This window comes from Nyctibius grandis, chromosome 1 (genome assembly GCF_013368605.1).
Source record: "Nyctibius grandis isolate bNycGra1 chromosome 1, bNycGra1.pri, whole genome shotgun sequence".
In the NCBI taxonomy this organism is placed as follows: Eukaryota; Metazoa; Chordata; class Aves; order Nyctibiiformes; family Nyctibiidae; genus Nyctibius; species Nyctibius grandis.
Window position 1 is genome coordinate 1851770 of NC_090658.1, and position 144179 is coordinate 1995948.

The 144179-nt window shown below is 39.0% G+C and overlaps 4 protein-coding genes across 5 annotated transcripts in view; 1 reads left to right on the top strand and 3 right to left on the bottom strand.

Annotated features, from left to right (window-relative positions):
• Positions 1 to 1209: 1209 nt before the first annotated feature.
• On the bottom strand, positions 1210 to 71340 carry CCDC88A (coiled-coil domain containing 88A). The gene is made up of 32 exons (XM_068397874.1): positions 71061 to 71340; positions 70842 to 70942; positions 53225 to 53333; positions 50045 to 50114; positions 45455 to 45513; positions 44604 to 44687; positions 43918 to 44058; positions 42664 to 42833; positions 38768 to 38849; positions 37904 to 38062; positions 34925 to 35071; positions 34391 to 34535; positions 33491 to 33675; positions 31285 to 31422; positions 27895 to 28965; positions 27231 to 27358; positions 23623 to 23764; positions 22795 to 22971; positions 22114 to 22275; positions 19180 to 19457; positions 18827 to 18970; positions 18125 to 18311; positions 17615 to 17760; positions 16914 to 17006; positions 16502 to 16716; positions 11772 to 11855; positions 10540 to 10743; positions 10161 to 10232; positions 9094 to 9174; positions 7401 to 7663; positions 5255 to 5744; positions 1210 to 1286 (listed from the first exon to the last, which is right to left on the bottom strand). The coding sequence occupies exons 1-32, from the start codon at positions 71121 to 71123 to the stop codon at positions 1222 to 1224; spliced, it is 5655 nt and encodes a 1884-aa protein (XP_068253975.1). The 5' UTR covers positions 71124 to 71340; the 3' UTR covers positions 1210 to 1221.
• A 24788-nt stretch (positions 71341 to 96128) lies between these two features.
• CFAP36 (cilia and flagella associated protein 36) lies at positions 96129 to 112417 on the top strand. The gene is made up of 10 exons (XM_068395155.1): positions 96129 to 96287; positions 100309 to 100373; positions 101273 to 101374; positions 102268 to 102382; positions 102648 to 102735; positions 103660 to 103711; positions 105521 to 105647; positions 109874 to 110043; positions 110458 to 110613; positions 111419 to 112417. Exons 1-10 carry the CDS (start codon positions 96179 to 96181, stop codon positions 111503 to 111505), a joined length of 1071 nt encoding a protein of 356 aa, XP_068251256.1. The 5' UTR covers positions 96129 to 96178; the 3' UTR covers positions 111506 to 112417.
• A 681-nt stretch (positions 112418 to 113098) lies between these two features.
• On the bottom strand, positions 113099 to 133929 carry PPP4R3B (protein phosphatase 4 regulatory subunit 3B). 2 transcript variants are annotated; one of them, XM_068425589.1, is made up of 16 exons: positions 133500 to 133929; positions 132186 to 132241; positions 127200 to 127298; positions 124998 to 125618; positions 121954 to 122031; positions 121455 to 121571; positions 120421 to 120537; positions 120011 to 120142; positions 119500 to 119602; positions 118756 to 118797; positions 118120 to 118278; positions 117294 to 117463; positions 116612 to 116751; positions 116235 to 116419; positions 115572 to 115696; positions 113099 to 114780 (listed from the first exon to the last, which is right to left on the bottom strand). In XM_068425589.1, exons 1-16 carry the CDS (start codon positions 133639 to 133641, stop codon positions 114685 to 114687), a joined length of 2382 nt encoding a protein of 793 aa, XP_068281690.1. In that variant the 5' UTR covers positions 133642 to 133929; the 3' UTR covers positions 113099 to 114684. The 2 variants fall into 2 exon arrangements, with proteins under 2 accessions (XP_068281690.1, XP_068281683.1); XM_068425582.1 differs by having other exon boundaries at positions 115572 to 115774.
• Positions 133930 to 137861: 3932 nt separating this feature from the next.
• PNPT1 (polyribonucleotide nucleotidyltransferase 1) overlaps positions 137862 to 144179 on the bottom strand; it is a 19097-nt gene continuing 12779 nt past the window's right edge. Inside the window, exons 22-29 of the mRNA XM_068413328.1 lie at positions 143809 to 143892; positions 143240 to 143323; positions 141455 to 141561; positions 141316 to 141371; positions 140680 to 140758; positions 140220 to 140267; positions 139711 to 139869; positions 137862 to 138908 (exon numbers count right to left, since the gene is read on the bottom strand). Of these exons, the coding sequence (XP_068269429.1) occupies positions 139714 to 139869; positions 140220 to 140267; positions 140680 to 140758; positions 141316 to 141371; positions 141455 to 141561; positions 143240 to 143323; positions 143809 to 143892 (614 nt within the window). The 3' untranslated portion in view covers positions 137862 to 138908; positions 139711 to 139713. The remainder of the gene's footprint in view (positions 138909 to 139710; positions 139870 to 140219; positions 140268 to 140679; positions 140759 to 141315; positions 141372 to 141454; positions 141562 to 143239; positions 143324 to 143808; positions 143893 to 144179) is intronic.

Consider the following 144179-nt stretch of genomic DNA (forward strand, 5'->3'; position numbering starts at 1 on the left):
CCCATGACTCCCACTGTCGTTAGTTACCCAACTTTTTCATGTATGTAAACAACTTTTTCTCTTGCAGTATGCAACAAAAATCAGCATCAACTTTTGTAAGAGCAATTCCATGCAGATTACGCTAACCAAGTAAGGCAGTGAAGTGCCAGGAAGCTGTGAGGTGTTTGTATCTGTATGTACAGTCAATTCCAACAAAATACTACAGCATTTATTTTAGATTTACACAAGTAAATATAAACTGCTAGTTATGGGGTTTTTTGGCTAATTATTAGCAGAAGCTGAAGCAAATCAGTGGCTAATTTCATAAACAGAAGATGAAAGAAGTTTGTTTTATTTTTTCCTGGAGTAATTCTTGAGACCTTAAAATTCTTGGTCCTTAGGGAGATGAGAACTGTCCTTTATTCAGTAGATCTTAACAGTGCAATGTGCAATAATTCCTAAGACCATCTACAAATTTTCGGCAGTAGACTCCAGTAGAGCTCCTTGATTCAAGGAAGGAAGGAAGGTAGGTAGGTTTTTATTTCTTGCCTGAATGTAAAAAATTCCCTTAATTTTTATTAATGATTCCTACAGTCGCTGTAATCTTGTTACTTCAGATATAAAGGCTTCACACTGAGATACTGAAGGACACTTTTCTCTCTGTGGTCAGTTGAAAGGCAGAAAGAGAAAAGAACATAAGAAAAGCTTAAAGTGTGGAAGTATAAAATACAGAGTTAAGTCACTAACAGAACTAACAGCACTAATAGCATGCATCAAAGGTGGTGTAATGAAGTCGAGAGGAGGACAGATGCCAAAGGCAGCTTTATAAAAAGGCAGTTCCCTTGTAGTATAGAATACTTTTGTTAAACTATTCTTTTAGATTTATCTGTCCCTTTCCAAGAACTGACTTCAATATTCCTTCTTAATGTGATTTCTTTGAACTTTCTCCTTCAAGAGGTTTGAAAAGTAGAAATAAATGTAATTTTTGCAGGCAAAAGGCTAAATGGGATGAAGTTCCCTGCCTACACAGGCAAAATAACTGCTGTAAAACAACCTGGTCTGGCTTAACTACGAAGCAGGACAGAAGCCAGTTAAGCAAGCAGTATTTACATCTGGTTAATGCGATGTGCACTTGTTCTGGGATGTAATGCTGTTAGTTTGTTGTAAATGAAATTAATCTCATTTACATTTTGGGCAGGAAACTCACCACTTGGCCCACATCTCATGTAGTGGGTAATAGAATTAGGAGCTTTGTTGCTCCCTAGACCTGCTTTTTGAATTTCTGCTTTCTGGGATAGCTTCCACATCTGCAGAGAAAAGCATTTCACGTTATTCATTGTGTTTATCAGGACATGAAAAAAAAAAACCCTCATGCATTAAAATACATTCTACTTATTAGTAGAGCAAAAGGATATATAAACACTTTTTTTTTTCTTTTTTAGAGGAAAGGACAGAGGAGAGGGATAGAAGAAACTCACTGGAAAAGCCTACTCAACTGCACTCACCAAAATTCATCTCAGCATTTAGAATAACCAGGTATTATTTTCAAAGCCACAACTTAACTTTTAGATACACTAACCCTAAATGTCTGCCTGTATGAAAAGGAAATAAAATCAGATGTAATCAAGGCGAACTAACCTAGCAGAGAACATAACTCATCTTTGCACTTTTACCCGCTCTACATTGACAGAAAGGGTCACATCCAGTTTTGCAAAACAGAAAATTATCTTCGCATGCAACAGCCTGAACGTGCAAAATGCAGCATCTTTATTTACTACTCACTTAAAGCAAAGCATCAAGCAAACCTTTAACTGCAAGCAAATTACTGAGCCTGAACAACAATACCTTTTTTGGTGTTTATAATTACCATGCAAAGTCCTAACTTATCATTTTTAAAGGCAGCAGGGACCAAGGAACGAGCAAGTGCACCGTGTGTTTTACAGCGAGCCATGTGAATGGCCGAGGAGCAGCCGTGACTGGGCCTGAAAGGAAACTCATGGATCCTTCCACCAGTTGAGCACAGACCAGAAGAGACACCCATGATGTTATTGTTAAAGCATAAAGACCAAAAAGTGGAGTAAAACCAAATGTTGACAATTTATTTTTCAGAGACATTAAAAGGTCTCTAGCAGCACGCTTTCGCTGCTGCAGCTGAACTCGATGGGGCAAAAATAGGAGCACAAAAAGTTGTCGTCCTCAGAACTGAAATGCAATTCATTACGGATTTATAAACCAATGCAAAATAGTAGCTTAGGCTGGACAAGGTTAGGCTAGAACTCCTGCAGAGGATTAGAGACACTACTGTTTGAAGACACTAACACTCACTCACTCTGAAGCCCTTTGTTCTTAAGAGAGAAGCTATTTTAATGCTGCCCCCCCCAATGGAGTAAGGTAAAGCACAGGCTAAAAAGGCATTAAATACCAGGCATAAATATTCACCATCACATTTGTTTTGTATGAGAAAGCTTAGTGCTGTGAAATGAAATAAAACAATGCAAACTGAAGTGCCCCACGGCCAGTGGCTGGAAAAAACGTGTTTTGGGGCCACGATAGCAAGCTTGCCCTTCACTCTACAGGGGAAACCTTTACAATTTCTCTTTAGATCCTGGCCCTGCTCACGACTGCAATTGGGCTTCAGTGGCCATGCTGGAGAGTTCGTAATAAACGTATCTGGAGACAATGCTGGTATTTTGTGTGGCTGTGACAGTCTGAGGATGTAAGCAAGACAAGGCTGGCAAAGGAGATAACAGCATGCCTGAAAGCTTATCCGGTTTTGCGAACAACAGCAGTTGATCTAAATAGAAGATACTACTACCTCTAGCTACAAACCTTGTTCTGCTCCTAACAAGCCATCAGAGCTAATTCAAACACATCTGCAGAGTAATGGAAATGAAGTCAAATGCCACAACCCAAGATCTCGCTGTGTAAGTGTGTCCAGAACGTCTCTGAAACATCCAGCCTTCTCCCCTCGCTCCTCTTCCCCACCGTGAAATGCAGCTGGAGCTCTGGGAAGGGCTGTCTCCACCTTCTGTTAACAATGCTCCCATATGAAACTGAGACCTTACAGGCTAACGTCTGGGAAGTCTGCTGCTTTGCCTTGAGGAACTGTGTGTTTGCAGCACTTCTACCCCTCCCTCGTTAAACACTAGGGAATTAAAAGTTCAACCCCCACAGCAATACCGTGACTGCCACAAAACTGCTGGCAAAATAAATCCAATTGCAAAAATCAGAATATGACATTCGTTATCTTCAATATTTATTTTCAGTTTTAAATATTTTTCCTCTAGATATATTTTCGTTCAGGTTTTTTATGGCACGTGTAATTTTGGCCTCCAATAACTGTCAGTAACTACTTCCTTTTGCAAAAAAGTGCCAATGTCTAAAGCCTCACGTAATTATAGTTTAAGTATGATATGTTTTTAAACTGTTTATATTTACCATTGAGAAGTTGCAAGCAATTGCACAGACAGTGGTATATTAAGGAATTACTTTTCAACATTTCTCTTTAGCTGGTCATCTGGGATTTAACAAGTTATTCTCTTAAGCACTCCTATACTCCTATAATTTTGCAAACATTTTATTTTTTCTTTTATTTGTGTTAATTTAACAGTTTTTCTGTTATTTTGTTACACAACTTGTTTTCTATTATGTTAGTGTTTCTTCTATTAATAAGAAAAAATGAATTTCCACCATGATCAATGCAGGTTTTTATTCCCAGACAGCACAAGGAGTCTCATATAACTCTGTTACTGGACTCCTAACGAAACCGTACACTTCACCACGTTTGTACACCAGACGTGCAAAGACAAAGCATACAAAAGGGAAAAGGTGGAAAGGGTCATTTTTTCACTGCAAGTGCTGCATATCATGTCACTATTTATTACGTCTTCCTAAGAATTATCATTTATGTTCATGTTTAAGGCCAGGTTGGACGAGGCTTTGAGCAACCTGGTCTAGTGGAAGGTGTCCCCGCCCCTGGCAGGGGGGTTGCAACTAGATGGTCTTCAAGGTCCCTTCCAAGCCAACCCATTCTATGATTCTATGATTATGAATGGTCTTTATATTTACTAATGTTCAAATATTTTAGTAAGTATGAACAGTAATTCATATTCATTGTGCATGCCAGAGGCACTGAATTATTGGGCTGTAACTTGTTCCTTGTGCAAAGCACATTTATGCCAGGACATGGCATGAATGAGAAGGGTAAGACGCTGACATCTCGCTAAATGCTGCTTTTCATTAGTGTCTCATTTTTGAAAGAAGGAGAAAAAAGGTGTTTTCACTCCAAATACACAATCAATGCGTTACTGGTACATCCGAAAGCACAAGCACAACTGAAAAGTCCTGTCTTTGTTCTGGGAAGTCTGTGGTTCACTGTGCCTTTTTGGCAGGGCAGCATGCGATTGGCTTAACATGCATTCGGTAACATACAGGAAAAAAACCAAAATGTGACAAATAAAAATATAGCTTGTATTATAAAAGACTTTTAAAGGCATGCAAAATATATACAGTGCAATTAATGGTTCATGCAAACTTTGGTGAGGTTACAATTGTACATTCAAACATGCTAGAGTACACAGCTGAGCCCTACGCCATCGGGCTTTGAAAACAACCACCCACAGATCTAACGCAAAATTGTTTTTTCAGCGTAGTGAAATTTTCTCTAAATCCAGCAGACACTGAGAAGAACGCCTATATGTTCATATTAGATTATGTATATATTTAATAATACAACCTCCTTATCATACACAACCATACTCATACCACACAGTTGTTGTATCCTCAGAAACCAGTAGCGGGGATTCAGCCTCACTCGTGTTTACGCAGGGGGCAGGAACAACTCCGCTGGTCAGAACTGACCGCAGCTCACTACAGTCAGGTTTCTGACCAGCAGAAGGCTGTTCTGGATTTTTCTGTACAGATCTAAATGCTGACAGATTTGCCTGATCAATTGGTTTTGATGTAGATCTTTGAGGCAATCCACTTATATTACTAACTAATTCAGTGTTAAGGGACACAAATGGCTGAGCCGCAGTAAAGGATCCTGCACTGTCCTTACCAGATACACTGACTCTATCATTAAACACGTTTGTGCTTAGCAAAGTTCTCTCACGAAAATTTGACCTTTCCATCCTCGAAGTCTTAGGCACATCAGAGTGATATCCTAAATTACGTGGTTTAACTGCATCAGCTGCATCGCTCTGTGGAACACAACCTACTCTGTAAGCCACACAGGGAAAACAATTAGAGGGTAACTGGTGTGCTGAGTACTCACTGGAGGTTGATGGAACGCTTCTGTCAGCGGTGGGTGGCGCTGGATCGACTGATACAGGCTGCCTACTGTCCTTAGACAAAAAATCGTGAATGCTTGTCCTTCGAGTAGTTCCTTCTGCCGTAGAAATCACGCTGCTGGCACGAGGTAAGGTGGCGTAAGGGTTGCAATCTCTTGATTGTCGCTGTGATACGGTCGCTTGGATCTTTTCTTTAACTGATCTGGCCTTCCCTTGAGAGCCTGATGTAAATTTTATTGGAGAGCTTGTAAAGAAGGTGTCTTCGGTTTTACGAAGGCTGGGCCTTCCAAATTGTTCTGGTTTAATGGATCGTCCGTCTGAGAAATCAGCTGTATTTTTTACACTTAATGATCTCACAATACCACAGCCGGCAGACGGCTGTTTCCTTAGCTTCTCCCTTCCTGTCAGCTCCACAGACTCAGATAAGCTTTTCATGACTTCATCTAAAAGATTCTCTTCACTTGTAGATTTCATCTGTCAAAAATATGAAACATCTTATAAATTTATAAATTGTAATGTCGACCTTTTCTCAAGCCATCTTTGTGGACAAAAACGAAGAACAATTCTAAAAAGTATTCTTTTTGTTTTAATTTCTCAGATCTAAAAGCAGTATTACAACATCTACGGTACGTACCCCTGAGTTTTCTGTACAGCTCACAAGCAAGTACTTTGAAAACTAGGTGTCAGACAGATCATAACTATCTGGAATTAATTCCTGTAATACTGATTAACTCAACAAATCAGATGATCAAAACTTTGAGTTCATCTTCTCACTCACTTGCCCTCTGCCATCACTCATCAATACTTCCTAAGCAATTTCATATGGACTATTATTTTAACTTATACTGATCATCTGGAGTTAAAAGCTTAAATTCTCTATACAAATAATAAAGACAAAAAAAATCTCAGGAAGTAATACAAAGCACAGGACTTTTAGGCACCCTTGGTGTCTAAATTTGGACCAGACAGCTCCCAAATTTCTCTTTTTGGAGAAAAGACCTCAAGGTTAGAAAAAACCTTTAGGTGAAAACTATTCACAGGCTCAGTGGAGAAAGACTTCAGTCTTTTTCAAAATTGTAAGAGAGACAATTTGCACAGAATTAAGCTAAGAGCATTAAGGAAATGCTCTGGCAGAAGGCTGCAAAGAGACCTCCTGAAGACCCTTCCAGCCCGAATGATTCTGTGATGCTGCGAAAGGGGTTCTGTGATTCATGAACAGCAGTGGACTAGGCTTGATGACTCAGGTGGTTTGTTTTATTTCTGTTGCTAGAAGAGTATTGTCTAAGGCTTAAAAAACAAAAATCCTTATCAGAGAGACCATAGGTGAGGTCATTTTAAGTATCTAACAAAAAATGCAGAAACTTAGTCCAGACTCAGGTCACAGACTACCCCAAATCAGTTCAGCTGGGAATGTGTATTTTTCAACTTCACTTGCGGCGTTACAAATAGATGGAGTCTGATCCTTACTCCTGACAGGCCCTACTCACAGTAACTGTCTTGCTTTACCCTAGAGCACTTCTGGGTGTCAGACAGATGTACTCAAGAACTAGCGATGAAGAAATTAGAGTACTAGCAGAGACAAGGTGGTTTTGGCCTTCTAACAAACTGTCACTGATTTAGAGAAACGTTCTCTTTGTCTTATTCCTCTCGGATTTCAATGAGCTCTAAAGTCAGGGGTTTTTTCCCAGTAGAGTTAAGAAGATGCAACTGAAGGAGACAAGAGTCTCTCCTCAGGGAACAAAGTAAAGCATCTTCCTTCCTGTTGATGTAAGAGAGATCTGACAAGAGCTCTTACTGAAGACAAGTGCTGAACTGGAAGAAAAATAAACCTCCTTTGAGTTTATGGCCTTCCATCTGAGCTCTGATGAGCGTACCATGTGTCAGCACACTGGGATCAACTTTCTTACCTAATTCAGTAACCTGGAAGGGGTCAAACGGCGAGATTCCAACTGATTTTGCGTGTAATACAGCAAGAACAGTTTATCAGGATACAGTCCACACTACTTCTTAATGTGGGTGTAACTGGTATCCTCCACAAAGCTTTAAAGCAATTCTACTCACCGTAAATCTTCTAGTAATTCTGTCCCCATATATGGGATAATATGTAGTTAAAATGTTTTTCCAACTAACCTCGCTTGAGGTACTCTTGTTGCTCTCTTCTAAAAACTGTTGCAGGGTAACAACTTCACTTCCAGGAGAACCAGTTTTGATCTGTTTTCCACGGCTCTCCAGTGCTTCAGGCGTCCTTTGCTGGAGCACAGGACTAGACCTCGTGTGACCTTTCAAATACTGAATAGGGCTGCTGCTGCTGCTGGACCAAGCCTCGTGTTCATGGAGCAGACTGAATTCTCCGCTGCTGTGACTCTGCGGCCTGCTTTGGTTAACTGCACCTGCTTTGGGGGTAAATGGGATTAAGTGCTCCAGAAGAAAAACACACGAAAGCTGTTAAACAGTATAACCTTACTCAAATCTGGAACATTATCCCGTTCAGTTAACAATAATTCTATTTAAAATACTAAAAAATCCAGTTGTCCTTTTTTACTCAAACCAAATATATTACTAATACAATTGCACTCCCCTGACTTACCTCTTACAGCTTTTTAAACATGACACGACAGCTTTGGAATAAAAAACTACCTTTCACTTACAATCTGGGCCTCCATCTACACACTACTATGTTCCAAGAGGCTAAAGATTCGCCTCCACTCTTGTTCAGCATCACTGTGAGGCACACACTCTCATATACTACTAATGAGCTTTACATTAAATGAAATATAAAGGATGGAATGGAAGAAGTATTTTCTTCAACATAGTTCTTCAACAAGAACTCTTTAGGAATGCTGCTCCTCCAACAGTTTCTGTTGTTACTTCTGGTTTATTACAATTGTGACCTGAAGGAAGCGTATGGCATTAAATGCAAAATAAATTCCACCACACCAATTATTATTTTTCAATAATTGTGAATTTCTTAAAAAATACTTATGAATAATCAAGTATTTCCTGCTTTATGTCACTCCTAAGAAATGAACTGAAGTTTGAAGAAAGATAAATTGTTTGCAGCAGAAATTTCTAATGCTGTATTGGAAACCGGGGCAAGGACTACCTCAAAGAATCTTTTACAGAAGGGAGTAGTCCAACAGACAGAAAATAAACTAATAAAAGTCTTAAGCTAGCATTCATCTCAATTTCCAAACAACGAGATACAGTTTAATAAATGCAAGCCATGAATATTAAATCAAGTGTTGAGCTGGCAGCATTCTAGTCTAGTACGTACAATGGTCTCCAGCTAGAATGGCCATTATACACAAAAATATATCAAAGCTTGTAATATATGAAATTTAGAGAATATTGTTGAATCCAGGAATGTTATTGACCTTTTAAAAACAAATATAGAAGTTTACAGGATGGTATCACACATGCCATTTTGCCTGGTTTGCGTTGTACGCTATACAGCTTTACAGCAGCAGCACACCGTAGTAGGATGCTAGGAGAAAAAAATGGAGCAACTTCTTTGCTTAAAAATAAGCAATTTTAAAGTAATTTGGGGGGAATTATTATTTTGTAGCATTGTTACTTGGGTTAGGTTTGGTTTAAAATAGTTTTAAACTTATATACTAGTATCACCCTTTTAATATTTATGGAAAACATAAGTTCTGTTAATACTTGTATCCTCCCCTAATTTGGGGAATGAAGGCTATAAAATGCTTAAAGGAAAACATGCTGCGGTGTGTTGTGGGAATTTTTTTGGTTTTTACCTATCTAGATGATCTTACAGAGCAAATAATGGAAGCAAAGCAGGTATGTAAATTCCCCTACAGCATACCTTTGACTTCATGGAGTGAAGCATTGTTATTGCTATTGCTAGTGGATGTTCTGCCACTATCAAGGCTGGCTGGTCTGGAAGCTAAATGGAAAATCAGGAGACAGCATGATGAACAACCTTTGAGCAGATGAGGCGGCACCTTTCCATTCTGCTCGCAGAATGCTCAGAGGCAGTAAGCATGCACTATCACAGGCTGAGCATGCCCATCGTCAACAAAGAGGTTTCTTACAGATCAGAAAGCGAAGGGATTTCCAGGCAGTCCAAGGGGACACTTTAGAAAAGGGCACTACAGGAATAGTAAGGTACAAGGGAGAGGAAGAGAGAAATAGAGTGTACATTTAGAATTGCAACTGAGCAGTTAGTGGGAAAGCAGGATTTTAGAGCTGAAAGGACGGGCATGCCGAAAGCTGCTCGTGATTAGGTCACTTACAACAGATTTGACAAGGAACCTTGCACATTGTTGAAATGCCACGAGCAGGAGGAGCAAGAGCATCTGCACAGACCATGTCCTGTACTCCTAGCCAATACAAGGGAAATGCACTGTTACTGTCTTCAAAAATGTTTGGTGCTCATGCTAATTTTAACTGTTTACACAAGAGTTAAAACCTCACTTCTAAGTAATCTATTATAGCTTTCACTTCACAGCTTTGCTTGAAGGAACATGTAATGATTTTATAAAATACGGTACATGGCAAATTTAGGTTTCACTGAACAGTAAACATTGAGAATCAGGCCAGATTTGGGTTTTTTTTTTTTTTTTACGATTGAAATTATAACTCCTTTTATTTTACTATTAACTCCAAATAAATTTTTAAAAGGGAAAATGTTTTGATCCTGTTCAGATGCACTTCATAGATACTTTCTACTAGAGATATAGAACATCCATCTGATATAGAAGTTAAGAAAGAAAAGAATAATCTGAAGAACTGATAGCACACATTCAAGAGATACGCGAGTCACAGAAAGCATGCTCACTTGTAACAATGCCGTTCACTTTTTTTTTTGCAAACTTTGTTAACATTCATGTAATATATTCTTAATTCATTTAACTAAAGTTCACATCTTACCATGAACTCTCGATCCTGTACTAGAATCATCACTAATACCTTGGGGACTTATGTCTTCAAAGGATGTCGTATCTACACACAGAGACATAAAAGCAGATGTAAAATAAAATAAAATGAGAATATTATTGAAATACTTATCTCTAAATATATAAAAATACTTTTCAAACCAATCCTTTTTTACTTAGGTAACATTCTGTAGGAAAAATCCTGAAACATTTTATAACTGCAGTTATTACACCTATTCAGTATCTTAGCACTGCAACTCAATTATTAAGGTTGCTTTTTGCTGAACAACTTAGAATACAAATAAAACCAGTATTTATTATCAAATTGCTGTTACACACAGTCACATCACGGTGCAAAGAGCTTCTACCTATACCTTTATTATTTAGCAACTGCTTGGATCTGAAGCCTGTAGAGGAGTTGACAGTTGCAAAGTTGATAGCTGTAGTAGAGAAGGCCATAGCTCCCAATTCCTTCCTCCTTTTACCCGTGGATATATCATCAGGACCCTCCAGATGCTCAGAACTACCTGTCCATTGTCCTCCTGCCAGGACCATGGACTGCACCAGGTCATTCATGGCTGGGATGCAAATGAAAGCAAATGATCAGCATGGTCAATGTCTTTGCTTCTGCTCTTATTTTGTATTGCAAAACGGCTGACAGTTCTCTAAGCGTTAAAGCGCATCGAGTACCGCAAGATACAAGCACAAGATCATCCGTGTTATGACATGCAATCAGCTCAACGAATGAGAAGTGGTGTAAGTCAGAGGCTTCTTTCAGCTCAGTGTGGTTCTTAAACCGGGTTGGATTAGGTCTACTCGCCATGCGTGCGCTGCAGTGACATGGGGCATGGCTGTTAGAAGCTTGGATACACCGTTTGCGATGGAAAAATGGAACGAGTGAAGATAAAACGGGCAAAGGTGCTGAGACAATAACATGTCCACAATGATACGGGATCCTTGTACAGTGCAGGTTACTGCAGGGATACTGTGTTGGACATAACAAGAAATAAAAGGATCTGAAAAAGATGACATCTGATGATATTCACCTTTACTTCACAGAAGTAGAGAAAACTGGCCACCTCTCACTTTAAAATGAAATCAAATCAATCAATACAACATTTTGGCAACAACAACTGATGAGTACTTGAAGAGTGACAGACCACCGTACAGCCTTGCACTATTTTCTACACTTTCTTTAAACAACAAATTACAGTGATTTCTTAACCAAAGGCTTTTGAAACGTGTCATTTTGAACTCTTTAGGTTGACACAGTGCACTGTAAATTTATATACACATAAAGACATGTGTATATAGACAACTATGTATACAAATATATGCAGTCACAATGCACTGAATATATATATGTATGTGCTTGTGCATGTCAACGTGTGGGGGGGTGTGTGCACATATATAAAGCATTCAGTGCCAAGGTTTTAAAAAAGAAAAAGAAAAAAGAAAAAGCTCCAGCTCCTTGTATTGCAGCAGGACTTGCACGTTGCAGAAGAGGAGGAAAAATACAGCGCAGTCCAGGGAGAGGTTAGTGAAAAATTAGTAATGGAAGCCAGTGTAGCCATTTAAAAGAAGCTGAACTGTCATAAAGTCTTACACATGGAGCGACGGTAGAAGGCCTTCATTTTGTCTTTTTCCTTCGGTCTGTTCCTCAAAAAGGGCAGTCTTTTCAGTGCAACCACTTTTATGTCATAGCATGAGGAAAAACGGAAACAGGGAAATGAAAGAAAAAAAGGGAGAAGAACAGATGGAAGTTAAATGTTGAAACTAAGGACAGAAATGAATGTCTGAGTTTCAGCTACGTATGCTACGCTAAAAACTACCATTCTCATGCTTCTGTGGGATCATGAAACATGAAAACTACACTGAAATATGAAAACTACACTATGAAAACTTTAACATACTCAGAAATGCACCAAAAATAATGGGGAAGAGGATAATACACTTTGAAAGTTCTACCTGCCAAGGTCTTCAAAAAATAAATGTAACTTCTTTTCAGATGATTATAGAAATCAATGATTATATAGTTTTTACCATGAAAAATAACATCTCTTGAACATAAAAATGTGAAGCAAAAAAAGCTTAAAATAAAAACAACTCTAATAACAACTTCTACTTTAAAATATGTTCACATCATTATTTTTTGAGATTAATGACTTCCGTAATGTTTTGCCCTGCCTCTCTAGTAGGACACAATCTATTATCAGTCTTTGTTTGTTATATTTTGTGCTTACTAATAACTTTGGTCATCTCCTGTCTTGGAGAAAAATTACATGGACCTTATGTTCAATCTACTGTTTATGTGATTTTAAGATTTTACTGTAATAATCCACTTCAAATATGTAATAAGAAAAATAAAATCAAGATTTATTGGCTGGAATGGTATATACCAAATCTTTTAGCTGAAAAAATACCAAAGATTTAAAAAAAAAAAGCAAAGAAAATCCAAATGTGAGTGTTGCTGTAACATTTTGGGAGGGCTAAGATAAAATTGAGATGCATAATATCAGGAAACAGAGTTAAACTGCCAAGTGTACAGAAGCCACGTGCAAACAACTGGCAGGTAAAGATCCAGAAAGAAATGCACAATGAAATTACCAAAAAGTTCTTATTTGTGCAGGTATGAAGGCAGTGCAGCCAGTCTATCAGCCCAAGATCTGCTTGGCTTATCTCTCTGAAGTCACTTTTGGGACACGTGCCTGTCATTTGCCTTGGTTTTCTGCAAAAACACCCTCCTGTGTCAGTCCTTACAGTGTGGGGTGGGGAAGAACAGGGAGAAAAGAAAGGCACGTGTGCTACCTGTGTGAGGTCGGAGTACACCGAGTACAATTTCACCTTTGAATTATTCACTGCGTAGGTATACAGGTATTTTTTATTATGTACATTATACTTGTAGGTACTTCAAAATAACCAGGTTTTTGGTTTTTTTTTTTTCAAGTATCATTTGAGTCATCTGTGATTCTTGTTCACTAACACAGATCACCTCCAAAAGGACTGATTTATGGCCCTCAGCAACTGTACCACATGGAAGACTCCACTGCAACTACCAATGTCCTGGAAATCGTATCTCAAAACCTGTCCTTTGGTAAAATGCAGCCTCCTTGAGAGACTACGTTAGGTAGTATCTGCATAGAATACGGCTGAAGAAATGTCTTGCAAAAAAATCCTGGAATGGCAGAGCTACAGCAGAAACATACAGGGCACCACAAAGTTCAGCTTAAGCTCTTTACACACCTTTATTCCAACAGACTTTAAAAATGGGATGGCGGGAGGACAATTTTGGTCTTAATAATCACCTACTCAAAGAACTCTAGTTATAATTCATTAACTTTTCTTTCTCTTTTCAGTATTCTAGGGACATGCTCTCGCTTTCCGAGCTGAGAATGAATGATGAGTATTGCAGAACTCCTCCACTCATCAGGAAACCTCCCATTTTGTAATCCTCCTCCTGTTTGCCAGGGGAATTCTGTACGGATAGCATTAAAATCCTCAAATCGTTTTGTTCATGCACACAAGCAAATGCTAGGCAGACATCCTCTAAACGTTTTTGGTAATAGACAATGCAGCCCAATATACTGCTTTTACTTCTGCTACGATACGATGTGTCTGCTACTGGTACTACTATTTAAAGATGATGAGTTTACTAATAGCCTTAATTCCTCGGGACGTTGTTAATAAGCTGAAATGGCTGAAGTGGAAGCGAGCACAAATAACCTGTTTTTCTCCACAAAAAGAAAAATTTCCGCTTGCCTGCCTTGGGTTTTCTATGCAGAATGGATCCCATCCTCCTGAGAAAAAAGGCTCTGCACCGAGCAGATGTGAGACCTACGGTACTCACCTGCCTCAACCCCTGAATACGGACAGGAAAAGCAAAGGTGAAGCTCTGCAGTCAGAGGAGCACACAGCATCCCCACTGCCTGCAGGATTTAACTCGTGCTCAAACGTTAACAGCCGTACAGGCACCCCAGGACCTCTGGAGGCAAACAAGGGCCCCAAGCACCCTGTGAGACCTCAGGTGCTGTCTTCTCTGCAGAACAAGGTAACCTGATTTTTGCACCAAGATCACCTGTCTTTGTAAGGGAATTGGTCTCTTGAAAACACGTGCATGAGAAAAAGTCCTGTATTAGGAAAACAGTGTCCATCACCACCTTCAAAAGAGGAAAATCTACAGATTGTACGTAGCGAATCTGTGTATCAGTAGTGGTAGCAGCAGGATAGTTAATTTTGGAATCAGTATCTCCTCTCGCTTTCTCTGACAGGGGATATGGGGTAGGAAAGTTCTACATCTCCAAGATCCCTTTATGTCAGATACTCTGTCCTCCAGGCTTTTGAGAACTCCACTGATTTGTGCCAGTGAGTGCAATTTGGGGAATGTAAGCTGCCTTCCCTCGCCTACTGAAGGACACGCAGGACGTTTCACCTCAGCAGTTCCCTCTGGAACCACCACCACCACTCCCAGACGCAGGAGATCAGGGTGGCACAGAGCCTGTCTCTTCCCGTACCCAAAACTGCCTTCAACTAGTGTAGGAAGCTACAATACCTGAGCATTTGCACAGACAGGTGGCAACTTACAGGTTTTCTCTTTCTTGTAGCTTCTTTCCAAGCCACTTCTTACAGAAAAGAAAGGAGCCACAGTATCTTGACATTTAGGATTTACAGTCATTCTAAAAGCAGAAGAAATAGACTGCAAAATGTGCACCATTACTGGTACTTCTCACACTGAGATATTCTCTGACCTTTGTGAGACGCAAACTGTCTCAGTAAGATTGTCAGCATTGAACTGGCACGTAATTCACCCAAGTTCTATCAAAACCTGTTGGTGACATGGGTAATGGAGGAAGGCTGGGATCCAGAATTAGATCAGCCCTTCCAGTTTGTGGATAAATACATTGGGATTAAGGGGAACATGAACAAGGTCCATGGAGTAGAAAGTTAATGAGGTCTGAACAACTTCAAACCTCTTTTGAGGATCAGTCGCCGTAAGTTCACCCATGGCTCCCACAGAGGTAACTACACGCTACAAGGTCCCAAGTATCATGCAAAGAAAACCGTCACATAACAGAGCCCTTCCAGAACATGAAACAGGTGACACAGATGCAGATGGGCTGAACCAAAGCATGCACACTCGCGATTCAAACTAAGACACTTGCAAACACATCCACTGTAGCTTCAGTCACTCCTGAATCGCACAAGACTTCGTTTAGATGTAAAAGCAACAGCTGGTTTTTTTTTTAAGTCAAAAGTACCTGTTTTCAACCCTTAGCAGACCCTTACACTGAAAAATGCTAAGCTTCCCAAATTGAGAAGTTAGCCACAAAAGTGATGAAGTGGACCCTTGAACTTACTATTTTCTCCAGTTATTAAAAAAAAATACTCACAAATCTGATGTTGAGTTTCCCTGAAATAGTGTTTTTAGATGTTTTTAACTTTGACTAAGCTTCTGCAATATGCACAGAAGAAAAAATACATCATAATGGCTTCAATCATTCACACAGCAAATTCACAGCTGGCACAAAACCAGAATATTGATCTGCTGTCTTTTGAAACCCAAGACATTGTATTTTAAAAAAGCATTACAAAGATTTTAAGTGAATTTTAATACACATCTATTCTGATGCTTTTACATGCACAGCCAAAATGCTTTTGGTGCATAACTATTAAATAGAACCATTACAGCCTGATAACTTGGGTGTAATATTATCTCTCAAGTTGTGAGAACCCAGGCAGTTTATGAATTAGGATCAGTAACAATTCACATCTTTTTTACAGGTTATGTCTCTGCATTAACTCTTCCTATTGCATATTCAAATATTATCAAAATTCTTCATGGTTGGTTTTGTGAGATGCTGGAGAAACACCTTCAGACAGAAGATGTTTTTAGCGACTAACGGACATGAGCACAACCACAGCTTGGAAAGCACTTCCAAGGCAAGGGGAAGGATTCATGCTGGGACAAGAGGGAGAAACAAAAACAGGTAGTAGTGGTAGCACCTGACATTCTATCCAAAATTCTGCCCGCCTGACCCAGTGGCAGTGCCTGCTGCTTCTTACCCAAGCACTGTGAATGTATTTTAACATTTACATTTAGGGCTACAGAAATGCTAAAACCTAGTTCCTGCCTAAACACTCAAGGAGTCTGCAATAAGTCAGTACAAATCTGTCATTAATAAATGAATTCAGGCTTCGTTCCTAAAGACTTAAAAAATTATCTTTAAAAATCCTGCAAAACACATAGTCTTTTCCAGCACCTTGTAATTTTTAATCACATCAAAAAGACATTTAGCCAAGGGTTATCAAAAGAAAAAAAAAATGTTCTGCAGTACTCACTACTACTCTTTTTGGTCCCCAAGGTCTGGCCATCTTCAAGAGAGTTTGAGCCCACAGAGGAACTATCCTGACTGTCCTGGTGGGGCAGCTGAAGAAATCCTTCACTGGATTCTGACCGGGTAGGTGTAAGGGTCATGGACTTCAAACGTTCTCGATTACCATCCTTCTTAGATTTTATCAGCTTCCTCATTTTCAGAGTAATCCAGTTGCCCCTTCTGTTATCAATAACACAGTACGTTTATTGCATTTACAATACATTACTTATGCCTTCAGACTTTTCCTAATTTGTGTGCAAGAGCACAGACACGATTCTGCTCCCCTGAAGTTTAACGAAATCTTGATTTTCAGCTGGAACAGAATAGGTATGTCATGGTTTAGATTCTGTTTATTTTTATATCATGTTCATCAGTACCTTCTTGGTGGAGATGGTTCATAAAATTTATACTGATCCATTATCTTCTCCTCCAATTTCTCCTTCTGTCGCCTTAATTCATTTAGCTTGTCACTGTAAACAGAAATTAATGACAATGTGCACTTCAAAAATGTACATATATGTGTAAGCAGCATGTTCCTTTGGATATGTTATCTGAAAGTTGTCACTTTTCATGAGGAATTCTTATATAACACTTGTTTCTTACTGAAAAATCAAGACAGACATACAGCAAACAAGCAGTCTTACATTTAGTGTTATGATATAAAATTGAAAAAAATTCCATTTGCCTTTATTACACAACAGAATTTTCCCCCTTTTTTAATAAAGTGCATCTAGGCTCTAACAGAATCATTTAGACAAGCACATTTTCTCTTCTCTCAAATTCGCTAAAAAAAGTTTACAGATTACAAACCTAGGAACCTTGCTTGTAGTAGAATGAGGAGTAACATTTTTATTGCCCATTTGCATCATCAGTAATGAACACAGTTGCACTGATCCTTTAGAACTAAAAATATAATGTTCGTAGTTTACCTGCTTTAATTTAATTTTTATTCTAAAAATACAAACACTTCACAAGTAGCATTAATTTCTCTATAAAACAGAAGCTGTTTTTTTTTTTTAAAGACAGGCATTAGTGTAACTGCTCTAATCACAGTAATTCAAGTGTTTTAAAAACTCACATGTACTGCCTTTGCTCTACATGGAAGAGATCCTTGCTTTCCATATTCTGCTCCAGTAATGTTCTGTTCTGTAGCATTAACGTCTGAATTTGATCTAGTAGATGTCTGTTTTCCTCCTCCAGATTTCCTTTAAGCTGGCTAAGCAGCTGTTAAATATATGAAAAGGCACATGCATATATATGTAAGCGTATTTTACACACAGATAATGAGATTAGCAAGAAAATGTAGGTCTACAAAGGATTCTGATAGTCAAATCAAACAGAAAACTTAACTAAATCATGACTCAGCTGATAAAAGGCTCTTTGATGCTTTCAATAACTTAAAACAGTTTACCTAACACATGAGCCGAATTTTTCTATTGCCTGTACAACAGGCAAATTGTCTTCAGACCCACTTCATTATCTGGAAACTAAATTGGCTAATTCTCAAACACTTCATATGATTTTATGAAGCTACAAATACACTTAAATAAGTATTACAACGATACCAGTCATGAAAATTCTCACATACCTCACACTGATTATTTAGTTTTGTAGATGTAATATCCAGCTGTTGGTACTGTTCTTTGAGTTTAGAAAACTCAGCTTCTAACCGTGTTTGTTCTAGTTTGGAATTGTTCAATAATGTTTTCAAATTCTTATGATCAGTTTGGAGAACTTCATTCTCTCTCAAGAGCTGACTGTACGTATGAGTAAGCCTGGAATTAAAAGACACCACAAAAGAATACATGCAGAGAGAAGGAAACGTATTTGTGACCCACATTACCCCTGAAGCATGAAATTTCCAGGGCTCTATGCTACTCCATAGAATACATATTAAAATTTCGTAGTATCTGAGGGCAAGCTGTCCCTCAGTTGCAGGGGTCAAGCAGGACTTTGTCACCCACTGCATTCCTGCTTCTACTGCCATTAACCTCAGTTATCTCGCCCCTTAAGCAACTCCTGCAGAGTGGCTTGCTCCCTCTACAGCTCACAACCACACTGCACAGTGCTTGGCCTGGCATTCCTCAAGATGTGATGTGGAATTCAGTACCCTCAGGATATAATAATTATTTTTTGTGTTTTTTTTTCCTGTTCAGTTTTTCTACAATGACTGTATCGCAGACCGATGCAGTGGAGTTGCTCTGAAGTATGCACTTGTAAGTGTCCTGAATTGCAGCATCAGCAAAGTGCTCAGAGCTCTACTAATTCACATATCAGACTTTTGCTTTACCTTTCATTTTCATCACGAAGTTTTTTATATTCTGCTGCTACAGTTTCATGCTTTTCATTTTGCTGCAGCATTTTCTCCTGTTCTGTCTTGAGTACTTTCTCCAATTCTTCCAGCTGCACTTTCTGTTTCAGCAACTGATTGTACCTGCAAACAAAAATTGTATTTTTCTTTTTTTTTTTTTTTGGAATGACAAGAAAATATGGAATTCTTTTGAAAAGGTGATCTTTCAAAGTTTTAAGATCTTAATTTTATAATTAAGTAATGCTAATTTTATTCATACTAGTTATACAGTGGTTTTTGATTTTGCTCAGGAATCACAGACTCTCATTTTACCTATGCATATTAGTATTTACCTATCTTCTAAGTCCTTATGCTCCACCTCCAGATTTTTGTGTGCAGATTTAAGACTTCCATGCTTAGCAATCAGAGATTCATACTCAGAAGCTTGGCGCTCATGCAGGTGTTCCAGTTTTTCATGATCTTTGAGGAGTGAATCATACAAGGATTTCAGATCCTCCCGGTCCTTGAGCACACATTCGTTCTCGTTTTCTAAAGCAGATTGCTGGATCACCAGTTGTGCATTCTGATTCATAAGAGATGTGCTCTGAGAATTAAGGGTGGAATTTTCAACCTGCATTCATAAACATGTGACAAGAGTAGCAAATTAATTTCATAGTCTGCATTATCTTATCTCCTCCTATTCACAGATTTCTTGAGCTTAACCCTTACCATCTTAGCAAGCCTTCTAGTTACTCTATTACCTGACAACTGTTAATGGGAATATTTTTTTCTTATATCCCAACAGACAATTCTAATTCAAAATATTCCAAGAATATTTTTATAGCAGTATTGCAAGAAAGCACTTAAGCATATGCTTAAATTTACACAGGGTTGCAAATAAAATTATTATTTACCTTCAAATATCTGTTAAAGTGCTATCTAGATGAGACACATTTTCCTCAGAGCACTGACAGCTCCAGTATCAAAACATCTTAGGGAAATGGATCACCAGTGATCCTCGTATCACAGAAGCCAAATCTGTGACGTGACTAAAATAAAAGGAACTTTCATATTGGCATAGATTTTTTTTTTAAATCTTTATTGTACAGAATCTCTATTGTCACCATAAAATCCTTATTGTACCCACATATCCTGTGAGATCTGGTGGAAAGTGCTCTTCTCGTAGAAGAGTACAATTTCTCCAACAGTTATGTCAGAACAGTATTAATGTCCATTAATACATTAAAGCCTTCAACATTAGACAGATGAAAAAATAAGCCAAACAACTTTACTTTGTGTGCCTCTGGAAGGATTAACCTAATCTAATCCTTGGATATTTTAAAGAATCGACGACACCGAACATGCTTGTCATCTGATCTGTATTAGGCTAGTTTCCTTCTCTTCCTATTCAAGAGAAGAAAAACAAACTACTGAGGCTTCTAATACCCTCAGGGTATCTATTAAGGGGAAAAAAAAAAAAAAAAAATCTATCACTCCAGTGCACTGTTACTAAGGAACAAATCCCTTTCTGTTGGAACTGCAGCATTCTTTGTTACAGAGAAAGCTGAACCTCTCCCTGGAAATGAAGTCATGTCTGATGGCATGGGTATGCTGTGAAACTTCCCAGACTGAATCCCGAGTCTGATTTAGTTCAGTATTCCCCGTTGTCCTTTCAGACATCCTTTCTCTTGTATGTTCCTTATGGGTAGCAGAAGGAATAGTAGAGTTACAGTTGCCTAAGAACAGTTTTGACATAGTCCACGTAGACCAGCTTAGTTTGCACTTCAGATTTAACTAATAGTTAATCACTCTTATTGTCATGAACATATTTCACTTTTCATTTTGATTTAGAGAGTTGTCTTGCAACTTGCCTGAAGCTACGAGCAAAACAGCTGAATTGTCAAGGAAGAAGAACTCCCCTTCCCAGTCTGTTGGGTGTAACACCATTCAGTCAGCCCCAGCAACAAAAATTACTTTGCTTGGTGAGGTTCACCACAAAAAAAAACAAACCAAAACCCCACCCAACCAACCAATTTAAAAGCAGAAAACACTTCCTCCTCCCAACTCACTGCCTCAATACTTTCAAATATCTACAGGTAATTAATTCTACAGGTTTATCAGATAGATAGGAAAGGCCTGGACTGTTGTGCAATTCATGAGGCAAAAAAGGAACTACACAGATATTCCTATTTTTTTTGACAAATGGGATCCCACAGATATATCCTCATCTGGTTTAAAATGGTGGATTTCCATGCCCACGGCCACTAATTTTTAATGATGAGATGAGACACAGTGTGTGCACACATGTTCTGTTCTGTCCCTAGGCTTGCCAGCCACAAAGGGGAGCACTGTGCACTGATGAGATGTCAATGTGGTGGATAGAAAGCGCGTCTGTGGGGCAACTGGGCGCTGCTTTCCAGAGACAGGATGGTAACACTCACAAAAGGCATTATTTGGTTACTTGTTTAAAGACTCCTTCACTCTTTGATTTCCATCCACCCTCCATCAGTTCTGACACTGTTTATTATTTCTGCTGAATTGTAGACTTTGTATTCCCTCTTTTAAGTAATTCTGATTCTTAGAGCTCCAAAAAAGCATTAGATCCATTAACAAGAATAATTCATTTATCAGAGGAAAAAAAAGATGTGTTTTTAATAACCCTGTTGAAGTATGAAGAACAACATCTGAATTTTGGCCAGAAGAGCCGCAAGCCTTTGTGGGCAACCATTTTTCATAATTTCCATGGTCACACATTACCTTTTTTGGCCTCTGAATTATCTGAATTCAATCTTCACATATTTATGTAGTTTTCAAAGGTTTATTTTAAATGTTTTGTACTTACTAATATCCTGATTTTCCTCTTGCGTACGGCATTTACTTTTTAAACTCTCTTTATAAAAATAGACAAAATACTGAATTTATTAGAGTCTCTTTGGACACACCACTTCCCTGACCTAATTTAGAAGTAAAAAAAGAAATTAAAAAAAAAATTCTCTTAGAAGACTGGATAAAAGAATCTACTGTACTCCTAAGTATAAAATCAAGAGTTTAAATTGGACAAACATAAAGGATTAAAAACAACTTGTAGAAATGTTATTATTCATCAGCAAACAAAATATTATTTGACTGCTCTTAGTGCAGATTATTTGCACACTACTTTCTTTTCCACGTCTGTACCAGAAGCGAAATGTGACTTAGAATATATTATTTCATTAGCTTTAAAGCTTTCATTTGAAAAAAAACTTCGAATTAATTTTATTTTTGAAAGCAAAATAGGAAAATATTACCTGCAGCTTGGCATTTTGAGTTTGTAGAGTCGTATTTTGTTCCTGTAGAGAAACAGTCTGTCTCTGAAGTGCAAGAATCTGAGCCTGCAGATTGCTATTCTGTGTCTCAAGTTGCTTTAGTTGTGTCTTCAGTGCTTGCTTCTCTGCCTGCAGTGTAGCGTTCTTTGAACATTAAAAAAAATAAAATTTGAGTCCACAGCTGTTTATTGAACTTCAAGAAAAAAAACCCTGTTTCTCCAAAACAAACAAAGCAGCATGACTGCACAGAGATTTACAGGGTGGGACAAAACTAAATCACCTTATAACCAAGTAACACACTGATATTATCACTAAAGGTTAAGATTGAAGAAATGGGTAACTAATATCGTACCTATGGGGAAACAATAAAGAAATCTCCATGACTCACGTACGTAAGGATTATATAAGAGGGATTTAAGAGATATCTGTGGATTCAAAAGGGCAAATTCAGGTTTCCACATTTCCTTTTAAATGCCAGTCACATGCTTTAAGGCATGCATCAGAGAAGAATCCAGCTGCTTCATAAACTATATTTAATTCCAGTTCTGCTTGGCACATAAACTAGGTGATAAATTGCATACTTTAACAATACTCTCATTCATATTACTGGAACAGCTCACAACAAATAATTAAAATCAGAGTAATATTAAAAACACATCTTACATTCCTTTCTACTTCGATTAATCTATCTTTAACTTTCAATAATTCTCTAGTAGTTTCCTGATTTTCTTTCTCCCACTTATTGACAGATTGATTGTCTTCTCCACTTCTTGGAGGAGAATTCTGAACCATCCGTTCCTCTTCTTGTCTTTGCTTGAGAGCTTCGTAGTTCTTCTTCACCTGAAATTATTTAGGACAACTTACATTATGTTTAGAATTTCCCATTTTCTACATCCTAATTTATTACACAACCACACCACTTTTCAAAGAATAGGAAGTGCTATATGTATGTTACTGTATTTGTAAATTTGCTTTTTGTATATGTTTGGGGAGACAATGTACAAATAACTTATGGATACTGATAGCTTAAACATAATAAACACCTGGGCTTATAGTCATACCTGTCTAACAGAAAGAGACCTCTATTTTCTGTCTTATTTCAGTGCTTTCAACTATCCCCTTATAATAAAGTACAACAACCAAGGAGATTGTATTTCTTTTTTTAACCAGCCCACTGAGGCTGTTCAAAGTAGATCAGAAAATGTAACTTACTAAGAAATTACTATTTTTGGCATCCCAAATCAAATCAACTTCAGATTATTTATCCACCTGACATATTCAATGACCAATAAACTCATCAACAACTTTTCATGTGATTTCAACAATGGGCCTGTATTATTGCAGTCTTAAACTGCAGTTGTGCCTTTGTCCTGCTTTACATTACCCCAACAACGACCACCTTTTGCTGTTGCACACAAAAAGTCAAGTATAGAAATAACAATAGCTGGTAGAGGAGTAGTGTAATCTTATAGAAAAAAAGGTCGTTCTTACTGTTTTAAGTTCCTGACGGAGCTGCTGGTTTAAATTTGTTGATTCTTCTAAACGAGCCTCCAAAGCAGCAATTTTTTCTTCTTTTATTTCGAGAGACTTCTTAAGTGTGGATTCTAATTTTGACTCCAAAAGCTTGTACCTACTGATCAACGACATCACCCACAAAAAAGTCTGTATTTCAAAAAATTATTTGAGATATTTAAATTCTAAACTGTTCTGAAACAGTAGCCTCACTGCTACATTCAAAAATGCTTGAATGCTGACTCTGTTCAAAAGCACGTGGACATCTCAGTACTCATCTCAAGACCTATGTCTAAAACAAACAGAAGATGGTAGTCAAAACCATTTTTGAATCCTTCTTTCTTTTAAAAGATATGAGATATACAAAAAGCCACGTTCAGCCCCACCAGGAGGGTGCTGGCTTTATCTGGATCATTAGTGTGCATGTGATGACAGCGCTCTTCCTTCTGGCTCCACTCCAGTGAATCCAGCAGGGACCTGAACTAAATTAGAACGTGAAGGATTTGGAGAGCAAGATTTTAATCAATTTCCATTTCCTGCCAGCTCCCAAAGAGGAGGCACTGGGGAAGGAGAGAGAATGCAGCACTTTGCAGGTGCATACTCATTTGATGCATGAATGTGCAAATTGCTCACTCAGCCCAGCTGCTGATATTTTAAGACAGTTTCCACTCCTGATGTGTAAAGCTTCTATTTTTTACCACATTTACAACACTGTAGGGCACCTAAAAAACCCAAATCAAATATTTGGGAGAGAAGTGGTCAGATTTAGAATATATCGGTTTAGAACAGGATCTCCTGAGAACTGTCAGTGCAGGATATTCTAATGAATTAGCCTTTTTAGGAAATACTGAAAAACCACACTCATTAATCACTTTTACACAGTTCAGTCACTGTACAGGTACTCTGAATCTGGAAAACATCCCATTTCTCTCCCCAGTGGGATAAAATAAAACCAATCACTAATACCCCCCCTTTTAATCTTGACTGCTGAAGAATCTATCAGTTTAGTGAACAGAATAGATTGCAAGAGACTCCTGAATGGACAACAGCATTAGATCTAGTCAGGAACTGGAGCAGAAGACCAATGGTAAGAGAATTAATAAGTAGAAAGCTGTCCAGTAGCATCATGGAGTAGGATGAGAATCCTAGATGTTAAGGTATGACAAGTAATTCTCAGGGGCTTAAGAAACAGTAGGCAGCCTATGAGTAGCAGAATAGATAGCATCTCACCTTCTTGAGCTGAGGTGTATATTCAGCTACAAATAAGGATTTCTGTTACTGAAAAGTTATACAATTATGTAGAAAACAAAGAAGGAGAAAGACTAATAGCAGAGACCCAATATCCAGTTTCCCTTTGAACACCTAATAGTGAAAGATGGTACAAATTTTCTAGTATCATTGAGATACATTAAGACAACAGCTATTTGAAAGGCAAGAGAAAACTGAGAACAAAGTCAACTCATGAAATGTGGTCAGCTTACGCCCCAACTGAAGGACTCTGAAGTGCTTCCAAGAACATTCAACAACAAACCCCAAGCAGCTCTCTCCAATCAGGGAGAGAAAAATTGTGCATTTTTAATTTCTGTCATCAAAATGAGAGGCAGACAAAAAACAGTGACACTGAGAAGTAATTTTGACCATGAGGAACCTCGCTTTCTACAGGCCTGATGAAACAATTGCTAATGCCTCACCCAGGTAATAAAATAAAGCAAGCAATCCAGGTACATTTTGGATGAATGAAGAAGTTGAGAATAACGGAAAGGCAGGACAGTGGCAGAGCACAATTTCAAACCAACCACTTTGAAAACAAATATTTCCCATTCACAATCATCCAGCTCTACATGAAGTTGTTAAAGACAGGTCTATATTCTGGTTTCAGAAGGAGCTCAAAACCGTAGCATAGCCCAAATTCCTTCACACCTAAAACTATTTGGTCACAAGCCTGAGCTCAGAGGTAGGCTTTAGATAATGGTCTGGGTAAGCTGCTTCTATTACTTGTTTGTGTAATTCCCACATACAGCTAATCTGGAAACAAAGAAATTAAACAGGTCAGGACAGGTGCCAGAAGTGTGTTAGAAGTTCATTTCCAAATTATAATTTAATGAAAGCTGGATAAAACTCCCCATTCCACAGAGCCACGTATCTGCAAATTTTCTTCCAATTTATAATTTACAGATACATTATAACATAATTCTGTAAAATGCAAAGGAAACACTAATATTGTATGGCCCAAAGTCATAATTCATATAATGTCACAAACCAACTAACCTCTGAGAGGTGAACCCACAACATCTGATTTTTAGAAGTATAAGCACTCATAAAGGACAAGTGCCATTGTCTGGAAAGTAGAAGCAGACTCATAAATCTTTTCATGTAGTACAATTTGCAAAAGCACCTTTAGAGAACAATATTCTCTCCCTTTGTGGGAGTGCTCACTCCAACCACTTGGAATCTAGAACGTGATTTAGAAAAACCTTGCTCAATCTGGATACTTCATCTAAGCAGTTTAAGCTTCAACTCAGCTCGAGGATTGGCTCTTCTTTGCGTGGTATATTCACCTAAGGACAAACCAAACGCGTACTGTGCACTGTATGCTACGCAGTAATGCTTAAATGGGAAGAAATCACACTAGTCAAAGTTCTGAGGACTTCTCTTGACAGAAGAACTCCTCATCTGTGAGCTGAGAAAGGCAGCCGAAAGACACCAGCAGAAGACAAGAGGTGGCAACAGATCTTCCCTACAGGATTCTGGCACCACCCCAGTAACAAGAGCACTGGAGCAAGAAAGGGAAGCTGGAGAAAAAAAAATGTTGTTTGCTTTTCTTTTGATATGGACAGCCCAAAATCAATCTACATGTTCATGACAATCAGTTGTAATGTCAGATCATGTCAGCAGCTTTTTTTTTTTCTACAGAGCACAAGTAAATAACATCGTGAAATAAAGACTGGCTAGAAGCCCATACTAGCCTGCTTTTCTCCTGTTGCAAATTTTCCCTAAATCCCTGCAGGATAAGACAGAACACACCATCCAGCAGAGGAAACAGATGTCAGGAGAGCAGCTGCTTTATAATGACAGGTGTGGTAGAGTGATAGGGCCAGTACGAAGTTTTGGGGACGCTCAAGTATTGGATACTGCCCAGCCAGTGTAAGGGGGAATGCAAACAGCTTCCTTGGGGTAGGAAAGAAGGAAATAGTTGTAAGGAAAGAGCCAGTTTAAGGTAACCAACGTGTGACAAAAGTGTAAAAAACATTTCTATCAGTCAAGCAGTCAAAAAGGAAAAAACCCACTTTGGGCCTATTATCTGTTACTGCTACTATTCCTGCTGCTAACTGGGAACTAAACCATTTTAATCATACATTACCTGGATCTACTGACATACTTTCTTGGTAACAAAAAGTGGTAACTCACTTTCACAGACAGCTGAATGTAAAAGCACATCGACTACCTCATTAACTTCAAAGAACAGCAAGTTCCATTTGGGTCTATTAACGTGCCTTAAAATCTAAGAGTACGCACAAGACCAGCGTGTAAAACCATTTTATCTTTATGATTTCTACCCTGTTCCAGCGAGGCCTTGACATTCTCACCTGTCATCACTGCTCTGTTCATCATGCAAGAGACGCTCCTTGTTCAAGCCTATTTTTTCAAGTTCGTGGGCAAGTTTTTCTAGATCATTGTTCATTTGTTGAGTCTTTAATTTTTCATTCACCAAGTCCTTACACAGAAAAAATTACAGTCAGTATTATCATATAAATAAAATAATGCAGTCTTAATCCTAGAAGTGCTGAGGCAAGAGTCACTACATGACTTGAATAAACATTAACTCTCCTTCCAACTGTTACAACTTTCAGCTATATCAGACATTACATTAACAACTATAATATGATTTTCCTGTAGTTGTTTACTCCCTTTCTGTAGAACTTCCCTTTCAAATTTGGTCTTGAACATTACGGTGAAGGGGAAATCTAACACGAAGAATCTGAACAACGTTCATTTAACCAAGGCTCCATGACAGTCTGTAAGAAATCTTACAGAATTAAGTGTAATATGGTTATATTATTCTATTTGGTTATGATAATTATATAAATTTTGATTATCTAACAATTTCCCTACTGTAACCATTAAAGATGCTAACAGTATACAGATTAAAGCATGAAAAAGACAAAACACACACTTTTTTCAAAAATACAGATATAATTTTTCTACGTTACAACCAGATTACGATGGGAATGGTAACTAATTCCTGTTTACCTCTCGTAACGTGACAAGGGTTTTCTTATCAATGGTAGCTCTTTTCACGAGTTCTTTATTTTCTTTTTCTAGTTCTTTCAGGCGTACACATGACTCTTTATACACAACTATTTCTTTAAATAGAGATTTATTTTCCTTTTCCAGATTACTAATTTTTACATTGTTTTCTTCTAAAGTACTATCTTTAATTTCTGCTTGTTGTCGAAGCCGTTTGTTTTCTTTTTCTAGCTGTTTCTTATCTTTTTCCAGTTGAGAAGTCTCTTGTTCTAACAACTTATTCTCCTTTTCCAGTTGCTCTAGGCGCTTACTGGAGATTTTTAACTCTTCTAAGTTCTTTTGCAGAGTCTGATTTTCAGACTCTAAATCTTGTAATTCACTTTCTAATTGCTGAATCTTCTTATTGCTGTTTTCAAGGGCTTTCTGTAGCCTTTGGTTTTCAGTGTCTAGGCCTTGGTAGCTGACTTCCAAGCGTTCAGTTTTCTTAAAAGAGGCTTTCATGAGTTCAAGGCTTTTTTTAAGTTGCTCCTTTTCACTCTCCAGTTCCTTATTTTCTAATTGTAACTGCGCCACTTTAATGCTTGTACACTTCAAGGATTCAATTGTTCGTCTTAATTCCAAATTTTCTTCATCGAGTTGTGAATTCTCCTTTTCTAAGGATTCTAATTGAAAAGTGAGATTTTTCAGGCTATCCAAAGTTTTTTTTAGTTTTCTGTTTTCCATTTCCAGGTCTGAGTTTTCTTGTTCTAAGGCCTCTATCTTCTCACAAGTAATTTTTAAGTTAGTAATTTTTTTCTGTAATAATTCATTTTCCTTCTCCAGATGATGCAGCTCATTCTCGAGTTCTTCTGCTCTCTCCCCTTTCTCTTTATAGTGTTCCAGTTCTTTCCTGACTTGCCTTTTTTCAAATTCAATCTTATTTAACTTACTACTGGTCTCTTTAATAGACTCGTGAAGGATTTTATTTTCTTTTTCAATTTCTTTCATTCTCGCTTCAGCACTGATTTGTGAGCGTTGTCTCAGAGAAGCTACGGTTTGATTCAGATGTTCATTTTCTTGTTCTAATAGCTTAATCTAATTTGGGGGGGAAAATTGTAAACTCTGGTGAGCAACATGTGAACAAGTAATTGCTTGCATATATAAACTGAAAGCTACTAAGATAATAAGATTACATCATATTTCCCTTATAAGATTAAAAAAAAATTCTCTTACTCTACTGGTATTTATTTGCAGCATTACAAACATTGGGTATGGACACAGGTGGAAGTCTGACAACAAAATAAGTCAAAGTGAATCTTTAAATATCTTCCTCTTGGATATTAGTAGACAATATAAAAATAAAACTAATGAAGCACAAACCAAACCAAAGCTGTATTTATTTCTTAACTTCATTTTTTCATTTATGTTTACCCAGACTTAGATTATTTTTCTTAAATGCTGTAATTTCCAGAGATGTGTGTTCACAAAGAACAAAACTGCAGGCGAGTTCTAAACCAAACTTAAGATGGAGGGAGGTGTTGGAGCCACAAAAGTGTCTTTATTTCACTTGGAAAAAACAGAGGTGATCTGTGGGATATGAGGGCATCCTGATCACAGTCAGTAACATCTTGGGACGAAACACAACAAAGTTACATTAACTTTTGTGTTAAACAGAACCCTTGGACAGGCCATTCCAAAAGAGCTTCCAGAGAAAGTAAAAAAAATTAGAACGGAATTATTTTCTTAGATAACATACTCCCAGATCTACTTCAAGGATAAATGCAGCGTTTACATATTAATATTTCGTATTTCTTGATTTTTTCAATTACTCCAAATCGTTTGAAATTACTTGGGCATGTAACAACAGACAGCAAAATCCAGAAAGCTGTTTAGATCAATATTTAAGGATACACTAATAACAGCATAAGGGATGTTTCAACAATCAACTGTTTTGGAGGAAAGCAAAAGTGCTAGTTGCAATGAAAAACAGACTGAGGAAATTACAGACTGTTCGTTCATATTTAAGTCTGAATGTAACTATTAAATACAGGATCTAGGGCTCTCTTCCCAGCAATGACAAACTGTTCTGGAAGAATTAATGAGAAACTAATTAACATGTGTCTAACATCACAGCTTTGTAACACTTCTTCACGTAACCTGGTATGTTACTGAACATGCATAATTACTTCCCATGAGTTCTGTTTCTATAATCCAAACTTAATAAAAAAATCACAATCAATGCCTCCATAATTTTTGACAAAATCAAATCCTTTTTTTCCCCAGAATACACTTCTAATACAATGTATAAATCAATTATTCTAACAATGAATGCTTCTAAACAAGGCGAGCTGGCATATTTTCTTTAGAAGTATCCCCACTGTTCTCTTTAAATGAAAGTAAAGCTTCAATGCTAAGCACAATTTTGTTTTTTGCTTTTTTTTTTTTTAATGTTTTCTTTTCTAAGTCTAGAATTTCATTTTCTGATTGAGTTTTTAAAAATTTTCAGGGTTTTTGAAATATAGTATTCTGTATTCCAAAATAGCGTACTTTTAAATTAAACGAAAAAATGTTCATCAATCTCATCAAGAACTATCAGTGGAATTTATACAAGATAACTACAGGACTAACTCTGAAGGACTCGATTACTAAAGATGGGATTTCCAGAAGTTTCCGTAACTCTTGTTTCCTAGTAGCTGCCTTCCACAGGTCCTCTGAACCGCTCTGCAAAGACCTTAGAAGGTGTCAGCACCCATTAGGCACACACACACCGGTGACATGCAGTACCCTCCCAAACACAGCTCATGTCTTCTACAAAGACCCAGATGCCATTTCTGGCAATCAAAAATAAATTCTGCTATGCACCTACACGTCACTGCGAGACCACGTTCTAGTATAGGGGACTATTATGAAGCTGGATATGATGGTTCCTGCCCCAATGAACGAGACTATGAGGGACACAGGAGGAATATGTAGCCCTGCTACAGTGGCCTCTGTCAGGTCCCTTGGAGGGACAGGCTGCTGTAATTCTCATTACTACTCCGACATTACTTCAAACACTGACCAGCTGTCTGGAACCTGTTCTCCTCCAGTGAGAGGTGTCTGGCTTACTGCCAAAGCTCCCAATTTTCTGTTTTGGCTGAGCTACACCCTCTAAGCAACTACAGCAAATGCACAGCCCGTGAAAGCCACGGAAGCATTACAAAACACTACAAAGTTCTAAAACTAACAGTAAAGACTCAGCTAAAAATGAGTCACGTCTCTCACTGGCTGCAGGTCTTAGACAAGCTGTTTTGCTGCAGATACGTCCTTTTGGCACATCTGCTACATTTACAATTCCTTCATGCCTGTAAAACAGTACAAAAGGAGAACAGTACAGTACAATGCAGCATTAAGCCTTCTGATTCTGCTACTCACTTGTCGCTCTGAGTTTTCTCGAAGTGCTTCGAGTGCCTTTTCAAGCTGTGCTTTTTCTTTCATTAAATCTTTACTCAAATTTTGACTGTTCTGAAGACTTTGTTTCTCTTGGCTAATTTCATTCTCCAGCTCTTCAAGCTAGGGAAAGAAACAAATTTTTTAAAGTGTACTTAAAAATGACAACAGTATTACTCTTAGCTGGGTTGAAGGTACACTTATAAAAGTGAATAAAGCAGGTTAAAGGAAAGAATAAAATGTAATTCTCTTTTCTTTACCTGAAAAAATTAATCTCTTCTAATAATAAATTTACTTCTACCAGAATTTTCTCCCTGGCTAGAAGACTGTATCTATAAAGTACTTTTGCATAAAAAAATTGGTCAGACTTTATTAGGCTCTGGATATTTCCCCAAACATCTTTTTTTCTTTTAAAAATCCATTTTAGGGACATTTATACTGCTCCTCCAAGTCCCTTTTAACTTACAAGGGTTGAACGTTCTCTTATCTTACTTAACTATTTCAAGAGATACTGATGATGATTCCTTTGGAATTAAATATACAGGTTTGTTTTGTCAAATGGTTCCAACTTGTAATGTCAGCAGTCAGCAAAACTGTTTACAAGTGAAAATAACCAAGTGTGATTTTTCTGTCACATTTAAGTTACTATAAGTTACTTAGAAGCAACATACACGTTGTATTTTTAAACAATCAACTCCTGGTAGGTTTATATTCTCTGTCAACTCCATCATCCACATTCCCCAATTCCAGAGGAGTCCAGACATAACTCAGACCTCAGGCAGGGGGATTACTTTTAGAAAAAAATTATCTGAATTACATATTAGATTGCTGCTAAATAATACTGAGAAATAAAATCCCCAAAAAGGCAGTAGAATGGAATTTGTTCCTCCATGGAGCAATTTGTTGATTGGAAATCCGCAAAAAGGATGGCATCAATTAGGTCAGTACCTAAATTAAATCATTCTCTTAGGATGAGAATACTAGTGCTTGACCAGGCTTTGGCTTCCCTCTCCCTCTTCCTCTCAAATTGAGATTTTCCTGGTCCCTTGCTCAGCCGACCAGTGCATGTTTTACAGGGATACTGGCCCTTCCATTGATTTTTGCAAAGGAGAGGTCACCATCTGAATCGCCCCAGGAGGGATGCAGGCAGATTCTCTGGGAACTGAATTTATCCATGGCCTATCTATTCATAGTAGATATTTTGTTTAACTTCACGCTTTTTGCTGGTCACTGTTCACAATATTGTTTTTAGGGGCAAGTGAGAAAAAGGACATGTTGCCCAACGTCTGAAGTGGTAAGAACCCTACCAGACCACCCCGAGGACCTGCTATTGCTTGCTTCCTATACCTAACTCCTTTCTTTTGTACCCTCCTGTGTTTCTGGTGCTGTACAGAAACTCAAAGCAGCACACAGGCTGCTGCAAAAAATACCATATTGTTAAGAATTCAGAAGCAGCAAAGAAGTATGGAATACAGTAGGGAATTCTTTCCATTTTTATTAATTATCTCTTACCCACTCTTCTCTAAGAATAGCCTAACATCTGAAATATCTGCTGAAGTAAAAGCTATTGCAGAAGCTTCAGACATTTCACTCCACTGTAATTAGCCCCTGTTTTTTTTCCAATTTTTATTCTCTATAAATATCACTGACTAAATTACTCTATTTAATACACATAATTTGGAGAGTAAAATATTGTAGATCAGCACAGATAAATCTGACAAGCTCCTCTCATTCACTTGCTCACCAATTCCTTGGCCCATCTTCTTTCTCAGTTATGAATGAGGACACATGACCAAGTTTTCTGCTTAGACTTATCAGTCAGCCTTCACCTATGTGCACATACTTTCCCCTGCTTAATAATTATGAAAATTAAAATAATGTTCTCAAGTATCATAAAACACTTTCATTATGGCCCCAATATGTTAATATTTTTCCCCTCATTGGTATAAGACCTTTCTGAATAAAATGGTCACATTCTTATATCAATAAAAAAAGTGTAACTAAAAAAAGATAAAAACCTCTCTGAGGTTGTTTTGTTTTTTACCATAAACTTACAAACACCATAACACCATTTAGACCCTAGAAATACTTTAACCAAAATAATAACAATTTATAAAATTACCCTTTAGAAAGAAAATGGCAAGCAACATTAGGCAACACATCCACAATTCAAACACACACTGATCATCACCTTTTTGCTAAGTCTTTGGTTTTCTTTTTCCATTTTCAGAATCCTTGAACTACTGCCTTCTACAGAACCCACAGCACTTTGTAGCTCTTCCACTGTCTTCAACAAACTTTGGTTTTCCATTTCCAGCTTCAGTAATCTGCTCGACGTCAGTTCATTTACCTCATGACCAAGTGATTTCTGTGGCACTGTAAGAGAAAAACACCATTAAAAAAAAAGATTACTTATTACCTGGAATCTTTGGACTTTGCATTTTTAGGCTTAGGGGATTTAGAAGCCTTTGACACTCCTCCAGTGCCTTCCTGGTGAATAGAGCTAGTTAGGATCAATGACCCATCCTCCTTACCCAACAGATAACACTGCAGCTCACAAAAGCAAATGTCCTACCCATCCAACAGTTCCTCATCACAGCAGATATTTGTTTCCTGCAACTGAGGATACATCTCTCAGTCTCCAGAAATCCTGTGTACGGGATCCAGTGTATGACAAAGCATGCTATATTGGAAGAATGAAAATTTTTGCCACAGCTATCTCTGCAATTACTCTGAGCAGCCTTAACAAATCTTTCTTCACTTTGAAAACAGAAAAACAAGCAGACTGATGATCTGTGCGACAGAGCATAGAAATGTGAATGGCAACACAATGTAGCTCCAAAGTATTTACACCCCTGTTTAAGTGAACAAGAATCACAAGAACAGACTTTTAATGTAGGATGTATCTCCAAGGATACAAAGGATTGAGTAAAAAAAACAAACACAAAAATAACCCCCAAACTGTCACATGTCTCCAGAGGACAAAAGACCCTGTACTTTAGAAGTCAGGAGCTGTAATTTCGTAATGAAGTCCAGCCTCTGAGCTTTCAATTTTTCTGCTTTATCAGTCTGCAAGTATTACTACGTTTACCTTCAGAAAGTTCAGTAGTTCTGTTTATCTGTTCAAGTTCCCAGCCAAGATGCAATGATTCATCCATACTCTGTTTCTGAGCCATTTCTAGAGTCATATTTTCCTCCATGAGTTCCTCAATCTTCTTTCTGTCCATATCACGCTCCTTAAAAATTATTTCACATGTAACGTTAAAAAAAAAATATGTCTCGACATGCACAAAATATTTTAGTATCTAGTATGCCACAGAGAAATACAAAGTGCATTTTCTGATTTGCTAATACGCAGTGAGACAGGGAGGAACAGACAAAAGTATGGAGAACTTAGAAGTGTAACAACCAGTAAAGAAAAATATGCAGAGAACCTGCCTTTGCAATTTTTCCTCCCTTAGGCAGAAACAAAGCTACTGTAGGAAACTCTATCTCAAAAGCATTAGCAAATCAAGACATACCTTCCTCCTCTCCTCCACTATTTTGACTGAAAGTTCTTTTATTAAAAATGAAAATGAAATTCAATGCATATCAGTTGTCTTTGTCAACTTCCATTTACACTTACCATCTCCATATCATGTAATTTAGCTTTTAATTGTAGATTCTCTTTTTCTAACTCATGTAATTTATCAGAACGGGCTCGGGTCCCCTCTAATTGGTCTTCCAACATTGTCTTTGTTTCTAGCAACACTTGATTGTCTTCCTTTAACTCCTGCAAGAATTAAGCAACAAAAAAAACTCACAACAAAAGTATTTCCTTATTCATAAAAACATTGATGCACATCATAACTAGCTTTAGAAAGGTTGCTCTAATGCTAAAACATTCATTTGGAAGCTGTAAGAGACTTTTTATAACAAACAAATTTAAAGCAATTTCACATAACTGTAACTTAAGATATTTGTATGAAAAGAAAATCTTATATAACTTAAGAGAAATGAAATAGTCTCTAAACTGTTAAGAATAAATGAAGTGTTCATAATTACAATCAAACCATAAATATCTCTGTGATTCGAGATGTGACCTGGAAAGATGCATTGCACATACACGGACTACAGCTAAGCAATAGGCTGACATCCAATAAAAATTACAGGTGTCAGGCTCAAAACAAACAAAAAGTACTTCACACACCATGTAACTGAACTGTGGAGCTTACTGCTGCATGACTGCGTAGATGAAAAGGCTTACATGTGTTGAGAAGTTATCTAATTCATGTAAGAGATGTCCAAAATGCTCAAAAGTATCACCTCTGAGTATGATTTTCCTGAGCAGAGACTGCTGGAGGTTGGGAGAGCACCACAGGAGAGTACCACCAAGTTTCTGCCCTGTTCTTTTACTCTCCTCTAAACATCTACCTTCAGCCACTGTCAAATGGAGATGGATGTAGATGCTCCTTTTCAGTCCACAGTTTATCTTATTATCAGATTGAATTCCCTAACCTTTGGGTTGCAGGAAATGGGGAACAAAACTTAAGAGAATAATTTTCTACAGGCCATAATTAGGTTTACAGGCCATAATTAGGTTTACAGGCCATAATTAGGTTTACAGGCCATTGGGCTAACTTACTTAAGCCCAAAGTCAGGACATGATGCTGGAAATGCAACTGCATTCTTGGAATACAACCAAAAGGTCCCCAACAGCTTTAATTTGTGTACATAGCAGATTTTTTTATGGCATCTGATGAAAATAATAATGTGTAAAAACATACAATTGACAATTTTACTCATCAGTGAATATAACATATTTATTCTTCATACTCCCCCCTACACAAATATTAAGTTAACTTATAATTATTAAGAAGCAAAACCAACTAAACATCTGAAAAGATCCAGAGAAAACATGAGAAAAGATCCAGAGTTGGAAAGTAGTTACCAGCCTTTAAGTGGCATGTGAAGGCAGCTTTGGAGCCTCCTCGAGAATGGATGTTTCAATGACAGCTGTTACGGTCTGTATTTAATGTATCTTGAGAAAGTTTCTTCAAATTTCATCAGACTATTTCACATTACACAGTAAGATGATAAAATTAATTTCCACAAGCAAGGCTAAGAACAAGCAATCTTAAAAAGTCTCGGGAACCATGATTTTTTTTTAAATTTCAGAAGTGTCTAAAGCCCTTTTAACAATGTTTTAATCTGCACCACACACCTTACCTCTCACCACAGTTTTTTGTTCACTTTTTTACACAGTACCCCTCGTGGAAAAACTATCCATCTCATTTCCACTGAAAAGCTAATAACTCCCGTGTCAGTTGATATGCCTTCTTTCTGACTAAAGCTATTATTAGAAGCTTTGGATGAAGGATCTACAATTGAACATTAAAAAGATGTGGGTTGCAGAAAAACTGCCTTGCAGTTTTTCCCCTCTCGTCAACAGCAGCTTATATCAGTAGTAGCTATTTTATGCTGTGACATATGAAGTATAGATTTATTAAAAGGTTTTAACTCTTAAATGTTCAAAAAAAGAAGTCTCTTTCCAGAGGATGCTATATCCTTGATCATTAGTATTATGGTATTCTTCAAATGGGATTACTAGAATATTGGGGATATTATATCATGTCTAGGCAGCAGTTCAGTGGGAAGAAAATCTGAAGGTTATCACAGATCACAATGTTGAGACGTTGCTTAGGAGTTGCTATATTAGAAGGTGTAGAGAAAAGTCATCTTTCCACTGTATTCAGAACTGGTAAAACCATAATTAGAGTATAAGATCCTGTTTTAGGCACTCCATTTTAGGAAAGATTAATTAAGACCTTCCTTAAAGGAGTAAGACTGAAAGGGCTTCATACCAGTATCTCAACAACTACATCTAGGCAACATAATATTTTTTCCAATAAGTATTCATTTCAAGTCCTCCCTGCTTTTCTAGGAGTATTTTTTTTTAATGACCACCTTGAAAATTTCTTGAAACTTTTAGTTTTGACTACCACGAGTAACTGTTTCTTTGACAAATCCTGCTACCTTGTCATTTGTCCAACAAATTTGCCATTTACAGACAGAATGATGGCCTAATAAAGTCCTGGATGTTGATGATTTGTTTCCTGAACTTCTAATTCATGACAGAACTCTAAGTGTCTCTTGCCTGGTGTCAGTGCATCTTTTTGTTAGTATATTTTATCCATGGAATGCCATTGTCCTACACTCATTTTTGTGTATAACCACCGTTTCCTCAACACTTTACTTAGAAAAATGCCTGCTCTTAGGAGACTCACAAGAGGAAAAAGAAATTACTACATTTATAGCATATTTTTAATGAATCCCTCCTTGAGTTTCTCAATACATAATATACATCCTAAACAGAGGCTCCTACTGGTCTTGCTAGCTTAGAGCTATGGTGAGTACTGCTGACTTCAAATGAAGCTGCGTGGCATTAGACACAGGGACTTGTGCCTAAAAACTGTAGTTTATCACAAAAGACTATCATATATCCCAGAGCAAGAAGCTACAACACTGTTTTCATGTCCCAATGTTTAAGTCACCAAAATAACTTTGAAAAAGCCACAGCAAACAAAAAATGATGGCTACTCAGTATTTTTTTTCCTTACTATACCTCCACTCTAGCTTTGTAGAATTCAATATCATGCAGCCTCTCTTTATATCGGCTGACTTCACTTTCAAGCTTGTCGACTCGAATTGCCTTCTCACGAAGAGCATCTAATTCATCTCTATACACTCTGGCAGATCGGGCATCTGACAGTAAATTCATATTCTAGAAAATAAGAACATACAGAAATTAAAGACAAGAATACTGGATAGTGCTTGCTGAAGGATAACACAGCTGCTTTATTATTTATATCATGAGTAACATAGAGGGATATCATAAGTTAATTCTGAGAAAGGTAAAGGAAAAAGAGTATTTTAGAGGCTCAGTCCAGATGATGTATTTCCAGGAAAACTGCACTGGCCTTTTTCAAGGAGAGGTATGCACACATTTGTAAACTTCAGAAGGGCACGTTTCTTTTACAGATAATATTCTCAAATGACCCCCAATAATTTTATACACTCATATCACAATAATAAATGAATCAGATGTTTTCCCTCATTATCAACACATAGACCCAAAGCATAAAGACCACCAGGCAAAATTTGAGTGGATTGTTCTTGAGAAAAATTCAGCACATGTACACTCATAGGATATGTTAGTGGTAAATTGCTTGAATATGGAAATAAAAAAATTAGAGAAGAAATACTAACCTAACTCAAAATATTCTTCCAGTATACTAGACCAAATAAAGGAATAAATTATATAAGATCATGCTCAGAGTGCAAAATTTTTTAAAAAAAAAAAAGCATGAAAGCATACTTCCTAATTAAAAAAAAACCCCAAAACAACAACAAAACCCCCCCACTATCTGGTAGGTGGCAATTTTTCTTGCCCACTTAATTTTAAACAATAGTTTTACAAAACCTGTACCTCTTGCTGAAGTCTCTTTAGTTCAGTTTCCATCTGTTCCAGTTCTTGTTTACAGTCAAGCAACTGCTCAGTCTTTTCCTCACTTAAAAGAGAAAACATAAAACACAGTTAAATATGACTGCAAAACTCAATAATTATCATCTCGCTTGAGAACAAAATACTGAGATTCGTGAGACTTCCCTTATTTAATCCAGAATTTCATAGACATCAGAGTGTAAAACTTCTGTATGCCATTATGCTTTAGATAATCTTTAGGTTTTAGCTTATTAAATTTGGTCAGATTTTTCATTGAACAACAATCCTTCAAATTGTTGTTCACTAATATTTCCTACATATGCAGGGCAGAAAAAAATAGGGCGTATTAAGGGATTTTTTTTGTGATAAGAGGTAAGGGATTATTTTGGTAAAAACCCCCAGACAATACACATGAATGTGATGTGATTCACATGCAAAAGTAAACTTAGAATAATTTACAAATATACATTCAAAAGGTCCAAGTATTTTTCAGGAGAGCAAGACAATGACCACTGATGCATCCTGTCACAGATCAGGTAAAGCTAAATTTAAAAGCACCTTTATACTTTTGGTTTTTTTCTCTTTCTTACAGAGAAGAATCAAGGTTTTCAGGTGTCTTTACTCATTAGAAGAAGATACCATTTAATAATCTTACTAATTCTCTGAAATGCATAATGAATTTTAATTTTTTGGGAACACTACAGTATCTGCTTTAGTCTATTCAGAAATTTGTAATAAAAACAATTTGACATAGAATACTACAATTCTTACAGGACTCATTCTTAACTTCCAGCTAACACTTAGCTCTCAATGCTCAAAAACTGAGTTCGTTAAACAATGAGTAAGGGCAAGGGAAATATTTAATTCTCTCAAAGACACAGAACACCTAATGTTCAAAATACAATTGCACTTCAGAACAAACAGTATTCACAGCTGAAAAAACCTGCCCTATCCAAAACTGTGTATCCTTAAAAGATACATTGCATATTCAAACATGTTACTATATTATTTAATATTCTGGAATAAAAGTATGGAACAAACCAGAAGTAGGAAAGGGGGAAATGACATCATTTAATGGACTGAAATGTATAATATAATCTAAAAGTAGTCATACTAACAGAAAATGTAGCTTTTTTAAACAAAACTAGAACAGTTATTTTTAAAAACTCGCCAGTCTCACAATGAATGATCTTTTTGCAACCACAGTTTCAACAAGGTCGTTGACAGCCTACAAGTACACAAGGGTTCATCCGTGTATGGCTCACTGCAACACCACTGTCCACAGCACACAAAGCTTTCCCTTCACATGGGTGTCCAGAAACCATACAGAGATACAAATGTATTCTGCATTATGTTAGATTACTACAACTTTTCTATTAGCATTCACATTCCTGTATTATTCTTCTATACAGAAACACACAGAATTTGATACAGAAAAATAGGTGTGCAATTTCCAGTTCTGGAGTTTCTATATTATAAGCCTCAAATTGCTGTTTTGCATCCAACTGTTGGTATATGGTGCTGCAAAGAAAAATAATCTTTACAGATCTTTTGTATGAAGTTATATTAGCTGCAGTGCATATTAAACAAGATATGAAGGTTCATTGCCAAAACCAGATTATAAATAAATTTTAAGCTGAATATTTTCAACTCTGGAATGAATCTAATTTTAAATTTATCAAATACATGCAGCATTTAATACCAAAGGCTACAGACAGAAGTTAATTTATCCAAGTCTAGGATTTTAAATGTACTGCTACACATAAAGGAAATTTATTTATGAATTAAATTCAAATAGAGTGCAAAATGTGAAATGTTCCGAGCCATCACTGTTGCCCTAATTGCATGCTTCAGCTACAGACTAGAGAGGATTGTACTAAATTATACAGAACATTCGAGTGTTCACTGTTTAGGCTATCTATTAACTGTCAATCAAACTAATAACAGCAATTTTTTCACTAATTTTCTTGGTGCAGCTGTTTATAGAATATCCTGGGCGGGCTCATTTCAGCAGACACATAATAATACAGACATCAGAAAAAAAGAGTCGTATCTTTTTGTCCTCTATTCTTCACGAAGACCACGATGTAGTGGGGGAAGGGGATCCGCTGAGTAAATCAACCAGATACTTAATCCAGCCAGCTAGAGATGATCTGATCAACACACTCTGATAAGAGCAGACCAGAGAGAAGATAATCGTGACTTATGCTACCTTCAATTTTTAATTTTACCTGTCTCCTCTCTCCATGAGATATGCTGGATTAAAAAAGAAATCTTTTTTCATGCTGTTTCTAAACTATAGGCAAGTTACTATATATATTGAGATTTAACATTTGTATTTTAAGTTCAAACTGCACATACTTCACTCTGCCAAAACAACATTACAGGTTGCTACAGGGAGAAACAGATTCTCCACTGGCCTATTATCGCTTTTCTCTTTAAATAACTCTTCACTGCTGCTCAGATTTGTTCCTAGACTAGGAAGACCAAGTACCTGTTTATTCATTATAAGTGATACTTACTGCATCAGTTTCCTTAATAAAATAGAAGTAATAATAAAAGGTTTTCATTAGAATATGAAAAACAAAGAAACAAAGATCTTTGTTATAATGGGACTGATTTTTCACAGTACTTGGATGAGGTGAAGGAGGGGGATATAGCTCTTAGCTCAGGGGTCTGCCCCAGGGGGAGAGAGCACCCCCTTAACTGGATGAATGTAGCAAGTTGGAAACTGTAAGAAACCATAACTGACCCAAGCTATAAAATTTACTCGTTTTACAAATTACATTATTCCTTAGACATAAATAACCATCCCCTGCCAGTAAACTCAACGCCTGTTTCACTGAATCCAGGTTTGCAGTGGGTCAAGAGATTTAGTGGAGTTCGGTTTGCATAATTTTCTTTCTTACATTTTTCTCTGTAGAGTGGCATGGCAGATAGAAGTGGAACAGCATTGAAGGGCATGAGCAAATAAGTGTTGTGCAGACAAGGATTCTTCTACACAGAAAGAAGCAAAGAGAGTGGGGACAGGAAATTATTGTAATGATAATTTTTTTCCTTTCTGCAACAAACTAAAAAGTTTCATAAACCATGAACGAACCATAGATGACTATTTCTTACTGTATTTCCAACAAGAAACAGGTAACTTAATCATGCTGCCAATAAGGAATCGCTACAGCACTCTCTCCTTTTCAAAAGGACATTTTTGCCACTAACCCCTGAATGGTCAGGCCAAAGCTCTTGCTTCCAGTCCCTACCTGCCTGCCCCATGCAACTGCTGTTGAGTGTGTCACGCCATAACTGCCTCAACTGCAAAGCTATTCTCTTAGAAACGTGTATGAACACACATACATTAAAACTATAGTCAGACGTTCATTGATGAGAACAAACAACATAGAAAGCACAAAGAACTTGCCTCTGAAACAACAATTTGGACATGATTATGTAAAAGAAAAAGGAACACTGCATTAGATTAGCTGTATTTCTAAAAGACAAAATTTACGTAGAGCAAAAAGCCCATGACTGTATTGTAACATGCTCAAGAGATTGCTCAAACATAGTTAGTTTTTCAGAAAGGTCAGAGCACAAAAGACAGAAAACTACCCCAGCACTAGTGTCCTGATTTCAGTATGTTTATGGTTAAAACATCAACAGAATTCATAATACAGGTTAAGACAAACACAGGTGAAAAGTTGTATTTGTCGCACTGGTCCACAAATATGCTTCCTGGGGTGCAATAACTAAAAAAAGCCATTTTAAAATGGAATTTAACATTTGAAAGAATGAAGAATTTGTCTATAGAGTACTACTATTGTGCGAAATCACCAGGATTTTAAAACCCTACAACTCCCAACACACTTCTGCAATCTACGTGTACTCACAGCTCTTGCCTAAGCCTTCTTATCTTTGCTTTGGCATCTGCGAGCTCGACTGACAGGTGCTGTCTGCTCTCAGTGCGCTTCATGCCAGGAGATCCACAAGGTGATTGTGCTGCCGACGCGTGAGGTAGGAAACGGAGACAGTCCCGTTCTTCCGAGAGTTCTATGATAGTCTAAGAAATTTAAACAAAAACATAGAGAGAAATAGTATAGAATTGCATTCAGAGCGCCATTTATATGTTAGAAATCAGTATTATTTTGCCTTAATAAATCAAGACTGAAATGAAGCAAGAATAATGGGAAAGTTTTGCCATATAATAAGTTAGAAGCCCTACACACACCTCTATACCTAAAGCAAATAGTCACAGCTAGTTAACAGTACCGTTTGGCTATTCTTAAACTACTCAAATTTAGACTTTTAAGTCCATAAAATTATCAGTGCTTTGAATGGATTGGGCAATGAAATGGCATGAATTCCTTGAACATGAGGATAAATATAAATCTCTAAAGAAACGGGTGTTCTGCAGTGAGCAGCTGCATCCTTATCAACTGAATAATGCATCAGACCTATAGGAATATTCCTATTTCATCATATAAATAAAGGTGTTATCCCAATATGAACATCTCTTGTATACCAGTTACTTTTCCTTTGCGTTGCAAAAGAGCATTACCACACAACCTCTCCCCTCACAGTTAAGTTTCTGTTTTACTCTTATCAAGGCTGTGAACTGGAAAGACAGTTGCTAACTGTCAAAGGAATATTTGGAATAATTGCAACATTAACATATCCACACTCTACTGAGGGGAAATCTGGGACTGCCAAGATGATTCATAAGTTGCAATTTTTATTAAACACATTTCTGTTTCTTGATTCCCACACAGTACAATGGTTGTGCCTTGCAATAAGCATGTGAAACCTTCTCTCCTAGTATGGATTCTGCTCCAGTTCACTCAAACCAGTACAACAGGATACAGTAATATAACAGGCATCTTTCAGCGACTGGCTTGCAAACTGATGGGTTCCTGATTCCTGGAAACTTCAGCCTGATACAGCTTTGGATTTGCTGTTTTCAGCTACAGATGAATATTGTTTAAAGTGGTTTCAGACTCTAGCTACTGCTTTTGGGCAGTAAGGAGTCCTTCCTTAAATATGCTAACAGAACATACATCAAACTACTAGTTATAAACATGGTAAGCTGTATCATTTTCAAAAAAATATTTCTTATATTTCTCTTAAGCAACAAACCACATCCATACCTCTGAGTGCTCATCTCTTTCATCTATAAGTCTTTTTAAATGTAACGCCATATTTTTCAAGAGAGGTTCAACATATTCTTGTGTCAACACAATTACATCCATCCACTGCAGATCAAACACATTTTCCTGATTATGAGTTACCTACACGGAATGAAATGGGAGAGAAAAAACATCCACTTTAAATTGTAAGAGTAGAAAGGAAGCATAAAAAAATAAAGCTGAAACTCTATGGGTTAAATCCTCTAAACAAAGTATGAAAAAATGTTTAAAATAAGATTCCATAACATACAATTTAATCTATCTACCTGAAAGTAGTACCTTGTACTTCTGGCAAAATAAAAAGCAAAAGGTGACTATGACATAATATGTTATGTATCACATAGATGGGATTTGAATTATTTTATAAATAAATTTGCATACGAAAATTTCACTAAAGTAGGTTTGCTGTAATTCTAAGAAATTCTTGGAGGAACATACTTGCTCCCTTGTACTGTTTTCACAATGTAATCCAGAAGAGCTTGATCATGAAATCTTTTTGTGAATCAAATTAAAAAATAAAGGCATTTTTTGCTTACTAAAAACAATAGATAAACAAATCATGTATTTGATTTACTTGCTTTTGAACAAATGCAATTAATCTTCTTACAATATTCCGTCTCCAAAAAAGCAGAACAGTAACAATATACCTCTTGAATATGGGCTGCAACAGCTGCTCTTGTGTCGAAATCCAGACCTTGGATTCTTTCAATAAATTCTTCCTTTTTCTGACACTAAAAATAAAGTTATCTATTTTATATACATACACATATATAAAGTCACAAGTATTTTCATTCTTCCTTTGTATTTCTAAGAGCTAAAAAGTGATAAATCTGAAATTACAATGATCACATTGGAAAATTATTATCCAATAATTCTGTTGACCAATAAACACTTGGTTTGTGCCATATTACAGTAATTATAACAACTTCTAACACTAATAAAATGATAAAGAAAAAACAGCTATTGAAAAGGGGGAAGGAAGAGGTTTCTTAAAATAGCTACTTATTAAAATTTTATGATAGTGAGTTCCACAGGTACTTTTCCAGTGTCCTCCTCTACTAATCAAGTTGCTTATTTAAGTTAGGAGCATACAACTGATTTATTTTTTCAGTTTAATTAGCTGAAAGGTACAAACTTTCCTAATAAGAACAGCAGTCCATCAAAAAAAGTTTATTAAATACGTGAAACAGTTTCAATAAGATACATTGTAAGATAATTCTTAAGTACTTTACCATTTTCTTCCTTTCTTTACAGTATCAGGTGAATTAACAATATTACAATTAATAAACTACTAGAAATCCTACACACAGTTTGCTATAATCATACGAGGTGTACAGTTGTAGCCACTGTAAGAACATCCAGATTTTCAAGGAATGCAATAAAACCACTAGAGGAAAGAAGATCAAAGCTATATACCGCCTCAGGTATTAAAACAGCAAGAAAAAAGACTGGTAACACTTAACCATTTCATACAGATATAAACTTATATTAAACTTACCTGAACCGCACAACCAAGTAAAAGCAGGAGAAGTTTTTTTATCTCTTCAGTACCTGGCTCTAAGAAGAAAACAAGAACAAAAAAAATGGTAGGTGTAAAATGGTAATTTGAGCTTCTTCCCCTGCCCTTCAGGAAACATCAGGTTTTCTCATTATTTTCACATAATTTATGTTAACTTAGTTTAGAAAACAAAAAGATGAAGAAAATCCCATCTTTCCAGCTTTCAACTTAATCCTTTTAACTGCCAAGTCTCAGCATTATCAAATAGCTTAACATCTGTAATGGTTCGAAATGGCAAAAACATCATTTCAGCCCCTCGTAAAGCAAAACTTAAGAGTGATGTTTTCAAAAGCGCTTTTGAGACCTACAATCAAGTTTTCAAGTGTAATCTCAGGTATCTCAAGATATTTACAAAACCGTTTAAATTTAACTTGCCACCCCCAAGCTGGAAAAGTTAGGTGACAAGGTCATTTAAATTATTTCATAAAGCTGTATTAGATATTCATCTGCACATCTAAAAATCAAAATGTATATCCAATCTGGCCTTAAGCATCTTAATCTCCTAAAGAAGCTTAACTTAAGGAACACTGTTTCCAGATTAGTAAACATGTTTCTTACTTTTTACACTCAAAATGTCCTCACCCTGCTACTAAATATATGCTATATCTAGAATATAATGCTGTAAAGAGGATGCTTTAAGGATGGCAAAATAAGAGGCTATTTGGAATTAAACTTTATATGACCATTTTACTTTACTGAAAGAGAGAACACTACCCATTGGGCTATCTAGGAATAAAAAGGTCCTAATAGCATCCTTTCTACAATATACTCTGGATTTCAGCCAATACTTTATTTCACTGTTAGCTAACCAGACAAAACCTACGCTATCAAACATCCTAACGCTGGGTCTGGCTACAAATCTGACCTTTATTCTGCCATACAGCTGGTATAACACTACCACCACCCCCAGATTCGCTCTCAGTCCAAACAGCAACCACCACAGTGAATGTCTAGCAGGTACGACGGCATGCATAGTCGTTCTTGAACCTGACCTCAGTTACTGAAGTCCCTTTTTTAAAGGGCTCGATCATCACACGTGATCTCCAATGAGATCTTTCTAAAAGAAAATTCAACCAGAACCTCCCTTCCGAAATGGCAGTCTGCAATCTTCTGCTACGCTGAGCAACTAAGCCTATTTTGGATGAGCCCCCACATAAGATGCAACCGTTCACTTAGAAGCACTTGAAAAATTGTCCTTTGATTTGATCCACCATAGTATTTTGTAAGTAAAGCAAATTTAAATCCTTCTCAATAAGACAGATATGAGGTAATCTTGATCAAAAGAGGAAATCAAAAAAATCAGGATACATAATTCTCTATGATTTTGACTAGCTTTCAGTAAAGAGTCAAGCTGGTGCCATAAAGTAGAGATGAAACAGACAGATGCTAAGCTTCTCCACCTTCCTCTTGGTTTCAGGAGTTCTCTCTGCATTACAATATTAAGTAGAGAGCTTTTTTTCAACATTGATTCAACCTGCTTCTTTTAGAGGGAGATACGTAAAATCCCAATGAAAAGGTAACGTTTGAATTTTTCAAAAGAAGTTTGTCAAGCAGATATGTTACAAAGAACACGAACTCAAATGGGAGATCTTTAATCATTTATACAGACTTGTATCCCAGAGACTCAAGCTGTGAAGTCTTTTACATAGAAATAGAAACCATCAATGAATACATTTCATCAGAAGCACACTACTTCATCTAAAGAAGGGGAATTTCCACCTGGCTGCCAGTCTTAATCAATAAAGGTTAACCAGAACATTGTAATAGAAGGAATCCATCCCAGATTGTATATCCTACATTCATTTATCCCAATAAATTCATCATACTTTTTTTTTAAAAAAAAAAGCAATCCCTGAACTCCTCTTTGGATGCTCATTTGCACACTGCTTCAGCATCTCTTGACTGGTTTTTAAAAGCCTGAGTATTGTGTCCATGTCTGTCCCTGACATTCCCTGAAGGAACACAGCAAAATACTGAACCAGCTCAGCTTCTCACTGCTACCAACCCTCTTGTACGTTTTTCTTTCTTTTTCTGCATGACCAATACAGAAACATGTCATCCTCTTCTCCACCCTCCAGCTTGCTGCTTGAACTTTGTCCCTACCCTATCCTATCCTTTGATCTTCCCTGCACTCACTCTCATCCCTGACTTTCATACCCTCTGTAGCCTTCCATCCTCCCCTGGCTTGCTCCCTCAGAAATATGAACTGGTTTTAATCTTTCCTCTTCCCCCATGAAAGAACATTTGCTTCGCCACTATCTCCTTTTTCCCTTTCCTCTGTAATTTAACTTAACATTCACAATCACAGCCTGTAGCTCTTCTGCTCCAGTTTTCTCCTCACACTGGCTTCCTGCCAATTAGCTCAACTGAAATGTTTTTTGATAAAGTCTCTGATGACCTCTTTTTTACCAAAGCTCAAATCCCGCAGTCTATCTGCATTTTCCTTGATTAGCCAACTGCCTCTGATACAGTCAAACATGTTTCTTTTCCCGAAATCTTATCTGCCTTTGCCTTCTGCAATTTGTTGTCTTCTGGTATTTCTCTACTAATCATTCCTTAAGTGCAAAGTAGTGCAAAGGGGAAAAACTGGGAGACATGCCTGTAAAAAAATCACAGCTACAGCCTGCACTTCAGTGGACCAAATCGTAGTTGTTATCAGAGAATCAACTTCTACTACGGGGGCTTGCCTCGATGCAATCAGATTTACGTAGCAAGTCTCTCAAAAGGTCACCAAGGTTTGGTTTTGCTACACTTGCCCACCAAAGAAAAAGAACTTTAAAATCCCTACAGGATGAGGTCCTCTTTAGGTTGACAGAGCAAGAGCAATATCAACTTTCAAAGGGGAAAGGTTCTTGATGGAACCCAAAAGAACAGGTCTATCTCCTGATTCAGATCAAACTCCATGATGAACTCAGGCAGGAATGTGAAACATCTTCAAGAATATTGTCTTGATTTTTAATATGTGGGCTATGCTACAGCCAAATCCATATTTTCTCACAAATCCAACAACGGCCCCACAGGAGAGCAATGCATACACCACCAGAAGTTCCAGCTGCCAAACCACAAAAGCTAAATAGACTTAGCTGAGGTCCCAAAACAGGAAGAAGCTTTCTTATTAATGACAAAAGCATACGTTTTTTATGTATACAATTGAATCCTAAATTATCTTTGTGGGTTTTTGTAGTGCATTTTTAATAAAATCTCATCTTACATTATACAATATTGTTAAGACATATTTTGTCTCAGTATTTTAAACAGAATAAAAAATGTCACTACAAAAACAATACTATGACCTGGATTTTTAAATCTGTTTTTCCACTAAATCTCATCTCTAGGCAAATCCATGGAGTCTTTCGAAAACCTTAAGAAAGTCTGGAATCAAAACATAAAAGCACAATGCATTCTATTCTTTTGGAAAAGAAGAGACCACATTCACACTTCTTGGGGCACATGATAGATTACAGCATCTGCACATATAAAAACTGAAAAGGCTGTGACCTCAGAAGCAAAAGCAGCAATATTCAAAAGCAGAAAGCAAAAATAAATAAATAAAAAAAAAATCAAGATACCTACATAAATGGGATATGTGCAGATGGGATATGGAAAGTATCAACGTTATGAACCCTGGAATTAAAAAGTGAGGTAACACAGATGGTTCTTCTTGCTCATGAGAAAAATCTTGTCTCACATACACGGAAGCATGGCATATAAGACATCTTAAATAAATAAAAAAAAGCCAGGGGAAGCTACACAGCCTGTTAGAGTAGTTCCTAACCTCTCTGCTGAGGTGCTAGAACATCAGAAGTAGAACACCTGGGACACATTAGACCCAAGTAAATAAATTCTGCCCAATCCATAGTGGCTCCATGCAGGCCAGGTGTGTCTGCTCCGTGCTTCTGGAATTGAGAGCATGGTGCAGAGATTCCCAAGAGGCTGTGGATAGTCAGCTGGGTCCATACAGGCTAATTTTCTTGGTCTGAAAATTGCAACTCTCAGAGCTGGAAGCAGAGAAGGTGGGAGCACGGAGAAGACAGTGTCAGTTCAGGGGAGAAAGCAAGAAGGTAATCGCAGTATTTTTCAGGTAACGATGCAAGAGAAGCAGGAGAGTTTTGGGGAAGGAAAAACAAGGATTAGGAGGTTGGATCAAGTGAGGTGCATTGGATCAAGTGAACTGCCACTTTTCTCAGGGTGGCTTAGGTAAAGGAAGTTGAAAGCATAGTAGCTGGGAACACATTCAACTTATACTTTGTCATATCAGTGGCTCACTGGGTGCTGGGAAATGTACTTCATTTCAGTATAAATCCTAATGACAGCCAGTGCTGAGGTTTGGACAGAACACCTTTTTATAAAGTGTGGCCCTTTGGTGTGAACAACGAAAATGTTACTCATCATCATTAAACCACTTATTTGCTAGAAGTATTTACACCATCTTCTGTTGAAAGGCTCAATTCTAAATGAATTATATTCCCAGCAGAACAATACGAATTATTACACGATGTAAATTTTCATCTTAGTTAAAAATAAACTTACCAGAAAAAGGATTTTTGCCAATTATTAATACATTTGGCAAAGACATCATGATCAACTGCTGCAAATTCTCCTACAAAAGTTAATTAAAATATTATTTAAATCATATGTATTGAACGAAAGCAAACATCAAATACTAACCACCACTAAAGAGAAATTAGTATTACATAAGTAGTATAAATTTTTCAGGTGTTAATACATACATGTTCAATACTTAATTATTTGGACTCAAAAAAACTTACAAGTATGAATTACTTCTACAAAAGCCTTGTTTTATTGGTTTGGAAGATCATCTCAACATAGTAAAATCCTCTTGTGGCAATGAGCTGGCTTATGGATCTTAAGCCAACTAGATCCCATGTCTCAGAATGTAGCAAAACTCTTACATTATTAGTGATTGTTTCTCTGACTAGCTTATTGAGAGATGTTTATTTGCTCTAAGTTGTATTTATACTACAAAAGATCAGTTTCCTCTATTTCACGTCCATAGTCTCAGTGGCTTCCCAAAACCATCACAGTGGATGTGAAAATTACAGTTGTTTTTCTATAGTTATGCTGGGACAATCCTGAACACAAAGGTACAAAATCCTATTTGCATGATCAGGCGGAGCTTTAGTTCAGTAAGTCCCACACATTCAAGCAGCAGCTTTGCCTATCTATTCTATAGATTGTATGAATGGATAGTTTCTGTCAGCCAGTAATGGCAGTAATCAGGTCAAATCCTCAGTCTAGACAGAGCCTAATTCTTCTGAAGCAGAATAGTCTTCCTCCTGTTCCCAGATGTTTATTCACAGCAGATGCCATCCTATCGGCAGCTCTGGAATGATGCTTTTTGTTTTTCCACAGTGACGGATTCATTAATACATAAAATGCTCACACTCAAAAGCAACGTATTCCAGAACCATCACCGCTTTACATCCAAAAGGCACGTATTAGGTGTCATCTTGTAAGCTAAAAAGATAAGTCAACTCATTTTAAGTGAGTTTTCAAATTTTCAAATTTGAAAAATGGCAATATTTCTCGAAAAACACCTGTAGAAATTATTAGCTATAGCTAGACTTAAAAGTTCTCACAAGTTAATATAGGACATTAAAAATATATCTGAATTGATTAACAGTAGATTGAAAAAATATGTACTCTCATTACCCATGCCTAAGAAATTATGAGGAGGGAGAAAACAGCTCTGACCTACTCAAATATCATGAATTTCAACCAACCATGACTCTTGTACTTCTGAGATCTTGAAAAAGGCAATTTTCAAATTAAAAAAAAAGATATGAAGTGCACCAGAGGAAGTTTTCAGTCAATAAAGAACAGATAAAATATAAGGAACTCAAAGAGTATTTATAGGTACTACAAAAGAAAATCACATTTTAAGAAGTGGAGGCTTCGTGGCTTTTTTGTTTGGGTTTTTTTTTTTGTAATAGCTCAATTCCATGATGTTATTATAAAGCTTTTCCTACTGTGAAGCAGAATACAAGCAGGGGTAACCAAGAAATGCGTTCTCTATGGACTAATGATATTATCACCTCTTTTATTACAACACCCCTACCTCGCTTCAAAGATGTCTACCACCTTTTCTGTCACACGGTGTTAACTTCCTCAGTAAGCTCAGTGCAACTGCTCTCAATTTGTGTTTACTTTTGAAATGACTGCTTCTATTAAAAACCTGAAATTGGAACCTGCGTGTCCCAAAACTCACGTATTTCTTTTAACCGTTGTTTAACCTGCAAAAATAAATTAAGCCTATTTACAAAACTCTGCCTTGCTTGTACAAACTTTCAGAGTTCATTAGCATTTATTTTATTAAAGACTCACACATCATCTGCCAAATGAGGCTGAGCGAGCACCCACGGGCGTCATGGAAGCTCACTGTATTAAACCTACCAAGCCCACCAAAACTTATAGGGGGATCAGTTCTCCTGGATCAGCTGCTGAGAACAATTCCACACTCGTACGCTGCCAGGAAATGTACAGGCTCAAAAGACTGGTTTGGGACCTAGTAAGAGTTCAGTGATGCTCTAAGGAAGTAAAGCAGCTTCATTGGAAAAAGAAGACGCAATTGTAATTACAGAGAACAAAGATGATGCAGGAACCAAAAAACTTGTACAATCTAACATAACATTTTAATGTTGAATGTTATATTCTATCGGTGCAGGTTTCTTGACAAGTACATATACAACACTGATGCAATTATTTGCTAAATTGAGAGAATATTTTCCATAGATGTTCTAAAAATACATGGAATAAACTGGCACAGACAAGCTGAGAGGGAACAAAGACTACAATCCACTCTTTAACACTTCCCACCATACATTATTATACTTAACTCTTGCACCAGTGGTGAAACACTAATGCCTGGTCAAAAATGACTACCATCAGGAAATGGAAAAGGATATGGGACTCAGCAGCATATACTATGTGTGTACACAGGAGGAAAAGCATACAACAGCACAGGCTCTGTCATGATGCCTTCGCTGTAAGAGGCAGATTGAAGGAGATTTTCTCCAGATCTGAACCCTCCTGGCAGAAAGGTGCAGGGAATTGTGGAAGGGTCCCAAAAGACACACTATAAGGGGCACTGGTGACATCTGCAGTGTCCTACTACAGCATGTCCATGTGTACACCACTCTATCCAGGCTCTGCAGCTAAAGGCACAGCACCAGCTCTGACCTATCGCACAGAACACAAACATTCAATGGCTATTTTACAGCTCTAAGTTAGATAATCGCTGCATTTACTATGCATTCCCATTTGATTGGTATCACCTCACTAAGTTTTTCCTAGTGAAAAATCAAATTAATTCTAAACTCAATAAATCTTATCACATTTCTCTTACAAAGATTCCATTGATAAGACTAAATACACATTTAATAATTTCTGTCATAGGCACAAAACCTGCCTCAATTCAAAAAATACCAACTGATACCGCTTGGTGTACTATACAAGCAAAGATGCAGAGTATCTATCACATAAACATATCATCATTCACATACAAGTGTTTCCAGACTACTACTATATTTGTAAAATAAGTGTGATAAAAAATTTGATCAGATTTATAAACAACTATCCATACAATATCTCAAAATATTAATCTTATTATTGTTACGCTTAAAGGCATAACTGTAAAAGAATACTTAGAAACAATTCTAGGCAAAACATAATACAAGAAACATTACTGACCTGATAGTACGTTTTTATTTGTTTCACCAAAATAGACAAATTTTGAATCCTTAATGATGCATCATTGTTTACTTTTTTGTTTATCCTCTGATTAGCAGACTTTGGATTACTGAGGGAAAAAAAAAGAGAATAAATTAAACACACTGAACATTGATCTTTAAAGCTCTCTATATAACAAATGATATAGTTAATGTACCAGCATAACAACTTCTTGTCTTGGTTACCATGTCTTTTTTTCTCTCCACAAGTTGTGGAAGTGGCTGCCAAAGGCAGAAAGAAGTAACTTGAAACATCTGCCTCTGCTGCAGCTAGTGAGCTTAGCACCCTTTTTGGCTATTAATGCAGCATGTAATTGGGAGCACCCATCACAACTACCGGAGAATGAATGTAAGAAGAAAGTTTTTGTGGCTCTGCACTTCTCCACAAGCAGCCCCATCCCTGACGAACACAGAAAGCAGAGCACAGCTCTAGTGTAAACAGTCCAGCACACACTGCAGATGTCAGGAATCATTCTTGCTGATGCAGACAATTACGAGTAATAGAATTCAGACTGGCTACGTTAACGAACGTCGATACACTGAACAACTATATGGTGCTATTGCACTATCATGAGGCACAAAACCAGAATGTAAATGTTAAGTTTTAGAACAATGAAGACAATGAAATATATCACACTAACGCATTCTGAATTATTTTAAATTTATTTGCAGATGACGGAAAACTGTCAACAAAGGGATTATTAACTGGAGTTTTTGTCATGTACTCTCACATACTACCAGATTTTTTCCCTGGTTTATCTTGGCTCCAGAGAGGAAATCAATGCCTTTTTCCTTCAAAAAGTAGAAAGGATGTGAGGAAATGCACATGAGTCACCCTTTTTCAATACCTCATAACACCCCAAGTTATTACCACATACAAGACAGCATGACATCCATTCACTGTGACTTTTCAAGGAAAACAATGCAGACCCAGTGCAACTCCCCCACGACACCCTGTAAACGGCTTACAGAATTCATGAGATGGCCAATGCAAAGCTTCTTAACTTTTACAAAGATACTTGATACAGTTGCACAACACAACTTTTGATGTTTAATGACATTATTGTATTGTTTAACGACATTATTGTCAGATAACTGTGCAGCTGGCTGGAATACTGCACTGAAACAAGAAACTACCAACTTGTCATTGTCAAACCGGAGGTTCCTGCAGGGGTGTGTGTCTGCTGGGTCTGGCTTTATTCAACGTTGTCATTAATGATTTAGACAATGGAATACAGAATATACTTACCAGAACTGTCATTGGCAAAAATTGGGAAGAATAGGAAAAAACTTCAAAGAACACTATGACAATTGGGAATGATCCTAATAAAGCGCAGAAGTGGTGTGAGAGCGGTATAACGGAATTCAATAACAACAGGTACAGGCAAAGGATTATCCTCGGGAATCGAATGCAGAAAGGAGTAACTTGCTCTGAGACTGAAGTGACCTGAGTATTGTAGTGTACACAACCAAATACTGAGGGAAAAGAAATGTCATTGCTAAAAAAACCCTGATTCTTCAATTTTTTATTACAGGTGTTGTCTGAGAGAGAGGTAGTTATTGCATGCATGGTACAGGTGATGCTTCAGTTCACACAACCAGCTCCCCAAAATGAGGTAGTCCCTCTACACCACTGAACATAGTAGTATCATCACTTATTTTGATGCAATTTACCACTTTGGTAGTTTCACATGCTCTTTGTACGAGTGTCGCTATAGACAAAATTTACATATTTTTCATTTAAGTTACCTAAACAAACTTTTATTTGCCTTTTACAGCTTTCTTTGGTTATAGCATGTTATAATTTTTAAAAGACACATTTATGTCCTTCCTTCAGTTTACTGCTGTCAGAATTTCCTGGCTTGTAAGCATGAATAGAAATAACACAGAAAAAACATTGCTGGGAAAGGAAGTCAGATCATACATAAAATGCACCTCCAACACACAGTCTTTTTTAAAAGAAAAGCGGTAAGCATAGCATTTTTTTTCTCTTATATATGAATATAAATCTAGGAAAATTAGGACATGGAATGTTACGTTGGTAATTGCCTCATTCCTAAATGCTCATGACCATGTCCCTAAAAATACTATAAACAATTAAAGTACATTTTAGAATATATTAGCCAAAACTATGTGACTAAGATGTCACCTTGGATTTATTAACTCAGCCAACCTGTAGCTGCAAAAGGAACTAAATGGGCTAAAAACGATTATGCTTTGCAGATGTGCAGAACCGAACTCCTTTCCAAACTGAATTCAGTCAAATTTGTTACAATCAGAAGAGAAAATCCAGGATAAATCCTGCTGACCTGATGGCACACAGAGATCAGCCGAAGTCTCCTATTTTCTACAGTCATATCTCCAAAAGGCCGATTTGGGCCCTTAATCTTCATCTTTAATCTTAATGACTATCGGATTATCTCCAGGCTTTTTCATCATCTTCAGCAGCATTTCTACAGCCGCACATTTTCGACGACTCTCCCTTTAGAGCACTCATAGACCACTAGAGTTTCCTGGATATTGTAATAGCTCTGATTTTAGTATCAACACTGAAATTAGTGTGCAACCACAAGAATTCAAAACACAAATGTCACAAAAGCTCAGGCGTTACACTTCCTCATTTCAAAAGCTGTACTAGAAAATATAGACGGAACTTGTAAAAACAAAAACTTTAACATTTGCATAGCACTATGTCTTCATAATGGTATGTAAACACAAATCTCTACACGCTTTTAAAGACAAACTGTTACTATCCCAATACTACAAACGGGAAATGAACACAGAAACAAACTCCTGAACAACAGCAGAAACAATCAGTGCCAAGGATATCTGTGTGGAGGAGGAAAAAAGAAAAGGGCAATGAGAGCCCAAGATTTCTTAGGACACAAATTCTTAGTTCCACACCTTTGTCACCACTGCCATCTCCATGTTTTGCAGGACAATATTTCACTACTGGGGCTTGCACACACCAAAGATACAACACATGAGCTTTGTGTTTTATTTGATGATATGAAAACAGATTTTTTAAATCAGAAGTCGTAACATTTGGACAAGAACAAGAACTGTAGGATGTCATTAAGCTTGTACCTGAATACCAGCATTTCTCCTCACAGTACAAAAATAAGGAATTCCCATCTCCCAAGTGATGCACTAACAGATACTAACGGAATCTGAGCACTTTTAGAACACTTTAGCGGACACTTGGAACAGTACTAGAGCAAAGCATCCTTATGTTTCATCTTCTCCATCTTCATCCTTAGAAATCCAACAGCATATGGATCAACTCTACCAAATTACGCATTAATAAAGATAATCAGAAATTCTGTGCTATTAGCCTTGTGTCAAAGTTCATGTTGATACATATCAAAGATTAAAAAAATCTTTCAACTACAGTTGAAAATAAAGTAACATTCCTTTATTTCCACCAATTCACCCCATAGATCCTCCTATATATATATATATATTTTTTTTTTAATGTGGTGCATATCTTCAAGACCAGCTCAACGGCTGACACACATTCCTTACACTTTATGGAAATTCCAGACTTCTTTTTTGATAAAAGCTACACTGTTTAGTGTCAAAATGATTCATTCCTCTATCTTAAAACAGAAAGCATTCAACTTTTTTTTTTTTTTGGCATGAATTGCAGGAAACAGTTTACTGAGATTGTGAATTTTGCTGGGAGAACTTGGGCTACAGATGTGCTCTGGAACCGTATTTTACGACTTGAAAAAACTCAGCCAGTTATATGATCCTCTGCTAGTGCAGACTATCAACAATTAAAATCTGAATGTCAGCTTCAGGACAACCTGGTGCACAGAGTAAATTTATTTTAATAATCTTAAATTTTTCCAAGAGATCACAGCGACAGGTTCAACAGAAACCCAAAACTCAAAGTTGCCTTAATACTTTTCAGCAGAACTTTAAAATAGATTATGGTAACAAGAAGTTGAACCCCTTGCTCTTGAGGATCAATAAAATTAAGTTACTTAAATATCAGTACTAACACTACTAATCTCTATCAATCATTTTTAATGTAATTAACATGTAGCCTCAATAACTCACTATAGCTAGTAGGAAGTTTTATTTCTTTGATTGTAAGGATTTTTTTTGTAAGGATTGTCGTATTGGCTCATTATTCTACAAACAAGGGAGGTAAGTTGTCTTTGACTCTCTTCATCAATACATGTTAGCAATGACTAGGATGACTTTTACTTGGAAAAAAATTGTTTCTAACTCTTCCCAGAGTGAAATCCTGCTCTCAATACCTTCCAGTGCAAACGGGACTTTACCTCTGTCCTACAGTAACTTAAATCTTTCTAACCACATTATGTCATTAAATGATTATACTTTACAAACACAGAATATTAATAAGGTACCTACTAAAATGACCCACATGTTGAAATGTAAACACGTCAAAGAGAGGCCACTTGGTAGAAGAATCCTTCAGTGTTTGTATTTACCAGTGTTCCCTAACCTTCAGTCACCAATTTCCAGCTTTCAGATTATGTTTGAACTGTCAGTTTTGACTTGCAAAGTGCACCCAACAGCCAAGAACAGGCCTGACAGATCACTTCTCCCACCATGCACCGTTAACAAAAGAACTGAGTAGGTCCTTCAGCAGCAGAATCATTAGTTTAAAAAATAAACCCACCTTCATTCCCAATACTGATAACCAGGCCTCATTCTCTCAAAGCCTCCAACTTTAAAGCTCGGTCTCTTTAATCCACAAAACACCATTTTAAATCATCTTCATTTAGTCAATGCAGCCCATCTTCCTAAGTACTGATGTCTTAACTCATTCCTCTCAAAGAGGCAATAACATAGCATGATGTTAGCTACACATTTTCCATTATATCTTGTTTGTATAATTGTATTTTGTCAGATTGGTCCAAGCCAGGAATGGACATACCGATTTTCTTATCAAGCGTTTGAAATAACTAGTGAGAAAAACTAATGAAATATAATGTGCAAGTATTTTTCATGCAGAAATATAAAATGCTAAACATAGATTGCCAAAAGCTGTATTGCTTTCAAGAGCATGTATCTTTAAATTCATTTACATTTTTTGGCAACTGATTTATTACAGATCTTCATAAATTACATGTATCCATATGTTGAATTGTTTAATTTTTATAAGCAAGAAAATTTTTATAATAATTACATTTTTTTATTAACACTAAACAATTCTGCTTATTGGAACACATTTGGTCCAATACCACTGAAATAGACTAGTACCTGCTTCTGGGAATATAACAAGATGCAAATGAAATAGTTTTTGCAAATAAATCTGTTCTAAAACAGACTTTTGTAAAAGATAGCTTTAAAAACCAGTGTTTTACAAACATAAGATTCTAGTGGCTACCGTGCTAGTTACACTATAAACATTTCTCAGGCAATACATGCTCTGAACTCTGAATTGCTCCTTTTATTAGGTGGAGATACTGAGCTGCTTCAGCAGCAAATAGCCTGGCAAAATAGGGCAAATCTGTCCAGAAGTCAATAGGAAGCAGAGCAGTAAAAGACACCCTGAAGCAATTTTACATTTAAGAGCAACCTACTTATGACAAGACACATTAATTTCAATAGCAATAAAACCAGACAAGAGCATCTATCCCAATAATGCATTAGTTTAGAAGTACTGGTTACGGAGAGAACTTCAGTGATTTTGACATACTACCAGTGTCATGAATTAGACTGAGACCTCGTATAATCAGGGATTATGTGTCTTTAATTTTTCATTGGCCAAAATCTATCAGAAATGGGAATGTGATAGCTTAATGGCTTCATGCTTAAATCTATACAGACTGCAAACCAGTTGTGTCCTCTCTTGCCATCTGTTCCTTGATGGTACTTAATGACTAAGTCCAGTATTATAATGCACCCTAATTTTAAATGTATCGTTGTTTGAATGCATTTGTTAAGTACAGTGAAAAGTTGAAACAAGCACTTGGAAAAAAATTCTACACAAGAGTACATCTCAAATGATAATAAATATTGACTCTAACTCTGTGTTTTAGCTTACAGTATTCACTTCTACACATAAATGTTGCTTGCCTAATAGGTATATTTTTTGCAAAGTCCTTTTAATTGAAATACTGAGGCTCACTTGCTCTCTGCCAAGTATTTCAATAACTATTGCTATCAGAATTTTTTGATAGATTTCAAATAATAAAGTAGCATTTCCACTATTAGCCAGAAAATAATATATACATACAAAATGTGTTTTACAAGGAAACTTAATACACCAGTGTCCTTTTACTGTGAAAATTAAAATAAAACCAGTGCCTTCACTAGAGAATAACTGATAATCTCAAATTCAGTTTAAACATTTGAAGCAACACCAGCCAAAGCAGTACATTGAGGCAATGAAGTTATGAGAAGCACCTCTGCACATGGGACAAAAGGAGCACTGGCCTTCACCAGTGTACTGTTTGATCAGTTTTAAAATCATCAATGACAGTCAAAGGGTCAGTCTGCAGCAGTTACAGTGTCAAAGAACGGGGCAGATTCTGAAGTACAACATTGTCAGTATCTGAACCTTGTAAACACGCACGTTCTAGAAAAGTTGGTACAAGATGGCATACTTCAAACTCCTCCTGCATCTATCAGTATGATCTGCTTCTGCTGTCAAAGAATATTTTCATGCTAAACCTATTAAAAAGATATTGAAAAAAATTGTAACCTCTTTTCTATACCTCTGGCACATGTTCATCAGGATATCTGTGTTGATAGAAATGGATTTAAAGGGATGACTTCCCCAAAGAATAGTTCATGGCACAGACTACCCACTGTTGGAGCGTGCAGAGAACTAACTCAGCGCGTTCTTACCTGAAAAATGAATGGCAGTAAAATCCTTCCACCTCTTGAAGAGCATCATGCGAGACCCGCAAGCCCTGAGGCTGCGATGTATTGATGATATTGAATGACGTGATGGCTCAGTGATACTACACAACGCACATGTGACTATTACAACTGGAGAGCCACAGTCTGACTTGCTGAGGACACAAGAGATGCACGTTCTGGAGTCGCTCAGGCGTTCATTCTTGAATCCTGCTCAGCCACTGTATCTTTGTGCGCTTACTCAGGATCCAGTGAAAGGATGCTCTAATCCTAACTTGCAATAAGCAAACGTTGTGATTTATACTAACCACTCTTCTTTGCCTTTTTAGTGGGCATTTATGGCAATCTACCTCTTACTTGTAAAGCACCTGTACTTCTACCCTTGAGACAATACTGTTCGAGCAGCAATCAATGTAGAGCTAATGCAGTTCTGCAGACATCTCCTCAAAACATCGACAGATGTCATTACAAATGCTGAGATATCCTCTACCACAAAATAAGGTGCAGACTAATATCTCAATTTAAGGACACTTTGCTAACTCTGCACTTAGCAAAGAGTGACTATACGTGCCAAAATTTCAACAGTTGTATCAAAGGTTTTTTGCCTCATGCTAACGTGAGTTTTAGAAGGAGGTCTAACATCATAAGCCTTTTGGCCCTTGCACAAAACCCCATTTCCTACGATTATGTCCAACATCATAAACTATTAGGAGGCCGAAGCCCTATGCCTACTTTAAAAAAAAACAACACAACCAAGTGGCCTACAACAAACCGACTGCCTGGTGGGGATCACAAGGAACACTGCCAAGAACATATGAGTAGAAACTGAGCATACACAGACAGCTTTCCTGCTCCCTGCCTTAGCTCTGCAGCATCTGACCAGGCTGAACTACTCACAGGGTAGCTGCACAGTGCCTAAGCTCTCTTGTTGGCACTCACAGCAGAGGAGCTGCCTAATTACTCATGGTTGAAGTGTGCTAGAATAGCTGTATCTGAAGCAGTGCCACAAGCCTTTGTGCCGAGTAACCCTGTCTCTCCCTTCTCCACCAATGTGAACCCGCTGCGCCTCACAACCTCGGGGCTGCGCTGACCAACGACTGCTCTGCTGGGTGGTCCCACTGTTAGTGGTATTATTTGCATGAAGAGACATCCCCTCGTATCTGTACACTCACAGGTTTACACATGAATGTACAAACAGCCAGACAAACCCACAGTATGTTCAAGAGGTCTGGTGGCTGATCTTTAATTTCTCCCTCACAGGATTTCAAAAAAACAGAGACCAGAACAGCCCAGATTTCTTTCTTCTCCTTTCTCTTTTCTTTAATAGTAATAAGGAAGATGCATGCAGGTGAGCAGAATGTAGAAGAAGGTAAGAGAGGAAATAAAACAGTTCACCTGTCATTTACTAAGCACATGCTTGTATCACTGAATTAACACCCCCAAAAATCCATAACTTCCAAGCTTACAAAGCAATAGCTGTCTTCATCATCACATGGTATGAAAAAACTTTACTGCCACTGCTTCAACTTGACTGTCAGATGTACTCTTTTCCTATCACACTAAAAGGTATATGTCAAAAAAAAAAAAGCTTTCTGCCAAAGATTGAAAATTGTGAATCAGTACTCACTGCACCGAGTAACCTGGGTGAGCTCCCCACAACAATCCAAGAGAATGTGGAGCAGCCTCCACTCCACAGCTAGCAAAAGGTAAGCTGGCTTCCACCAAATTAAAAAGCTTCACTGATGGGAAGGAAAATCTATAGGCTTCAGAGCATCACAGAACACTTAACATTGTCACACAAAATAAACATTCCTGGGTATTAAATAATTGAGAATTCCTAGAAGAAACAACGTGACAAACAAAACTTTTTTTGAGCAAACAGATGAGAACCAGAAAGCCTGACAAACATACATTACTATGACAACAAATCTAAATATCTTACAAGGGTTTTTCTGTGTGGGGTTTTTCTGGGTGTTTTCTTTGTTTGGTTTTAGTTGGGTTTTTTTTAATTGCAAAAGGCCTAGTCGCAAATATTGTTTGAAAAGGTAGAATTAGCCTGCTGTAGTACTTCAACTATATTACTTTCCAAATTAAACTAAAATAAAAAGGTAGTACAGGATGCAAGAGCATAGAGTCTACAAAGGCCAAGCAAGAATGAAGATGGACATACCACAGAAACAAATACTGAGGATAATGAATACTGAAGTTTTGCTTTCTACTTCAAGCACTGTGCGTTATTTTTCTTCCCAGGGTCAACATTTTTTTCTTCTCAAATGAGTCCAAATTTTAAGATCTATTCAGTCCAACACTAATTAACAGAGGAACTGAAAACTATTTGACTTTGTGATTAACACCTCAATGTACGTGACCATTAAAACACTGCAAACATTTACACCCACAATAATCCTGTGACAACAGTAAGATCAGCTTCACACGAGTAAGCACTCACAGATCCGGATCACACGGTGCAGCATGACTTGATACCAAGTATCAGAGGGCATTAAAGTGAGAAAATGTTTTCACAGTCTACCTTGTAAAGAACATTCTGCAAACACACAGGTAGTAAGTTCAGAAGAAACATCAGAAACTGTTACAAAAGAAGCAGAATAGGGCCAGAAAGTTGTCAGATAGGAAGCAGCAAGCAGTACAGAAGAGAACCAAATAAACACTTATTGCCCTTAGCAAATGACATTTATGGAGCTAAAATGGTTTCTAATATATTTAAAATAGTAATATAAGGGAAAACATTAATTATTTAATTTCTCCTTTGGAAGACTTGGAAAAATGTCCACTCATTTTATTTTTTTACTTTGAACTTTGCTGAAGCCATAAATTCTCAAAAATAATTAGTTAGTACTTCAGATTCAAAATAGCCTGACCATAGGTAAACACCTCAGCACACTGAGTATTAAAAACCACAAGAAATATTGATGTGAGATCAGCCTAGTGAGATGACACCAAGGTCACCTGAATAATGCCGTTTCAGTGACTAAAAAGATCTTAAGCTCTAAAAGTAGTGCCACACAGATTGCTGTTAAATACTTCTGGTTAGAATAGTATGATTCTAGAATTTCCCTTTCTTATCAAGTACAATAACCCTTCTATAAGTAAATTAATAACAATAATATATGTATATTCATCCTTTTCTGTACCAATTTTTAGACTACCAAGTGCCAGATCAGAGCCCTTCCTACAGATTATTCCAGAGAATGAGACAAATTCCAATGCAAGGCTCCCAGATACAAGGGGAACGACAAAGAAAATAAGTCACATTTCTTGTAAAAATTTTATCCACATGAGCAACTTCATTTCTTCAGCACACCAACTGAAATGTGTTGCAAATTTTGCATGTACATCAATACACATACAATCCCCTACTGATTTAGATATAAACAGAGCAGTACATGAAGGACCTTACCCCTGTTAACTACCCAAAGCTACACGATAAGCACACACACAAGGGCCTGTAAAAGAAGTGCATTCTTTTAATCTTAAAGCATTAATATTAATATTCTTGCTAAGATGCAAACCAGCACTTTGTAAGTATGACATTTGTCTACATTCTATTGTACATCAACTAGTATCTGTATTTTATTTTTGGCCTGCATACACAATAAATACACAGCAAGTGTATTCCCAAGCTACCAGGAAATTACACCAGACATTTTTTTTCTCAAGGGCTTATTTAAGAAAAAAAAAAGATACCACACAAAAAAAACTAGAGCAAATACTTCCCTGCAGCTTAAAATAAGATAAAATTCTGTAATAAACCTAAGTGGACTCTATCTCCTGTCACTACAGGAAAGGAAGCAAGTTTTTGAGTATATCTAAATGTGCAACGCATTCAAGGATTCACTCAACAGCCAGAAATACAACACAAGCCGCTTCCAAGTTCATCCCTTACTATTTCCCAGTCCAAAAATACAAAGTAAGATAATTTTTTGCTTTTTCCTCAGAGTAAACTAATGGGAAAGCACACAAACAGAGCTTGGGTCAAGCAGGAGCCTTGCTTCAATTCAATGCCTTAACATCAATTAGTCCAATTAAACAAAGGGGGGGCATTTTGTAAATACTGCTTAATAATGACTGCCTAAGAGGCCGTGCCTCTTTGGAGCATCTTAAGGCATAACTACAGGACTCTTTAAAACAAAGCAAACAAACAGACTCCCACGCAGTTATTACCAACTAATCTCTGACCACCGAGGTCACGTGCTCTAACAAAGCAGCATTTCAAAAAAAATGTCTTGATCCCTAAATAATTACTATGTAGGGAAAAGTGGTACAGTATGAAAGACAAGGAAGGCAACAAATTGGTATTTAGTTTAGAGAAAAAGGAGGAACCAAAAATAAGAGGAACACATGAAAGAACACAAAGCTAAAAAGCCCCTTCTTAACAGAAAAAACAAATGAGGAAAATCTAGAAGTAAGCTTCTCAAATTCAGCACTGGATTAAGATGTGCTTGACTTAGCAACCAATTTGTCAGTTAACTAGATGAGTTTTTAAAAGAAAGATCAGAGCACAGCAAAATACTTTGCAAAGGCTGGTGGTGTAGAGATCCCCCAACTAGCCATGGAACCTGAAGGAACGCAGCCTTGCCAGTGAAAGGTGCCAGCTGATGAGCTCAGGTAAGGTGTTTGTGGCTAACCCCAAACTCCAGAATTTACTGCTGCTAAACTACCAAGAAATATGGCAACATTGCAGGGCGGCTCAAGGTGTCTCAGCCACCTGGGCAAACCGACCTTTCTAGTACAAAAATTAGAACAAAATAAGTGTTACAACACAGGGAGCCAGGACAGCGGCAGCACCGAAGCAGGGGCAGGTAAAGAGCAAAGTCAGCCCCACAAATAGAAATATTACAGCCAGCCAGAACTGGAAAGCTCACCCAGCCTCAATGTTGGGTGCTGCTAAGGGCAAATGATGCTCAGATGAGCTACACAACCATCACCCCTGAACTGCTAAAGCACACAGCGTAGCTGCTAGTGTGAAACTGGGAGATGCCATAGTGACTGCAACATGGTTTCTTTGCCAGAACACTTCCAACGCTGAAGGGAGTTATTTTGATTTTAGATCTTTCAACTAAGATTGCTATTTATGGAACAGGTAGAGAGACTCAACAGAGCACCTCTGTATGTATTAAAAAAGGTTTTTTAACTAATCTTTTATTCCCTGGCCCCAGCTACTAGCCTAGACTAAGGATAAGTAGTACACTACCAAAAGAATTAAGGAGCCAGAGTCAAAGAAAGATAGTGAAGACAGCACATGAAGAAGAGAGCAAAGTAGATGTATACATGCAGAGGAAGATTAGATTATTATTTACTTCCCAATCTTCAAAATACTGCAGGAAACAGGAGTGAACCACAGCATAGTTTACTGCACAGAAATAAATCAGAGCAGAGAGGATGAAGGAAAGTGGACATCAACTGTGGAAAAGGGTACAAAACCATTAAAAAACCCAAGTAAGACAGAGACATAAGCAAAGATCAAACACTTAAAGCACCACATGTTCAACCCAAAGTTTTCTTCCCTTTACCTATCAAAATCCCAGGCACCTCAGAAGTAGAGGTATCAGCCTATGTCCACCTCATTGGCCCAATTCAGGCAGATGTTCAAGTCTAAAATTAATCACCATTACACGGTAAGAACTATCTTTCCCTTTTTGCAATCAAAAGGTTTGAATTCCAACAATCCTGACCACAGTGCACATTCTGCTGGGCCATTTATTAAAGAATTTGCTTCTTAAAAAAAAACAAACAAAACCTGACTGTTATAAATTCAGCTTTCCTTAAGAAAAACCTAGGCCCCACTGCTGCAGAACCACTCTGAGGCGCAACAACCCTCACAAACTACTAGAGAGACATCTACCTTGCATCTTTGGAAGCCCAACAGAGCACATCTGAAAAGTGTGAATCAAATGCATTCGCTTCAAGAAAGTGAGAAAGGTGCAGACTTAACAGTATTTGACTTTTTTCTAAAATACGTGCTCATGTCTTTACTGCCAAGCTCACCAATTCCATTTTCCCCAAAACTTTTTTCCATTTCCTCGCCCAGACAGAGCCTTGCTGAAGCCGCCTCTTGCTGTTTGGTCTTCTTCACAAGTAAGAGTTAATTGGATGTTCCTGTGCTCTTTCACAGAGCCAGGCAGCTGGCCCAAGCACGAGAGATGGAGTCCAGTTTTCAGGGAAAGATATAGGCAAGCCAGAAGTATGGGCTGGCAAGCTCAACTGTTTGGAAAAAAGCGTACAACGAAAGACTGAGAGCTCAGAAAAGGAGTCAATGAAGCAGTCTACGCATTCTAGGCACACACCACCACAGTGGTGGAAGGAAACAGTCAGCCGGTCCACCTGGAAAATTCTATGGGTGTGAGAAGTCTGCGTGGGGATCCAGTCAGTGAAAAACAGAGAACAGCAAAAGGGAGAAGAATAGGAGAACAATAAAATACTTCATCCTTTGAAGTAGTTTTCAGCACATCTGGAGGCAACAACTGATGTGGATAGTATCGATGAATACATTCAATTAAAACAAAAGTTATGAATGAAACACTGATGAAGTGGACAGGTTCTCCAGACAGTGGATTAAATTAACTCAGTTTCCAAGTTTGGTTCTGTACATTACCAATCCTGCATACAGTATCTGTCCAATAGTTCCTTTAAAACAGATCCCTTTCCACAAATACAAAGCAGAGTAAAATAAAACCATTAAAACTAAAACACAGTTTCAACTCTTTGTTATTTGACCACATATTAATGGTGGTGCTAAATGCAATGAAAGTCCCAATCTCGTAATTACTTGCAGCTGTCTGTTTTTATTCAAAGGAACTAGTAAGACTTGTCAGTTTGGGAACCACAGTTCATACTACAAGACTTGCAGCATTTCTTACACAATCCTATTGGAATTCAATTAACAAATATCAGAGAACAAGACCTATCAGAAACAAAAATAAAAAACACTCTGAAAATGAGTGTTTCTGTAAGAATACCTTGATCTTTTTGGATCAGAAGAGTATACAAACAGTACAATACTAAGACTAAAAAAGCCGAGGTGCTGTTAGTCAGGTTCTGGAAAAATATCTCTAGGACAACTAAGTATTATTTTACTGTAATTGCACCTAGTTGTGCAACAGGTGACTAATCCGTTGAATTATACTATTTCAATTTATTTTAGTAGTATACACAACATATTTTACTCAAGCATATGAGCGCTTCATGATGTTAGAAGTATTACAACATAGAGGTGCAGTGAAGGTATGAAGTATTCTTGGTACGTTCCTCCACCTCCCTGCCATGGCAGCACACCACCGCAGTGATCTCTTGCATTCTGATTTATTTCCAAGAAGCATGAGCCCTTTTTATATCAAAGAACACCAAGATAAAGACTCAGATTTAGAAAGACAGATGGGTTTCTATCCAGAGGTATCAGATACTGACTGATCCCAGCAGAAGGCAGGTAACCAAATACTTTTGAAGAACTGAACCTAAATTTAAACAGGAAATGAGAGACATTCTCTCAAGTTAGGAACTAATATTATAACACTGGAACTTGTTAATTAAAAATAAAATAAAATTTAAAAAAAAAATATAATAAAATTGGCCTGTAGCATCTCCAGCAAAGGAAGAGCTCTTCAGATGCAACTGGACACTGAATGGAATCTGTGTAATTTTCACGTGTACTAAAACATCCAAAAAGTCAAAAGCAAAAGACATAAAAGGAATGTAATGAACTATTCTTTCTCAGGTATGAGGTACTAATAAACTCAACGCTGATAAAACCCAACCATCTCAATACCACTATCCTGCAACTATTCCAATGCAGACATCTATTTCCTCTCTCTGAATCATGACAGTTGTTGAAAATAAATTCGGTCTAGAAAAGCACAAGGAGAAACAAATGGCGTACTAACAAAGTCTCACTTGTAGCTGACGGAGGGCAGGAGTCACTCTTTTTTAACTGAACAAAAAGCCTAAGTAACAAAGCCACTTTGTTGATTGTGTAACTGTTTACAAACTATGCCTAATCCAATATTAACACTTACTTTTTTGGTCACAGAGTTTGTTTTTTTCCAACATTTGGCAAAAATAAATTAAGTATTAAAGTATATATAAAGCAGGACCACAGCACCTCTAACAGCCTCCACTTGTTCATGCTTTTAATGCCCTTTAAAGCACCTAACACTGCAATGGCTTTCCAACCATAGGAACCTACACCACCACCACATCGCAGAGTCCTTAGCTGACAGGGATGCACTAGCTGTATCCTACACCAAAACACTAACAGCATTAAATATCTCAAAAGTACTATAAATAGTAAGCACCATGTAACACAACTCATGTTAAAAAAAAACAAAACAAAACAACTTTAGTGGTGCTTTCCACATATGTCTACAAATGGCACTCCTGGTGACTTCTGCAAGAACAACATTTCTCTATAGCTTCTAAGAGTGCCATAGCTGCTAACCACGGATCTCTAGTTCTCATCTGAAGTAAGTCATTGACAGCTTAAAAAAAACACTCTGAAGAAAAATATTTTGCTTTTGAAGTCACGTGATACAAATTTTTCTGCCACATTTCCTCAACAAATGGTACTTAAGACTGAAAGGAAAAAAAGAGAAATACTAATAAAATGGAAAATACTGAAAACAAGTAATATCGATGATTAGTTGGAGCTGCATCTTCCAAATATTTTTGCAAATGAAGATACATGTTTAATAGGTGGATACTCAAAGTGAACAGGACTAGAAATCAACACAGGTTTCCACATTGACTTCAGCAGAGACGGAATCTGTCTGCAAAACATGAAACATTTTTTCCTCTTTCAATCCTGGCAAAAAACCCAAAACAAATAAAACCCCTCCAAAATGAGAACACAGTTCTGGAAACTTCAATTCTAAGCAGTAATCAATCGTAACACATTTCAGTCCCCCAAAAATGTATTTTAAATAAAATACACCTTCCAGTGTAGTTACATGTTTGTAACATGAATTTTATTTGTACACCAGTCCTTTTACACACACCTCTAGTCTGAGGCAGGTTTTAATTGTTCTGACTACCAAATGATTTTGTTTTAAATTTATATCTCCCACGTGTATTTTTTATACGTACACACACAGTCCTAAGTAAACTACAGTTATCATGGTATGGGGTCAAAGATACACATACAAAGTCAAAGCCAAATTCAACACACAGTGCCTTAAGAGTTAGAATGTTCCCTCTCTGCATTTTCCGTTTCACGTACACGTATCCCACATAATGTATCAGATATCCATTTATGCTGTTAGTATTCCAAAAACTTGCTGAGAAAGTTTAATTTCAAGATTATATTCTTCAAGATCACCTTGTTCCACTTCCAGTACTAAATTTGCCTTCCAGCTGTCAAACATTTTTACCAAAGAGAAGATCTACATGTTAAATGCATGGTCATAACTGACAAGCTACTTAATTTATATGTAGCCCAAGAAAAAAATAAGTAAATTGCAAAATAGAAACAGTATGCTTCAGTGAATGCATCACTTAAAATTCTTATTAAAATATGCCAGAAATACACTCAATATTTTTTTCACAAAGTTCAATTCCCAAGTTTTTCATGTTTCTCAATATTACAGAAGTGAATACTTGGAATTTTAGTTGCACAAAAGTAGGTGACGAAGAAAATATTGGTTTCAAAAGGATGCAAATTCAAACTTAAATGTGATAACATGTAGATCTTTTTACAAAGATTAGTTATACAAGCTGAATACCAGCAGCAAAAACTTCTAAAGAACTAAATATGAGTAAAAACTATAAACAGAGTAAAAGGATGCCCATCACTGAGCAGTGCTCCTGAGGAACAGCTGCCAACACAAGATGCTCATGCACTGATGTATCTATCCAGCCATCCATAAGCCTACATTTTTTCATACCTATGCAAACAAAACATGTATTTCTCTGTAAAGACTTAAAATACCGGGAAAAAAAAGGTATGGAGAAATTTTTTCAGCTACTAACATTTTTATGATTGTATCGCTAGACACTTGACAAAAGTGCTACTCTCCAGCACTACAGTAGTGGGCAACATTCCAGTCAAAACTATGACTAACAAAAAGTCGCTATAAAGGAATTTTTCTAACAATGAAAGTTTTCAATATACAATTTATAAAACCATGTAAAAATGTTTCTTCAGTGGTTCACAGCCAGAACACATTCTATACTCTCAATTAAAATTTCAGCTTTAACCGCAGAACTGTTATCTACTCAAATTTGGAACTGTAAAAAATAAAAGTGAAAGGAGTTAAAGGATGGTCCAGCTGCTTAGTAAACAATATTATGTGACTCACATACAATCCTTAAGCTGTATGTTGCGTGAACTAAGATAGGTATTAGAATTCTATTAGCCAAGCAAATTTATTCAAAACTTTGTTTATGAGCATGACTTGCAGTAGAATGAACCTTTATGCTTCTCACTGGACATCTGGGAAACTATTTACAGTCACCCGATTTTCCAGTAAGTTCTACCTATCATGATTCAGCCTGTATCACACTATACATCCTGCAAACAGATCACTCAGACATTAAACTGTAAAGTGTGTGCTATGCTCTGGTCTCCTCCTAACTGACCACATGACCACTTCAAGTAGAAAAGAAAGAAATTTATCAACATCAATGAGTAGGGGAGGAAAAAAGAGTTTTCCTATGAAAGCAAAACATCCAGAGAAACAAGACAACAGCAAAAAAATAAACCCAAGGCACAACTTGCCCACACTTACATTTGCAGCATGACTTCGTTCAGAAACACGCCATCCACTAGCGCCACATATTCCTCCAGGTTGGTCCCGTTTCCTCCAGCTAACGGTCCAAATGTCTTCACCTAAAACATAATCATCGGCACCGTGACGCTAACCCCACCTCATTCTCTGCCGCGAGGCATTTATCTTCAAACAATGAGCAAATAAATGAATAATGTGTGAGGAAAAATGAATGCTTACCCAGGTGACAAGAGGGCTAGACATGAACTGCTCCAGAAGGGGTGTGAATACTTCGTTCTCCATTTTACACAAAAATGGTTAACATCGATGTAGCTCCTCTGATGCAAAAGATACGAGAAGTCCTTCACTGTAGCAGCTCCCTGAAATGCTCCAAGGATTCAGCTGGAGTACGTGAACCCCATTTTTACCAAGCAATGCAACAGCAATAAAAAAGTCAGTGCACTGGCAGCTAGGATTTATCTTCCTCTTTCACAAAAAAATGCATTTGGAAGTGCCATCTACGCGTATTTCAGCCTTTCCATGGATGTCTCTCCCTTCCCACAAGCCGAAGGGGTAGAAGGAAGGAAGGAAAGAAAAGAGGGAGGCTGCCTGGCTGCTGGATTCTGCATCAGACAAAAAAAAAAAAAAAAAGGAAGGAAAAATCTGCTTCAGCAGCGGCAGCTCCTCAGAAAGGAAGGAGAAATTCCAGTAGAACTCTGCAGGCTCATCCTGCCCCTTCCCCACACAAAAACCCACCCAGATGAAGGGAAGCAAAGAGGGGCAGAGACCCCCGCCGCCCCTCACAGCTAAGCCCCCCAGGCTGCCTCCGCACACGGGAGAACCCCGCCGCCCCCCCCGCAATGGCACAGGCAGCCCGCGGAGAGGGAACCAGCCCCCGGCAGGGACGAGAGGCTATTTTAAACCGCTTCCCTTTTCTAACCCCTTCCCTTTTCCACTAAACTGCGACGCAGGGCAGGGACAGGACCGGCACACGCCGCCTCGCCCCACAACCTCGCCCTTCCCCCGTCCCCTCCCCTCAGCGCTCTCCGCGGCCCCCCCCCCGCCGCCTTGCCGCTCCCGGAGCCCCCCGACCCCCTCCCCAGCCCTAACGCGCGGCTCCGGCTGTTCGCCTGCCGCTCTGCCGCCACCCCGGTTCCGCTTCCCACCACCCCCCCCGCCCCGCTTCTCCCAAATAACGGCCGCCTCGCCTCAGCCAGCCCGGCCGCATCACTCCCCCTCCCTCCCTCACCGACGGGCGGGTCCAGCGTATGGATCCCTCCGCGCCGGTCTCTGCGTGAGGGAGCCGCTTTATCCCTCCGCCAGCGCGGGTCCCTTCCTCCCGCCCCCCCCTCCCCGTCACCGCTCGGGGATGGCGGCGCTAGGAGAAAGGGGCGGGAACCGCTGCGGGGCTCGTGCCGGGCGCGCGCGCGGAGGGGCGCTGCGGCGGCGGCGCGCGAGGGGGGCGGCTGAGGCGGGATGGCGGGAGCCCCCCCTCCCGCCCTCAGCCCAGCGGGAGGATGAGGAGGAGGAGAAGCGGGGGCCTGGCACACGCAGGTCTGTGTCCCCGCCGCCCCCGGGGTGCGGGAGGGAGATGCTCTTCGATTGCCCTTTGGGGAAAAAGGTGCCCGTGAGGGAAAACTCGTCGCGGGGAGGGCGGGAGGAGTGGGGAAGGGGAGTCCCTAACGCCCTTGAAGAGGAAAAATGGGGGATGAATCGCACCACCCGCACGCTGGGTGAGGGGGAAGGAGGAGAGGGTGTCTGCTGAGGAGGTGAAACCCAGACACACCCACGGTGACACAAAAATCCGCCTTTCTGAGGGGATTGAGGGGGGAAAGAGGCGCGCGGGGAGGGGGGCGACCTGGTTACGGGAGAGCAAAGGATGACAAGCGATTCGCTCGCCGAGGCTATTGTCCTTAAGCTGTCTGCAGCCACTTGTGGTTCAAAGCTCAAATACTGCATTAACGTACGGGGCCGTATCTGCTTAGTAGATTATGGAGTTTATTGACAAAGCATTTTACAAAATCTCAGACTAAATCCAGCTTCTCTCCCATGCAGTATAAATTAAATTGCAGCAGCGTTTTCCTCAAATACCTCTAGTTTTACACACACACAGTAAAAAAGCCCACAAAACAGTGCAGTAAAAGTCACTGAAATGAAGTCATTTTGAAAAGCATCACCGTAACAGCTAAACAAATTTTTTTTTAACCTAAATACTGGATATAGCGTTTGTCCTAATGGTCCAAGATTAGAAAAAAATAATCTCAATCATAACCTTTTTCCCCATATGTGAAACTGAAGAGACTGTCTACATAAAAGATTAGAAAAATAAATTATGGACCTTAAAATATTAGTATTTATTCCAGGGATTTTTTTTTTTTAAAGTTGCATAGTTAAATGACTGTTTTGATTCTCACAATTATACATTTTCAGCAAAAATCGGGTCTTTCCCTCCCAAACCAGATGTTTAGAGTGAACTCCTAGTCCTCCTGTGAAACAAAAGAAATAAGAAAGAGCAAAGGAAAAATCCGCAGTCTTGGATCTGAATAAGAATCTAGTGATCCATGGGTGAAATAACTGCCAATAAACTAGTAGCCCTTAAAGACAACTACAAAAGCATTTTTGTCAAAGCCTGACTAACGAACCGCTAAGCTCCTGGTATCTGGCAACAGTACAGTATGCAATTGTGCATGCAATGCTGTGGAACTTCCCTGGCTCATCAGTTTTTTTCTTGTGGGCTCTAATTAGGCAGTAATGACTTTGGCATAAAGCAATTTCTAGGAATTAGAGACTGGCTAGTAGAAGCTGATAGCCCATGTAGCAGTCACATGTTAATAACACCAGCTGGCTCATGAGTTCCTGAAAAATATTTTATACTCAGATTTCATAACGCTGAGATAAAGGTTTGATTAAACAGTTTGGATGTTCTTACTTCCATCCACACCATCCAGTTTGCATGCATTCTCAGCATTGCTATTGGTCACTGTTCCTGCAGAAAGGCTACTTTATTTTAGATATTGCATAATATCTTTATGAAATAGATTGTTAACTGGTTTATCTCAGATTATTTACAATTCCTTATTACAGCTGCAGATCAGTACAAGAGGAAACTAAAATTTCAGAAAAGATATCCAGAAACAGTCATATGAGTTTCATTTTTGGCCTTTTTTTGTTTGTTTTGTAGACCAAGAGCCCTCAAAACCATTTGAAGCAGCTCTGTAGTCTCTGTAGCTTACATTTCATCAAACCAAGTGTAAGAATATTTACCTCATTTTCATTACATCAATCAGAACAAATGTCTGAAAGGGTAATTATTTACAATATAGTAATAGCTAGAAGAAACTGGACAAGCTAGAGATTGTTCAGTTGCCTTTAGTGTTCATCATGTAGGCGCCAGCAGGATACCTATACATGATGGGGACATTGTTGGTACCTCCTGGTGTAGCCAGGCTTGACCAGCTGTAGTTCTCCTGGACCAGCTCACTCCCTCCCTCGTGCTCAGCTGCAGAGGGATGCAAAGTAGTTATTTAAGAGGCAGCCATCTAAGAGAGGTGAGATGACTTGCCATGCAACAGGAAGCTGTCTACCTTTGCTTGCTGAGCCCTTGTTTGACAGATATCCCTTGAAATGAATTAAAAGGTAGAAAGAAATGTGTGTCTTTTGAGCTGTTTTTATGATCCTAAACTGAATGTGGAAGGCTTCCATTCTTAGAGTAGCTGTCAGGAGTCTTCAGGAGCATTGATCTAGAAAATACTTAGAAGTCACAACTCTGAGTGGCAGGGCAACATCACTAACCTGTAACTTGTGATATATTTGTCTGCATTGTTTTAGCACTTTCCCTGGGAAGACTCCTAAAAGGAAGTTTGATGACTACACTTATAGTGGTAAATCCAGGAACTTTGTTACTACAATTCAGTAGCAGCTGAGGAAGCTGGCAACTTAACTGACCCAGAAACAGAGAAGGCTGGTGGCAGGTGATTGCTTATGTCTCAAAGTGTGAGCTGCCTGAAATCCTCCTCCTTCCACTCCTTCACCCCCAGGGTGATGCATCTGGATTCTCAGGTGTCTAGTGAGTTGTGTGCTTAGACCAGTACCACTTCCTCAATTAGCAAACCACTGGGCCACCTAAGATGGTAAGAACCTGTCTTTGCTCCTCCTCTCCTAATCCCAGCACTGTACACCTCCTAAAGATCACACTCCTAGCTTTCACATTTCCTTAGTGTATATGCAGCTCTCCTAAATGGTATGATTCAATTTGAAATTATATCTCTATCTTCTCCTTGGAAAGTAAAATACTCTATTTTGGCTATAATAGAACTGTTAAGATAGTTTGAACGATTCTTTTACTTTGAAACAATAAAATGCAGAAACATTATTATTAAACTTAAGTATTAATAGTTTTAACTATTCTAGGAATGCATATTCAGGAATATTCTGGAGCTACAACATTATCCTTTTTAATTTGAAAAAAAGCAGAGAATAGTCTTGTTCTTTCACATCTCCATTCTCTAGAACAGACCTGTCAGTATTTAATAGTGTGTGGCCTACTACTTCTGAAAGTACAGATTTAGAGATTAACCTTGTTACTTGAAGTGTAGTGTTTGTTCTTCTACAGGTAAAGCATCCCCATCTCATTTCTATTCCACCTCCTTTGATACCACAAAGATTCTACACAGAAGACATGGAAGTTATAAACAATCTATGCCTAGACCCCAGATCTGCAAATTACAGAATTACTTCATGATCTCACTTCAACTTGTTTTTCCTCACAGCATAATTTCCTATGCCTGTTGCTGCAAAATAAAAATTGAAAAAGAATGACTAGAACACAAAGTGATACCTTACATCTGCAGACAGCAGGAAAGCTTAACTGGGTACTGTCCCATTACCTCGTCAGAGTTTGTCAAAAGATTTCTGGTCAGCCCTGCCCACAATGAGCCAAGGGAGGGGACTGTTTTGGGAGGAGAGTATAAAAAAATTTACCCATCTTTAGCTGATGCAAGAGACAGTGGTTTTCTCTTCCTCTCCTACGTAAGCAGAGGAAAGAGGTGGCAGAGAAAGCTCTTGCTGCTGTTTTTGCCTCCTGATCTGCACTGCCGGGTTGCTAGGCCTTTGTCTGGTCTCATGAAACTTCAGAAGAGGGCAAAACAGGAACCAAGTGTGGATGCTTGGTATCCACAGCAAGGTTATGAAAGTGCAGTCAAAACTAAAATTGTGAATATGGGCTGACTTGATAGGACAGTAGCTAGTGAAAAGCACAAGCTAATGACAGGGACAGTCACCTTCCTTGTCCTATGTTTGCTCCCAGAGAAACCTGTTTCCCTGTCAAACCAAAGCTATAGGAATAGATGGGGCAACAAAGGGAAGAGTAAGGGCACTGAGGGGCTGAGTCTTTTCAACTATGGCTAGGAATTCCCAAAGGTCCCCCAAGTACAGCAGACTAACAGTTACTTCTTGTTTCACAGGAGTGGAAGGAAGGGGAAATCCCTCTGTAACATGAATAATGAAGTGGAAATTCCACAACAGTTCTTGAAGATTTCTTCCCTGCTACTGCGTCTGCTCTGATGTGATCAAAATTCCCCATCAACTTCAAGGGAACTTTCTGAGCAAGAACTGTAAGTAACCTCAGAACAAGAGTATTTTGAGGGAAAAATTAAGAACAAAACAGTAGGGGCTTGGGGAAAGTAGCTGTTGTCCATTTAAGTTTTTTTACAGATCTCAGACATTTTACAGTTACATCCAATTATACCAAGTAGCAAGAAATAAGTATAGGGACAGCAGACAAGGAATATCGTGTATGGATATCTGTGATCCAGGATAGTTCTCTGCATCAGCATCAATGCAAATGCATCAGAATTTCCTGTCAGGCAGGATGCTAGGTGCAAGAACAGGTATTTACCATTTCCAGCCATGCCTAGCTAACATACCCACATCAGTCTGACCCCTTTTTAGCCATGTGGATATTGAATCTATCATTTTAAATTGAATGACAGTTAAAAACACAATCACACAAATCTAGTGGTGGCTTCCAATAATGATTTGTTGTTAAAAATAAACGATGACTTGATTATAATAAGTTCTAACTTTCAGTACTTACTGGTTTTTAAATACTCTGCATCTTACACTCGAGAGGTCAATGCAGTATATTGACGGGGTAGAACTGGAACAGTAGAGCCAGATTCTAACTCCTACTAGATCACTGAATTGCACATTAGACAAGTCTTAATTTACTTGAAGAACTGCATGGGTACTTAAACTGTGAAACAGTTGGTGAGAGTGTTATATTTAATACTGCTATTCATCTGAAGAGGGAGGCGCTTACAGCTTTTTTTGTTCCTTTTCAATCAGCTGGACTGGCAGGAAGGATGTTACTGTGGCAAGTCAGCTGATGTGATCAAAAATAAACAACAAAGTATTTATCTTGATTTTTAAATTTAATAGCCATTCCTAAATATTTCCACAGGCTTAGACTCCTAAGAGGATGTCAAATACTGCCTTACAAAAAAAAAAATAATTAATTTGAACTTAGTATTACAATTCAGTCTTTTTCCTGCTTAGCCAATTAAACATTTATCTGTGTTTCTGACCTTCATCTGCAAACTGTCTAGTAACGTTGTCTAAGACTTCCCTTTGTTATTTGCTGCATACAAAGAAAATGTATGTTACAAATTTTTTTTATAAGCAAGCCTTAAACATTACAGCAAGACCAGCAGTTATCTAGGACAATAGCTTTGGTACTAACTTCTGCTGTGGCCAGTGGAGTGAGACTGAGTAAAAGCTCTTGCTGACATGCCTTCTGTCAAACAAGTTCCTGCCAGTGTGAGTAGTGTTTCTTATGAACTGGGTCAGAAAGATGAATTATAGGGCACGCCATGCATTTCCTCTGACACAGAGCAAAGAGCAGCCCTGTCTAATTGTAAGCAATTACAGCTAGCTGTGTATATGCAGATAGGTGGCTAGAAAAGCAAGACACTGATTGTATCAACAGCACTATGCCATCTTGGATCCCTAGCGTACAGAAATGTTAAGCTGATTTTCTTCTCTAGCATTTTCCTTCACTATAGAGCACTCTTGCTGTGCAGTTTAACAAAACAGAAGAGGTTTTGTATCCCCTGTGAAAGACTTGCTTACCTCTTCGAACTCCAGTTGCCTCAGTTTTGTTTTATTAAGAAATTGAGTTTGCTTTGCTTCACACAGTACCACGTTACTGGTAATTGCCTCCCTATCCTTCACTGAAGACTTTTGCTGGTGCCTTCCTAATTTCATCCATGTTTTCGCAGTCTTGATATCACTTGACCCCGGTAGCTTGGGCAATGCTGACATAAACCCCATATTTATCAGCTCAGCAGAGGTTATTAGCGTCCATTTCACACAGAGCCCTGCATCACCTTTGATGTTAGCATGTCTCATTAGAGAGGCATTCCTCACCAGCTAGGGATGGTGTTGAGGATCTTCCCAAGGTCAGTAAATAATGAACTGGATGGAGTAGATGGCTGCGTTTGAGATTCATTTTGTGTACATGGACTTAGTTATGCCCACAAGAAGAATGAAAAATACACAGCACCAAGAATATAATTGTAATAGAATCATTTCTGTTCAAATCTCTGTTCCTCTGAGCTCCATCCCTCGGGATTATCTCTTAATTTTCATGTCTCATTTTACCCCTGGTTATTTGTCAAATTATTTACCTCTGAAAACAGCTTTTTTCTCTATGAAATACTAGTGAAACAATTAGAAGCTTTTAAGAAATCCCTATTTTGCCTTTGGGATAATCCTTTGACAAGCTTGTAGAGGAAGAAAACACAAATTATTCTTTTAAATCATCACATTAGAAAGACTGATATTAAAATATTTGAACTAATTAATAGAAAAAATAAAGGTCAAGAAAAAATAACTAATGCTGAATAAAAAATGGTAATTAGACGTACTAGATAGCATTCCTGATTAAACTTCTTGCAAGAGTGTGGATCACGAGCCACCTAGAACTGGGAACAGCCTACTCATTCACACCTCTTTCAAAGGCCACTGCTAACTGTAAGACCCCTTTGTTTGCATTATGTGCAGATAGTTCAATTCACTGCGATACCAGTTTAATTGTGAATTCAATTTAATTGGAGATGAACACAAAATTGGGATTCTTACCTATTCCTCTTCATCTCTGGAAAATGTGCCATAAAGGTTTGTAAAGGCACCTCAAAATTCCAAAGCATTGATTCAGAGCAGGTTTAGTGAACCGCTGTAAATACTAGGGCTGTTTTCAGTAGCACACAATTACCAGCACACTCGTGTCATCTTCACTTCTATTACAGCTACTGAATGAGAGAACAGTGTATAGTAACAATACCTAGGTTATTTTCTATGGTCTATTAGAGAGAATCTTGTGAAGAAACTCCAAGGTCCTTACTAGGTATACAATCACAGTGTGATTATACCAAATAGAAAAATGGTGTTAAGTAGAAGCAATTAAAATAGTGACCACTATCACACATCAGCAGATCTGAACTCCTTAGCTATTTCCCTTTCTCTTATTTTCTAATATTTTTACTTGGCCATTTTTTACCCAAATCTACCCCATTTTAAAAATTTTTATTCAAGTATTTTTCTATGACAGCTAATTTTTCTTCTACAGTGATATATTTGGTCATTTTGTTTAGGCTTTTCTGAACCACTGGCCTATCAACAGCTGTTTCCTGTGTATTCCTTTCCAGTGGCTAAATATCTTCCTTGGGTGGATTCTTCTTGCCAGCTTTATATACCTATAAAATACCACCTTTTTTCCTAAGGTGGTCATACAATACTGAAGTTCTTTAGGATTTTTACATACTGCTCTGTAACAAAATTTCTGAGATCATCTTAGTTAAGCATATAGCACAGTGTGCTGGTGGCTTAAAGTCAAAGGATGGCTTGGCAAAAGACTAATTTTTCCCTGTAATTTCAGGATTGAGCTGAGATGTCAGATTTTTTTTAATCTATTATGAAGCAATTTCATACACTACTGATTTTTTAATGCTTATATTAATATAGCAATCTGTTAGGATTATTTGATTAGATTGGGTTCTTTTAATAACCTGGGTAAGATTAGAATTCCAATTTCTGTGTACATCAGTCTTGATTCTGGCTTGATAATTCTTGTGCAGGCCAGAAAGGGTTTATTTTTGTTTAAGATTATTACTTTTAAATATAGTAACAGGTCAAAAAATATAAAATAATAACTGTAGGTAGGAGAATACTGTAGCACTTTTCACAGGATTTTTCAGAAAATGCTCTACTAAAATAAATATTTCAAAATTTATTCTTTACAATTCCTGTCTGCTACTATGACCTGTAGGATATTTTTGATCATGAAGTAGTCCACCTTAACAGTCTGCCTTAAAAAGATGAGATTATTCAGCATGTTAAGTCTGTATCTCTGTAAAAGGAAAACACCTTAACAAAGAATGGTTTGTTGCTGACCTGCAGCTGGTTATGGTATTTCATCTGAAAGCCTATTTAAGTCCTTAATGGTAACATTTATTCCCTCTCCCTCAGAGGGGTATTTTACAAACAAAATTAATTAACAAACGAGGATAGCCAATTTTGTGCTATAGTTTAGGCTGACAGTCACCCAAAAGGGGTGTTGGCACTAATAATAATCATTATCTCAGAGTATCAAGAGGTCTTCTGACTGATGAGATCTCTGATGGAGCTGAAGCTTTCATCCCAGGGTGATGCATGTGGAGCACAGCAGAACAGATCGCAGCTGGCAGAAAAGCAGAAGCTGTTGCAGAGGGCACGGGTACTAATAGTGGAAATAGCATACAAGTAACCTCTGACTCAAATTAGCAGCATCTGAACCCTCGATACTTTACCCAATTCATCCATAGTTCCATTAAAAAGATGACTGACACGCCTCCGGCTTGTGAGGCTTATTGTAACAACTCTGAGCTGATCCTTCTACACCGAGTGGATATACTCTCACAAATGATTCAGATTGACTTGGCTTCATAACCGTTCTGCTCTGAGCTCAGACCTTTTGCTCTGTCTAGTTCTTTCTTTTACTGCTTCTGTCCTGTCTTGGTGCAGCTAAGTGGAAGCATGTAACAGTGAAGCATTAGAAGTCCTGCAGTTTCCTTTATAGCAACATGGACTGTGGCTAAGAAATTAGTCAGGCATTTAGGAACTGCTAATCCTTTTTGTGAAGAATACAAGGCTTGTTTCTTTGACTGAATTTCTCACTCAAGGGCCCAAGACATAGTTCAGTCTTACCTCCTAAATGCTCTTGCAGCAAGGCAACAATAAAAAAGTAAAAATAAGGTTTTAATGTAATCTTCTTTCCTTACTGCCAGTTTTTCTTGGGCTGTTTTGTGATGGCATTGTTATGATAGATAATATATGTCTGCTCTTTGAAAAGCTAGTAATTATCCCAGTGCTTAATAACAATGATAACGACAAGAAATCCAACTGTTCCAAGAGGTAGTAAAAGAAGCTTAATAGCATACAGGTTTAGAAAAAAATTGCAGTTCAATTATCATGGGTTTGGGAACCAGACACCAAGCAGGAAGCTTCCTTTAAATTACCACGTAAATTCTTCCTGTAGTGTCACATTTTTGCTGTCACTGTGGGTCTGCTCAATTTATGTATCCTAGTCTGTAACAGCAGGAAATCCCCAATGTCACATATTGTGACAGTTGATTTTCCTCCTGCTTTTACACCAAAAAAAAGTAGCTGCAGAAGGAAAAAGAAAAACAACAAAACAGGTAAGTCAAGTAAATGCTAAATTTCTAAATAATAAGCCTTCGTTCCTAGTATGATCCTATTTTAAGTGAAAGTCAAAATTCTGGCTGTAGATATTATATAACTAGATTTAGTTTATACCAGAATTATAGAATTGAAGATCCTTTACCTTATGTAACACTTATTTTAGCTTATTTTAACTGTGACATGAAAGTCATTCGAGGAGCTCCTTAAGCTTTGTCAATGTACTACTACAAAGGAAAATCAAGATGAAACTGCACCTACTCTATATTGTGCTTAAACCAAGAGTGCCCCCTTGAGGAGATATTTTTTTATATATATATATATGCATAGGAGTAGATGGCTTGGGGATGACTGTTCAACCACAAGGTAAACTAAACATAGTACTTCTATCTACAAATGAGGACCCAGAAGGTGGCACACATTTATGATATTTCTACAGATATTCTATTAGGCTAATGTGGATGCAAACAAGCCTTGTTGCTTCCAAAACTCTCTGTAATTTTGTCTCTACCTAAAAATGCAGAACTAAATTGTTGTATTCAACTATAGGACAAATTCTGCAATTTTTTATTGAGGGCTATACTTGTAGAACCATTAGAGTAGACAAAGTTCTCAGACTCGACCCTCTGCGATCCCAACATTTTGAGGAAATGGCATCACAGATCCTGTATACCTTCCACTTCAGCCTGCTAATGCTGATGAGGCACTTGTTTGACTCAGGATACATCTGTCTGCAGAGCTCAAGTGTGCCTGCAGCTCAAAGTTCAGTCCAAACTGTAAACCAATAAACCAGTTGAAATATTAGCTTCACACTTACTGAGAGCCCCTAGTGGGTTTGCACAGCCTCTACTACTACAGCTGAATTTTTACTAGTATCTCAGCAGACTAATTTAAACTTATCTCAGCACATCTACACAAGCTATTATATTGCCAAATAACTATGTCTAGATACCAGTAGAGGAATACAGGAAACAATCCTTGAGAACAATGATTTTTCCCCCCCTTTGAACATTTACCATGCTAGGAAATATGAGACCTAAAGATGATAGAAAAAATACTTTTAAAACATTTTTCAAAACTAAAAAGCACCCTGAAATGCCAGCCTCCCAAAAGCAATGTTCTTTCTAAAACAGGAAGAAAAAAAGTCTGACAAATCTTGAACAAAAATAACATTGCTGGTTTGCAGTAAAGACCAACATAAAAAAGCTTTGCTTCAAAAAATGAGAATGAGAAAAAAAATCAGAAATTTGGGCAGGTAGGAAGGATTTCAGAAATAAACAGGCAAGATGTGTTATGATACACCAGATTATTAGAAGGAGAAAGCACGCTAAAACAAAAGTTTCCTGACATTGAAAAAACACCAAAGGAACAGCATATGAGAAATTCTGAAAGTGCCATGTATAAAATTTCATAAGAGAACTGCTGATTTTAATATCAAGAGTTGCTGCTGTTACAGGGTGTGCCCACATAGGGGAATGGAACAAATTAATTGCACTGAGCTGAGTTACTACTTACTGAAATGATCTGCATCCATACGATACAAATCTTAGTTTGCAGCAACTGGCAAGACATTACACATATGCTTCTGTTAGAAAGTAGTTATCTGATGTCATAGTAAGTTGGTAGTAATTTTCACATCGATGCCTTAGAGCTACACATTATTTTGCAGTCCTCCAGGTGCTTTGCCACACACTTGCCTTCTCACAAAACCATGCAGGTTGCTTATGTGCCCTACTGTCATGATTAGAGCTCCACCATCCTTCATACTTATAGGACTCACATTAGATTCTAAGTCTTATGCAGGAGACCGGCTGAGCCCTGAAGGAGAAACAACATGCTGTAGAAGACCCTGATAACAAATCTCTCAGCCCTTTTATCTGCCAGCTATCAATTCCTATGCACACCCAAAGATCCAGTCCTGCAATTGAGACCTTGGCTTGTTGGCATTTATCTTGTGACTCATTACACCTGCCATTGCTATATGCCATTAGCATTACACTTCATGATACAGACTCAATATTCACCTTAAAAAAAATCATATCTGATACTAGCATATTGGGTAGATTTTTTCCTCCCCTAAGTAGGCACACGAAAGCGGTGACTACAAAGGACTCCATTTAGAATCAGTCTTGCCCTGTATATCTCAAGTCATCTGCTCCTAACCGACCAAAACATCATTGAGCCTGTCACAAACTATCACCTCATCTTTTTGAGCTCCCTGTCTTGACTTCTTAACATCAAACCTACTCATGTTTTCAGTGGTGAATGCACTGAAGGCCTGGCACAAGAAACATCACTACAGTCTTCAGGAGTAAATCGTACCTTTTACTCAGTGACTTACTCAGCCACCATCCCATCCTTTCATGTTGGTTCAGCTTCAGCATTTGCCACTCTGGAAGTACTTCTCTTTCCCATCCATGATCCCCTCTGGCATCCTGGACATACAAGTGGAAATTCTACCACAGAAAGTGTTCACTGGATATATAGCAGGGAGCTAAACATTGTGAAGGTCAGTTTGAATCACTCCATCATTTTACAGATTAGTATACAGCACAGAACACCACAAGAGGCCTTTTCCAAGTAAAAAGTATTGCATTTCATCTGTACAAAAGCTTTCAAGACATATTTTTCTTCTATAAAATTATTTTGGCACAAAAATGGATACAAACAGCAAGGAGCCAATAATATTAATACCAAACATGCTAAACTGTATTTATTTCACTGACAACCATGTGCATTTCTGCAGGGAATGTAAAATTGAATTTTAAGTACAGGAAGTGCTCTGTTACTGCTCTGGCACTACAATGCAGAGTTACTTTGTTGTTTGCTCTAAAATAGTAAGCTAAGCCTGTCCAGCCAAGCAAAGTGTCAGGAAGGAGTCTTCGGATCTGGAGCACCAAAATGTATCTCACTGGTCTCTTGTCAGCTTTCCCAAACAAGCACTTTTTCTACTTTATCACATTGAACACATTATCAGTATTGAGACTCCCAGCAGAGTCTCAAATGCAGTTTCTAACCTCCCCCCAACCCTTGTCCTCCATCCAACTCTCCTCACGGCCTAAAAGTCCTGCCAGGATTTCTGCAAGAGCGCAAAAGCAGGGATTAGCTTCGCCCCATGAGCCTCATAGCCCTGCTTGCCAGCCCACTGTGGTAATATGCAAAACAGCAGAACACCATAAAACCTTGCAGAGAGCCATCTACTACAGCCAACCATGGCAAACATCTTAAGAACAGATACTGAGCTCTGAGGAACCTTGAGTATGGCAGTGTCCCAGTATTAGGAACTGACTAAGAAAACATCATAAGCATCCCCCCCCCCAGAAAAAACACCCTCCCCTAACCCTTCAAAACAATAAAAGCCCCCAAAACCAACAACAAAAAAAGAGGGAAGGAATTATAAGCCTAGTCTTACAAGATCCTCTAAGCATCTTTGTGTTGGGAATGGCAGCTTTTCCTCAGACTGTCTAATCAGGCTTTCTACCTACAGGCTACTGAAAACAAGAAGCTAGCATATGACCTCTGATCCCCCCAGCTGAAAAGCAGGGTGGCTTTCAACTAGGACTAGAAAGAAAAGGCCACAGCAAAAAGCTTTATGCACCAAGAACTTCACACTGTCTGCCTTCCATCGTTACACTAATTTGAAATCACTAATTATTGTACCACTCACTTCATTTCCTTTGTTTGCTACAAAATCTAACTAGCCTCCTTGTTCACACCTTTGTAAAGAGGGTTTAGAAGTTTTATACACTTGCCGTACTTAGGAAGTTTTATAAGGTTAAAAAAAGCATGAGTAAGACATACTTTGGGTGAAATAAGTCCTATGCAATGACAGCATAGCTCCCAGCTTTGAGTTCTACTGTAAGGTAATCCATGATGCAGTCACAAAATAACCCACAAACTTACACAGAGCATCACTTGATAATGAACATTCTATAAAGCATAGTTTCCAAATTGTTTTTTTTTTCAAAATCATAACATTAAAGCACAAGTAAAAATGCCATATCCTGAATACATAGTCCACAAATTTAAAGTACTTAATAAATAACTCATGGTGCTTTCATAAAAATCAGCTATGAAAAGTTACACAAAGCTTAATGAAAACCATGCACACACTGGAATTCAACACTCAGTCCATCCTCCAAGTAGGAACACAACCAGCCCTGCTTATGCTACTATCATTTAGTCTGCTTATAAATTGTGAAAGGCTCCACTCCCCATCTCCCAGCTCTGCTTTATTGTGTCTATTGGCAAAGCCTTTCCAGTGAGTTCCCCTCACCTGCCTTTGTTTGTAGTGAGTAATGTTGGCTCACAAGTAAACCCTACCAGAGCAGAATAACAGTGTAGATTTTTCCTACTTACAAACTGAGTCCAAACATTAAAAGTGGGAAGGAAAGCAGAAATAGGAACACTGGTTCCATGTCTTAAGCAACTGGAGAGCCCCTTAAAAACCTTATTTTCCAGTGCTCATCAAACCTGCAAGCTTCTGGGAGGCCAGTTGCAACAGTGATGAGAGCTAATGTGGTGGTGTGATGAGTTTGTAAGTTATGAGCTTTGCTCAGATCTCCAGAAAAATCACCCTAAACTTCCACATGTGAGCTGCCACAGCTGTAGCATTAATTGTTAGCATGGAATCTCTTCTTCACCAGGAAGACAGATAACACACACTGGCAAACAGGATAAAGTTACGCTCTCTAGCACATGTAATTTGCTAATCTAATTTGCATAATTCTTCCAATATCTGACTTGCTACAAGTTCCATACATGTGAAAACTATGAAACAGGACAGACTGTGTCCTATATAAAACACTTCCATCTGTATCTCCACTGAAATATTTCTTTCTTGTATAGCCAATTGATTTTTCTCTTTCAGAAATACAAAGCACAGTTCTGTGAAGCACTCTAATGCATTGTCTTTTTTGTTTTTGCTGGCTTTTATAATCAACAATACAACATGATTAGCCAAAGTTCTTGGGGGCAACTGAAACGTGCATAATAAAAATCAGAAATGCAAACTCTGCTTAGGTTCTTCCAAAGAGCCCCCAGAACCAGCACTTTTGTCTGTGCAGTATTAAATGCCTTCTTGAAAGCCAAGCCCTGCGGTAAGACTAAATGACTCAAACTCACAGCCCTAACCATCGCCTGTAAGATTCTTCCTTGCACTGTGCAGACTATGAAACTCCAACGTTGGGCAGCCTTCAGATCTACTCTAGTTTCACTGTCCATATATCCTCAGGTAACACTTCAGTAATCCTAATATTGAGTAGCCTTTTTTAAGGGAAGTTCTAAAAAGAAATTGAAGTGCCTATTTCCTACAGTATTAACAACCAAAGAGAAAATGAAACTAGCTGGTATGTAATAGAAGTCTTTCTGCTCAGCTTGTGTGACACTTGGCTGAAGATGCTAGAGATTCAAAAGAGGGATCTGGGACTTGTATTGAAAGTTTCACAACCTCAAAACCAGACAAGATCTTTCCCAAAGATCCAGATACAACATCTGAGGCTATAAAATTTTTTTTTTAAATTATTATTATCAAGAACTTGCAGCAGTCATGTTCCTTGACCTTTTCCTACTCTTATTCTGCAACAAGAAAAATTCCCTAGCATCTGGCAATTTATTCCTGCATTCTTTAGATTAGAACATGAGACAGAGTGAAAGTTAAATCAACTTAGATCAATTTATCTTCTCTTAAGGCAATTATGGGCATAAGTTTTCTAGTTAGGCAAAAATCAAAAACAGTGTCATGCTTCTGTCAGATTTGAAGTTTAAATATTACTGTGTTGTCAGTAAGGTTATCAGTGCAGACTATGACCAAAGTTAAGGCTGTATTAGTTACTAATTTAGTACAATAAAATAAAAGCAGTAGATGGTGCTGAGAATACCATGTATGCAGTGTGAGAGTTTTAGCTAAAAGTAATTTTCAGCTGGTCCCCCCCCAAAACCAGCTCACACATAGTTCAGAGCTGGCCCAAGGACCAGCCATTGTTTTGGAACTTTTTAGAAAGTGATGAGTATTTGGTGCTCAGCTGCAACAAGCCTTCTGGCAGACTAAACCAAATCAACATGCAGTAAGTGGACAGCCTGGAGATTCACTTCAAAACCACAATAAGGTGCCAAACCCAAATACTTATGCAGATTAAACTGTGTAAGAGACATCTTAACACGCATCATACAAAACTGACAGACATACAACTAAAGAAGTGTGTATTTTGCCCATCTGAGGAAAAAATACCCCAAACATTTGCACCATCTAAAGAATTCTGGCACAGTCTGTCACTGAGCTCGTAGCCTCTATTAAGAGCTCACTTTCTGCTCTAATCTACTAGTTAAAGAGCAGCAATGAACAGCTCACTTCATGAAATACATTAACGATGGCTGTTTTCAACACTGAATGAAGCCAGAAAGCCCTTGTACATTACATTTAGCTTGTAAATGTAAAGCCATTCTGAATATTTCTTAGGAATAATGCATGAGATACCACATTTGGGAAAGGCTTTCACAATACCAACAAGCAACGGTTGCAGTAGACTTGTTTAGATTTTTACTTTAGGTGCATTTAAAATATAGAGAGCAGCAGAAGTGGGGCTGCTCCAGAGGAGTCAGGGGGAATAACAATACAAGGAGGGATACAGACCTTACTGACCACAGTGTAGTCCTGGAGCAGCCAAGCAGGGCCAAGCTGGTGATAGTAAGAGGTGCCATCACCCAAAAAAAACCACCTCAGACAAGGCAGGATGATGAGCAGAACCAGAAAGACCAAGAAAGCACCTCAGGAGCAGCAAGACTAAGATGACCACAAACTTGCCTACAGGAGAGCTAGTACCTGAGCCAGCTCAAATGGGGCTCCCAGGCCAATGAGCTGGGGGGGTGGAGGGAGGGGTGGGGGGCTCAGGTGAGGCTGGAAAGGGTGATTGAGGTGCACCCAGGGCCCTGGCAATAGGGACAAATCAGCTGAAATCAATTTTATCTATTGTGAAATATATTCAACTCTAGAAGTCTGACAACTTCTAAATACAAAATTAGAATGTATGCCACATATTTCCATGGTGATGGGTGAATAAAAGATACTAACACATCCTGAGAAAGCAATATATCTAGGAACTTCTTAGATTTTGTCGTCATAACACTGCATTAGGCAAATGAAGAATTCAAACAAAAATTTTAGTCTGAAAAATACGTTAAAAGTATGTTTTAATATGTTGTCTTCAGACTACTTCAGTTAGGGTTATATATATATGTTTGCAATATGCTAAACTAGACAGTTTGCTAATGTCATAATAAGTTAATCATCAGGATTTGACAAAGTAAATTGCTGAGTTATACTGAACCATCATACTGGGCTATATCCAGAGACCTTTAATCTGTGTGCTGATCTCAGATAAGATTTCCTCACAAAACTTAGCCAAATTGTCAGCTCTGGTGGAAAAATGATGCCATGAATAAACCTTATCAAGAAAAGATACAGTTGCTACGTGAGCTCAGGATTATCATTTTAATTTTCCTTAAAAACAGCAGAATAGTTTGAAATCCCTGGGACAGTATCATCGTGCTCCCACTAGATTCGGGATGGACCTGTGATTTTTCAGGGCCTGAATTCCCAGGGGTGGTAACTCTCGCTGTCTCTCTCTCCTGGCCCTCTCTGACAGCTTTTTCTATGGCAGAAAAAAGCAGATTCTCTGTCTCAGTCAAATTATTGCTGAAAGAAACTGCACCTTCCAAGGAAAAACATCCTATTTTAAACGACACTTTGTGGCATCAGCAACGATGTACTGACAGCCTTCCTGGTTATGGCAGGACAGTGGGAGACACTTCTGAACTCCAGAATGGCAGGGAAACTCTTCCATCTGTAGTCTCATTAAGGGTCATGTCTTCATTTGTAATTAAGAATGAAGAGTCACTAGGGAACATTTCCCAGTTTTGCAAATGCCTGAGATCAGTTACTGGCTGGACAATAAGACCAAGTGTAACCCTTGCAAGAAAGAGGTGCTGCTCATGAGAAGAATAAAACACTTCAAAATGCGTAGAACTATTACAACAGCAGCCAGCTTCAACTCGATGTATTTCTGGAACTTAGATTTAGACTCGGCCACGATTACACACGTTTTTAAACTTTTAGACTGGATTATGGCAATAGTATAAAGCAGTCAAAGAATTAACCCTGGAAATTTTGCCTGATTTATAGAACAGTGAAGTGTCACAACCACAGACTGCTGGCTTTAAAGGTTCTTCAGTTCTTCTGAACGTGTGACATAAATAATATTACAACGGCAGTCCAGAGCAATCTTTTTAATTGTTGTAATTCTTACATCTTCCAGCACTGGTGGATGTCAGAAATTTGTACATTTATGTGTATGTCAGCTTTTGTCACTTGCACAATTTCCCCTAACAGCAGCGTGGCCATTTTGCCTTCACAATGTTGTCTACAGGGAGGAAGGGGGAATGGAAAGGGGAGAGGTAGCCAGAGATGTGGCTTATTTGGAGCTGTCACTCTCTGCCTTGCTATTTATTTGTCTCCCATTAAATAATTTCATGTATTCAGATGGTAAAGACACCAGCAACCATAATAACAGAATTCATTAGTTATTTCAGAGGATTTCCATTTCTGTCACATGCAGGAACAACTGGGAGAATAAACAACATGCTTATGTTCTGCAGCGGCCAATGAATTTCAGCATTTTGCTCAGGGTTTCTAACCATCTCATACCCTTAGTGACACCATTTCATACTCCACAGGTAGGGCTTCCCATGCTACATTTCCTGGTTCAATGAAACTGTCTACTTCAGAATGAAGGAGACAGGGCTTTTACTTTTTTTTTAACTTGTTCATAGCATGTGTCAACAGAGATTAGAATAACAAAGCTCACAGGCTTCAAATCAAACCACAGAATACACCTTGCCCTGATTTGTCTTCCCTCAATAACAATCAACTGAAATTTGGACATAAAAAATCTAAAGCATTACAAGGCTTTTTAGAATTCAAGATGTGCAGACACCACAGAAAAATTAACAGTAAAAGCACTAAAACAATTATTAAAATACTACTAAAATACTTAGTCAAAGTGTGGAGAAAATTCCTATGGAAAGTATACATGTATATATGTGAATAAATCCTATTTTTAGTAAATGAAGAAGAAAATTTGTTTTGGGAAAATATATGAAATTAAATGTACGGGTGGACTTTTGGATAAATGGGTGGGTAAAATGTGCATGGTTTGTGGCAAGGATATAAATGAAAAAATGAAAAGAGGGAAGAAGTAAATAATCTTGTACTTTTTAGTATCTCTTATTTCCACAAGCATTATTATCATTATATGGAAAGCTTAAAATAGGAGTGATAACGGCTCTTAAAAATAGAGTTAGAGGGGTTGGAGTCAGCAGGGTCAGGTAGTTTTTTAGTGATAAATCAGTCTGCTCATTTTTAATAAAAATATTCAGTTGTCACTTCTGACATTTTTTTATTGGAGAAAACTGTTGAAAAATATGACAGGATAAAAGAGAACAGGGACTGTGTTAAGAATATTTTTGTGTCTCTATTAAAGCTTTATAAAACAAAAGAAAATGACCTAAATAGGAAGATCTTTAGAAGTTCCTGCAGGAGTTCAATATCCCAAAGGTGAGGAAAATTAAGATAACTCATGATTCCTTATTTGACTTTAAGCACTTCTTCAATGTGTTTGCATTCCTTAGAACCAATTTAACTTCTATTTTAGCTTTGACTAAAGTACAGTGAAGTCACTGAAGAACACCATATTTGACAAAAAAACCCTCATCAATAAGTAATTACAAATAAACCCAGCCTGATTAGTATTTTAACTTTTGACCTTTTATGCAGAAGTCACATTTAACTCCACCTGTTAGACTGAAGAAAATTACTGTGGAAAAAATGAGAATGTTCATGTGTTAAACTAGATATCAGAGGCACACTGTGTTGTGCAAACTCACTGATATTGGCAAACAGCTTAATTAAACATTCTATGTAAGGACTGCTGAGTACAAAGCATCTTCTTAAGTGCATGTTAAATTGTGCATGTAAAACCCCCCACACTTGCTAGAACATACTCAATTTCTCCCTGGTGAAAAATAAAGAATAAAAAAAATATGAACGTATATTTTTAGTATATTTTTGCATGTGCTGTTGTGTAGGAAAAAAAAAAAAAAGAGAATGAAAAATGCATGCAAGGAATTGCCAGGGAATATATATGTTGACATTCATATGCGTGATAAACAGGATACAGAGCTTTAGCTCTGACCATAATGTTTGCCCTGTGAATCAAAATACATGTGAGAAGATAGTGTTTGGTAGAAGTTTTTTCTGCAGTTTTAGATAAATATTCTTTTGGAAGAGCAGCCTTGCTGCCATAAAACAGGCTCCCATGGTTTCTTTTTTTCTCATAGTAAATATTTTGCAGCTGGGTAGTCAGGAAAGAAATCTTGACTGAGTTCCCAGACAGAAGAAATGTGCTACTCTTTCATCGTCTGGCTACTGACTTGAGGCTGCTTCTCTCTGGAGGGTCAGATAGAAGATGAAGAGAAAGTGCACGCACATGAGCACGTCAGCCTGAGCAAGCAAGCTTGCAGTCATCAGGCTTAACCTCACACACTAGTGCTCAAGGGAGCTACCCTGCTGACACCAGGAGCTCTGCTCATTTTCCCATGACATACTCATATGAATAAACGTTCTGGCCTCCGATTTGCAGAACTGTTCGTGTTTTGCTGGAGTAAAAACAACAGCTTAAAAATTTATGAACTGCACAAATTTAGAGGCCTTAACAAGTGATACTTTCAGCTTGAAACATATTTAACATTTTTTAAAGTAACACAGGAGAACATCACAGTACTTTATACATTTTAAATACAGCGTATGATGTACCTTTTTTCCCCACATTGTTGCACAATATAATTACACGCAATTACACTGTATTCCCATAGCCTTTCCATTAAATTTAATAACCCTGTATTTGTGGGTCTAGTAGGAAAAATTTGATACAGGGAAGGTTACAGAATCTCTTTTATTAGAAGTTTTGAAGGACAAGTTAGATAAAAAATATGTCAAGGACAGTCTAAGTATACCTTTGCTAGGAAAAGTGGCGTGCACTGCAGCTTCTCCTGTCCCACTGGCCCATAGTTTCCATGAAGAAAAAGGCCTTTGCACCACAGTCTTCCAGCAGACAGCTTGAGATCAGGGTTCTCTTTGAGGTCAGATTTATAAAACAAGACTATAATTTCCTCTCAGAGATACAATTATTCCTAAAACAACCCCTCCCAAACAAAAATTTATAAAAACAAATCGGAGAAGTTGTATTAGGTTTACTAAGGTGAAAATATTTATCGTTGTTACAGTTGTGAGACTATTTATTAGATATTCCAAATTAGGTGGATGAAAGAATTAAAGCCTAAAGAAAAGAGTAGCAATAAGACTGTTTACTAACTGTAAATCTAGGTATTGCACCTTTGCCAATATCCTCAAAATTGCTCAAACATCAACAAAATTATCCACACTGAAAAGACTACACGGAAGAAATTAAAGGTGATGTGAAAACTAGCTTTGCTTTGCCAACAGCTACAAGCTTATCTGCCTCACTTTTTGCCTTTTTTTAATTTTATTTTTCAAATTCATTAGTTTTGACTACCTGCAATAAACTTAAAATGAGGTGCATGGATATACTTTTAACTTTTTCAAATACCAAAACGAGCACAGGTAGCGCCCAGACTGCCTATCCTATAACTATCCTTAGGGCCTGAATATATACAACAGTGAAACAAATACAGTGAAACAGTGCCTAATATAAGAAGGGAGATTGAATTATTATTTTTTTACCTAAAGATAAATAAATTTAAAAATGCAGTAACAGATCAACAATGGTATTCACCAAGGAGAAGTCAGATATTCTCAAGATTTTGGAATTTCAGACTTTCTTATTATTGTGCTATAGGTCTAAGAGCAGATCGAAAGACAGACAGCATTAGACATGTCAAGCTTCAATCAGAACAGGTAACAGAACTGCTTTCCTTTTGATCCTACCTGCTTTTTTCAAGGCCATTTTCTCCAGAGGAAAACACAAGTTGTACTGTTTTGATTTTGATGCCAGAGAGGAGTTAGGCTAGCCCCTTAACCCAGGCTCCAGTTTCACTGATAAGGTGCAAGCCAGTACAACGTTCACGGACTGACAAACTCTGCTCAGGTATAGGCTACACTTGGACGGGAACTGTTCAGTATTTCTGTTCTAAAGACACACACAAAACAAATAATTTATAAGCTTAATTTTATACTTAATGCATCAGGATAAGAAATAACTTTTAGGAGGCTTTAGTAAAGTAATAGAAATTATATACTAGCATATATTTCCAGATACTTGTGGGAAGTGAAAAAATAATCTAGCTATTAGTGCAAGAATTATTTCATAAAAGAGACTGAAGAAAAGATACTGTGGGCTTTGTGATTTGCTGCACTATGCATATGAGTGGAACCCACTGGTAGTAAAAAGAATTTGGTACTGACATAAAAAATTCAGCCGTATGCAGAGACTGGAAAGGCTTGAAAAAATTTGCTTGTCAGGATATATAAAAAGCAACGAACTGAGAGTATGTCAAAATGTCTGGTAGAGTAACTTGTACAGAGAAGATGGAAAATTAAGCAATAATAGCTCGTTTGTGAATCAGACAGGAGAGCATTTCCTGCTCCATCTTCTGTGTTATTAACAACAAAAGCACTGGCTCAAGTGTTCCCCCTGACATCTAAGAACAGAACAAAATAATATTGGGCAGTTTCATATGAGGTGACAAAATGGTTTTGATTATAGTGGACAGAATTCCCTCATATTCATTACTCTAGCAATTTGTAACAGAGTGACTGCTGGCAGCTACTGAGCACACTTAAAACGATGCTACTCCTACGTAGTAATTTATAGCCGATTGTGTATGCAAGAGGCGAACATACTTTACAATCATGTAAGCCTGAATTAGTAATTAAATTATGTGAACAATCAAATCTGAGATAGCTGTTGTACAGTAGACAAGCAATACTAATACTCTCAGACCACAAAAGTGGCTGGAGAAATGGAAGTACTGATGGTGTAAAGGGAGTTAAAGTTACCTGCAAAAGGAAAAATCGCAGGCTTTCCAATTATTAAAATGATTACATTAGATCAGGTATTTCTCCACAGTGAAGAGAACATAGAATTGTTACCTTTGAGATGAAAATAAATTAGTCTATATGCAGCACTGAATCTTTATGCATATATATATATATCTCATTAACATCTATGAGAGTTTTTCTTGAGCAAGAACAAGAATAGAGCCTGATGTAACTAACTGGAATGACCACTGTACCTTGGTTGTATTAAAAAACCCTCTAACAAGGATACAGTTAAAAGAGGATAAATAGATTTAAGAGAGTTTTGGGTTTTTTTTTTTACTTACCAGTAACACACATAAGTAGAGCAAGCAGTCATCCAACATTAGGAGGGAAATAAATTTAACCATTAGGAAAAACTTTTCCGTCTTTCAGCAGCGTAACGGGTGAGGACAATGACAGAAATTACATTAATTTCAGTGGAGAAAAGGAATGTGTCCACAAATACCGGCCCCAAGAAAGAATACCCAAGCAATTAAGTTTTAATGTAGACCTTCTTACATATTGCCTTGCAAATTATTTCCTAATAATTCTTACACCTTAGGGTGTTTGCATAATTACTAAGTTACAAATTATGCTGAGGTATCCATGTTGCCATGAAGGCCTGATGAGTGGTTTAACATTTTAAGCTCCGGTACCTGGAACTAGAGCACCAGGTACGACACTTAACGAGCAATGTATGAGTTACTGTTTGCTACGCAGTGCCACAGTGCTCTGTGCGTGATAAAATAAGGGTTAATGAGAATTTTCCATTGAGGGCCACAAAGATGGTCAGAGGGCTGGAGCCCCTCTGCTATGGAGACAGGCTGAGAGAGTTGGGGCTGTTCAGCCTGGAGAAGAGGAGGCTCCAGGGAGACCTTCTAGCACCTTCCAGTACCTGAAGGGGCTACAGGAAAGCTGGAGAGGGACTTTTTACAAGAGCAAGTAGTGACAGGACGAGGGGGAACGGTTTTAAACTGAAAGAGGGGAGATTGAGATGAGATATTAGGAAGAAATTCTTTGCTGTGAGGGTGGTGAGACCCTGGCCCAGGTTGCCCAGAGAAGCTGTGGCTGCCCCCTCCCTGGCAGTGTTCAAGGCCAGGTTGGATGGGGCTTGGAGCAACCTGGTCTGGGGGAAGGTGTCCCTGCCTGTGGCAGGGGGTTGGAACTGGATGGGCTTTAAGGTCCCTCCCAACCCAAACCAGTCTGTGATTCTATGATCCTCCACATCTCTGTTGCTATATAAACCAAATATACAAACCCAACCTTTATTGTACTGTAAAACTTAATTATAAAATCATTCAGGGGGGTGTCGGGAGGGCCCAGGTTGATGAGGTTTCTCAGGGCCTTGTCCCATCACGCCCCCATTAACCCCACGGGGCGGGCGGCGCCGGGCCCACGTGAGGCGCGCGCCCCCGCCCCGTGACGCCGGTCGCCATAGCGACGGCCCCGGCGCTCCCGCCCAACCTTGGCCGAGTCCGCGCCGCTCGCCGTCCTTCCCGCGGCGGCCCCGGCCATGGCGGAGGAGGACGACGTGGAGTGGGTGGTGGACACCATCGCCGGGTTCCTGCGGGGGCCCGCCTGGTCCATCCCCATCCTGGAGTTCATGGAGCAGAACTGCGAGGGTGAGCGGCGGGGCCGGGCAGGGCCGGGGCGGGCCGCTGCCCTCAGGCCGCGTTGGGGGCCGCTCCCCCTCAGCCCACTGCCGCCCGGCCGGGCGGACGGGGCTGCGGCCTCAGCGCGGGCACATGTCGGGGGTGAGAGGCTGCAGGGCGGGGGGACACGCCGGGCCCCGCCGCGCCCGCGGCCCTGGCCCCTCACCGGCACCGGTCGGGGCTCTCCCTGCGCGGGCAGCGGGCCTGTGCCACATCGGGCCGGTGTCCGTGGCGGTCCCCGCAGGGAGCCAGCCCCGCGGAGGGCTCGTCAGGCTTTGCGCGGCCACAGCGTGCGCCTTCCCCCCGCTCCTAGGAAGGGAAGGAAGGCGGCCTCCCCCGGGCAAGGCCTTACTCAGCATGGGGCAATTTGCGTTCATCAGCTCATACCGGGGATTATGGCACGGGCTTACAGTATGACACCTAAACGGGTTCTCCGTTCTGCTGTGCGTAATACCCTGACGTGGCTAGAAAGCAGTTGGGGGCCTTTAATACTTTCCCACAGCGAGACGTTTTTCCTTAGGAAACTGCACAGTACAACTAAAATCGCTGTCTGGCCAGTGGGACTGAAGACTAGAAGGCCCAAAGTTAAATTCCTGCGATTTTGTGAACATCGGCAGCAGAGATGAGAAACCTTATATTAGTACCTCTCAAAAAATGATAGCTCTAAAAAGTCAACGGTTAGCGGTTGTGTTTTGTAGGCAGTCCTGTACATGAGTTTAGCTTGGAAGCAACTCCAGTTAAACTTCCTTTTCTTCCTTAAGAAAGAGCTGAGAGAATCATGGAATAATTTGAGGAAGGCCCAGGGTGAACTGGAAGTATAGGCAGTGAGAGGGGGGACTGGGATAGACCTGTAGCTCTGGATAAAGGTGCCTGAGGAGATGTGTGTAGGTGTACGTATGTAGTGAGGAAAGGGGGAAACAGACTTTCTGCAGGAGAGAGTTGGCTAAATTAGTTCTGCTACTTACAGAACAAATTTTCTGCTGCCAGAGAACACCTGGATCCTTATGGTAGCAAAATAATTACAATTTGGGCAAGTCTGAGAGCATTGCCTAAGTCCCTTAGTAAAAAGGAAGCTTGCTTTTGTGATTATTGGAAACAAAAGTGTGTTTGAGAACATGATGGCCTGTGATCCAACCCAGCCTGCAGACATTCACATGTTACTGTAGACTAATTTATGATAACTTTATATGTCTGCTATTAATAAAATCTTAGCATCACCTGACAGGATGTAGGATTCATTAGTAATTTTAACTTTACTGAAGTCACGAAACTAAGGCTTCCAAATGCATTTTATTTCTAGGGACTTAGTAACATAAAGCTCAGAGTAGAATGGTTCTTACTATTAAAGAAAGCACTAGAGAAATCTAGGCTAGAAGTTTTCTCTTGGAAAGTCTGCCTGAACTTGAGGTGGGTCAAGCATTTTGATTATCCTGCAAAGGGTCTAGAGGTTTAGGAGTTGGGGGAATTGATTATCCCTCTCTGGAGCAATGATCTCCCTTTAGAAGGCTGAGGGGAATTTACTGGCAGTAAGAAGATTTATGGAACCTCTGTAAATTTCCATGTAGTGCGAGGCAGGCTTATATAATGGGCCCTTCCTGCCCCTTTGTTTCTACATAAGAAATTGGAGGAACAAAGTAGAGAAATCACTTGCAGTAAATGCTCCTCCAAGGTATCATTTGTGCTACAGATTGCTGTTGGACAACTCTCAGAAGTTACTGAGAAAAAAGAAAAGGCTAACGAAGCGTTACTGCAATGCTAGGGCTGCTAAGAAGCACAGGTAAAGAAATGTGAAGTTTTAGGTGCAGATACCTGTGCTATTTGCTTTTCCTTTTGTAAATGTCCTGTGCTGATTCCATTGCTGGCTTTTTTACTGAGATACTTTGTCAGGACAGAATTCTTTTTGTTCTCAAAACAGTTAGCAAATGAGCAACATTTTGATTAACTGACAATAATTTGTGATTCCTCAAAAACAGAATTTGAGTTTTGGTAATTGGTATGTCAGGGATTTATTTTGGAACTGCAGTTACTTAGGCCAAGTCCTTGCACTTGAACTTATAAATGATCCAGTGGTTTTCTGTCTGTTTTCTCTCTCTCTCTTTTTCTGGGGACTTAATTAATTTCTCATGGCTTGAATAATTTCCTTTTACATGGCTGTGAAACTGAAGTTAAACCCGTGGGTGTGTATTTAAGGCAAGAGGGCTTTTCAGTTGTATTCAGCTGTTCCAAGGTATTAAATGAAACATCATTTGGACATAGATAAGCTTGATAATAGCTTTGAGCAGCAGAAGATAAAGACAAGGTACAACATGAATAAACAGATACTGTTGCCCGTGACTCCTTTTCCTCCCAGCACAGAGCCCTTGGCAGTGTGAGGCTAGCTGTTGGCACGGACAGTGACTGAGGAGGGACATCCCTGTGTCACCCCCTCCTACGAGTGCCCAGGGTGGGAGGGAACAGTGGGAGGTTGAAGGGAACAGAGAAACTAAAACAAAGGTTGGGGCCTGCAAGAGCTGTAAGGGAGATCCCCCGGAGGGGAGGAGATGCAGAAGACAATAGAAGCAGTTCAGTGTCTTTGCCCTCTTGGATTTGGTAATATGGTGGTCGCCACAGGAGCTGAATTTTTTTAGAGTAAGATTTATAGTACTTTTTCTACCATTTGAATTTATTCCTAGATATTTTTAAAGCTTTTTTCTTTTCTCTCTTTTTTTTTTAAATCCCTTCATTAAGAAAAATTCTCTTGTGCAAAAATGAAACAAAAGCAAATGTTGGTTTTTCCAGATTATGTCATTTTAAAAGCAAGTTTCCCTTGCTTATTTAGAGGGCCTGATTAGATTTCTGTCATTGCATTGCTGGAAGTTGTTAGGAAGTGATGCAGGCACTTTCTGTTTTGGGAACAGCCATCTTGCATCACACCTTATCAGGGTTCACAGCTAGGAAATGATGCTTTCTAAATGTCACTCTAAACTTGTGTGAAAGTTATACTGATTCCGTGTGCATCAGCACCATCTTCCATCAGATGTCATATATAGATGAAGAATAAATCACACTGATTCACCAATTTAAGCAGAATTCCCATTCTTCAGATGACTTCAAAGCATGCACATGGGAAGTCGCTTGTCCAACATACAGCGGCTAATCTTGAAGGGGATTGAGGGAGTCTTATTTCTAAGCCTCTGCTTTAATGGCTAGGTTTTACATTACCTCTGTTCATTGTTGACATGATAAAAATGTAAACTAAAAAAAAACCCAAACCCTAGTTTTCAGTTTCTCTTATTTTCTGCTTCTTCCATCTATTCTGCAGTGGCAGAGATCATTAGAGCATGATATTTCCAGTCAAGAGTTCTTAATATGAACTTACATTAATATGATCAATATGGCCTGTACTACACAGATGCCCCTTTGCCTAAATCAGGATAGATATAATTAAAAAATAACTTACCTGCACCAGAATTCCTCTCTGGGGCTATCTGTTTTTCTGCAAACAGGGTCTCATTTCCCTGCATCACCTTGGCTTCTCGCTAAATGAATGGCATTTAAAAAAGTTGGTTTAAGTCAGTAATACATCTTCCACGTAAATACATGGAGAGGGAGAAATCTCCTGCTTTATGTATGTCATGTGCCATCTTAGAACAACCTTACACAAGTTCATAGGGTAGTTCTTATATTAAGTCTTACTTTTTAGTGTACGTATCTGCCCGATCCTCAACTTGCTTAGAAATCTGCTCCTATTATGGAGATAAGTTTTCCCAGCATTAAATTATGAAATTTAATTATATTAAATTACCAAAAGTACATGCTTAGCCTGAATGAGTGGAAAATACATTATTATTATCAGTCATGGCCTATATTTTCATAGGATTAAATACATTACCTTGTAAAGTTTAATCTTTCTCTCTAAGGCATAAGTTAATTTGTGGTGTGTATGTAACATGCTGGTCCTTAAACACTAACTCCAAAATGTGTGTGTCTTGGTTTTTCTTTATTCCCACAGTTTTTGATGATGAAGAAGAAAGCAAATTGTCTTATACAGAAATTTATCAGGAGTACCAAGCTTTGGTGAGCATTATTCACTATTTGTGGTAGATTTCTAAGAAATAGAATTTAAAATGTTAAAGCAGTATTTAGAGAACTTCTAATTGTGTTATCTTCATTATTTAGAATTTTCTAATACTGCCTGTTATAAGTGTTATTTAGAAATCCTTTGAGTCAAAGTTGTCACATGCATTTTTATCTTAAACACCAGATACGCAGAAAATTAACACACATGGATATCTCTTATGCTGTTACATATTTTTCATTAAAATTAATACATCCACTAGCTAAAATACTGCATTTATAAGCTTGATAATCTTCATATTTCCTGTCAAGTTAAAATGACAAACAGCACGATGTCTGAGAACATGATAAATTGTATTTTGTTCACTAATGAGTCTGGTATATCTTTTGAATTAACTTCCAAGTATCAGAAAAAACTACTGGAGATTTTTGGAGTGTGCTTAAAATACCTATAAACCAATGCACATAGATTGCTAAAATACTTTTTTTTTTTTTGTAACAAGGCATGGGTAATATTTGATGTTAAAAAGCATCATTTGCATAAATACAGACCAACATCCATTTTTGCTCTGACCCTGAAGGGTTTCAGGCACACAGACTGAAGCCTTTTACTTACAGGGCAAAAAATGATGAGGAATACCAGTCAAGAGTCGGGGGAAAAGGTAGAGAAGTGAGATTCTTGGAAATCAGAGAAATTAAGTAGTAATCAAATTTAGCAATAAAAATGCTTATTTTGGACAGTTCATGAAAGTAAATAAAAAAATCAGTTATACTATTGCAGTGATTTTCCTTTGAGTTTAAAAAAGGTGTCAGCAGAAAAGAATATACAATTATGAAAAAAATTCATGTGATTCTTAGGGGAAAACCTCTTAGAAAGTAAGGCTTATACTTTCTTACAGGTTGAAAAATTATTAGAAGACTATCTTAAAGAAGTTGGAATTAATGAAGAGAAATTTCAAGCAGCTTTTTCTTCTCCTCTTGCAAAGACACACACATCACAGGTAAATTTTCCTTTGTTTAGGAATATATAGATTTAATTTTTAGCTTTATATTTTCACTAATGTAACAGGGTGGAGATGAAACTTTGAAAAGTTTTCTTGTTAAACCTGTAATTTTCTAAAACATAATGTGTTTGTTTGTATTATGAACTTTGACCAGAAAAATGAGCATCTTGAAAATAATGACAGATACTTGTGTGGTGTCAGACACCTTTCTGAGATTCATCTTCCATGCTTTCTGTTTTCTAAAACAAACCTCTAAGCTTGGGGTGTTTCTGCCACCTTTATTTGCATATTTGTCAGCTTTCTGGTAGTCTTCAGTCTGTTTACAGCAGCAAACTTGAAGATTAAAACAACTTTCCATAAAATAAAGTATGTTCTCCTCTGATTTTATAATAAAACAGTAAAGTCTGTAAGACAATCATTGGTCTTGAGAAGACAAGGCATGGTTAGGCAGCCCTTCACCTGCTCAAAGATATTTTTCAGAATTGTCTGGGGGATATTGGGCAGAGGAGTGGGAGCTTCTGCTGCCCGTTTAAATTTGGCTTTGTTGACATATCTCCTCCTAGATGTGTAACAAGCTGCTTCCTCACTCAAGCTTACGAATTTGTTCGGGAAGTCAAATGAATTGCAGTTGTAAACTTACACTGGGAAACCCTCCAGGTTTTGTGATAATATTATTGTAGGCGTTTTGATCTAAGGACAGAAAGCATCAAATTCTTTTCATGAGTATTAGCTCAATTTGTATGGCTGGGAAAATAGTCAAATAGGAGAATTAAATACAATTATTAAAAACACGCTCCACAGAATTTAATTCTTAATATAATTTCAAGCAGACTGAGATGGTTGTGATTTCTCTAGGGTTTTTAATTTTGTGCATATCTTCCCTCCCCCAGGCCATTTTGCAAACAGTGTTGGCAGCAGAAGATTTTAGAATATTTAAAAAGATGATGGTGCAGAAAAATATTGAAATGCAATTGCAAGCCATTAGAATCATTAAAGAAAGAAATGGTAAGAAGTGGTAAATGTGGGGTTTCACTTCATCTTTTTAGCATTCTTTTGATGACGATGTAATCCATTCATAAAGGAGTACAGAATATGGTTCAGGTCCAGTTCAAGTTAGAATCTTTTTGGAAACAGTTACAGAGAGGAAGAATTACATGGGTTCATTTTTTTTTTTTTTCCTTTCTCCTCTCTGCCTGAAGAATGATGCCAAATGGAAGACAAAACAGTTTTCTTTAGAGTAATGCAGAAATTTTGCCACCTTTTTTTATAGGTGTACTGCCTGACTGTTTGACAGAGGGTTCTGATGTATTCAGTGACGTTGAACAAGAAGAAATGAAAATACTGAGGGAGGTTCTAAGGTAAAAAAAATCAGTCCTACTTCATACATTATTTTAAAATAAAAAATAAACGTACGTAGGGCCTAACTGTTCCAGCCTTCTCCAGGAAACTGCCTTCATCTTACAGATGACATGAATGTTGTTGTCAAAATCCTACCTAAGAGAAAGTTAATGGTGCTTGACAGTGGGTGTGATCAGGAATATTTAAAGACTGAGAGATAACGGCTGCGCCATGATGAACTGTCTTGGCAACGCATGGAATGATGTGCAACTTTAAGAGCCCCATCATTTCCATTCTCCCCTGAATCTCCTGGTAGACCTAAAGTTAGACCTGGGTTAGATGTCTCTGGACAATAGGAGCATGTTAGCTGTAATTCAGTCAGGGAACACCCTAAACATTAAAGCCTTGGAAAGGCAAATTCTGCTTTTGCAGTAGGTTTTACTCCTTTCTACAGCTTCCTTCTTAGTTGTGTTCAACAACTGTTGGTAGGATCTAAGAAGATGCGTGAGGACTGATACAACTTCTCTAGATTCTCCTCCACTCCCAGTTCACGTATATATAAACATAACAAACAAATAATAGCAGCTTAGTCCATTCACATTACATTAAATTATACTATTTCCCCTCTGTATTCTGTAAATACTTACCTTCCTGTCTTTAAACCAGCAAATGAAACGTTGGATAGATAAGCCCTGGAAATTCTTACACAATTATTGTTGCACAGGGAACGATAGATGAGGATGGTGAGTTCTATGTGTTTATCATAATTATTTCCATTAAGAGTGCATTTTCATTGAAGTCATGGAATTATTTTGGACACTAACAAACTCGCATTATCCTGTAATTGTTTTGATAGTCCTCAAATATTTAAGTAGTGCTAAATTTACCTAAAAGTCACTGATACTAAAGATGTCTTGAGTATTTACTCGTATTTTGCGTTACAGGAAATCAAAGGAAGAATATGAAATAGAGCAAGAAAGGAAAAGGACTGAAGAAGTGAGTATCTTACCTTTCCAGATGAGTTGTGGTGATGATTAAGAAATACTCTGATATTCCTGTCCTGGGTGTTGACTGTGTCCCTTTAAGGCAATGGTTACCATCCTAAGCAAACAAAAGGTCTTACTGACACTTCTTTCTGAAAAGCCTGTTCTGGTTATGTTTTTCTTGGCGGTATCATTGACACTAGTGCTGTACACGATACCATTAACCATCAGCCATTTGATGGGGCTCTCCTGATAAGCATATTCCCCCTTCAGTGTCTGAATTCTAAAGTCCTCGTAACGGATGTCAACCTTTCAGATCCACAGGACATCTGAATTACTAATAGTGTCAAGATCAAAGAGACTTCAACGTATAAGCTTCTTAGAGATTACAGCATTCGTAATCCTTCAGGAATTTTAAGGATCACTTCATAGACAGTATAGTTATTCATTAAGTCTGCACAATACTGCCAGAACCTAATCACCAGGAACCAGAAATCCTCTCCCAAGTTAGACCATCACTTGGTCTCCATCAGAGTAAACCCTGTAGAAAGGTAACTGTAAATGGGGACTGGCCAAATTGCCAGTCGTTCAGCAACTGAGAAACAAATTGAAATTGAAAAAAGAAAAATGGAGCAGAGTCGCTCTTCTGTTCTGTTCTGTCATTAGGAAATTGAGCATACTGACTTTGAAAAGAGGAAGCACTGTTTCTTCAGCCTGAACTGACAAAGGAAACCACCTGGACACCAAACGTAGCTACTGTAGTAGATTTATTTCCAATCCTACTCCTGAATTCAAACCCATGATAGGTGCAGGTGATAGCTATGCTACTGAGTGCAAGTCCTGAACAGTTGGGACATTATCCCAAATTAAACCTCTCTCCCAGTGTCTGAAATGGTAGAAAAGTGGTGACAAAACTCTTCTTTCCATATTACAATGATTCCAGGAAATGACTTACCTGTTCTACTGGATTTCTTACAAAACAACCAGGAAACTCAAGCTTTGGTTCATTTTAAGAACTCAAGTTGTATTTAGATACAGGCTTATCCAATTCTTTATAGACCAGCCAAGAATATCAATATTCTTGATAAACAAGCCAGATTCAGAGGCCCCAGTCAAGTTCACCTGGACAGAAAAGGTGATAGTTATTGTTCAACAATATGTTTTTGTTGGAGAATGTTTTAACACAAAATAATTTAACATTCTGCTGGATGCTGTGGGTTCTGACATGAATTAGATGGTTAATGAACAGCGTAGACATTTTCTGGGCAAATCCTAGCTGGCTTTACTATTTTGAGAGGTGGGTTGCATCATCAAGATTTCCCAGGCAAGCGTAGAAGTGAACCAGTAGTGTCAGAGGTTCTCCAGACCTGTTGTTTCCATTCAGCTGAGTATTTCTCCGTTGCTGTGGTAACTTCAGTGTACGGTCCTGGTTCTCCTACTGCATTGTATTTTTCTGGTGGACAGACATCTGCTTGAAAGTCACATGCAAAGTGTGACAGAAAAACCCTTCATTATCTGTTTATAGGTGGGAAACAAAATACCCAACAATTTACCTAAGGTTCTCAGTTCTCACTGTTGATTAGGGAACTGGTTTGAACTAAAATAAAAAACGCTGATTTATGACTATAATCTAGTAAGAACCTTTCTATTAGTAAAACAAAACACGTAGTTTGCTTTTGTTCTCTTTGACAGTGCAATACGTAGTGTAAACAACACAATTTTAACAGAAAGTTCTCTTGGGAGCTTTCTTTTTGGTGACAGCTTAAAGTACAGTACCAGGAATTGTAATGCTTGGTTTTGTTTGTTTGTTTTTTCATTTAAGGCACATGATAAACTGAAATCACTAGATGTTACCTGCAGTTTTCCAGGAGATTCAAGAGAAGCTGGAAAAGTTCAGGAGTCCACTGGGGGAGCTGGTGATTCTGAAGAAACTCCAAAATTGCCATTAGGTAATTCTATGGGGAAGTGCAATGCTCAGTGTGCAATATGCTGCTGTTTTCAAATCATTGAACAGTCTGTTCAGATCAAGATTTTAAGAACTTGGCTGGATAAGGCTGCCAAAAAACCATCCTAGCTTTGAAGTTAGCCCTGCTTTGAGCAGGGTGTTTGCAGTAGGTGGCCTGCAGAAATGCCTTCCAGCCTGAGTTGGTTTATTATTCAGCGATGTTTTAAGTCATCTCCAACTGGAGAGAAATACAGGAGTCTAACAGCAGTTTTCATCTGTCACCTTACTGTGCAGATGCTGCCATTACTGTTAAGAACAGCATGTTCCCTGTAAATAGCTCTGAATCATTTACTTTCAAAGGTTATGCTTTCTCTCCCTGTGTGTGGCCATTACAGATTTAATTTATAATTGTACAACATTTCTTGATAGCAATCAAGTATTTCTGAAGGAACCAACCTTAAGATTCATTCAAGCTGAACTGTCAGACCACCAAACTGAATCTTTTTGCCTTTGGTTCAAATTTTGTTACTCATTTTAATCTTTTCCCCTTTACATTTTTGGTTTTGAGTAGGATTGTGACACTTACCAACTTACAAGAGCAAGGAGAGCTCTTTTAAGTAGTCTTGAACTTTACCCAAGTTACGTAGTGAAAATTGCCTGGGTTGTTTTGTAGGTAATTATTTACTGGAGAGCATGACCAAGCCAGGGCTTTTACAGGGAGGAGAAAAGAGGAATCCCTGGTTGTGATGGAGGTGCTCTTGGTGTGTTTGTGCTGCAGGTAATGCACACGGGTGCTGACCTGTTCAGGGAAGCAGGAAAATTCTTAGGTGTCTGTATACACACACGTATCTACGTATCTCGGTGTACATTGGTGACCTTTAAAAACAGGTTGCATCTCAGTGGGATTTGCTGTCTTAGGAGTCTGTGAAAAATTTGTAACTTAATATTCTAAGGTCGCTTCCAAGAATATAATTCCAACTTTGGGAAACAATAGCCTGTGCTGTCCTTAGTTACATTTTTCTTGTGTCTAGTACTTGTCTTTGTATGCATTCACACTGGAAGTTTTCATATCACAGACACTTGAGCTGGATACTTTTAGCCCTAGTAGTACCTTTGGAGCATACTTGCTCCTTGCTTTTTCATTTGATGGCCATTAACAGATGAAGTGCTTGTAGGACCCTCTGTTCTTTCAAACTGAGTTAGTGTCTTTCACATTAGGAAACTTAAAGAATAAATTGTGTCACTGACCTTTTAAATATCTTTTTTTTCCCCCCCTTTTATCCCGCTGAGGTTTTGTTACATTTATTTGAGCTCTTCTTCTCTCCCTTCCACCCTTGGAAGGATGCGGAAGGCCTGCAGGTGTGCTCACATTCTCCTCTTCTCCCAGCTTGCTTTTACTCCTCTTACTTTTGCATAGCTGTCCCACCTTGCAATGGCACCACTAAACTATGTCTATCCTGCAGCAGTTGTTTTCCTGTTGCAGGTGGGAGGCACATTCCTAGCAAATACCCTGTCTGCAGGATTTAATCCTGTGCTTGAGAGACAGGAGATCTTGGAGCTCAGGAGTCAAAACTTCTTGGCACCGAGTGCAGCCCTTCTTCTGTGCTGCCCAAGTGCCTGCTCAGCTGGTGCTGGGCGTTCCCATGCTCCTTAAATGCCAAAGAAGGGACAGGTCTACAAAAAGTTTAGCTCCTTGGAAATCTTCATCCTCGAAGAACTGGCATCTTGTGGCAGCATAGCTGTCCAAAGAGGCTACTGAGAAAGTTTGTCACAGTGTATCCTCCAGTATCACCTTTTAGAAAAGTGGGTTTGGGCAGTGGTGGCAAAAGTCAAGATGAATCTGTACTGGGAATCTTCTCCTTCCAGACCCCTTCCTCCCACAGAACAGAGGACTGGCCTCCAGACCGGGCTGTTACTGCCTGCTTCCAAAACACGGGCTCCCCACTAGAGGTTTGTCTTGTATGATGGGATCACATCCTCTGCTCGACTTGCTTCCTCTTGGTGCCAGCTCTGGGAACAGAAACAGCAAGGACTTTTCACGACAGTTTGTGCCTCTCTGGGGTGGCAGAAGAGCTGCTCTTCTCTCACCTCTGAACTTTTTCGCTTTGTTTTTTGTTCCCTCCACTCTGGCATACATTTCTCTTCCTTCAGACACACAGGAGTTCTATTATCTTTTGCTATTTCCCCTTCACCTTGAGGCCCAAGATTTCCATTTGTGGACCCCTCAAAGTTTTCTGCTGTATAATGAATTCAAATTTAATAGTAGTCGCCTTAATTTTCTTAATTGCACTTTGGTGAGCCTCTTACAAACAGTTTACAGACTAGAGCTTGCAAAATCATTCCTCCTGTACTTTGACCACCCAGCTTGTTGCACTATGGAGAGATCAGAAGGGGGAGTTTCACAGCCAAGGTCATGCTCAACACCTCTGAGTGCAGGTGGCCTTTCCAGCATTCTTGGAGAACTCTTCCCTTTGTGGGTGGATACCTGCAGGGCAGCTACTTCAGAAGGTGCACTCGTGTGTGCTCCAAGCTCATCTCATGGATAAGAAGGATGCAGCATCTGCTGGAGTGGTCCTGGCTGCTTGGATTTGGAGAAGATTCGGAATTGGCCACACGGAAGAGTGTTGCTTAGTCACCCACAGAGTGAATGTCCATATAGACAAGTTCTCAAAGCAGAAAAAAACGTTACATACCAGTAACTATTCTTTGAGCTGCCTTGTCTATCTGTACATTCACTATCCACCCTCCTCCCCTTCTCTTCTCAGTATCTTTTCAGGTTCATGGGTTAAGTGACACTGAGGGTCCTATGATCACATCTGCAGGTACTGCTCAGACACAAACACCTCCAGCTTAAGTGTTTGCAATATGGACAGCAACAGTGTAAATGTACACACACACATGTCAAAGAGCTGCTTGCTGGTAAGTAGCTTTCTGTAGTCAGCACGCTGGTGATGGGGTAGGTATTTGGCATGCAGTGTGTGGGTTTTGCCTTTTCTTTTTTTTACCCCCGCTGCCTCTTAATGGGGCATCTATAATGTGAGGATTTTTTCTAGCAATTTTAACTCTGGCCTCTCACAGTGCCTCTAAGAACATTTATCCATCACAAAAAGACATTCTGTGGAGCATCAAGACTTCCAGCAGTCATACTGCAGTGAAATGCAAATTCTTCATCTTGACCTTTGTTTCACATTTCTGTCCTGGTTTGTTTTCCATACTTTGAATAATATTTCCTCTCCTTTGCTTTCCTCATTTCCTCTCCTTTGCTTTCCTCCCTACCTTTTCACAACTATATGACTTGTAATGTTCTGTACTAAAGAAAGCAGCAATGGTGAAGAGCTAAATGGGTATTACTTGCTCTAACTTAACCAATTGAGTGGTGTTCACCCTGCCCTAGCTTCAGAGGAGCTAGCTTTGCTGGCTGTCTGCTAGAGAGCAAGGGGAGTACTCGTACCTGAATACTCAGGCAAGTTATTTCTCCGCATTACAGCAAAACTCCATAGTCCCACACTGTAGAATTATCATCAGCTACGTTCAGTTATGGGTGTCAACTCAGATGTTACGGATAGACTCAAACAGTAAAGTTCGTGTTTCACTACCTGTATTCTTGCATCTGTGTGGATATTTTCAGGCATTTTTTAAAACAGTCAAAAGCCTCTTAATTTTCAATAAAGGTATAGTAGGAGCAGCAACTTGCCTTACTCGGGAGTAGTTGTAGGTCAAGTCAAGAGAAGGGTCAGCGAAGTTCTGAAAACGTCCCTGCTCCACAGTCTGGTGACCAGAGAGGCTTTGACTCCGACGTCGGTAACCGCGGTGCTGTCTTGGACACTGGAGTTCAGCGGGACGCAAGGGAAAACTGCCCTTGGTACCTGCAGAGGTATGAAAGGCACAGCTGGAATCGGCACAGGCAGCACTTGTCCCAGAAGAAAGCAAGAGGTGAGCAGGGTCTCGTGCAGGACTGTTAGCTGGCACAAGGGGAGGGACTTGACAGGGAGCAGAAGACACCAGAAGTTGCCCGAGCCTTGTTTGTACCATAGTGCAAATACAATATCTGTGTTTTTTGAAAGCAAGTTTTATTAATAAAAAAGGGAGAAATATGATTTTTTTTTTTTTTTAAGTTTTCCGTTTCATCAGAAGAGACAGCTGGATATTGGAAGAAACACCGATATTTTTTTTTTTTTTTATTTGATATATTTCTCTTCTAATTGTTTTCTCTGTACAATTGCTGCTTAGAGGAATCTCGAAAACCTGCGAGGGAAGACTTAAAACCAGTATGCCCGTCACAAAAAGGAACAGAAAGCTTACCTCAGCTGTCTGGTACCAAAGGGAAGGAAGACAGTAAGAAAAGGTCAGCTGGAAAATGCTCAGAAAATGCAGCGCAGAAGGCTGGGACAAAAGGACCTGTAAGTTTAAAACAAACAAGAAAAAAACCCCAAACATAGAACTAGAATTCAAAAAGCCAGGGTTACATTGAGAACATGTAGTTAAGACAGGATTACATTTAAATATGTGGGGTTTGTTATTGTAATCAGGTGGGTTTGGTTTGGATGGGTTTGGTTTATTTTAAACCAGCATGCACACACTGTTTTAGGGTATTCACCACTTTAATTTGCATAAAGTTCAGATCATCGTTCTAGTTTTAGAATCTAATCCAGCCTTTGTCCCATGGTAAGCTCTTAGAGGACAGCTCTGGCTTGAAACTCGGATTTTATTTTCAGGTAGTAATTCTGGAGGCAAATACCATGTAAATGCTTTTCTCTCACATAACATGCATACCAAAAATTAATTCCAAAATGTATTTAAAAAATAAATTCCAGAATTTATCAGAACTTGAACAAGAGCAGCTGAAGCAACGAGAGGACTACCTAAAGAAAAAACGAGACATGCTGATGGCTACGAAGAAAGAGTCAAGAAATAACGTAGTGGCACCGACGAACACTGACCAGAAAGAAGAGGAACCATCTCCTAAAGAGGTGAAGGATTTAAACACTGATCATATCCTGAGCACTTTATAAAAAACACATCTGATTTCAGTGAAGATGTCAACATTGCTACTAAATATTGTCACAGGATTAAAAAAACTCACCAAGTGGGGGAAGTAGAGAGGAAGTATTTTCAAGTCACTGTTTTTGCAGGAGGTTATAGGCCAGAAGTTTTGGTGATTAAGTTAGCATTATTTTGCTTTTATTTTTTTATTTATTTATTTTATTTATTTATTTTTTGTGACCTACTGTTTGGCCTCCCTTAAATCTCTGGGATTTTTTTTTTTTCCCCCCAAATGAAATGGGGAAAACATTTTTCTTTCACAAAAGCAACAAATTTGGGGAAAAAGTAGTAAATCCTATCAGGGAAAGAAAATACAGCCATAAAACCCCCCCAGAATCCTATGACAGGATAAAGCTCTACCACTAGAGAGGGCTTCAGCAGAAAAAGCCCCAAAACTTTTGTTGTTATTGTTATGGTTAATATGACTTAAGACATTTACCACAAATAGGTCTGATCTACACTTACATGAGCAGAAATGCTTGAAAACTCTCACCACAAATGAGGAAACTACTAGAAGACCTTAAAACCCACACAAAACAATGTAATAACTTATGATTTTTTTAAAAAAAGTAATTATTCTTCTCTACAAAGCATGTTGAGCTCGAAGGGCTGCTCCTGGGTAGAGAAACTGCGTGGCAGCACCTGAGCTGCCTCCCAGGGCTGGGTAGCAGTAGGGGTACCTGCCAGGAAAGCCGTGCAGTTTATTGCAGTGCTTTTTAATTTTATTTTTAGGAAACGTCAGAAGAGAAGCAGAGATTACTACAGAAGAGGAAAATGCTTGCAGAAAAATTAAAAGAAGAAGTTATTAATAAGCGGTAATTTTAAGCAGCTCATTGCAGACCTCAAGAACATAAGTATGTTTTTAGAATAAATTATATACTCAGTAATGGAACGGATTTGTTTTCCAATGTTACACTTAGTTTTATAGAACTTTCAGACAAGCAGCTCAGTACTTTATATACAAATATTTAAAGTTACACTGAAATACACTAAAAACACTTATTTTCCAGCATGCTGGAAACTCACCGACCTTCACAGGAACACGTTGAGCAGTGAGGGCAGTTACCATCCCTGCAGCACACGTTGGCCTGAGCCACTTGGTGTCATCTAGAACAAAAGCAGGCACTGAGATCTGTTAAAGTAATTTCTCTGTGAATGGTTCTGAATGAGTTAAGAAATTTTAATTTTTGTATTTTTAAAATTATAGAACTTTGGTCCTTTTATTAGAATATTACAAACAAATTAGTGTTTTTCAGCTGTGCGATGTAATAAAGTCTAATTTCACCAGGAGGTGAAACTATGACCATCTTATGTTTGAGAAAGAGGACGCAGCTTGAAGCCAAGACATTTAGATATGAACTCTGGATTACTGTTTCACATACCTTTGGGGCAGCTCACCAGTCCTTAGGTCCAATTTTTGCTATAAACACCAACTTTTAAGTAAAAATAATTGCTTTAGTTGCAAAGCAAAAGCTCAGGGCAGCATAAGTTTTCTGTTTCAAAGTAGAGATCTTTAAAAAATCTTTGCTAGTTGGGCTTTGGCAGACTGCAACTGGAGCAGGGGAGAGGCTGTCCTTCGCACAGTCACTGTTGCAGGCAGCTCTGTAACAACTCGCACTAAAAGAAACCACCCCACCCATGCAAGTTTTATGTAACTTTTTATTAAAATAGCATTTATAACTGATACACGTTGGCAGATGTTCTGTTCTTTTCCAAAACGAGCGGTAGTGGAAGGACCCCGGGCACGGGACCGCGGCTGCCCCCAGGTCAGGCTGGGAACCAGCATCTGTGGGGGCGATGCCCCGGGCAGAAGCCAGTTGAGAAGAGCACTGCATGTCACCTTCTGAGGGAGGTCAGGAGTTGTTTTACAGGGGACATCTAATGCCACTTTACACAGTCTTTTTCTAGCAACTATAAAAATTCGTGACATTCTTGGTTTTGCTGTAAGAAACCTCCTCGGATTGGTCTGAATGTATTTTTAAAGCTCCTGACAGCACTTTGGGGTGGTGGGGAATGGAGTAAGAACACGCTTCAGTCAGAGACCCTCAGGGAACGTGGTTTGGGTCGAGAATCAGGTCCCAACTCAGGTCCCCAGAGCAGGTGATGCAATTTTTCAGCCTCGGGTTAGTGAAGGCACATACTGTGTGACTGCTGCTCGAGTAGCGCCTGTGGTGCTGGAGGAAGCTGATCATCTTCACCGACAGAGAGAAAAAGCTCATCGGGAAGAAAACCAGATGATGGTCAGTGGGAGAGCCAGCATGTGATGATGACACCGCAGCCACGCTTCACCAGCAAACGCTTCCTCGGATCCTCTGTTTGGAGCCAACGGGGCGTTTCATCATCAGAGTCCCCTTGGGGTGGCCTGGAGCCCGTTAACTTACCATGTACAACAAACCAAACCGAAGCAATAAGTATGGAATTACAGGGTCACATTTTAATTCCTGAATTTTACAGTTCAGCATTAATATCACCACATGTATACAAATGGTGTAAAACAAGTACAGTGGTATTTTTAATACAAAATAAACTTCTGTTTTATGGAAAAAAACTATACTTCATATCTACACAGACAGCCCATCTTTTTCCAAACAATAGCTAAAATTAGAATTAACTACAAAAATCTCCAAAACAGAGAAACTGCTTCAGTTTAAACTATTCCAAGAGAAATGGACCCATAACACATATTACAAGAGCGATCTATGTGGTGGATTGCAGCTGGTTTCGTAGTTTAACGTTGCTGCCACGTTTATTGTCACTGGGAAATCTCCTCTCGCTTCGTCATGATCTCAGATCACGTATGGGCAAACGGACATTAAAATATTTACAGTTCACTTTGCTGCTCTGGAAAATAAAACCTGGGCTGTTTGCCTCTACCCACCTCACCCACGTTTGGCGCGGTTTGCTTACCTACTACGTGGAATGTGCTTTTAGTTTTTAAAAAAAGCAGCTTTTAGATCCCACCCAGATGCAGGTGCTGCTTGGTGATTCTGCCTCAGAGACCGGTGTCCTGTTAGTAACAACTCCGCCTTGGTCCAAAGTGACTTTGGTGTTAAAACGCCGCTAAATTCATGGCTATGAAAAACCTGGTAGTGTTTCTTGTGACCACCCCGAGCGCGCCACTGAACCTCGCTGCTCCGAGAAGAGACAGCGAATGGAACAACGCAGAAAGGGATTCAGCTCGGCATCTCCCCCGAGGTGGAGCCGGCAGCTCTTGGGGAGCAGCTCCTGGAGAGATTGTGGAAGCGATCCTTCCTTGGCAGAGATACTCCTGCACGTCTAACCAAGCAAACCCACCCGTTCTGAATCCAGCTTCCATTTCCTCCTCTTGAAAGATACAAATTAAAACTGACTTTGAACTGTTTCAAACAACTCAACATGCACTAGAACTGCAGCGTCCCTCCCTCCAACCACCAGAAATGCGATTTAGTTGGTAATAACTGGTCCCAGAATCTGGATTGTTCTTATGCAAACAGAGTTAGTTTTCCCTTAAGTTTTTTGTTGAAAGAGGCATTGCTAAAAGAACACAACTGACAGCACCATTACAAAATTAAGATACCGGGTTCAAAATTTAAGCTTGTATTTTTTTTTTTCTCCTAGTTCTGTTAAACACTGGGGAAACCCTGCAATATTTTTTAAAAAGTGTTCACCATACCTTTCCCTCCCCCTGCCCTCCCGACACCTGAGACTTTCCTTGCTGAGAAGCCATCATCCAGGTTCTGTGAATTCTAACCCACTTTTTTTTTTAATTTTATTTTTTTTTTGACAGCCTGAATGGCAGACTCCTTACTTACTAGAAAGATATTAAGTTCCTGGAAGCTTTGTGTTTACAGAACTAACCCTTTCTAGCTGATACACTGAGTTTCTTTTGCTACTCCTTGTATTCTCTTATATACTCATGGGAGAAAGCTTTCTGAATCGGATTCTTTTTAGCTCTTAAAACAGTTGCAGCATTTGAAACCCCATAAAAAAAAGTTTTTATTCCAAAGTTTTGGTTTCTTTTATGAACCCAGGCGAGGTCTTTTCCTTGGAGAGGTCTCCTCCTCTTCATCATCGTCTTCATCATCAGGATAATCCACTAGGCCAACTAGACTGCCCTGCCAATCACAAAAAAGAAAAAAAGAAAATCTCACATTGAAAAAAAATGCCCAGGAATGTGCAATTTCAGTACAAAACCTGCCCCCGGCCTGTCCGGGACACACAAGCCTGCGGGTGGTTTCTTGCTGATGCCTTTTTCATTCAAAGACCCATTTGTCTTGTGAATGTTTTTGAACCTCCAGGTTAAACAACTCCTGGAACTTCCCCGCTCCTCTGGATCTGGCCTCAGAATCATTTAAAAATCACTGTTGAAGCTCCCGACTGGCCAGTCCCAAGAGCTGCCGCGTACCCCCCCACAGCCACCCTGCTGGGACGTCTGAGGTGTGTGCAGGAACATTTTTGCTAAACTTTTCTGTAGCCTCTCAGAGCCTGCAGGCTAAAGATTAAAATAATGCACAACTGTATGAGGCATAACATTTCATCTGCTTAAAAACACCGATTAATTCCATGACAGGGTGGCACTAACACAACTCAGAGAAGCCCAATCTCCTCTGTGTATCACACAGCACTGAACAGTTAAAGCTAAGGCCTGGGAGCAGTTAAATTAGGCAGAAGATGCGAGATAAAACTGTGCCCACCAGATCACCAACAGACTCTGGTCCCACCAAATCCTTCCTCAAACCTTCCCCCAAACTAGTAAGAGTGTAACTAGACAGGGCTTTGGATGAGTTTACACATAAATAAGATGCCCTGCCTAGAGGCTAATGCCAACCTCACCGCATTACAAGCGGTAAAGCCTCATTACACTGCTCATTACACTCTCATCACACTTTTGTCCAAGTTCTCCCACCTTGGTGCCTGCCACCGCTGTGGTCAGGGTTGCGTTCTTGGAGGAGGAGCCGTTGGAGCTTGCTGGTGACGTCTGAGCTGCCACGGATTTACTGTTTGCACCGTTTGCACCATTGGCTGCGCTGGCTGAGTGGGAAAAAGTGAATTTGAATCCCCCAGCTGAAGTCCTTTTTGGAAGATTCTCTTTGTCTTCACTCTCCTTAGCTGAGGAACAAACATTTTCACACGTAACTATCGGCTGCACACCACGGAGTATCATCCACATCACAGCATCATCACAGGGCAAAAGCCACCTCTTGGTTTTTGGTTTATTTTTAATCCAGTTTAACTCAACAGCTCGCCTACTGACCTCGCCCAAAGCACGCCAGCACTCGCACTGAGTGCAGCACAGACCCTGGGGACACGGGGACATGGTCACTCAGCGCACACAAGTAAATGGCAAGTTTTGCTTTTGAATGTCCTTTAAACTAGATGTGCGTTTGGAGCAATTTAACTCGTTATTTTAACCCCAAACTAGCTTGCAGAGACACCTCAGTAATTCATCACTTAATTACACGCAATACCCTTACTCCTGCTGACGACAGCGAGCACAAGCAGCTGCTGTTCACACGCCACTCCACACACCCGGCGCAGAGCACTTCCAGTGCTGAAATGGAGTCAATACCTTTTTTAGTTTCCATAAATTTTTCATAGCTATCTGGAAAATCATCCTCCTGTTTTGACTTCTCAACCGGAGGTACAACAGCTTCACCTTCCTCCTCTTCGTCTTCATTGAACCACATTTCTTCATCCTCCTCCAAGGCTCTGGCATCTCTGCGAAATCTATTGCTACGCAATATAGACGGGACACTGCAAGAGACACGCGACAAGCGGGTCAAGTTTTGCCTGTTGTTTCAGACTCAGCCAGGGATCAAGAAGGAAACCCCACCCCGAGCCCAGCCTTCTGCTTTTCTGCCCTCTAGGAAAGAAACCACCCACCCAGCAGCAAGGAGACTATGTAACGTCATTCAGAAGTCTCAGAACCCATGAACTGGGTCATACCTGTTCAGTTTCTGGTTTTGTCGGTCTTTTTCTTGCTCATATTTTGTCTTCAATCCCTTGAATGTCTGAACATATTCGATAGATTCAAGTGCATTATAGAAGTTTTCAACTATATGTGCAATAAGGGACTTAATGTCTTCCTGCATAAGAACAAACCAGTATTTCAGTCTCAAACATTAACACGCCAAAGTTCAGAAAGCTTTAGCGTTCAGTTTTAAAACTGATTCATTGTCCAGAGTCAAAACGTTATTGTAAAGAACAAATGTGAAGCCATCAGATTTTTCTTTAATAAAAAAGCCGAAATCTAGAAATAATTATTAAATTGCGCATATAAATGGACAGTGTAGTCAGTCCTGTCCCAATTCTATTTGTGACAGTTTGATTAAACCATGACACACTCTCTAGGATTAAACCTTCTTGAGAAAAACAGGAGCTTAACTGCGCCCCACAAGTTTTAGCTCTTTCTAGTCCTCAATAACTACAGCAGCACTCTGTGCTCCTGCCTGTCCTGTCCACACACGCCGTTCCCACAACGCTGCCAGTGGCAAAGCTATATTTATCTACGTGATTTTTACTTGTGATTTTAAGTACTAACACACTATTTCATGGGAAACTTTCTCATTGTGTGTTTCTACCTGAGATGCCGCAGCCGTGCAAGAGCTGAAGCAGCTGCTGAACTTACCACTCTGATGAACTCAAACAGCTCAATCACAGCAGAGTTGAGCAGGTTGTACCTAGTTCCATTATCCAACAGAGCGTTTATAACTGGTTCAAACAGGTTTCCCTTGGTGATATAACGGTTATAAAATTCATCTTTTAGGCCAATTATCCTCCTCATAAAGCGAAGAGCACCTACATGAAGAAATTCAAGAATTCAGTAACTACATGCCTGCTTCTCTTGGAAAGAACTGAACAAAGCAGATGTTACCGAGAGGAAGATGTGCCCCAAACCAGGAGCATTAAAAAGCACTTTCTGAAAGTTCAGAAGAGATTTGCTGACAGGTAACCTTGCGCTCATTCTGTCACTTCCCTGGGTATCTGAATGTGATCAGCGTCCATTAATGTCTTTTTGAAACACAGCAGCAAGAAACTTTAGCACACGTGAACTTTTTTAGCTCATTCCTGTGCTTTTCTGTGTGCACCTCCCAGAACCAGCCCCTACTCTTTAAATACCATGGTTCAGAGTATCTCATTCACTCTCCACAAGGAGCATTATGATGTTATTAAGATATGGCAGTATTTGCATCTAAATTAGCTGATCACAAACAATCCTCGCTGTCATAAAGACTTGCAAGGATCACTGTGGACTTAAAGATACAACAATTCTCCTCCGACGTCTACATTAACAAACATCTGCTACCTTTTTTTCAAAATTACTTAACAGCTACTCAGTAATAAATAGGAAATCAACATGAATTTTGAATTTAAGTACACACTTCTACTCGTACACACTCCACACAGTACATACAAAGCCTTGAAGAAGGACATCACAACAGCTCTGTACTCACACAAGGCCAGAAATGCGTGTTTTGAATTCATCAAGACCAGCACTCTTCTTAGCAGATCCTTGTTCATAATGTAATTCTTGATATGATACGTGTGGTGCTCCACACAGAAAGTAAGCAGCTCCAAAATTAAGGCAAGTAGTTGTGCCGTTTGATAATTATCTATGAGAAAAATTAATACCTTAAGTTTTACTAATAAAAAAAGAAAAGTATTGTCCTGCACCCAACCATCACCAAGCCCAGCTGCCGCCACAGTTCCTGACATGTTTTGAGTGGATGCTTTAGGCAGCGGGACATTGGGTCACAGCAAAACAACACACACAAATTTGGCTTCCCCCCATCACAGAAATCACTCTGAATTGGCAGAGGGACTTCTTCCAGGATCAAAGCACCCACAGCTATTACAATAAAAATTTATTTAAAAATAAATAAATACAAATTAATTAAAAAAAATAAAATATGGACATACCTAACTTGGTTTTTTTTAATTAAAAACCCATACACAGCGTTTTAACTTTTGGTCAGCCCTGAAGTGGTCAGGCAGTTGGACTAGAGGATCACTGTAGGTCCCTTCCCACTGAAATATTTATTCTCTTCCATTCATACAAGTTTCAAAACTCAAGGTCAATTAAAACTTACCAGGACAAATTGTATTACTCTTAGTGGACCCAACTACTGCATCTGATAAAGAGAAAATAAAAACAAAAATCAGAAAAAGGTTTTCAAAGCACTGTAAGTATTTAACAGATGGGGATAAACAATCCTACCAGCTGTTCAAACTTCTCATCAAAGGAAAAGTTTCTGTAAGCTATAGGGAAAGAAACCACACAGCAAGAACACGTGCCAGATGAGATTTCTATATTCAATTTACATTACAAAGTTTCAAATTCAACTAGGTGAAAATATGTAATCTAATACTTAGGAATATTATTCCTACCTAGACCAAAAGAAAGTGCCTATTCTAAATTTTTCAAATAATATTATAAAATGAGCACTACAGATACTCTACAAGCTTTATTTTCGTACAAAATGCACAAAACATTTTTTTGACATAACACTTAATATGAGAAGATGGGTAAGATGAAAGAAATGTTTTTACCAAATACATATTGGTTTGAAATTATAATCTTAAAACTCGTGTACAATTAACATCAAGCAGATACATGTTTTACAAAGCACAGCATGAAGATCCAGTATCATTCGATGCTGCAGTAAAGGGCTATAAAAAACTTCTGCCCACAGAACCCACATCACTGGGGGAACAACAGTTCTCAGCGTGTTCCCAGCTTGCACCACAGGCTTATTGCTGTCACCAGGATGGCCAGTCACTTGAAAACATTACAACACTCAAAGGAGGGGAAAATAAATAAATAATACTATTACCTTTTTCACATTTATCTTCTGATGTGTTAGCCAGAAGCGGTGCTGTAAGAACATGCATACAATGGTTGTAGAAGAAATTGAGAAATTCACTTTTTTCCGTTTTCTGAAACAAATAAAACTTTATTAAATACGCACATTTGTGTACTTCCTTTTAAATAAGGCACAGTAGCAACATAAAAGACAGCCTACAAATAATTCTATCAACTCCCTCGGGTCTGCCTGTGTCTTTTTGGTTGGTCCTGCAACTTTATCTTCACTCAAATAAGATCTATTTATTTATTCAATAAACACTTGCACAATGCCACATACACATACCTTCGATTATCAAAAGTTAATGGAAGTTTTAGCTTATTTTTTAGCTTGTTTGAATTCAGTATCAGACCGCACAACATTGTCAAAAAAAGAATAAAAATGTCTGTCTTTATCCTCCAACCACAATAACAGCAACAAATACCAGGCTTTTAATTTTGCTGAGACAGTAAAGTGTCTTTACCCCGTTGCATTTTCTTACATTAGCTGTGGCCAACATATTCTCTGGATCTATGAGAGTACGCAAGAGCCCCATTAACTGCACAGCTCCCCCGAGCTCAGGATCAGTATCGCAGATCATCTGCTCAATGACCACGTTGATGAGGAGGATGTCCTGCAAAAACCAAACCAAACAAACCACAACGTAAGCAGAGTTTCAACAGTGGAATGATTTCCCCAGAACCAAAGTGAAACTGAAAAATTGAAAGAAAAATTTCTGAGAACTCCAGTATCTGAACTCAACTCTATCTTAAATCTACTTTTCCCCATGTTTCTACTACCTGTGTTTTGGGCTAACTGCATTCCAAGTGCTGGAGAGGTTTGTTTTGCTGTTTTTTTTCCATTTGCTCTAAACCTAGTATATACAACAAACCCCTAAATGCTTTTACTTACATCGTCACTCTGCTGGGCCTCTTGCATTACAAATTCTCGGACCATGGATGGACTAAATTCTACTAGATAAGAAAATATATCTGTAGCAGCAGATCTAACTTGCAGATCATCCATTCCCTAATAAAAAAAGAGATCAATTTGTTAGAGTAAACCATTTGGTATTTATTACCAAGTAAGGCTGCAAAGAAGAGGGAGTTGGAAGTTTTGAGAACATTTTATTCCAAAAGTTTCTACGAGAGATGCAGTAACAGAGTTATAGGAAAAAAAATAAACCCGAGCAAAATATTTCCCCCCCTATTTCCCTCCTTTAAAAAGAGTGCAAGGATTTCTGCAAATTCGTTAGCCCTAATTTATGCAGGAAGCATATATATGGTGATCCTTGCTACAGTATCTACAATGCAAACATGCTGTACCTGTTACCCACAGTTTACTGGTTTTGTACAAAAGGGCCAACTATAAAAATTAATTTGTACCAAAATTTTTGTACAAGAGTTATATAACAAGAATTAATAATTTTCCTTAAGGCATGTGATTTTCTCTGATAACTGCATAATTTCTAAGCCTAAAATATTAATGTAACAGGAACTATCTGGACTGATCTAGCCCTGGGAAAGAATAATGAGATTAGAGTTCATCTAATCACTCAACATCTATAGGACTTTTACGCTTCCGTAACAGTCAGTGCCCTTTGGTAAGTTCATAGGTTGTTACTCTAGAATATAAAACCCCTTGAATTAATGTCAGCTGCCACATGACAATATCTTTCAATTTTGACACTGCATTGTCAGCAGGACCGCAATTACCACCGACTTCTCCATCATGCAAAGTAAAAATAACAGCAGCAATAAAGTTAGGCTGCTCCTGAAAACTGTGGGCATCTCTGGGATTCTGAACGTTACAGCACACCTCAACTGTCAGCAGAGCAAGGCTGTCCCACCAAACCACCACAAAGGTGCTCAGCAGAGCTGAAACGCTGGTTAAACGGCCGTGTTTTTTTTTTCTTTTACTCAAATCAGCTTTACATTTTCACTTACCATTACGATTTCAAGAGCTGGGAGAATTCCCAACTTTGCCAAAGTTTTGAAAAACGCATCTCTGTTCTGAGGTTGTAACGTCTGAGAGAACGCGCAGAATTCCTTGAAGAAGTTAACCTATCATAAAGGAAAAAATAATTTAAGGTGTATTTGATTCAGAAAACTCTCAAAGTAGGAAACTGTTACAATATGTATCAGAGTTTGTGTACTGGCTGGTACCTGCCTTCCTAGAAAACGGTATTATTTAAGTCTACGATGTCAATTAAGTGCTAGTACTTTCTGAACAATAAAACCATTATTAAGAACAAATAAATCAGAGTTTACCTCACAAGAAATACTCTTCTACCGAGTACATAAATGGAGACTGAGCTACGCTGGAAATGATTCCAGGGTTACAGAAATTCCTCAATGACTGCAGAACTGGCAGAGCAGTTTCAACATTTCCACGTAATCTCTGTAGTTTAAAGCATTCAAAGAGCCACCAAGACCACTGACTTACCAGTTCACACCGTTTGTCGTCATCTGTAGCTTCATCTGTTAATTGTGCAAAAACTTCAGACAAAAATTTCTCGTCTTCCTGCATAACACATAAGAAGAACACAACTTACACAATGCGTCTTAAAAGGTAAAGCATCGATCTCTGCTGGCTCCCACACAAAGTCAAACACAATTTAAACTTAACTACGATACTTAATTACTTGCTCGCTCGTTAGAAACGACCATGCATCAGCACATTTGGTAGATAACCTTTTTTTTTTCCCTTTTCTCTCCACACTTATGCTGTATTCACAAAAAAGGGAAATTAAAGAGTGCATATTTGGAAGGATCCTTTCCAGTGTACTGGTTGAGAGCTCATTCTGTGCAGCAGAAGCAGGGCCAGGAGACCAGAACCATTTGTTACACTGAGCGTAGCTGACGATTATTAAATCTGCTTCTAAATGACCAGTCTCTAAAGAATGTGCCATTTCCTTCCCTTCTCTGCCACGCCACCCGCTGTGGTTTCCAGCTCTGCCCTACCCCACATACTCACAGTATGATTTGCCACACACCCCCGTGCACCAAAACTACTGAAAATGAGAGTCTGTTCGGGGCTCCCTCCCTGCACCTCGCGTGTGACCTTCCAAGGAGGCAGCCCACACACTCTGCACCACCAGCTGCCAACCAGGAGACCATTCTTGCCATGCTGCACCTATGCTGCACATCTTGTCAGTCCACCTGTGCCAGGGTGCCCAGATTAACACATCACCAGTGTGCTGCAGCCTCTGTTAACCTCCCTCTCAATCCAACAGGCTCCCCCACTTGCAGAAGTTCAGCTTTTCCAGTCTGGGAAACTTTGAGTATTATTTGCTTTTCATATTCAGACCCTCTACTACCAAGAGATATTTAAGTATCTGCAGGACAACATTTCACTTCTTGTTAAGCATTTCAGTTACACCACTACTTAATACTCAAGAGGTACAAGAAAACCAGGGTGAACATCATCAGCTCTCAGCTGTTTGGGCATCTCCTGCCCTCTCTGCACTCCTTCACATGGAAAATAGCGTTGGCATTCTCTCAAATCAAACGTTACTTTTAAAATACAATATAAATCTTAAAGCAAATACTAACATTATCCTACAGCATTACAAAATTATGCATCACTACTGATTCAACTCTATAAACTTCACCTATGCATTGAACAAACATGAACAGAATAGCAGCATTCCAATAAATACATATACACATTACATTGCATCACGTAGAGGGTGCTTACTTCTCTCTTTTTCTGTGTGCTGTTGCTAAAATCTCTGTGCTTTATTAGGCTAACATACACAGAATTTTTAGTTACGGGAATGACAGCCAAAGGCTCACGCAGACAGGAGCTTTACTGCCGCAGCAAACGCACTCCGTTACTCCTGTGCCCCGCACCCTCCCGGGGAGCTTTGCCAGTGCATTTAGGGTAACGTGACTGCTCATTTGTTCACCAAACCCCAAGGAGCTTTAGGGTTCTGGGGCCACGACAAAAAGCTGATTTACACCAGGGGACTGCAAAACCAGCGCTGAACCTGAGGTCCATACTAGCACGTAATTCTCCTCAAGCGTGCTATCAGTAACAGCTCTTCCACGTGTGTTTTCTTCTTAGTTTGTAATTCTCAAGGCAGCTCAGCTGATGCCAGTATCAACATTATTTGTAAATCATCATGCACGTCTCAGTTACAGTCTTTAGAAGAGACAGGCAAACCTATGTGCCATATGCTCTCTCTACTGTGGCAACGATGGCAGGGACAGAGTAGCAAAGAACTGTCAGAGGATTTCAGAACTTTCCTCAGAGAGTACCAGAGGTAACTAGTACTAGAGGTAATCATAGCCTTCTGTTAAGGCACAATTAAAGATTCAGTACAGTAAACCCAAATAAAAAATAAAGAACTTTACAGAGTTAACAACCTCTAAATGGAAACAGGACTGTGGCCTCAGGCAAATAATACTGAATTTATTTTTAGTTTTTGAAAAGTAATATATGCAAAAGAATCAAAAGGCAAATCTTTATTTAACACAAAGTCATTAATTTTTTACGTGGCATTTACTTCTTAGTTTCTTTCTGCTGTTCAACCAGAAAGAAGAAAGTAGAAAGAAGCCCAAAAGCTTATTCATGCAATTATTTAGTTTTGATTTTCTTCCCAGTTCTCTATTGCATTCTTTAGAAATACTCCTGATGGTGGTGTTACTTCTCCAGCATCCCTCTTTCCACAATTTTAGCTACTCCTCTTCTCCTAATACATCTCCCTATTTCACACAGACTATCCACACTCAAAACTGACAGGTTTGAGATGTTCTGTTCTACACAAACACACCATTTTTCTAAGGACACAGATCAGAAACAGAATAAAACCACTCTGGCACCCATTAGTTTGCACAAGATATGAACTGAATACACCCCCAATGCCATGAAGTTCACACACAGCTCCACCAAGGCTTCTTCCATGGTCCAGCTTGGGTGCCACATCCAAGTACTTTTAAGCCTGCTTCTGACTACAAACTATGCAGGAAGTTTTTTGATATAGGAACATGTTGGTTATCTATTAATTATTACTTTTGGATACCAGTATGAAGGAAAAAACACAATGAATTACTGACTTTATACTACAACATGAACATTTGGAATTAGTACCATAAAGTAATCGTAGTGTAACAGGAATGGTTCTGAATGTGCTCTTTTGAATCACAGACTCAGAACTTGTTACAAAGATGTCACAATTGTCCCTGATAAATAATGTTCCCTCAATATCTACACAAAAACAGCTCAAAACGTGTTTGTTACCTGTGAATCAAGAACCTTAAGCTGTTTACAACCCATTAAAAAGTATTAAAATACTCACCTGAAATCTACCATTTTAAAAATACAAAATAAAAGCTATCAGAAATAAGAGGAAGCATTCAAAACATTATGCAAATAAAAGCACGTATGATTAACTCACACCGTGTTACAGAGCTGTAATCAATTTTGAAACTACAGCTAGAGGCACCTAAACATAATCCATCTGTACCATATTAAAAACCACTTACCTGCAACATACTGACAATCTCAACTTTGTTGAAGAAAATAAAGGAAGTGAGGGTAGAAAGAAAATTCTCTTCAAAAACAGATGGTGTCGGCAAGATGATGTCCTGAATATACTGTACCCTGTAAGTCTGGTGGATTTTTTGCCTGAGTTCAGAGTCTGTTATAGGAATAACCTCCTTGAATTTTGCTGTTTTGGTCAAGAACTCCCTGTGCCGTTTTGGCTGAGCCAACGAAGGATCATATTCAAGGCATCCAACAACATCCATAATACACTCATCAGAAAACATCACCTCAAACAGAGTTGCTTTGTTGAGGAACAAAATTCCTCTAATAATTTCATACAAATGATGTAAGCCTTCGGTGTTCTCTAAATTCTCGCAGACTTGGAAAAGCTGTAGTAGTTTTTTAATATAGCCTTCGTTCTCCAAGGCCAGCGCTAGCTTTTCTCTACGGATGGGCGAGGAGAGAACAGAGGTAACTAGGTCAGCAATCTCTTCAAGTTTGTTGAGTTCACAAGTAGGAAGGTCGATCAAAGGACTAGTTTCAGGCATTTCTTCTATGTGTTCCTCTTCTGACTCAATTAGGTCCTGTGTGACTTCCACCGAAGGATCCTTGCCTTGAACCTGAGAAGAGAGAGTGCACAATTACTGTCTCAGCCCAAACCACAAAAAGTTTGCTGCCTCTAAATTCTGCAGTCACTACCACTACCCTCAATAGTACATTTGTCAAAAATTGAATCAAACCAAACCAAACCCTAACAGCAACTGTGCAGCCAAGAAGTCTGAAGCTCCTTGGAGACAAGCACAAAATATTAAAAGGGAGTAACAAAACCTTTTCAGCCTTAAACTCATCATAAGAGCCCACAGCCATACCAACATTAAGTGAAACATAACAAAAAGACCAAAAATAAAGGCAGGAAAACTTCACAAATACCCAAAATGGACAACGGAAGAGAAAAGCCATCGTGTCCCACTCTGTACCTCCCTTCCACCCCTCTAACTCCTCTCCCCGGTCTTCTCAGGCATCCTATACTTTTCGTTGCCCTGCTGGATCCAGTTCCATTGCCTCACAAAGGATCACATGTCTCCAAGGAGTCTCCAAGCAAGAGTCTCCAAGGAGTCTCCAAGCAAGAGTCTCCAAGGAGTCTCCAAGCAAGAGTCTCCAAGGAGTCTCCAAGCAAGAGTCTCCAAGGAGTCTCCAAGCAAGAGTCTCCAAGGACAAAGCGGGAAGAGTTCTGGAATCTAATGAAAGAGCCTAAGGCTAACGGTTTACATTGGTAGAACACATGAAGACCTCCCTCTCAGGCTGGTCATCAGCTCAGCTCCAATTTCAAACCTATTTAAAACCTGGACTATTTATTAGACGCATATACTCGCAGTTACTAGGATGAGTTCCTTTCAACAACAGCACTTCAGAACTGGCCGAGAAGACATTATACCCCAAAACATGCTAAGATTAAGAATGCATCTAAATTGTCTAGTTTGTTCAAAGGAAACTGCCAGGAAGTCTGAGTTCTGTGTTTCTTTAGTTAACACTTCACATTGCACCATGTCAAAATCTGAGAAGGTTATGATAAATTCCAACATGAAAGCCTAGGTTTCTTCTTTCAAGTACACATAGGTGCAACTCCACTGACTTGTTACTTCCAGATTCGAAAGTATAAAATCTAAACTGTTTTGTAATAAAACAATGAAGATCAAAATATCCATAAGACATCAATGGTCAATGAGACTCAGGTCTTGATGGAAAAAAGGTCACTGAGATATGTGAGCTCACACAGCAGTGCCACCTCTTTGTCTCTCACAGGGAAACATCCAGCTCCTTATGCATTACAACACGTTTTCAGTTCCACTGCACTCCACAAGCCAGCTCCCTAAGGCTGCCTGGGAGAAGGACAATTAAAACATGTCACTCTGCTGTTCCCCTTTTTAATTAAAAAACCCAAACAAAAAAAACCAACCCTAAAATGCCTAGCACTTGAGTTTCATCATTGCACTGCTTTTTCAAAAGCACGAAATTCAATTAGGAAAGCAACAAATTGTGTTCTAAATAGTGACAACTTAAAAATACTGCACAGAAAAGCCACAGAAAATGATGACGAGTATGTGCTTATTTTACAAGCAGGTTTAAAAATTACCCCACAAGTACACGAAGTCACAGAAAATTAATTCTGGAAGAAACAGAATATTTAAAGTTAACTGTACCTGGCAGATTTTTTCCCAAATTTCATCACAGCCAGCTTTTTCTTGAAAACTCAGTGCTAAATCATAGTTTTCTGCTTCTGACCAAACAATCAGGGTGTCCTGTTTAAGACAAAAAGAAAACCACCATTTATTTCTGAAACATATTAATCTGTATGCCGTTAAGTCATATATCTAAAGATGAAATAATTTTCATTAAAGTTATACTTGTCAAAAAAGAATGTAAGACACAAAGATTAAACCACCTGTTCTGCCAGAAGGGACATCACCTTTCTTTTTTGCTGTTTTATGACCACTACATTACATAGTATATATTTAAATATACTTTTTTTCATATCCAAAAAACTTATAATTGCATTTTTCTGCGACATACTTCTGAGCCAAGAGCCTTGAAAAGGGAATGCACACATTGTAAGAGATTAAGAAAACCTGCAATATAACAATTTAAGTCTTTTCATATTTAATAAAGTAGAAACCAAAAACCAAGATTACAGTGTTTCCTCCTCAGAAAGGGTTTAACACAGCCTTAGCAACGTGAGAAATAACACCTAACTAACGTTAAAATATTATTCTCTGAATTAAAAGACATACCACTTCTACTGTAAACAAAATATTCAAAGCATATCTTTAAGCTCAGCAACCAAACCCAAACAAACATCTGACTGGCTTAGAGATAACTGAAAAAAAGTTTAGCACAACATCTTTTACTTACAGCAACATCGTTGACAAATGCTTACCAACAGATCAGCTTCCTTCTCCCAAAATATCATCACAGGCTGCACTACAACCAACGGCATTCACACAAGCTCAATTTTTTTTTCCCCTTTCTCGTTTTTATGTATTTAAGGAAACAAAGTTTTCCCTTTCTGGAAAGACCTGAGCTCATTTCACTATCATTTTGATGCTGCTCATGAGAGTTGTTTGTTTATACTGCAGTGCCCTATATTACACTTGCACTTTTGTCCTACAGTCACAAACACTAACAGGCAGCCTCCCTGTTTTCAGGCTCCGATTCACGTGTGCAAATGGTGCATATAGCTGACACGGGCTTTGCTTCCAGCTGTCCCCCCCCATCTCCGGCGCACGGACAGCTGGATCGCTCTGTTTACAGCGTGCCATTTTAGAGTGAGCAGTTGAGCTGGGCTTCAAGGAAAAAATAATAATTGTCGACTGTGGGAACGGAGAAGACTGATCAGCTCCCTGAGCTGGTTCTATTTTAGAGATTAATAAAAAAATAAGAATTCTTAAGTACAATTTTATGGCTGATACAGAACTCAAAATCTGAAATGTTTTATCTTGGGATGTTCTGTGACATTACTGATGCCCTGACGCTCCAGATCAATACACTTCCAGGTGAGGTGAGACTCAGAGGTGCCTCGGCAAACAATGAAGGCCACACACATGAAGAAGTCCTATCCATAGCCCAGAAGGATTCAGGTAAGAGCTACAGTGCAGTAACTGAAACGACTGCATGCATCCATAGAGACTGCACCCAAAAATTGTGTAAGAATCCTTGAGTTACTGAAAGGTCCTTGTTTCAATCTGTACTGCCCACACACAGCAATTGTTATGTTTCTCCAAGAGTATTTCTGAAAGATAGTTTCATCAGAACGTAACTGTCCAATACCAACACAAAATCTACTCATCTGGCGTACACTTCTTGCACGACCTAAGCCAACCCACGAAGACCACAGACAGACATCTCCCAGGCCTAGCTGCTGCGAGAGACTACCCCTCCCACCCGCAGTGCTGCTCTGTCAACTAGCAACAGCAACGTTCCTTCATTCTCTCAAACAATATAAGACAAACAAAAGAAGAGGTTAATTCAGAACAACAGTTTAAACTAAGAGAGTAGTTCAAACCCCTCTTCAGTGCCGGTACTAGTTGGTACAACGCCTGCTACTCCACCTCTCCTTGCTCCTGCACCGGCCCCTCATCTCCCTCCTACGCCAGCACGAGCGTGCTGTACAGTGAACCAGACAGGGAACACACGCCGATAAAAATTAATCAAGCAAAAAGAGGTATTTCAATTGCATCAATTCCTATGCCTAACGTGTCACACAGTAACACGAATACTCCTGCTGGCATGGAAGAGGAGGGAAGAAGTCCCCCAGCAACTGCTCAGGCTGGCTTTTAACAGCACCCCTGGACATGTGTTAAATCCCGGCCTTGGGTAACTCTGATTTCCCTCAAGTAATTTGCTCTGTTGTCACACAAGTGATGGCAACTCTGTGCAAAAGACAATACTTGCACGCATTCTTCATCTCAGATCTGGAGATAGAGTGCACCTAAAGGAGAGTTAACATCAGAAGGCAGCGTTCAGAGTAAGGATTTCTGGAGCGGTTTAATTCTTACAGCCATGCAACCGAATTACCGCTGGAGGAGGTGGAGGAACAAAGCGCACGAACAGATCCACCTCATTTCTCGCTGAAGACAGGCTCTTCTGCCAGTTTCGCCAGGGAACAGTGACCTCAAGCAGAGCGTGGAACAACAAATGGGTGTGGTAACAACTTTTTAAACTGCTAGAGCCTCCAGAACACATCTGACCCTGCCCTTTGGCCAACACGGGGTGTCCAGTGGAGGTGTGTAACTCTCAAAGCCTACGCCCCAAAATCCAGGGGGATCTAAAGCTCTTCAGGCTCTCATGTTCTTTGCATACACAAAATAAGAGATTCTTTCATGTTGTATGCTAAGCAGCCTGGCACCTATGTCCAATCCAAGTCCTGTTTCTCTTGAGAAGGAGATCATGGCTATAGTATGCCTAACACCTTGACAGAACTGAGTTCTGCACGAAAGCTGGTGACCACAAACACGACTCGAGAAGGCAGGTAACAGGCCTGCCCTGGTCACGGTTAGGCAACAGTTAGAGTACTACTGAGCACAAACAGTGCAATAGTGGGAGTCACAGACTGAGGCACAGCAACCAAAAATCAGTTGGTTTTCTTTTTTCACACAACGTTGTTATGCAAGTCACAACTTCAGCGACAACCATCCTGTCAGTCCATTCAAGTAGTTTATATGAAGACAGATGTGGAGGCAGGGCATGTTTCCTTTCATCAAGCTGGACCATCTTGGGCTCTCCCCAAACACAAGGTGATCAGCGCCTTACTCAAAATCTGCAACCGAACTCCAGCAAGTGGAAGAGAGCGCTCTCCTCCACGCTGCCCTTCACCTACAAGCATCTGCCCTGGGCAGATCGTACAGCCTCCAAGTCTTCACGCTACCTACACAACAGACTTCAACATTCAAGTAGGGATGCTGAGGAAAGACCATCTCTCTTCCTCTCTGGTTAATCAAAACATTTTACCTAAATCTTTCCACCATTTCTAACAAGGATCTGCTCCTGAGATGCCCAGGTTTGAATACTACAGTCTTTTAGAGAGGAGACTGAAATCTCATGAACTGAGAAGCATGGGGATGCTACGTTAAGGTCTGCTCTTTGCTACTCTACTCAGAAGGAAGCACGTAAAACTTGAGTACAAAGCTCTGTCAACTAAAAGCTGTATGATTTCAGAGGTTAGACAAACCTAGAACCTGACTCTGGAAATCACCAATCATTATTTCTCTTAAAAATAAACACCCCAAAACTCAAAACCAAACTTCTTCGAAAGAGTGAACAGTGAAGCCAACACTTTCAGCCACGAGGACATAAAAGCATTAGAATCAGTAATAAAAGCCAACCAAAATAAACCTCAGCCCAAGTTTTTCAAAACTACAATCTACAAAGACTTCCACAAGAAAAAATGACAACAAAAGCTATTTAAGTCACTTGAAACTTTGCTACCAATTAAGGCAGCTTTCAAATAATCAGTCGTGTAGTTTCAGAAAACAGGCTGCAGAAGGAAGCAATTTAAAACTTCGCAGCAACATAATCTGCATTTGTATTTCATTATGTATTAGTTTCGTCTACTAAGCAGGAAGCAGTTCAAGGCCCTTGACTTTCAGAACCCTGCAGAGCTCTGTGAAGACCCTCCTCCTTCCTCAGCGTGGCCTGCCCAAGGAAAGCCTACGATCGTCATCCACCTGACTAAAACCACCAATATTTAATGAGTGAGAAGTGAAAACCACTGAAAATAGAGCCTTACGAAAAGCTTGGCCCAAGACTCCAACGTGCTCCTAAGCTAAAGTCAGGCAGTCTGTGCTCAGGAGCTAAATGAAAGTCTCTTTCCTCAAATTTTCATACAATAACTTGTCACCTTTCTGCTGAGGGGAAAAAAAAAAAATTAGAACAAATAAAATCCTTAAAGATGTCTCTCTTCATGATTTAGGAACAACAAAAATCACTGTTCTGTAGTGCTGAAACACTTCTGGATAACATAGTGATGAAGAGCGGTATAAAAACACTGAACAAGAGGAACAGAGAATCTACTGTAGAACAAAGGAACAGACAGAAAAACCCCAGTAATAACCATGAGAACAATGTAGGCAGACACCAAAAATTAATACAGAAAAAGGAAAAAGCAGTAAAAGCGATAAAAGAGATTTAGTAAGCAAATTTTTTTTAGGGGATTAAACAAAAATGACCTATTAACATAGCTCCCAACTGTCTCTACTTCTTTGTTTCGCAGAAGGTTTACCCCCAGGAAGGGCAACTGTGCAAAGTCGTCTCACCACCTGCTAGCTTAGGATAGCAGAAGTTTTCAAGGCTTAAAACAAAACCAAAAACTAAACAGCAACAATGAAAGAAGTCCCACAAAGCCAAATTCCTTCCTGGTATTTCTAGAACTCAAGACGTAAATACACTGTAACAGAGCTGGCCAACGTTTCCCCTGCCTAATTCAGCAATCATCTCCTACCGCCTGGGATGGGAGACAAAGTTACACATCTATGTTTCTAACTATTTTTCTTGTAATGAGTTCAATATTTACCCAAATTGAATATATTCTCTTCAAAGCCTGAAGTCCAAGAGGGTTTTTTAGGAGACCCACATTTTAATTTCTAGAACATGAAGTACTATAGCACCTACAGACTTCTAGCAGTAATACTTGCCTGCTGTTTTTGATACGCAGTATTTGGATTTATCTTCGATTCTAACAGTAGTGAACCTGAAAAAGGTATAAAGAGATATTTACTGAGTTTAACAAAATAAACATCTCCACGTGCCTTACAACGACCGCCCACGTGCCAGCCAACATATGCTCAACTTAATCCATATCTTTCAGAAAGCCTAGGAGAACCATCATCTTTAAAGATAATTCCCTAAAACAAGCCAGGTAAGACAAAATTCAACACAAATATCCATATTAAAAATTCTCTGTAGCACTCTTCTCTCCTGAAACCTTGTGTGACAAGTAGCTCGTTTAAGGGCTGTTTTTTAAATCTGTACAAATTTGCAGCAGGTAACACGCTGCCCAGCATAAAAATGTTTTTGCCCACAGGAGCCACGTGGGCCAGTTGCTTTTATTTCCTTCAACTGTCCTTCAGAAGTGAATCATCCACATACTATAAACCCAGGGACTTTATCTTGTGTATGTAAGTAGTGTATGTATCCTGGCAACAGCTACAGAGTAATTTATACCAGTCTTAGGTGGTTTATTTAGCACATTAGCACCTGTCGGCTGACAAAGTGGCAAGCCTGTACCCTCCCCCTTCCAAGGGAGACCCTTAAGGTGACTTTAAAGTGCAATAAAACATGAGGAACGCTACACAACTCGGTCACTTCAGAACACAATCAGTGAGTTTCTAGGGGAAAAAACACCCAAGTTTTTATAGTAGCAAGAAGGGAAGGAAAAAAGCACTTCAAAAGTGAACAAAATTACTCTGAAAGCAAACAAGATGTCGCCACATGTAACAACTTCATCTCTGTTCAGCCCATAGAGACGCAGCCGGCTAGGGCAAGTGGAAGGGGGAAAGTCTAGGGCCACGGTGGTAAACACTGCGGCGACTCATCGGGGGAAGGAAACCTGGGAGGGAGCCGCAAGCTAAAGGAAAGAAAGGGGGGGAAAATAAATAATAATCCTCTGGGCTCTCCCCTGGTAAATGCGAGGTGGGGGGAAGGCAACAGCAGCCAACGAGGGCTGCGGCGGGTGTCAGCGCTAGGGAGCGGGGCAGGGAGGGCGGCCGGAGCCCGGAGCCGGCCGGAGCCCGGAGCCGGCCGGAGCCCGGAGCCGGCCGGAGCCCGGAGCCGGCCGGAGCCCGGAGCCGGCCGGAGCCCGGAGCCGGCCGGAGCCCGGAGCCGGCCGGAGCCCGGAGCCGGCCGGAGCCCGGCGGGCTGCGCGGCAGGGCCCGGGCGGCGGGGAGCGAGGGGAGGAGGCCCGGCGACGGGCGGCCTAGGCCTCCGCGCAGCCCCGGCCACGCTCTCACCGTCCGACTCGGCGCGCACCAGCAACGACATCCCCTTCAGCCGCTCCACGTAGGTGGAGGAGACGTGCCCGGTGCCCCTGTCGTCCCATTGCCGATCCTCGTTGAGGGTGTAGACCTTCACCCGCCGACGGGTGTCCGACATGGTGCAGCCCCGGCCTCGGGCCTCCGCGCCGGCCCCGGGCCTAGGCCCGGGCCCGCTCCGCCTCCGGGGGGCGATGGAGCGAGGGCGGGGGGTGGGGAGGGAAGCGGGGCCGCCGGGCCGCTCAGGGGCACGGCGGGGCCTTTAACGCGCCGCTTTTCATGGCTCCCCGTCCGCGAGAGAGCGACGCCGCGCCCCGGCTCGGGCCCTCGCTGGCGCCGCTCCGCCGCCTCAGCAGCTACCGCAGCGCCGCCGCCATCTTGTAACCCGACTCTCGCCGCCTTTCTCCCTCCTCCCCTCCCTCCCCGCCCGGCCACGGGCTCCCCTCGCAGGGGCTACGGCGGCCGGCAGCTGCCACCGCGCCGCCGACGGGACGGCGGCCGCGGGCGGGGCGGGGCGGGCCGGGCAGGGCAGAGCAGGGCCCGCCCCAGCCCCTCAGCGCCCCGGGGAGCGGTGGGGGCAGGAACGGGGAAGGGGGAGCAGGATCGCGCCTGTCTTCAGTCACATGCGCCTGTATTTGCATTTCTCGGCCGTACGCTGCCTACAGCTTCTGCTCGACACGCGAAAAAAAAAAAAAGCTTAAATATTTTTTTTTTTTTTTTTTTTTTTTAAAGCCTTTCCTAAAAGCTGGTACGAGCACAAAGCATCCCGCCTTCGCGTGTGTGGAAAAGGGCCACCGCCATGAGGCAAAGTGATGGGCGAGCTCCACATCCAGGCCAGGGTAAGGTTTAGGACCAGCCCGTGCTGCAATAACCCAGCTTGCAGCTCACGCAGGGCCTACAGTTAAAGCTTTGGAAGGGAAGGTTTCCCTCACATCGCAAAATGATTCTGTGGCATCTCCTTTAGCCGCTCTAACCCTTTACCACAGCAAAGACTAGACCTCACCGTACGTTTAGCTTTGTACAGCTGTATAGAAGGCTCAAAAGCAAAACCAAAGTTGAAGCTGTTCTGTGAAGCTTCTCAATGAAAGAAACATGCTTAATTAGTCCTTAGAAACACTATACAATTTAAGACAGACCGCTTGCCAGGCATTGTGGAGTCTCTAAATCTTAGTTTTCCATCCTAAAAACCAGCTACAGATTTCCTCTGTACTAAGAATAATAATAAAAAATAATTACATTTCAGCGTTTGCATGGGAATACGGGAAAAGGACACAAAAGCGTGCAAGAAGTCAAGCTGTGAGAAACAGCAGGGACTTTGGGGAGGAGGGGAAGCCTCAAAGAGTCTCAGAACAAAATCTTTCAGGCTAGGAAGGGGAAGGGAGATGGGAGGGCAAGTGCTCCCCAGACCAGGGTGTGTCTCGTTCCCAGACAAAGCAAGACTTTTCTAGCTCTTGCCTAATGGCAAAAGCAGTTACACCGGTATAGCTCTTACTTACAAGACTGGCAGCTCTCTGGTGTAAATTCAATCTTGTTCCAGATGAAGGGAAAGAAAACGTTTACTATAGAATACACCACTGTAACTAACTATGTGCAACTTTTCCATACATTAGAAAAAACACTCTCTAGGCAGATTTAGAAAATTGACATCTGTGTAACATTTAACTCAGCTTTTGCTCTTACATTCATTGTAACAGGCCTCCTCTAAGATTTACCATCATTCAGCACACTGAGTATGTGACAGCCACTGACCACTGCTTGGTGCAGTTTTCAGACAGCTGCTTTGGTGTAGCTGAACAGCTGAAAAGTCTTTTACATTCCTTCAGTGGCGGCCACACGTGCCTGAGGACTGGCCAGTCTGCCTATTTAACACCTGCAGAACAACCCTCCCCTAAGAAAGGTTCAGAGAAGCACCCTTAAGGGGGTTCTGCAGAACTAGGGTTCAACCCCAATCAAGCCCTCGTTTTACTTTTTAACAGGGGCCATTGAAGACACACAACCACGAGTTTTCTTTGCAGAAAACGGCAACTGTCAGATACACCTCTGAGAACTACCACACACACTTATCTTTAGCTGTATACAGTATAGGAACACACGTTAGGATACATGCATCATATCATTATGAATAAATAAGTCTGTAACTGTACAAAACGCCACGTTACATTAGTGGTTTCACCCAACCATGGTTTCAGAATCACATTAAGCAGTTTACAGTTGGGTTCCACACAAGCCTTCCTCACTACATGTCAGCGGCCTTTTCTGCATTACATGGCCTGATCCCCTCAAGGTTTTACACATTGGGCACATTTCTGCCCCAGCAAAAGCTCAGTAAAAAGAACACACACAAAAAGAAAGACAAACCCCAATGGCCACAGCATATTGCTGCTTTGGGATGTCTTTCACTCACAAACTCTCCCCTCTGAAAGACTTCCATGCATGTGGCTTTAGCTCTTCAAACCAAGGGCATAAAACTAAGCATGACCTCTCCTACTCAAGATTAAATGCAGTACTTCTCCAGATACGCAGAACAGCAAGAAACCACAGCAGAATATCGTGGGGCAAATTCTTATCCATCACGATGAACAGCTACAGAAGCAGTAGGAGATACACGAGACAGAACTGGCATGAAAAACTATTTCTCTGCTTAAGCTGTGAAATAAATCTGTGACCTCTCCAGGCATGAAATCAATGACCTCTGTGGAAAAATGTCACTCCAGAATACAAGACCAGGAAAGCAATACATCTGAATCTCTGCATGGTAAGATGCAGAGAAAGCCAAGCAGCCCTTTTTCATCATGGCTTTGCACATGCCAGTAGCTTGTCTCTCCACAATATCACAAAGTGACAAGCTATAGCTGTTAGATAGAGCGCTCTGTTCTTCATCAGAACAAAGAATTTTGTTAGGACAGGCTGCAGATAGAGCAAGTCATCAAGGGTCACAACACAGAGCAGAGCAGGGAGCTCTTAATTTTTCTGTTGTTTTCAGAAGCAAGACAGACAACTCATCCCTAAATCACTTAGAATTTCTTGGAGTGAAATTAAGAGACTGTATCATTCCCTTTGGCCTGTAATCCCCAAAGTACAATTAGGCCAGCTCTTATGATTATAGTACTTGTAATATTTATTGCTGGCTTTTAAAGATAGCCTACCTCCTGATGCTTTGCACCTGCCCGTGTGAAAATTTCACCTTTGTCAAATAAACACACTTTTGGCTCTCCTGACCTGGTGTAATGCTGCCACTGCCCAGCTTCACCTTCCAAAGCAATTCCTTTCAATGGCTCCATTTAAGATGGGTTATTACAGAAGCTAATTACCTAGGGGCAGCAGAGACAAAAATCACTATTTCAAACATGAAAAAACAGCTACTGCCATAGGGCTGAGCTCACTCTCTCGAGCACCATTAACCTACCTGATCACAGCTGATATCACCTGAGAGTCAAGTGTCTCCTGCCATGGTCCAACCTGCTGCTACTGACGGCTCGCGGGTGAACCCAGGATGTCTGAAGCCAGCCTGCCTTCCCTCCAGGAAGGTTCAGACTAGCACACACTTACTCATTCTTGGCTCCCATCAAGCTTCTCTCCTCAGGTAAGAGCAGCTGGTTTGTGCTCCTCCCAGACAGTTCCCAAGCATATTTTTTTCCCCACCCCTTCCCATAGGGCCTAAAATTTGTTACAAGTGCAGAAAGTCAGGCTGACTGTACAGGTTCTGTCACAGGTACATAAAAAGTCTTTTTCCTACTTCATCATGTAAGGAACAGAATATCCCCCAGCACTCCAACAGTTGATTTACTGAGATCACCACCCATCACACGAATCATTAATACTGCTGTTACTACAGGCAAGAAAATACTTTACAGGAAAGAATTGGATTATTTTGGTTCCTAAATCATCAATTTTCACAGATTCAAATGCAAGCATCCTACTGGGAGTGTGCTAGCTAAAAAAAAGCAAGCTTCTAAAGTTAGTATTTTATGTAGTATTTTAGTAACTGCAGCATCCTCCATCTGTTCTACTACAAAAAGGACCCTTACAGAAATTATTCTACAATGAAATAAACTAATCCTGGAAAACCACTTAGATTGGGGAGGTCAGTTTCTGAGAACAGTTAAGAGAAATAGAAACGTTTGAGCTTCTGTTTAGTGGCTTCAACATCTGCCTATGTTACTTCATTAACACTATCCAGGATATGTAACGAACCTGATACCTGTCAATTAAGTCATAGTAAGCAAGGACATTATAATTCTTACTAAGAAATAGCAGAATACAGTCCTCATTGAAGAGAAAAAAATTGCTAGGGAAAACTTCTTCAGTCTGCATGATGACAGACAGACAGCTACAAAGAAGTAGGCCAGTCATTTTTTCTTCTTTAATATTTTAACTTAGAATAAAAAAAAAGGCAGAACACTTTTTACTATACATTCACATTTCTCCTCTCCCCAGCGTCTTGTTTTTTCTTTCAGGAGGTCCAGAGCCCACTTGCCATCAGATGGGAAGCTGATTTTCTTCTTAGGCCTGTCTACAAATTGGTGAACATCAGAAGGGATACCTGTTTGATTTTCAAAGTCTGTACCACTCAGTAGAAAAACAAGTAGTTCTTGTGAGCCCCTGGGAAATGTTTTGAAGTCCAAAAGACCAGTGAATCCATTGACAGAACATAATAGAGGAATTCTGACACTCTTAAGGAGGTTTTAGGGGGATGATTTATCACATCAATTGTTTATTCCAAAAAAATTATTTGAATCTTAATGTTTTCATTATATATTTTAAAATTCAGTGTTTATGAACCCAGATAACAAACGATGATGTTTCAGCCAGCTTCTTTGTTTTGTCCCCCTTCTGCTTAGATATTTTACCAAGTCTGATCCCTATGACACTTATTGATGTATTTATCTGAAACAGTGTCAATCGTTTTAAAGGTGATACTTCTAAGTCTTGAGCAATGTTTTGCTCAACATTTCAATCTTGTACACCAAAAAGCCAGTAAAACTTTGGCCACTGTGCCCCTCAACTACTGTCATCTCATCAGCCAAGTACACAGAATTCCTTCTCCCAGGAAATAACTGTTAAACAGTTGCTTCTCATCTTCACATTGTTATTTTGAGATGATAGTGACAAGAATCTTAAGCACTGAAATGTAATCTGCTCTCCAGCCTATACAAATCCATGTTCTTAGATTCTTACCCTTGCTACACAAGAGCATTCGTTGTTTCTGGTTTTCTTTGTTAACAGAGTTTTTAATCAATTTGAAGACTTTGAAGTTCTACATCACGTTTAAGCATAAATAGTGTCTATTTTAAACATGATTCACTACCATTGACCTGCAGATTCTTGCAAAGACATCTACAGATTCTAGCAAAGGTTGCTTGTATTTCCATGATCACGCTTTTTTCCCTGCAAGAGATAGAAAATACTCTGTAACCAACTAATTATATCAAGGCATGCAATTCAGAAACACTTCTTAAAACAAAAATTTCTTCAGTGAATTTTAATATCTGCTAGTGTTGTGAATCATCCCTAGATGATCGCCACAGACAGCCTTAAGTTATCATTGGTGCACTGCAATTCCATTTGCCAATCTCATTGTGTAACTGCTCTCGATTTTACGACCAGACACCTTCCTGTTCTAGTAGCTTCCCAAGGGAAAAAAAATACACAACAGACTTGGGGAAAGTTTAGGCATAAGCCTATTGACAGTCAAATACATGCTGGGAAACTAGTTCTAGGGAAGAGCTTTGGGCATTCCATTAATTGACTGGAGATTGACTGAGAAGTCTCCACTAATTGACTCAAAACTTTCAAGAAAGCAGCTTATTTTTTCTTCCCTTCCCCTACCCTGCTTTTTTTTTTTCCCTCTCCTTTTTCCTCTTTAAAAAAAAGGTGGCAGGGAAGAGGGAATGCTTACATAGACCTTGTAGATTAACAAATAATTTTATTTTGGAGAAAGCAGGCTGTCTAGGATGCCTGAAACCATCAAGGCATTTGAACCAATTTTACAATATCAAGCTCTTGACAACTGCAGCACATGAAAGGGCAGTTGCTGACTTACAACATGCTGTAACATAACTGGCAAGCAGTATTTGCACACCACTGGAGGGTAATTGTAAGATATAAAAACCAGACTGATACAGTTTTTGGCAATAATTGTAAAGAAAGGACAGTACTGAGTTATCTTAAGTTGTTCCTATGGCCTCACCTGTCACTGGGATGAAGTAGATGACTGTGGAACGGTACCTCCCAGGACAATACTGTTTTTGTCAGTTAGGGTTTTAAGCACAGTTGTGGCTGGTGACTGTAGAACTTTACGTGAAAGCCTCATTCTACCATCAGTTGGATCACGTCCAAAGTATTTAACCTGTTAAGAAAACAAACCACTTTAAGACTGACCAACTTTTAAGAGCTGGAAATAGCATTTTCCTTAAAAGGTGGTGGCTTTTTTTTTTTTCTTCTCAATTTGATGATAGAAAAGCCATAATAGGCACTGCTTAGCCTATATTGGTCCATCAAATTAACGTGGTGCCTAGATAGCAAGAGTATGACACTAAATAAAATTAATTTGAAACAATCAGGCCTTTAACCACCACAGAAAGGGAATTTGATATGGCAAAATATTTTCTTCATAAACACAAAATAAAAAAAATCACTCAAATTCTAAAATATGAACAGCAGTTTGTTAGCATTTTAAAGTTAAAAAAAATTAATTACCTGAATTTCTTGTCCAACTTCTAATCCCAGGGCACTAGGATGCTTGATCTAGAACACAATGTTTTTCAGAAAAATTTATTTCAGTATGATTGATTTTGTAAGGTCAGTTATAAAAGTTCCTTCTTTTAGGGATTCTTCATGCTACACTTCAGACAACCATAGTGGCTCAACACTACCTGACGAACAACAGGTTTCTACATGTTACTTAGAAAAGGGTATTGCAGATCTAAAGAACCTACTGTGCATAAAAGCATGAACAGTAGGATTGTTGCAGACATATAGTTAGATCATTTGCAGCTTTAAGTAGAGGGCAAGCAGAGGTTAAACAAAAAGGTGCTACTAATCTAACATAGCTTTTACCATGAAAACACACACAACAGCTAATGCAGACTATGTTTAGTAAGAATCAATTAAAACCAAATATAAGTGTCTAGTTTATACTTGTTTAATCAAGTATTACCTTTCTTTGATCAAGTTGTGAATTATGAAGTAACACTGGTGTCATGTTTGGATACAATTTTACCATCACTCCCGAGTCTCTGCAACAGAAAACAGCATGGTTATTTCAAAATACATTGAGTGAAGTCTGTACGTATTTTACTCTGCATATAGATCCCAAAGCAAGCATTAGTAAACTTTTTATAAACAAGATTTTACTCCTCCTTTTTTAAAAATCTTATATTAACCATAACATGCCCACTCATTTTTTCATAATTGGAAGTGGATGGAAATTACTTATTTCAGGACAGTCATAAGTACCATCCAAAAAGTGCATGTAACTTCTGCAAGACAAATATTGGATTGAAAAGTGACTAGCAAACTCCTACCATCTCTCAGACACAAAGATGAAAAAAGGCCTTAGGTTTTATAATTTATAGAGACATTCTAGTAACTAAACAAGCAGCAAAACCAAACAGCCTTATTAAGAAACAGAATATTTTCAACAGAGAAAATATCAGGAGTGATGCAGGTGCAAGTGTCACCAGCATAAGTTTAGCATCCTTAAAAAGGAATTATTTTACATCATGTTTAGGTATCAGGAATATAGCCATGTAAATAAACCAATTTCTACTTCAGCTCCAGAGCAGTTTTATACCTTATTTCAGTTATCGTGGCTGTATAAACTGCACCAAATTCCAAATTAACTTCCTGCTGTAGGGGGAAAAAATAAAACAGTAAGACACAAATTCACAAAATGCAGATTGAAAAAGCTAACAACTGAAGTCTGTCCTTACATCATCTTTGCAGATCTCACGGATAAATTCTCTTGCTTCATGCATAGCACTAGGTGTGGGGGCAAACACAGAATATGTCTCTTCATCCAGCTGACTTACAGTTACACCTTAGAAACAGAATTTAATGAGAGGATTTAGGTGAACACTGCTACTGTTTCAGCAAGCAGAAAAGTTACATTCAATAAAGACTTGCATAGAGCAAGTTGATTTTGTACAGACTCATTAAGATGTCAGAGTTCTAATCATTTCAAATATTCTTCAGATTAGGCACTGGACAGCTTTCCATGCAACTGAATGGAAACCACGCTACAGGTATGCTCGCCAAACACCTGGACAAACTTGTGTTCCACATAGCAACACAAAATTATTATTATAATCCTTTTATGACAGGAAAAAATCTGAATTCGGAAAGAATTCTGAAAGAATTCTGGTTTTATGAACGAATCTCAGCTTCTACGAATGAATTTCAGAGAGATTTTAAATAAAACTGTAGCTTTCATTAATAGCTGATGGAAATTGAAGTGTTTCAGAGCCAGAACACAGTAAGATTGCATGGTAAAATTCTTTGTGCCTCTAGATTAGTTTTCTGGCCAGCAGACTGCACAGGCTTGCACCCAAAGGGAAGTATGATTTTCTTCCTCCTTTTCTCCACCCCAATCCCCTGAGAAGCACCAACCAAGCTAGCCAGAGCATTAACATTTTCAAATCCAAAGCAGCTGAAGCAGAACATTTATTTGATACACTCTAGACATCAGCCTTTTTTAATTTTTAGCTTTCTAAAAGTAGGGAACAAGTGGATAAGTTTTACTATATTAAGCAATAAAGGCAAGAATTTGCATTTACAAAGAAGTGCTCATAAAAGAAGTCTGATGTATTTAATAATATCACAGCAGAAATTCACCTCTGCTGCCATGGCTGGCTATTGGTTGAACATTACCTTCATCACATTGGAGAGATAAGGGTGGGATATAAGGGTTTCTAACATATGCCAGCATGTTAACAGTGTATACAAGCTCTTCACAGAATCCTACGAAAACAGTCAATGAGCACTGTAGGAAAGAGCTCAATGTCCCATCTTAACCACAGCAAAAAAGCTTTAGTTTATAGGAGAAGCTGCATAGATTTGATCTACACTTCAGCATATTCATGATCAGACTTGCTTGACTTCACATCTTTCATTCAACACTATCTCCAATACTGTCCCCAGATGAACCTTTAACTGCCTCTTCTGTAAGCCTCAAAAAACACCACCACATGTGCACCAAACTTCTGGGAATTCCTGCTGCAAGACAAACTGCAAGCACTTTTACAGAGAAAATCTACACAGCCAAGTGTAGCTGAAGTGAGCTTCACCCAGCTCTTCAAAACACAGGCATCTCTTATCAAGATACAGAGCAGACTCAGTTTGTGCTGAGCATTGGAACTGCTACACATCCAAGCCTGATAACAAAGGCAAACACTGTTTTGCAGTCTGCAGCATAAAGCACATGAAGTACCCTTTTCTCTTATTAATTCTTTCTATCCACTTCTGAGGCTGTTGCTGCTGCAGCACAAATGCCAGCTCAATAGAGGTGGTCTACAGAACAACTTGGGAAGTTTAAGTTTAGCTACTTACAGTTGCTGAAAGGGCATAAAGATACCATTAAGATTCAGCAATAGCTGTGCTAGTAATACCTGTGCTACCAAGATCCACTAATTAAAACTCCACACTAGTAATATTCATACACAGGAGAGAAGCTAGTAACGCATTAGGATAATTTATCACAGGAAGCAAGAACGTCTTACCAGTCTGTGCTTGAAGTTTTTTCAAATTATAGGCCCCAGGACCAATGAATCTTAATCTTTTTGATAATGGAACGTGGATAGTTTCTGAAAGAACATTTAAAAACACTTTGAAATGCTAAATTTAATCATCTTGAAAGCTACCACAAAAAAATAAGTAACATTCATCTAGGTCTTAATCTTCTATAGCTACTTGTATTATTCTCTGAACATTGATGTAATTACATTTAAGAACTGAAGTAAATGAAAACACAGAATGCAAGTACTTTGACGGGTGTAAGTGACCTTAAGCCATACCAACACCAACATCTATATCCATTCTGATTTTGTGAAAGTTTCATGCAACTTCAGTTTAATTCTGTTTTCTGGTGTACAGTGAAATGGTAAAGTGCTGCCCCACATGGCAATAAAAACCAAAAAATTCACCTCAAAAATCCCAAATTAAAAAATAACCCCGAGGGGCAGAAACATGTAACAAACATTCATTAATAAAGCTGTTTTAATCAGCAGCTTATTGTAAAAAAGGTGACTATAAAAGATGTGAATTCGTATCAACATACAACCAACATTACCTACAACTGGTCCACTTTCTTTTCTGTTAGGTCTGGGTTTTGCCAGCGTTTGGTTCATGATTTGCAAAATCTCCCTCTTTGCAGCTGTGGGGGTTGGGGGGGAAAGGAGGAGGAGGGAAAAATTCAGAGTTTTGCATAAGATTAAAATAAATTTATGCAGTTTTTATTATAACTTAGATAAACATCCATTCATAAAATCTGCCTCCTGCCTAACTTGAGAAGGTATCATGGTAACTTAACACATTTCAGGTAGTGCATGTTTGTTGCAGTACGACATTCTGCTCTGTGTATAGGAAACCTACGCCTTCAGCACATTTATTGATTTTATGCAGCCTAGAACATTACATACAGTTCTATGTTTCAGTGTATTT

Coding starts and splice junctions, on each gene's coding strand:
- CCDC88A (XM_068397874.1), bottom strand. CDS start 71,123: ATGGAGAACGAAGTATTCACACCCCTTCTGGAGCAGTTCATGTCTAGC. Junction 33,676..34,390: donor AACTACTGAACTTTCTGAAG/GTAAACGTAGTA, acceptor TTTCTCTTACAG/TGCCACAGAAATCACTTGGT. Junction 9,175..10,160: donor TACAGGATCGAGAGTTCATG/GTAAGATGTGAA, acceptor TTTTCCATTTAG/CTTCCAGACCAGCCAGCCTT.
- CFAP36 (XM_068395155.1), top strand. CDS start 96,179: ATGGCGGAGGAGGACGACGTGGAGTGGGTGGTGGACACCATCGCCGGG. Junction 96,288..100,308: donor CATGGAGCAGAACTGCGAGG/GTGAGCGGCGGG, acceptor TTATTCCCACAG/TTTTTGATGATGAAGAAGAA. Junction 100,374..101,272: donor ATCAGGAGTACCAAGCTTTG/GTGAGCATTATT, acceptor ACTTTCTTACAG/GTTGAAAAATTATTAGAAGA.
- PPP4R3B (XM_068425582.1), bottom strand. CDS start 133,641: ATGTCGGACACCCGTCGGCGGGTGAAGGTCTACACCCTCAACGAGGAT. Junction 122,032..124,997: donor AGATTGTCAGTATGTTGCAG/GTAAGTGGTTTT, acceptor TGTGTTATGCAG/GAAGACGAGAAATTTTTGTC. Junction 120,538..121,454: donor CAGCTCTTGAAATCGTAATG/GTAAGTGAAAAT, acceptor TTTTTTTATTAG/GGAATGGATGATCTGCAAGT.